General features: G+C 40.9%; 2 protein-coding genes and 1 long non-coding RNA gene across 5 annotated transcripts; 2 read left to right on the top strand and 1 right to left on the bottom strand.

The window, feature by feature from the left end:
- The first annotated feature begins 18,473 nt into the window (after positions 1–18,473).
- Positions 18,474–103,532, top strand: LOC311071454 (meprin A subunit beta-like). 3 transcript variants are annotated; one of them, XM_084095857.1, is made up of 20 exons: positions 18,474–18,700; positions 18,877–18,941; positions 19,062–19,080; positions 20,283–20,321; positions 20,560–20,591; positions 20,691–20,769; positions 20,886–21,003; positions 21,522–21,700; positions 21,860–22,078; positions 25,598–25,753; positions 26,208–26,432; positions 26,542–26,973; positions 27,073–27,246; positions 35,588–35,696; positions 60,612–60,671; positions 72,429–72,488; positions 85,250–85,309; positions 97,065–97,124; positions 100,608–100,667; positions 101,207–103,532. In XM_084095857.1, exons 2-20 carry the CDS (start codon positions 18,882–18,884, stop codon positions 101,295–101,297), a joined length of 2,232 nt encoding a protein of 743 aa, XP_083951983.1. In that variant the 5' UTR covers positions 18,474–18,700; positions 18,877–18,881; the 3' UTR covers positions 101,298–103,532. The 3 variants fall into 3 exon arrangements, with proteins under 3 accessions (XP_083951983.1, XP_083951984.1, XP_083951985.1); XM_084095858.1 differs by lacking the exon at positions 60,612–60,671 and having other exon boundaries at positions 101,207–103,524; XM_084095859.1 differs by lacking the exons at positions 60,612–60,671; positions 72,429–72,488; positions 85,250–85,309; positions 97,065–97,124 and having other exon boundaries at positions 101,244–103,524.
- An 11,268-nt stretch (positions 103,533–114,800) lies between these two features.
- Positions 114,801–120,122, top strand: LOC311071478. The gene is made up of 4 exons (XR_014603863.1): positions 114,801–115,493; positions 117,874–117,985; positions 118,769–118,847; positions 119,925–120,122. It is a non-coding gene; the product is annotated as an uncharacterized lncRNA (long non-coding RNA).
- An 18,685-nt stretch (positions 120,123–138,807) lies between these two features.
- On the bottom strand, positions 138,808–141,473 carry LOC311071463 (uncharacterized protein). The gene is made up of 3 exons (XM_084095872.1): positions 141,445–141,473; positions 139,773–140,844; positions 138,808–139,431 (listed from the first exon to the last, which is right to left on the bottom strand). Exons 2-3 carry the CDS (start codon positions 140,300–140,302, stop codon positions 139,332–139,334), a joined length of 630 nt encoding a protein of 209 aa, XP_083951998.1. The 5' UTR covers positions 140,303–140,844; positions 141,445–141,473; the 3' UTR covers positions 138,808–139,331.
- Positions 141,474–144,179: the final 2,706 nt, after the last annotated feature.

The raw sequence follows: 144,179 nt of genomic DNA on the forward strand, positions 1-144,179 counted from the left end.
GACAGTAAAAGAACACACACAAAACCTTATTCTAATATGGAATTGTATTGGAATGGTAAAGAGTGTTGGTCGTGACAGGAGGGCCTCCACTCAAGGAGACAATATGATGAACACGTCTAAGAATGTTCCACGTATGGTTGAAATACCATCATTTGCCTAGAAAGATAACATTCTGGGAGTCAAGACTATAAAGGATGAAGGATGCCGTCCCTTCACTGTCACACTCTGCAGACACTCTGTGTGACTGTACGACTGCTGGCCTTTTCTTGCAAGAAAATAAACCTCATCAAAGACTTGGAAATGTTTGTCTTTTATTCAGTGATAGAATTGTGTTTGCCACCACACACCTCCCTGAAGGCTCTCGAGGCGACAGTAAAGCAACTCAAATTTGGCCTTACTCGTAGCCGAGCCTCCCTCATATTCATACCATTGACAAAGACGTGCAACTAGAGTGGCTTGAATTTCATCTGAGACTGCTTGTCTTCTTGCCCTTCGTCCTCCTCCTCCTCCTCCTTATCCCTCCTCGATCTCTTACTTCATGTCTTTCTGGATCCATTGTTCCAAAACTCAATAAACTGATTTGGGCCCCTTTATCTATCTATTGAAGGATATGATTAATGTGTGTTAAATTTTGACTCTTAGTGTTTCCACCTGGGTATTTGTGTGCTAACTGAGCTGAAGCTGTGCTGACTTGAGTGAACAATATTGAATGCTAGTGCTTTATACATGACAACATGGTGTAGGCAATGAGAAATGAAGGGATTTGTGTGTAGAGTTTTGCAGTGACAGTTCAACAAATTTGACTCATGTGTAAAAACAGGGAATAGTGTTTATAGTTTAGTGAAATGGGTGTGCTTTTTGATAAATGGCGTTATGGTTTTGAAATTTTAGTTCAAAAGCCTGGTTATAGTGTTTAAGCAATCGAGAAAAACTGTAATGATATATGCATTCTTTAGAACTAATTGCATACATTATTCTTTCAAGCAGACATATTTATTTGTATGAATTAAATATAATTAATCCTTATTAAAGCTATTAACAAACAGTGCATGCTTAACGCTTTAGATTACAGCCCGGAAAGTAATGCATAATTACGCCGAAATTACAGCGTACCTTTCGGTAATTATAGTGTACTTATAAAGTACGTACGTGTAATTATAAGGGAACAATTTATAATATTTGGGGAATAAAGGGGTAATAACCAGGAAAAGTACTGCGTAAGTACACCGAATTTACAGTGTACCATTCGGTAATTATAGTGTACTTATAAAGTACGCATGTGTAATTATAAGGGAACAATTTATAATATTTGGGGAATAAAGGGGTAACAACCAGGAAAAATACAAATACTATGCATTATTTCATAACTAAGGGCTAACTATTTTAATATTACATGGTATGTATGACCCATTTGCTAAAAACATGGAAAATTACAAATGATTTATACAGTAAGTAATTCATAACTTCGGGCTAACTATTCAAATATTAGGCCTACCTGATATGGCCTATAAGCTACATGCAAAACAACAATCTTATGTTTGAGAGCAATTTAGCGAGAACACACATTCACTGAATTGGCTCGATCACACTCCTCTCCACATATAGCTGTGTGTGGTGATCGCACTGGCGTCATAGTACCAAGGCTGCCGTCGCATCATCCATGTGGATTCTGCAAACTGTGGTGATTCAGAAGAGACCTCTGATATGGTTGTAAAGTGCGCTGGGTCTTCATTCAATCATAATCATACACCATATCTTTTTGGAATAATACATCTATTAAAATATATTTAGAAAAATGTATTTTTTTAACCACAGGGTACACATTTATTTAGAATTTTCAATATAGGTTACTTATCTTAGCAATAAAAACAGGATTTTGTTGGGTCATCAAGCAAAATTAAAAATAGGCAAGGCAACTATGGTGAAAACAAGGCAAGCAAAACTAGAACTATTTTCACAGTTACTGTGTAAATATACCATTGTTTTGTGTTGTTACAGTGTAAGTCCAACTTGTTACCCCCTTGTTTCACGTAGTTACAGAGTAATTACAACATCTGCGGGCTGTAAATTAAAGCGACACTTGTTACCCCCTTGTTTCACGTAGTTACAGAGTAATTACAACATCTGCGGGCTGTAAATTAAAGCGACACCTGTTACCCCCTTGTTTCACGTAGTTACAGAGTAATTACAACATCTGCGGGCTGTAAATTAAAGCGACACTTGTTACCCCCTTGTTTCACGTAGTTACAGAGTAATTACAACATCTGCGGGCTGTAAATTAAAGCGACACCTGTTACCCCCTTGTTTCACGTAGTTACAGAGTAATTACAACATCTGCGGGCTGTAAATTAAAGTGGCACTTGTTACCCCCTTGTTTCACGTAGTTACAGAGTAATTACAACATCTGCGGGCTGTAAATTAAAGCGACACTTGTTACCCCCTTGTTTCACGTAGTTACAGAGTAATTACAACATCTGCGGGCTGTAAATTAAAGCGACACCTGTTACCCCCTTGTTTCACGTAGTTACAGAGTAATTACAACATCTGCGGGCTGTAAATTAAAGCGACACTTGTTACCCCCTTGTTTCACGTAGTTACAGAGTAATTACAACATCTGCGGGCTGTAAATTAAAGCGACACTTGTTACCCTCTTGTTTCACGTAGTTACAGAGTAATTACAACATCTGCGGGCTGTAAATTAAAGTGGCACTTGTTACCCCCTTGTTTCACGTAGTTACAGAGTAATTACAACATCTGCGGGCTGTAAATTAAAGTGGCACTTGTTACCCCCTTGTTTCACGTAGTTACAGAGTAATTACAACATCTGCGGGCTGTAAATTAAAGCGACACTTGTTACCCCCTTGTTTCACGTAGTTACAGAGTAATTACAACATCTGCGGGCTGTAAATTAAAGCGACACCTGTTACCCCCTTGTTTCACGTAGTTACAGAGTAATTACAACATCTGCGGGCTGTAAATTAAAGCGACACTTGTTACCCTCTTGTTTCACGTAGTTACAGAGTAATTACAACATCTGCGGGCTGTAAATTAAAGCGACACTTGTTACCCCCTTGTTTCACGTAGTTACAGAGTAATTACAACATCTGCGGGCTGTAAATTAAAGTGGCACTTGTTACCCCCTTGTTTCATGTAGTTACAGAGTAATTACAACATCTGCGGGCTGTAAATTAAAGCGACACCTGTTACCCCCTTGTTTGATGTAGTTACAGAGTAATTACAACATCTGCGGGCTGTAAATTAAAGCGGCACTTGTTACCCTCTTGTTTCACGTAGTTACAGAGTAATTACAACATCTGCGGGCTGTAAATTAAAGCGACACTTGTTACCCCCTTGTTTCACGTAGTTACAGAGTAATTACAACATCTGCGGGCTGTAAATTAAAGCGACACTTGTTACCCCTTTGTTTCACGTAGTTACAGAGTAATTACAACATCTGCGGGCTGTAAATTAAAGCGACACTTGTTACCCCTCTTGTTTCACGTAGTTACAGAGTAATTACAACATCTGCGGGCTGTAAATTAAAGTGACACTTGTTACCCCCTTGTTTCACGTAGTTACAGAGTAATTACAACATCTGCGGGCTGTAAATTAAAGTGGCACTTGTTACCCCCTTGTTTCACGTAGTTACAGAGTAATTACAACATCTGCGGGCTGTAAATTAAAGCGACACTTGTTACCCCCTTGTTTCACGTAGTTACAGAGTAATTACAACATCTGCGGGCTGTAAATTAAAGCGACACCTGTTACCCCCTTGTTTCACGTAGTTACAGAGTAATTACAACATCTGCGGGCTGTAAATTAAAGCGACACCTGTTACCCCCTTGTTTCACGTAGTTACAGAGTAATTACAACATCTGCGGGCTGTAAATTAAAGTGGCACTTGTTACCCCCTTGTTTCACGTAGTTACAGAGTAATTACAACATCTGCGGGCTGTAAATTAAAGCGACACTTGTTACCCCCTTGTTTCACGTAGTTACAGAGTAATTACAACATCTGCGGGCTGTAAATTAAAGCGACACTTGTTACCCCCTTGTTTCACGTAGTTACAGAGTAATTACAACATCTGCGGGCTGTAAATTAAAGCGACACCTGTTACCCCCTTGTTTCACGTAGTTACAGAGTAATTACAACATCTGCGGGCTGTAAATTAAAGCGACACCTGTTACCCCCTTGTTTCACGTAGTTACAGAGTAATTACAACATCTGCGGGCTGTAAATTAAAGCGGCACTTGTTACCCCCTTGTTTCACGTAGTTACAGAGTAATTACAACATCTGCGGGCTGTAAATTAAAGCGACACCTGTTACCCCCTTGTTTCACGTAGTTACAGAGTAATTACAACATCTGCGGGCTGTAAATTAAAGCGGCACCTGTTACCCCCTTGTTTCACGTAGTTACAGAGTAATTACAACATCTGCGGGCTGTAAATTAAAGCGACACTTGTTACCCCCTTGTTTCACGTAGTTACAGAGTAATTACAACATCTGCGGGCTGTAAATTAAAGCGACACCTGTTACCCCCTTGTTTCACGTAGTTACAGAGTAATTACAACATCTGCGGGCTGTAAATTAATGCGGCACTTGTTACCCCCTTGTTTCACGTAGTTACAGAGTAATTACAACATCTGCGGGCTGTAAATTAAAGCGGCACTTGTTACCCTCTTGTTTCACGTAGTTACAGAGTAATTACAACATCTGCGGGCTGTAAATTAAAGCGACACTTGTTACCCTCTTGTTTCACGTAGTTACAGAGTAATTACAACATCTGCGGGCTGTAAATTAAAGCGACACTTGTTACCCTCTTGTTTCACGTAGTTACAGAGTAATTACAACATCTGCGGGCTGTAAATTAAAGCGACACCTGTTACCCCCTTTTTTCACGTAGTTACAGAGTAATTACAACATCTGCGGGCTGTAAATTAAAGCGGCACTTGTTACCCCCTTGTTTCACGTAGTTACAGAGTAATTACAACATCTGCGGGCTGTAAATTAAAGCGACACTTGTTACCCTCTTGTTTCACGTAGTTACAGAGTAATTACAACATCTGCGGGCTGTAAATTAAAGCGGCACTTGTTACCCTCTTGTTTCACGTAGTTACAGAGTAATTACAACATCTGCGGGCTGTAAATTAAAGCGACACTTGTTACCCCCTTGTTTCACGTAGTTACAGAGTAATTACAACATCTGCGGGCTGTAAATTAAAGCGACACCTGTTACCCCCTTGTTTCACGTAGTTACAGAGTAATTACAACATCTGCGGGCTGTAAATTAAAGCGACACCTGTTACCCCCTTGTTTCACGTAGTTACAGAGTAATTACAACATCTGCGGGCTGTAAATTAAAGCGGCACTTGTTACCCCCTTGTTTCACGTAGTTACAGAGTAATTACAACATCTGCGGGCTGTAAATTAAAGCGACACCTGTTACCCCCTTGTTTCACGTAGTTACAGAGTAATTACAACATCTGCGGGCTGTAAATTAAAGCGGCACTTGTTACCCCCTTGTTTCATGTAGTTACAGAGTAATTACAACATCTGCGGGCTGTAAATTAAAGTGACACCTGTTACCCCCTTGTTTCACGTAGTTACAGAGTAATTACAACATCTGCGGGCTGTAAATTAAAGCGACACTTGTTACCCCCTTGTTTCACGTAGTTACAGAGTAATTACAACATCTGCGGGCTGTAAATTAAAGCGACACTTGTTACCCCCTTGTTTCACGTAGTTACAGAGTAATTACAACATCTGCGGGCTGTAAATTAAAGCGACACCTGTTACCCCCTTGTTTCACGTAGTTACAGAGTAATTACAACATCTGCGGGCTGTAAATTAAAGCGGCACTTGTTACCCCCTTGTTTCACGTAGTTACAGAGTAATTACAACATCTGCGGGCTGTAAATTAAAGCGACACCTGTTACCCCCTTGTTTCACGTAGTTACAGAGTAATTACAACATCTGCGGGCTGTAAATTAAAGCGGCACTTGTTACCCCCTTGTTTCATGTAGTTACAGAGTAATTACAACATCTGCGGGCTGTAAATTAAAGCGACACCTGTTACCCCCTTGTTTCACGTAGTTACAGAGTAATTACAACATCTGCGGGCTGTAAATTAAAGCGGCACTTGTTACCCCCTTGTTTCACGTAGTTACAGAGTAATTACAACATCTGCGGGCTGTAAATTAAAGCGACACCTGTTACCCCCTTGTTTCACGTAGTTACAGAGTAATTACAACATCTGCGGGCTGTAAATTAAAGTGACACTTGTTACCCCCTTGTTTCACGTAGTTACAGAGTAATTACAACATCTGCGGGCTGTAAATTAAAGCGACACCTGTTACCCCCTTGTTTCACGTAGTTACAGAGTAATTACAACATCTGCGGGCTGTAAATTAAAGCGACACTTGTTACACCCTTGTTTCACGTAGTTACAGAGTAATTACAACATCTGCGGGCTGTAAATTAAAGCGGCACTTGTTACCCCCTTGTTTCACGTAGTTACAGAGTAATTACAACATCTGCGGGCTGTAAATTAAAGCGACACCTGTTACCCCCTTGTTTCACGTAGTTACAGAGTAATTACAACATCTGCGGGCTGTAAATTAAAGCGACACTTGTTACCCCCTTGTTTCACGTAGTTACAGAGTAATTACAACATCTGCGGGCTGTAAATTAAAGCGACACTTGTTACCCCCTTGTTTCACGTAGTTACAGAGTAATTACAACATCTGCGGGCTGTAAATTAAAGCGACACTTGTTACCCCCTTGTTTCACGTAGTTACAGAGTAATTACAACATCTGCGGGCTGTAAATTAAAGCGACACTTGTTACCCCCTTGTTTCACGTAGTTACAGAGTAATTACAACATCTGCGGGCTGTAAATTAAAGCGACACTTGTTACCCCCTTGTTTCACGTAGTTACAGAGTAATTACAACATCTGCGGGCTGTAAATTAAAGCGACACTTGTTACCCCCTTGTTTCACGTAGTTACAGAGTAATTACAACATCTGCGGGCTGTAAATTAAAGCGACACCTGTTACCCCCTTGTTTCACGTAGTTACAGAGTAATTACAACATCTGCGGGCTGTAAATTAAAGCGACACTTGTTACCCCCTTGTTTCACGTAGTTACAGAGTAATTACAACATCTGCGGGCTGTAAATTAAAGCGACACCTGTTACCCCCTTGTTTCACGTAGTTACAGAGTAATTACAACATCTGCGGGCTGTAAATTGAAGTGGCACCTGTTACCCCCTTCTTTTGTATAGTTCTAGGGTAAGTTTAATATTAAAGTAATGGTGCAGATAAACCTAACTTCAGCCAAAGTTATCAATAAAGAAATAAAATACAAATTTAAAAGCATAGTAGAAAGACCTTAATTTAACCCAAAACAATATTTATCCAAACTTTTTTAAAAGGACAACAAGAAACTGTAAAAACAACAAATAACGAACAAACAATTCAACAAAAGAACATCAATTTAAGGATTAAGTATTTAATAAAAAAATGAACGCCTACATTTATTTTTAAATGTTTGCTGCTTTCATTTTTTCAATTTTAATTTTGAGCTGGGGGCAGGAAGAAAGGAATTGCTGCAAATCTTTTCCAGAAGACTGCAAGGTTGTCCCTGCAGTATAGGGAGGCACAGTCAGGGCTTCTCCCTCTGATGCTATTGCCACCTGTAATCACATAAGTAGAGAAATATTTATATATATATATTTATATATATATATATATATTTAGCAGAATGTAAAACAAAAGTGTTACACTAGTACAATAATAGGAATTGGGCAAAGAATATGGAAACTATGGAAAAAAATTTTTGGTACAATCTACAAATCAGCCACGATACAGAAAAAGTGCACAGCGATGAATGGATGAAACTCTAAATCAAAAAGAGTTCAAAACAGACACACAGACACACACACACACACACACACACACACACACACACACACACACACACACACACACACACACACACACAGGCATACACTTGTACGGATATTATACAGCAAAAATTTGTCAGAAGACTGAAATAAAAGGTTTAATCCAGATGGATTAAGCTGTGATAAAGCATTCCTGTTTATTTTTGTTACATTTTTATTGAACTTTAATGTTAAGTTCTCTCACGTGGATTGCACTAATCTGCCTTCAAAAATTTGATTTAAAAAGCCTAGTCTCTATATTAATCTGAAATACAGCATTAATTTAAAAATTTATTTTTTTTTAAAATGGGGGAGTTTCATTTTCAGGTGTCCAGTCACTTCTGACCGCAAAGAACACAAGTGTGACTCCCAAATGAGGAACAGGCAAGAATAGAAATTGATCAGAAAAAAATTAATTCATGTAAATTTCATCTGGACTTAAGTAAAACATATCCAAAGGAATATTTAAAATATTTGATGTAGTTTGGATTTTATGAGTTGTACCTCCTAGGATATTGCCCTATTAAGGTATTAAAAAGGCAAAAGTCATCAATATTCTTATGATTTATTTGATGTGTATATATATATATATATATATATACACATCAAATAAATCATATATATATATATATATATATATATATATATATATATATATATATATATATATATATATATATATATATATATATGACAGGTCTAAGTGTCCTGAAATTTAGGTATATATATATTTCTTATATTTTTTCACTGCTGAACAATTTTTCACATCTTCAGCCTCAGGGCTGGGCAACTCTAGTTCTAGATTTTCTGTAGTAAAACTAACGCTTCATCTTTTATGTGATGTACAATAAACTTAATTGAACTCATCAGTATATTTTGGTCATCATTCAGATGGGGTCTAAGTTACAGCAGGCTTGTATTAATAGTGGAGCAGATGGCATATAAGTTAAATGTAATTCAAATAAGCATACCTGTTCTATCTCCATACAGCATATATTCTCTAGCTCTGTGGGCATTATTGTCCTACTCCGAGTCGAAATAAACACTGTTACTGTGAGTTTCTGTTTTGTTATTATCATCTTCCGTGCGATGATTGTTCTGGCTCTGAGCGTGAGCTGGTTAGGCTCCGCCCCCTGTGCGTGGAACCGCATCTTATTATCATTTGTTTTTCTCAGCCCCCAAAAAATTACAATTTAAACATGCTGTAAAAAATTATCTGTGAGGTATTTTGAGCTAAAACTTCACGTACACACTCTGGGGACATCAGAGACTTATTTTACATCTTGTGAAAAGGGGCATAATAGGTGCCCTTTAAATCAAGATATCTCAAAAATGATCTGAACAAAAACTAAAAATTATCACCTTCATGAAGGAGGATTTATTCCAGGACTACATTAGTTTTAAAACTAATTATTATTTTTTTAGACAGCATTAGTTTTTACTAAGTGTAACTAATATTAACATTGTAATAGTAGTAAAGTGGTCACACCAATACATGACAGCAAGCTGTGTAACAATAACAGAAGTTACAGAACGATTATGATTACATATTTACTGATACATACCTCTGCAATGATGCTTGACAAAGCCAAGGTAGTTTTGTCAACCTTGGTACTATGACGCCAGTGCGATCACCACACACCAGCTATATGTGGAAGAGGAGTGTGATCGAGCCAATTCAGTGAATGTGTGTTCTCGCTAAATTGCTCTCAAACATAAGATTGTTGTTTTGCATGTAGCTTATAGGCCATATCAGGTAGGCCTAATATTTGAATAGTATTTGCCTAATATTTGAAGCCTAATATTTGAACACACCAGCTATATGTGCGAGGAGTGTGATCGAGCCAATTCAGTGAATGTGTGTTCTCGCTAAATTGCTCTCAAACATAAGATTGTTGTTTTGCATGTAGCTTATAGGCCATATCAGGTAGGCCTAATATTTGAATAGTTAGCCCGAAGTTATGAATTACTTACTGTATAAATCATTTGTAATTTTCCACGTTTTTAGCAAATAGGTCATACATACCATGTAATATTAAAATAGTTAGCCCTTAGTTATGAAATACTGCATAGTATTTTTCCTGGTTGTTACCCCTTTATTCCCCAAATATTATAAATTGTTCCCTTATAATTACACATGCGTACTTTATAAGTACACTATAATTACCGAAAGGTACGCTGTAATTTCGGCGTAATTACACAGTACTTTCCGGGCTGTAATCTAAAGCGTTACCCTTTTACTTTTGTTGCTTGATCAAAGTTAAGGACACATACCACATTAGGTCTATTACCCACTGTCACTTTAAGACATCGGATCATGTCCAATGACATGCGGATCCAATTGCACTGATGCATCATGCACATCCGATACACTCACAACCGTTTAAGACATAACCAACATAGTTTACGTGAATACTCTCCAAAACGGACATTTAGACATAATGTTGTGTGTATTTGTCCATCGTCCTTATTCAGATCTATATGTCTGCTATACTCATTCTCCCAGACGTTTACACTTTTCAAAGTTTTATGAGACCGCTGGGTAGATCAGCACGTTACAGTACAAATGTGCGCATCTAGCACAAAAGCAGGACATCAGTTCTGACTGGATCGCTTCCCAAATAGTCACTGTTTAACATTTTCGTCTAGTTTTTATTAGTTGACGAAAATGTCAATAGATTTTCGTCATAGTTTTTGTCATTCAAAACTAGGTTCTCTTACGAGAGTTCTCTCGTACTGCGTTTGATAAAACGCTGCGGGAAAAGTCTCTTTTCACGAAATACTGAAGCAAAATTATCCTTAATTTTCATATTTGTAAAACGCATTGCGGCAGTGCACAGCCATGGCGAGACGGCTCGCTCACTCATTGGCTGTTCTGCGGCAACTGCATGAGCCTATCGAGCGAGGGCTGATGCAACATCAGACCAATGAGAGCGCTTCGCGCGCTCCTCGTCACATCCCGCCGAAACGGGTGTGGCCATCCCCTATAAAAGGAGCTCGAGTAGGCTGATTCAACTGATTTTCATCTCTTCAGCGAAGCTCACGCATCGCTGGATCACGGAGAAGCAAGCGTCGTCGAGGCAAGCTTTTCAGCGGGACGAGCCCTTGAAGCCGCTGGCCTTCGCCGCCTTCTACTGCCGTACCTGCTGCGCTTTCCGGCGCTTCATATCCTTTATCTGCTCTGTTCTGTGTGTGTGTGTGCAGTGTTCCCCGAACACTCACCCCTAAAAGAGCCGCGTCTTTTTCAAGATGCCATCCTGTGGCTCGTGCCGAGCCCCGCTCACCGAGGGAGACCGCCACGTTATTTGCGTCTCCTGTCTGGGCGAAGATCACGCAGCGCTCGCGCTCGCTGACGGCGGCTGCCCTCACTGCGAGCTTTTGCCGATGGCGACTCTGCGGACTCGCCTGGCACAGTTCTCCGAGCCTGCGCCCCCCGCCGCGGTGCCGCGCCGTAAGAAGCGCCGCTCGCAGCGGGCCCCGGAACCCACCTCTTCCCGACAAAGCTCGCCGGCTCGCCCGCCAGCTTCGCCGGCTTCCCCCGAAGCACTTCCCGATGCTCAGCGCCCGCAGTCTGCCGCCGCTTCATCTGAGGAAGTTGTTTCTGAAGTCGAGTCGGTCGATAAGGATTCCTGCTCTCTGCTAGCTTCAGGCAGTGAGGACTGGGCGAGCTCTGCGGATCTCACGCCTCCTGCCCGAAAGCCGTCGGCTAGAGCTAGCATCGAGAGGGAGCTCATGCGAGTACTCGCGTTGGCCGCGGCGAGCCTCGGCCTCGAGTGGTCTGCACCGGAACTCCCCTCGCGCACCCGGCTTGATGGTAGCTTCCTCCCTGGTGAGCGCACTTCTCCTGTGTCTAAGCCCGCTCCGTTTCTTCCTGAGCTTCATGAAGAAGTGGCGAAGGCCTGGAACGCTCCCTTTTCTGCACGAACACGTTCGTCTGTATCCCCAGCATTTTCCTCCCTGGATAATGCTCAGGACCGAGGCTACCTCACTCTGCCGCCGGTGGAACAGGCGATAGCAGCCCACCTTTGCCCGCCCTCTGCTGGACGGCGGACTAAGCCAGTGCTGCCGTCAAAAGCCTGCCGCATGACGTCGTCGCTGCTCGCGCGGATCTTCTCCGCCGCTGGGCAGGCGGCATCGGCTCTGCACACCATGGCCACGCTTCAGGTTTTCCAAGGCGATCTCCTCCGCAAGCTGGACGAGATAGGACCTGAAGCTATCTGCATCACGGACCTGAGAAGCGCGTCGGATCTTTCCCTCCGCGCTACCAAGGCTGCAGCACAAGCCATGGGACGCTGTATGGCTTCCGCTACCGTAGCCGAGAGGCATTTGTGGCTGACGCTCACGGAGATGGCTGATGCAGAGCGCAACGCGTTCCTCGACGCCCCGCTATCCTCCGCTGGCCTCTTTGGATCTTCTCTCTCCGAGTTCGTGGAGAGATTTTCCGAAGCCCAGAAAGCGTCACAGGCGTTCAAGCACTTCCTGCCGAAGCGCCCCAGTTCTGCAGCGGGCCGTGAGAAACAGGCCCCTCGGAGCTCACAGCCTCAGCCCCCGGCCGCCCCCTCACAGCGACAGCAGCGCAGCTCACGCCCTCGCTCTCGCTCTACCAGCCGCCGCCCCACTCACCGCGGGCCGCGACCAAGGGTTGTGTTGAAGCCGGAAGCCCCAAAGAAATCCTAGCACGCCTAGGAAAGCGCAGGTGTGTAAGCCCCGTTGCGACCGGGCCCTCACCAAAGCGCACCGCTGTCTCAGTCCCAGGAATTGCGACTGCTTCAGCGTTCTCAGCAGAGCACAAGCCCGCACAGCTGCCCGCTTGCCTGCACACAAAAGCCGTTTTTACGGCTACCCAGATAAATCCCGAAAAGAGTGTATTTTCTGGTGTCCCGGCCAAGGCCGATGGTGCTATAAATGTAGTGTTGATGCCCACTTCTCTGTGCCCATCCCTACACACAAGCACAGCCCTGCACACAGGGCCCGTACTCATAAGATCGACGCAGTTCGATCGCGCCCCAAACATAGTCAAAGTGCCCACTTCCCAGTGCCCACAAACGCTATGTCTGGCAAGCCACAGGCTCCCTGTAAAAACGGGACCTGTGCGCGCCCGCTCTGTTCAAGCAGACAGCGCGGCCAAAGCAGTAAACGTGCCCGGTCCCCGCCCACGTTCACTTGTAGGCTGCATGAGTCCCATGAGACCTTCTCAGACCTCCCTCGTTCAGATAAACACTGTAGCGGGGTCGAGGATGAGCGTTTTGCCCGCTGTATTACGCGCGCTCCCCGCCTCAAATGTCACAGGCGTAACGCCTATGCTAGCGCACCCCGAAGCGCCGCCGTCGCACAGCGAACAGAGCGCGCTTCGCATCCAACCCCTAGCCGGCCATGCAGACGCATGGCCCGCGCTTCCAGGGGTTTCGGACTGGGTGCTAGACATTATAAAGAGAGGCTTCTCGCTACAGTTTTGTCGGCGCCCTCCACGCTTCACAGCACGCGTCGAAACTACGGTGAATTCAGAAGTAGCACACCTACTTCGCGCCGAAATATCAAAACTGTTGAGCAAAGGGGCGATACAACATGTATCCCAAGCTCAAAGCGAAGGGGGGCTATACAGCAGATACTTCCTAGTCCCCAAAAAGGACGGTGGTATCAGACCCATACTAGATCTAAGACGACTAAACAGAGCTTTAGTGAAACGCAGTTTCAAAATGCTCACGACCAGCAAAATCCTCGCGCACATTCGCCGAGAAGACTGGTTTATGTCGATAGATCTAAAGGACGCGTATTTCCAAATACAGATAGCGTCACGCCACAGGCGATTCTTGAGATTCGCCTTCGAGGGTCGGGCATACCAGTATACAGTCCTGCCATTCGGCTTGTCCCTGGCACCCCGTACATTTACGAAGTGCATGGACGCAGCGCTCGCTCCCCTCAGACTCAGGGGCATGCGAGTGCTGAACTATTTGGACGACTGGCTGATCATAGCTCAATCACGATCTCAGCTCGTGGAGCACAGAACCATGTTACTCGATCACCTCGAGAATCTTGGTATCACGATCAATTGGACGAAGAGCTCCCTGAACCCCAGCCAAACTATATCGTTTCTGGGCATCGTTCTGGACTCTCGTTCTATGACGGCGCGGCTGTCGCAACAGCGCGCGCTGCGCATACAGCACGCAGCGAGGTCCTTCCGCTGCGGTGCGATTATCCCGCTCAAACGGTTTCAGAGGATGCTGGGCCTCATGGCCTCAGCATCATCAGTTCTCCAGCTGGGCCTGCTTCGCATGCGCCCTCTGCAGTTCTGGTTGAAAGCGCGAGTGCCACGCGGAGCGTGGGCACTCAGCCGATTGCGCCTCAAAGTCGATCAAGACTGCGCAGCAGCCCTGAGACCATGGGCGGCGGGCGATTGGTACCGTTCAGGTGTAAGCCTGGGGACTTCCTCGAGAGTGAAAGTGGTGTCTACGGACGCATCCACCTCGGGATGGGGAGCGCTGCTCGAGGGCAGGCCGTTCTTTGGCCTTTGGTCAGAACGAGAAAAGCTCCATCATATCAACTGCCTGGAAATGCTAGCAGTTCACAACGCGCTGACGCGCTTTTGTCCCCACATCAAGGACCAACACGTCGTAGTCCGCTCGGACAACACGGCCGTGGTGTCCTACATAAATCGCCAGGGCGGTCTCGGATCCAGATCCCTTTACAGGCTGGCCGAGCGCCTCCTAATATGGGCTCAGCGCAACCTGAGCTCGCTGAGAGCGGTGCATGTGCCCGGGACACTCAACCTGGGTCCAGACAGGCTGTCCAGGAACAATGTTCCCACGGGCGAATGGTCTCTACACCCACAAACAGTCCGGCTGTTGTGGCAGAGATTCGGCAGGGCGGAGGTGGACCTATTCGCGTCCCCAGAAAACGCTCATTGCCCCGTGTTCTTTTCAAAGAACGACAGCGCGCTGTCCCACAAGTGGCCGCACTGCCCGCTATACGCGTTTCCCCCAGTCTCCCTCCTACCTCAGGTGCTGGAGCGAGTCAGGGAGGTGAAATGCCCAGTACTGCTTATAGCACCGTTCTGGGACAACCAAGCCTGGTTTCCAGTCCTGATGCAGTTAGCAGACTCCGCTCCATGGCCAGTGCCATTGAGGAGAGATCTCCTCTCGCAGGCCAGGGGCTCGATTTGGCACCCACACCCAGAGCTGTGGTCCCTTCATGCGTGGACGCTCAACGGTTACCCGTTAGTCTCACGGATGGAGTGCTGAACACCATCACTCAGGCTAGAGCGCCTTCCACCAGACGGCTTTATGCCTCGAAGTGGTCGGTTTTCTCCAGCTGGTGTACAGCTCGGGGCCTGTCACCCCTCGATTGTGAGGTGACGGAGGTTCTCTCCTTCCTACAAGAGCTGTTGGACAAGGGCAGATCCCCTTCCACGCTCAAAGTCTATGTGGCGGCTATCGCAGCGTGCTCGACAGCAACGCCAGGCCAGTCACTGGGAAGGAACGATTTAGTCATCCGCTTCCTCAGGGGAGCTAGGAGGCTGAATCCCCCCAGACCTCCCTCAGTCCCGGTGTGGGACCTTTCTACGGTCTTGGCAGCCATGAAAGGTCCCCCCTTTGAGCCTATCCAATCTGTCAGCCTCAAACATCTGTCTTTCAAAACGGTGTTTTTGATGGCCCTCGCTTCGGTGAAGCGCATAGGCGATCTGCACGCGCTCTCTGTGAGTCCAACGTGCTTGGAGTTTGGGCCCAATGACTCCAAAGTCATACTCAAACCTAAGCACGGCTACGTGCCGAAATCCCTCAACACTCCGTTTAGGGCTCAGGTTATTTCCCTGTCTGCCCTGCCGGGATCAAACGAGGAAGGGGACTCGAGCTGTCTTTGCCCCGTTAGGGCTTTAAGAGCTTATGTGTCCCGCTCCGCTGCCTTCAGACAGACGGAGCAGCTCTTTGTCTCGTTCAGTGGACGTTCCAAGGGAACGGCTGTTTCGAAACAGAGCCTGTCCAGGTGGGTGGTTGACGCCATAACAATGGCTTATACTACCAAGGGCCTTCAGTGCCCGTTGGGCATTAGAGCGCATTCCACGAGAGGCGTTGCCTCATCGTGGGCCTGGTCTAGCGGGATTTCCTTACAGGAAATATGTACGGCGGCGGGCTGGGCCTCGCCGTCTACATTCATAAGGTTCTACAACCTAGAAGTTCCCGCCTTGCAGGCCAGGTTGTTTTCGGTTTAGCCGAATCAGCTGTCTACCTCGGCACTGATATCGCAGACGCACAGCGCCGCCGAAGTTTTCTGGGCAGAATTGTGTAAGACCCATGTTTTTCCCACATTAGCCAGGCTCCCTCCTGCCTATGTGATGTTATATCGCGTCTAGAACGCACCTATTTGGGCGAAAGTGTGTAAGTCCCACATTTCCCACATCAGCCAGGCTCTCCCTGCCTATGTGACGTTGTATCGCGCTTAAGGGCGCATCCATTTGGGCGAAATTACGTAAGACCCACATCTCCCACATCAGCCAGGTTTTTCCCCTGCCTATGTGGCGCTGTTTCGCGCCTAAGGGCGCATATATCTGGGCAAATTTGCGTAAGACCCACATTTCCCACATTAGCCAGGCCCTCCCCTGCCTATGTGATGTTATATCGCGTCTTAGGACGCAGCTATCTGAGGGTGGTTGTCCCCCCCCCCCCCCTCCAGACTCTCCGAGTCTACCGGGTGATTATGCACTGTATACCTGGACTAGCTTCCAGTGGTCGGTGTTTTCTCAACCCAGCACGCACGGCGTCTTACAAGTGGTTCCCGCAGCGTTTTATCAAACGCAGTACGAGAGAACTCTCGTAAGAGAACGTACTCGGTTACTAACGTAACCTCGGTTCTCTCTAGAAGAGGGAACGAGTACTGCGTTCCCTGCCGTGCGCGCGGTTCGCTCTGGTTCGCTTCGGCGATGAAAACCAGTTGAATCAGCCTACTCGAGCTCCTTTTATAGGGGATGGCCACACCCGTTTCGGCGGGATGTGACGAGGAGCGCGCGAAGCGCTCTCATTGGTCTGATGTTGCATCAGCCCTCGCTCGATAGGCTCATGCAGTTGCCGCAGAACAGCCAATGAGTGAGCGAGCCGTCTCGCCATGGCTGTGCACTGCCGCAATGCGTTTTACAAATATGAAAATTAAGGATAATTTTGCTTCAGTATTTCGTGAAAAGAGACTTTTCCCGCAGCGTTTTATCAAACGCAGTACTCGTTCCCTCTTCTAGAGAGAACCGAGGTTACGTTAGTAACCGAGTACGTTTTATTTAGTTATCATCTCGTTTTCGTCTGTGAAAAAATGTCGTTGACGAAAATAATGACAAATAACACTGGCCGCCATTAATGACACATGGCAGAAACAACGCAGCTAACGTTAGCAACCCAGTGTGTAGCCCGGTCTCGGCAGGCCGTCATAACTAGTCCACCTACAGCTTAAATGCATAAATACCGAACGAGCCATGGATATTTAAACTAACGTTATCGTTGTGGTATTGACCGCTTCGGTCCTTGGCTGCTAACGCTTGTCGCCGCCAATCCCGCCATTTTGGACACGCACAACATAAATTCGGCATCTCTTCTTTTACTTTTATTTGTCTACAGGCCAGTTTTGCCCGGTCCAAAATTGCGGCGACGAAGAGCAATAAGCAATAAGTTAACCAAAGCAGTCAACGTGACTAACGTTAAAAGTACAAAAGTAGTACTAGCTAACCACCATATGTTAACGTTAGCCAGCCAACTCCCTTCAACTTTGAAGAGTGAAATTAGGCTTGCTTAACTGTTGCACACATTTCGGTCAATATTACTGTATTAACGATATTTGACAGTAAGATACTTTCTAATCAACTACAACAAATGAATACTTACCAAGTAGTGGATATTCGCCTTTTATGTAGTCTCGTCCACCAAACGTTGCCTTGGCGTTGCACCCAGAGGATGGAGAGATGGGCGAAAAGAGCGCGCTGTCCCGCACATGCGCAAAGGGCGGTCCCGTATGACACTTTTTTTTTTTTGGCGATCCAACGTAAATCAATCTCATAGGTGGAGCTATTAATACATTTTTAGTTAAACCACTTAAATATATATACATATGATCTTAAATAGATATATTTAAATAAAGAAAATTATATTTAAATGTGTCACCTCTAAGAAGGGCTTGAATCATTTTTTTGAGTGCATGCTGGGAACTAGAAAGCCACTGCCCAGTTTTCAAAATTATCAAGACAGTTTCATCAAAAACATAAAAATTCAAGTTTAAATTATACAAAATATTACCAGAACACATAAAAATAATGTTTGCATCTTAAAAGTAGAAGTAGAAGGTTTATGTTATAATACATTGTTGTTGTAAAGGTGATAAACAGTTATGTTATATTAAGAGTTATATTAAGTTATGTCTGAGTATTGTTTTCATATCTCATGTTCTCAGCCACAACCTGATATAAATGATAAGTACAGCTCTGTCACTGACGGGAATCTGTTGTAATGTTATTGTAATATGTCTCAATTGCACATCCCATTTAGTGTGTGTGTGTGTGTGTGTGTGTGTGTGTGTGTGTGTGTGTGTGTGTGTGTGTGTGTGTGTGTGTGTGTCATTGTTTCCAATGGAAGCTCATAAGGAAGTAAAAAAAAAATAAAACTGTACTAACTGCATATTTAAATAACCTGTCAGACTTTAAGGGACTCTCACTTGGTTATTACCTGCCAAGCTCGGTGGTCAAGCAGTTTTATGTTTTAACTTTAGCTGTTAATGACTGAACTGGTATGTATCCCACTTTTCTTTTTAATCACATATTTTCATGGTCTTAAATGTAATTAAGATAGTATTTTTTCCAACATTATTCAATTTTTGCTGTATTCCTTGCATTTTGCTTCCAATGCAAAATTAATGCAAATAATAAAACATCATTCATAAAATGTAATCATTATGATTCCCAGTAAAAATGCAGTTATGTGCTTTTCTGCTGAGTTTGGCTTGGGCACTTTGTCTTGCATCACCAATGGTAAGTTGGATAGTAAAAGGTTTATGTCATAATACATTGTCGTTGTAAAGGTGATACATTTGTTGATTTTTAAAAATATTTTTGATGTCTGACTATTGTTTTCATATCTCATGTTCTCAGCCACAGCCTGATATAAATGGTAAGTACAGCTCAGTCACTGACGTGAATCTGTTGTAATGTTATTGTAATATGTCTCACTTGCACAGTGTAAAATATAGTGTTATTATTACTGTCTGAAATTTTGATTGCTCTTTTTTTCTCATTTTACTTTCAGATTGTTTCACTAAATTTTGTTGACTAGCACTCAATTCGGTAACACTTTAGAATACTGTTCCTTCATTAATGAATAACTACACAGGAACAGATGAGTAATGCATTAGTAACACTCTAGTAACTACTATTAACAAACAAGAAACTCTGATTAACGAATTAGTAAGTAATAGCGCTCAGTCGGATGTGGAAGTTCACTATTAGCTAATCAATAACTACTATTTTCACACCTCACTGAAGACTATAAGAACTACTATATACAGGTTAATAATTAATATGTATAATGCACAATGTTTAATATAAGGTAATGGTAGCCCATTAGTAATGAATCAAGTGTTACTACATCCTTCTAAAGGAACTACTAATAATTTGGATCAGTATCTAAAGTGAAAAACATGATAAATACCTAATATTGACTGAAGTCATTGTAAGCTTTTAAGGCTTTTGTAAGGTTTTGGATAGTAATGACTCAAGTGTTACTACATCTTTCTAAAGGAACTACTAATTATTTGGATCAGTATCTAAAGTGAAGATCATGGGAACACACTAGTAATGACTAAAGTGTTACCAAATCCATTGGAAGGAATTGCTATTCAAAATCTTACAAAAATCTCAAAAGCTTACAATGACTTCAGTCAATATTAGGTAGTTATCATGTTTTTCACTTTAGATACTGATCCAAATAATTAGTAGTTCCTTTAGAATGATGTAGTAATACTTGAGTCATTGCTAGTGGGTTACCATTACCTTTTATTATAAATTATGCATTATTCATGTTAATTATGAACCTGTAGATAGTAGTTCTCTGGGAGGTATGAAAAAAATAGTAGTTATTGATTAGCTAATAATGAACTACTACATTCATCCGAGCGCTATTACTTACTAATTTGTTAATCAGAGTTTCTTGTTAGTTAATAGTAGTTACTAGAATGTTAATAATTCGTTACTCGTTTGTTCCTGTGTAATTATTCATTAATGAAGGAACAGTATTCTAAAGTGTTACCGAATATTCTATTTTCCGACATAACCTGTTTGTCTTATTTTGTTTCCTACATTATATTCTCCTCAAAGGCACTGAGGAATGGAAGGACATTCCAGATATAAACAAAGGTAAAACTACTATATTATCTCAAGAACTAAAGTACATTTATATTAGCAGTAAGCTAACATATCTGTTTTTGTTCATAAATCATTATTTATACTCCTATTTTATTCAAGCATATTTACTGTAAACTGAACACAAGCATATTTACTGTAAACTGAACACAAGCATATTTACTGTAAACTGAACACAAGCATATTTACTGTAAACTGAACACAAGCATATTTACTTTAAACTGAATGCTAGGTTTAAATCTTAGAGAAGGAGACATCATGGTGGTGAGTTCAGTTCTAAGAAATTCTCAAAGTACATTGAATATTAGATAATTCAGAAATACATCAATATGAAATTTCTAAGGGTAACAATTTGCTTTAAAGCATAAGCAAAGGAGTGCCATTCTTGGGAATGAGTACCGGTGGGATATTCCCGTCCCCTATGAGCTGAATGTGAATCTCGGTAAGAAAACATGGATTTTTCACTTACAAAAAAAAAGAAAAAAAAAAGTCATTTTTTAAAGTAGTTTTACTGTTATATGTTTTTCATCCATCATGTATTTTTGATTGTGATTATAGGAATTAACTATAAAGGAGTCATTTTGAGAGCTTTTGAGCAGTTCAGACTGAAATCATGTATTGACTTTAAGCCCCGAGCAGCTGAAGATTTTTACATCTCTGTGGAGAGTCTTGAAGGGTACAGTATGCTTCCAGTTAGTAATCCACAATATTAGTAATATGTGGTATTATAGACTATTCCGATACAGCCTAAATTATGCTATACTGAATGTATAGTATAAAGGCCCGTTCACACCTAGAGCAATAACTATAACGCTCATAGCAGAGTCCACACCGCAACTATATCGATAACTGATATAACTGTATTTGAAGTGAGTAAAGGAGCTGGAAACTCCAGTGGAGGCTTCTCACTGAACGATATCGTTACAATTGCTTTCAGACACTTTTTTTTTTTCAGCTAATGGAAGAAAGTGGCAGATGACAAAACTCAGTGTGCACTTATAAAAAACAGAACATTATTGTCCGCTGGTGTGGATGCTATAATAAGACTATAATTATTGTTATAGTTATCGATCTTGGTGTGAAAGGGCCTTAAAACATTCATGAGTTAACAAATTAGTTTACACTATACCAGCCAAAATATTAATGCACCTATGTTCTGCGTGAATGTGCCGTTATCTCTCTCTTATTTTGCAGGTGTTGGTCATATGTCGGCCGCATATTTCCTGGACGCCAGACTCTTTCCATTGGAAATGGCTGTGGAATAAAAGCCATTGTTGAGCATGAGTTTCTCCATGCACTAGGATTTTGGCATGAGCAGTCAAGATATGACAGAGATGATTATTTGACCATCAAATTTGAAAACATCATAACAGGTTGCTCTGAACTTTTATTATTTTTAGGAAAAGAGTAAAACAGTGAAATACAGATGTTCACTGACATACTGATTGCAGTGCCCATTTAACTAATCAGCACTTTAATAAGCCATTCTTTATGAATAATCACCTTAATAACTCCATAGTCTTTATTTTCAGGCCGTGAGAGAAATTTTATTAAATACAGCGAGAATGTGACCACCACTCAAGGCACCCCATATGACTATTACTCTGTGATGCATTATGATAAAAATGCCTTCAGTAACGGTAATGGACCCACGATCATCACCAAGCTTCCTGAATTCCAAGATGTGATTGGTCAACGCCTCGACATCAGTGAATATGATGCGATTGAGCTCAACAAACTCTATAAATGCAGTGAGTATTTTACACACATTGTTTTCATTTTGCAGTTTGTGGATGTTAAACATTTTAGTAGAATTTGAAGTCTGATGTGGTAGACAAGGGAAAACATGTCCTATGCTGCGTTCACACCGAACGCGAATTGAGCGTCTGGAGCAGTGTTTCCCAACCTTTTTTCAGTCAAGGCACCCTTTGAAAATGAAAAAAAATGTGTGGCACCCTACACTATTGTCACGATACTACTTTGATATTATACCTTGAAATGTACCACAGGGAAGAACTGCCGTATAGGCCTATTGTCATATAGGTATTTTTAATATTATCAAATTTCTTTGTCCATCCATTTAAAGTCTAGGAAATCATTAATTTCTTCTGAAGAGATCACTTTACATGATGACATATTTAATTAAGGCTTTTATTCATATATAAACATTGCTCAATTACCATTGCAAATCTCACCTAAATGTTTGCTCACTCAGTATATTTGTGTTTTTATATTGGGATAATTTTGTTATAATTGCACAAGATAGCTTGTTTTTAATATATTTTATGTAATAATTTCACAGTTAATCTCCAAATTAATGTAGAAACAACATAAAGACAGTATATTTCAAATAATTGTTTAATGGCATCTTTTTAAAGTCCCATTTTCTCACAACTGTTGATGTTCATTTAAAACTTTATTTAACTAATTTAAGACTGCTCTCATGAGGACACTCCTTTGAGTAGGCCTATCCTCAAAGTATCGCGAAAGTGCGAAAGAGAAGTCGATTCTGGCGCGCATAGTTCTGTGCGTGTGTGTGTCAGCATCACAGACAGCGCATTCTCTTTTGTATTTTCTCGCTTGCATGGTTTAAAAGCATTTGCATGAAGAAGAACGTGATTATATAATGTAACGCTAGCCAAAGGATGACAGAAAAAAAACGGATTAATTGCGTTAAATATTTTTAACGCGTTAAACTGAAAAACATTAATCGCACGCGTTACCGTTGACAGCAGCAACGGACATAACCGATGTGTTTATGTGAATACGCGGCAAGACGGACGTTGTGACAATGTTTTCGTATTTTGTGTAATACAAATGTTTTGTGAATTTGACCGTAAGCGCAACAATGAAAAATAGGTTGGGACCTCGGTTGGGAAACGCTGGTGTGGAGCGAGTGATTTCCATGTTAAGTCAATGTAACGTGTTGACGCACGCCTGGAGGTCCTGCGGTGCGATTATGGAAAGCCAAGACAAGAGGGCCAAAAAAACATGAATTTTAACACGTCAACAATGCATATTTCACGTGTTGAATACGTGTGACAAATCAACACATTGAAAACACGTATTAAACGCATATTTAACGCATGAAATACACTTAAAAAACAGTTTGAATGGGTCAGTGTCATTGGCTGCTGATATTTTCTAGAAACAAAACTTCCACATACAACATATTAATTTTTTAACTATGGATTTGATGACACTTTCTTACCAGGTTCTTCAAAAAGTCTAGTCACAATCAATCAACACATTGGGTCTCATTCATGAAACATTCGTAAATATACGATTAAATATGTGAGTGATTTGCGCGTAAAGAGACATTCCCGAAAATTCTTCTCCTGATTCACAAATATTTCGTAAACGTCAGATTTGATAGTGAAATGTGTGTGTGGGTTAATGAATTCCAATCAGTCGTAAATGGGACGCGCGTGCACGCTCATTCTTAATTACCATAAATCCCGCCCATTAAAACCGACTGACAACTATATATGGGCATCATATTATGACACGAAACGAAGGATTTCAACATGTCTTCTCAAAAGCGAATGAAGAAGAGAAATTTCTCAGATGCAGAAATTGAAGTTTTATTATCAGAAGTTCATTCAAAACGCCACATTTTATTTTCAAGCGTACATAGTGGCGTACCAGGTCCTAAAAAAAAAGATTTTTTTGGTAATAATGCTTTTACCTAAAAATGCTTGGCAGCAGATGCAGTCAATGGAGTTTCATCTGTTAATCGAACAGTCCCAGAAGTGAAAAGAAAATGGTTCGACATGAAGCTTGACTGCAACACTTTTAACATGCGGACTTGTAAAAAAAAAAAAAAAAAAAAAAAAAAAGAATAAATAGCTTGAATATAAAAAATAAATAAAAGAATAAAAAATAAAAAAAGACTTGCGGACTTGTGTTCCGTTTGCAGATGCTATTACTGGCTCTCGTAATAAAAGTAAAAAGAAAAACCGTATGTAATTACTATATAATATTTTTTCAAAATGCTGTGTAAATATGTACCCGATTACGGTGAATTAAAAGCCAGCCTTATTAATGAGCAAAACGTCCGGATGTTAAACGCACTATTTACGCGTGGCTGGGAGCAGGTGTAGATTTCTTTCGTACCAACTAACATTTGGAAAATACAAACATTTTAATGAATCCGAAAATTTACGCCAGAACCACTTTACACACGATTTACACAAAAATTTGTTCTGCTCGTGTTTCATGAATGAGACCCAATGTACATAGATGATTCACAAATAATCACAATCATTTAGAAAACATTACGCCATAAAATTTCAAATTGGAGCCTGTACTCTGGCGATTCTTGCACCCAACAACACAACAAGATGACATTTAATAACAATTATAATAATTTAAGCTCCTTATTAAGTAGCCGAATCTGTGCTGGTTTGTATTGGCCGCCCCCAGTTTTCCCATTGTTTTGCCACCAGCTAACGCCATGACGTAACTGTGACGTTGGCTCGAAATTGTTCTATGCGCGTCCAATTCGCTTTGGATGCGCGAGTGGATTCAAAATGTTCAAGCGTTCAACTAGAGTGGAATTTAAGGAATTTAACTTTAGAATATTTCTTTTAAATATTGTCTGTACATATATATAGGCCTACATACATTCTCAGGTAAAAATGTGAAGTTTATAATAACTTTTCTCTTTACCTACCTCGTTAGTAAAAAAAAATAGGCTTGTTTGAGACGTGCAAAATCTGCGCAGAACTGATAACCGGTGATCAGCATGCCGGTTAGAAATGTGTCCGAGTGCGGTCCGCCTTGCTCTGATGTCATGCTGACGTATGTCAAAAAACTCTTGCGACCGCAAGGCGCACGTGTCGGATCCTGCAGTCGGGCGCAGTTGCTCTCCACCAACTGCGCTGATCAAAAGCACCATGGGAAACGACTTGCTGACGACACAGCTTAGTGCTCATTGGTTTAAACAACTGTGATGTAATGCTCTCTTGATTTGATTTTAAAACTTTGATATCATGTTTTATGTGTATACGTACGTTATGTGTGAATAAACTCTCTGACAGTGCGATATGGGTTATGTGACAAATATTAAAGTTAAATTCCTAAAAGGACAACACACGTCATGATTCATGAATTGGAAGTTGTAAGGAATTGATTTGCAGAATTGAAGTGCAACATGTTCCTGGATCAACATCAATTACAAAAATATGTTGACCCAGGGACATGTCTAACTGAGCAAAAAATGGATGTGCAATTTATTTTGCCTAACTGTTTGTCTGTTTGGATTACAGATTCCTCCATCTCTTTCCTTGACCACTGCAGTTTTGATGATGAATCTCTGTGTCAGATGAGTGTCTGTTCTGCTGTGGATTATGGCTGGCAGAGAGTGGAGTCAGTGAGTGGCATCAATGTGACTGACCACACCTACTCAAGCAAAGAACAAAATGGTGAGATCCGTTACAGTCAGTCAGTAGAAAGTGTCTGTTTTGATATCACAGGAAGATAGTGGTGCAAGGATCACAAAACACACAGAGTATATATATATATATATATATGGGGGGGGGGACTTTGATTTTCATTTATAGATAATGTGCGAGTCCCAATTTTCACGCCTCTTCTTCAGCATTTAAAATAGTTTTAATGTGTAAATTGGCAAGACAAAACAAGTCCAAATGCTAAACTTTCTAAACTTGGTTAAACTTGGCAGTTAATCCGTGAATCACATGCGTGCCGATTCTGGTCCGTACGGATCAAGGATCAACTGTGATCCGTTGCACCCCTACAGCAAGAGACTTTATTTTATTTCAGTTGCCCAAAAATAAATGCTTCACTACCATCCACAGAAGCAGTCACTGTAGCACCCAGTTCCACACAACTATAAACCTGTTTTCATGTTTGCAGGGATGTCTTTTTTCATGCACTTCAGCACTGAGGGGAGAAAGGAAGGGGACACAGCCAGAATGGACAGCAAGACAATGACCCCTAAAAGAGACTGCAAAGTCCAGTGCCTGCAGTTCTACTACTATCACAGTGGTAATGAGTCTGACCAGCTCAACATCTGGATCCGAGAGTACCAGAATGAAGCAGACAACAGAGGAACTCTGAGACTTATGGATCAGATCACAGGTCTGTCTCTTCTTCAAGTATAATGTAATTACAGGGGAAAAAACACGTGTCGACCTATGCTTTTAAAATGTTCCAAAAATGTTGAATTTTACCTTTTAATTTCTTGCAGAACTCCCTGGTAATTACTGGAAACTGCATCATGTGTCACTGAATGCAAAAAAAACCTTCCAAGTTGTATTTGAAGCCCGTAAAGGAGCTGGAAACTCCAGTGGAGGCTTCTCACTGGATGATATCAATATTTCAGAGACTGAGTGTCCCCACACATGGCAGATAAAGGACTTTTCAAAAGAGAAATATTCAACACATTACAGTCCATTGTATTACTCCAGTGATGGTTATCGCTTTCAGGCTGTATTATTGAATCAGATTAATTACTCTTATATGTTTGTTCATCTGGTATCTGGTGCATATGATGACCAGTTGCAGTGGCCTTGTCCATGGAGACAAATAACCTTCCAGATGCTTGACCAGAATCCACACTTGCAGAAGCGCATGTCCTTAGAACAAAGCATCACCACTGACCCTGCTTTGGCATCTTCAAGTGAGGATCCTATTATTTTTCTATCACATCTGTGTTCATATGCAGCATTTTACTTAGCTAAAGATCAAATAAATTATTTTGTTATTTTTGTTGTAACAGATGGCATATATTACTGGGACAATCCTGGAAAGAATGGAACTCGAGTCACCATTGGCAATGAGACAGTATATGTGGGGCCATTTTTGATATATCCATATATCATAGTGAACGATGATCTGACTAGAAGAGAGTTTATCAAGGGTGGTGACATCATATTTCTCTTCAGCATGCAAGGTAGGTTACCTGAGAGAAACCATGTTTTAAGTACAGAACGGGCAGAATAAGGCCTGGTTCACATAGACAGAGGTGGACAAAGTACACAACTTCCTTACTTGAGTAAAAGTACTGATACAACTGGTCAATTATTACTGCCTCTGAAGCAACGTCGTGAATACACTGACAAGTTTGAAGTATCTGAGGAATTCAGAGCTTTTAGAATGTTACAAAACCTATAGGAATTAAACAAGTGAATTGACAAAAAAAAAACAGCCATAATCATCTGCATTTTTTTAACACTCCTACCACCCCCACAAAAGAAGTACACATCTATGTGGTGTATCCATTCATGCACAATCAAGTGGTCTGTAAATACAAACTGATCAGAAAAAAAAAACAGCTACACAACCATAGCTGTATAACTGCCCAACAGCAATACTGCTTTAACAAAGAGTAAAACAGAAATACTTATTTTGCCATGAAAACAAAACTTTCAAACCGTTAGTTATGACAAAGATACTGTCTCTCACAGATCACTAGTAGAGAGAAATCGTATTGATCACTGAACTTCAAGACACATGACCCTACAATAGTGATTACTGATAGGCTGTCTGTCACCCGCAAAAATCCAATCATGTTTTAGAGACAAAAAAATCATGCCCTAACTAACATAACTACTTTTTTCCTCAAGGACCTTGACAGAAATGTAGTGGAGTAAAAAGTATGATATTTGTCTTTCAAATGTAGTGAAGTTAAAGTAACAAGTACAGATACTCAAAAAGTGTACTTAAGTACTTGGGGATATTTTATTTTATTTTATCAATCAATAAATTCCACTAGAGACAAACCCTGTTGTATTATTTTATTTTAATTTAATACTGTAAAGCTGCTTTGATACAATCTGTATTGTGAAAAGCGCTATACAAATATACTTTATTTGATTTGATTTGAAGTACAGTACTCAAGTAGGCCTACATTTACTTTGTTACTGTCCACCTCAGCACTTAGAACAGCATGTGCTAGCTAGACAAATGTCTGTGACCACTGCGTCTCACTGCTTTTTTCACACCTTGTGCAATAATGCCACACTGTGTCAACTTAAAGAAATTCAACTTCTGGTTTTAGACCCCTGAATTCTTTTCCATTTATTTTGCGAACAAGTTCTGTGTGAGGCTATGATGGCAATAATTCTAATGGGCGGCTGCAATATTCTACAGCTGAAATGTTCTGAGAACATTTAGCTAGATGTTAGGGGTGTGACCAGATCTTGTGTGCTGAGATCTCACGATATTATAATGTAACGATAGGCTTGTTTGACTTCATGCAGTGTTGCGCAGGCCAATTGGCGGTTGACTTGAAGCAGTGTATGCCAGTTAGAAATGTTTTCCGACTTGAAACATCGCTGATGCCACATGACTGTGATGTATGGCATAGTACCGTGAGAGCAATTTGAGAGCAGACAGCTGACTCAGCCAGCGCAGCTTCTCAAGAGCGGCTGCACAAGCTCTGATGACGACATAGCTTTTCCACAATTGACCAGATTCACCCCATGACAACGGTCACGTGCGTTTCGTGTTTATTCTGACCTTCAGTTACACCAAAGCTCACAAATCTGTTTTTATAACAGTAAAAGCTATTTTAATGTCACCGCGATGTTATAACGTAGACCCGACTTCATTGGGTAGGCTATTTAAATAGAGTAGGCTTATGGTGAACTTATTCTTGTACAAACAGATGCTGTATTAAGCAGTAGGCTACATAATGTATTGAATGAAAATGTCTCTGAAATATCTGTATTTGACAAATATTGCATTTATTTCACTTCAGCTGTGAAAGTATGCAAACACAGCACAAGCATCACTATGGGAAGCAGAAAGTGTCCGACTTCGCGTCTCCGTTTTCAGCTTCTTCCTGACTGCAAGCGGCAGCTCTCACCGATCAGTTACATCCAGCCGCACCCGAAGTCAAAAGCACCTGATATTTCTTGTTGAGGTGAAAGCTGTCTCGCGATATCAGCATGAAGGAGCTGAGTCAGAGATGGGCTACGGTAACAAAAGACATATGTCTGAATGCGCAGTACTCCTAAAATAGTAGTCAAAAAGTAACCTATAAGACCTACTTCTTCCGCCAAGATTCTGAAATGTGCATACTATGGACACTTTACTATGCCATGAATGGCGGTGATGCAACAACTGATGCTGGTAGGTTACATAAGTGTGTTCGACGGCTGCGGCTGGGTGTAACCGATCGGCGAGAGTTGCCGCTTGCAGTCATTTGCATTGAAGGAAAAAAGAAAAAACTACAGCATGAAAGAGCAACTTAAATAATAATAGAAACCATAAGAATAACAAGAACATATAAAAAGTTTTAAAGCTTGCCGCTGTAAATGTGCAAATATAAAGCAATCTTTAAATATAAAGCACTCTCAGGGGTTTTCAAGTTTGTTTGTTTTTTCAGCAACAAAAGCTGCAACGAGGTGCTCCGTCTACTCTCAAATTGCTCTTGAGGTACTTTGATGCCATACGTCGTTTTTTTTTAATGTAAACTCTAAAAATAGATCAATCCAAAACGTCCCGGGTTACGTATGTAACCCTAGTTCCCCGAAGGGACGGACGCTGCGTGAAATCGCAGTGGGAACGCCTCCAGCGTAGTGCGTCTGAAGCATGAATTAAATCAGTCAATGGCGAGACGGAACGTAGTAGGCGGGTGACGTCACCGACCAGGAAACTATAAAGCACCCCTGAAAACACAAGTGAACAGCCTAAATGTTACTGAAGCAAGCGATCCACGGGGATGCCGGGAGTATGGCAGGACACGCAGCGTCCGTCCCTTCGGGGAACTATGGTTACATACGTAACCCGGGACGTTCCCCATCAGGGACTACCGCTGCGTGAAATCGCAGTGGGAACGCAATACCCACGTATTGCGAGCAAGTCTCCGTCGTGTGAAATCAAGGCGCACAGGCTGACGAAAGAACTTGCGCCCCAGGAGTGGAGCTAAAATCGAGACTATAGAACCTGACGAATGTGTGCGGTGAGGACCAGCCTGCCGCATCACAGACGTCCTGAAGAGAAGCTCCTGAAAGGAGAGCTTTAGAAGCAGCCATACTCCGGGTGGAGTGAGCCCGTACAGCCAAAGGTGAAGGCTGACCGGCCGACTCGTAAGCAAGTGAGATGGCCTCGACCACCCACTTGCTCATCCTTTGCTTAGATGCCGGGCACCCCATGTTGGGCGGCCCAAAACAAACGAACAGCTGTTCAGACTTCCTCCACAGGGCAGCTCTGTGGACATACGCATCTAGAGCCCTAACTGGGCAGAGCAAATTAAGTTTCTCCTGGTCCGACGTCAGAAACGGAGGAGGACAAAAAGCCTGCAGTATGACAGGTCTAACTACAGTAGTCGGAACCTTTGGAACATAACCTGGCCTAGGATAGAGGAAGGCCTTAGCCATGCCAGGTGAGAATTCCAGGCACGAGGGAGCAACCGAGAGTGCTTGAATGTCTCCAATCCTCTTGAGAGACGAAATAGCAAGCAGAAAAATAGTTTTGAGAGTAAGGAACTTCTCGGAAACCTCTTTAAGGGGCTCGAAGGGAGCCAGGGAGAGACCCTCTAGGACGATGGCCAAGTCCCATGATGGCACCCTCGTGCGTACTGCTGGCCTCAGCCTCAAAGTGCCACGAAGGAAGCGAGATATAAGTGGGTGTCTCCCAAGAGAAACTCCACTCAAAGGGGCGTGGTAAGCAGCCAGGGCCGCCACGTACACCTTCAGTGTGGAGTGGGATAACCCCGTGGAGAGACGGGCCTGCAGGAACTCCAGCACTGTACCAACCAGGCAGTTAACTGGGTCCTGTTGGCGCTCTCCATACCAGGAGGTGAAAAGTTTCCACCTCGCGGCATATAACCTCCTCGTAGCGGGAGCTCTGGATTGGAGAATGGTCTCAACGACCTCAGTCGAGAGACCGGATTCTATGAGCTGAGCCCCCTCAGAGGCCAAGCCCATAGTCTCCATAGCTCTGGGCGGGGGTGAAGGATCGACCCACACGCCTGAGAGAGTAGGTCCCTCCTGATTGGAATCTCCAGGGGAGAGCCGTCGAGGAGGGACACAAGGTCCGAGAACCATACTCGGGCCGGCCAGAACGGGGCTATCAGGAGTAGGCTGACTCCATCCCGGCGAACCCTTTCCAGAACTCCTGGGAGCAGAGCGATCGGTGGAAAAGCATACAGGCGACCTCGACCTCGGCCACGCCTGTACCATAGCGTCCAACCCCAGCGGGGCTGGATGGCTGAGAGAGAACCAGTGTACAGTGGACAGTGTGATGTCTCTCTGGAAGCAAAAAGGTCTACCTCGGCACGACCGAAATGTCCCCAAAGGAGCTCCACCACCTCGGGGTGAAGTCTCCATTCCCCAGGCCTCGGCCCCAGCCTCGATAGGATGTCTGCCCCTCGATTCAGATACCCCGGGAGATAAATCGCTCTCAAAGACAGAAGTTTCCCCTGGGACCATAGAAGGATCTGACTGGCTAGCTTGCATAATGGACGCGACCGCAGACCCCCCTGATGGTTTATGTAAGAGCCGATACTGGTACGCTTCGCCCCCGAAAGCGAACCTCAGGAACTTCCGATGTTGAGGAAGAATAGACACATGGAAGTAGGCGTCCTTTAGATCTATCGTGACAAACCAGTCCTCGGACCTGATTTGTGACACGATCTGTTTGAGAGTAAGCATCTTGAACTTGAGTTTCCCTACAGTGCGATTTAAGAAACGCAGATCTAAAATCGGACGCAACCCCCCGTCTTTCTTTGGAACAATGAAGTATCGGCTGTAATAGCCTGACTCCCTGCTGGGAGGAGGAACCCGTTCTATAGCTCCTTTTTGAAGAAGAGTCATAACTTCCTGTTCCATTACCAGAGCCTGCTTGGGGCCCACCACAGTGGGAAGAACCCCGCTGAACCTAGGCGGACGAGACCTGAACTGTATAGCGTAACCTCTTTCGATTGTGTGCAGGACCCACTGAGACACATTGGGAAGATTTTTCCATTCCACTAGAAAATCTACTAAGGGAACCAGCCTCTCGAGGCTGGCCTCTGGTTGAATGTTCTGTGTGACAGACACAGTACCCTGTAACGGCGCACCTGCAGGGAACAACTGGTCTGTGCACCCCAGAGCCCTCAAAGGAGGGGGCGAGCGACCCTCGGGAAAAAGCTCGCCGGATCTCACTACGCCCTGTTCTGGCAGGGTTAGTAGTACAGACCCCTGAGGGTAGCGGGAGAGACAAGGCACCCTTACGGGAGGTGAACACAGGTCTCTCTCGATGGGGGCCACCCTCAGATTTAATCCTGACGCTGCGGACGTCAGGACCGTTTAGACACGGCCTTCTTGGCGACAATGACTGTCCTCAAATCAGCCCTGCCCCGCGAAGACCTCGTCTGAGAGTGCCCCGTCTCATCCCTCCAGCCTCTCTGCGGGGGGGCACGAGACGCAACGCTCTGTATCTGCTGCGCTCTCTGCCTTGATGAGCTACTCGGCGGGTGGGACTGCCCTCGCTCAGCAGCCCCACTTTGAACCCTTATTTTGAGGGGAATAAATTTATGAAAAGCTGCCGCCTGTTTCTTTTCTTCCTGGAACCTCTCTGTGACTGAATGTAATGCATCACCAAAGAGACCAGCAGGCGAAATAGGGGTATCCAAAATAAGTGACTTATCTTTCTCTTTCATGGAAGTCTGGCTCAACCACAAATGCCTCTCCGTGGCCACTAGGGCTGCCATAGACCGACCGATTGATTTCGCGGTCTCCTTGGTGGCCCGGAGAGTGAGATCAGCTGTCTGCCTGAGCTCTTTGATAGTGTCAGCAGAAATCCCCCCCCCCCCTCACTAGCTTCCTTTAGCAGGTTGGCCTGATAAGCCTGCATGTTCGCCATCGTGTGTAAACATGCAGCTGCCTGGCCCGCCGCCGAGTAAGCCTTCCCCACCAGCTTAGATGTATTTTTGAGAGGTCTGGTGGGAAGGGCCGGTGCTTTGAGTGACGATGCCGATTCAGGCGAAAGATAACTAGCGAGCGTCTCCTCCGCCCTTGGCATCGTCACATAACCAGAGATCTTAGCTCCCATGATGTTACCATATGCATTAGAAGTGTTAGTGTAAACTCTACTAGACACAGGTCTAGCCCAGGTCTTCGACACCTCAGTGTGAAGATCCGGGAAAAACGGCAAGCACTGGCGAGAAGGTTGGGCACGTGAGGGCAGAAATCTCTCATCAAGCTTACTTTTTTGCTTAGACTCCTGCCTGTCAGCTGGCCACTCAATTCTGAGCTTTTCAACAGCACGAGATAAAACCTCCATAAGCTCATCTTCATTATTATATAGAAATGACGATTCACGTGTCTCATCTGTTGCAATACTTTCAACATCCAGCTCCTCAGAACTGGATAGTTGAAGTTCCTGAACAACATGTACCTCTTCCCGGGCAGAAGTAACCGCAGCGCGGGCTTCCAGAGCCGGGATAGAGGTACTGAGTCTCACCGGAGAAGGCTGAGATAGGGCGGAGCCCGTCTCAAACCCCGCGGTGAGATCCATCTGCGATCCCCAGGTCAAGCGCCGCCGCTCTGCCTCGACAGAAGCGGGACCCGAGCCCTGGGGAGCGCGCACCGAGCCGCTCTCCTCAAAGAGCGATCGCCGCAAGCGCAGTGTTCTCAAAGGCAGACGCTCGCAATGCACGCAATCAGCCCCCTCGAGAGCTGACTGGGCATGCTGTATCCCCAAACAAGCAACACATAAATCGTGTGAATCCCCACCCGTTATAAATCGAGTACAAGGGGGAGCACACTGCTTAAACTGCTGCTCACTCGTCATTTCTCACAGTAATATATATATATATATATATATATATATATATATATATATATATATATATATATATATATATATATATATAGACAGATTTCAGACACACACACAGATCGATGCTGAAGTAACAAAAGGCTGTTCGCTTGTGTTTTCAGGGGTGCTTTATAGTTTCCTGGTCGGTGACGTCACCCGCCTACTACGTTCCGTCTCGCCATTGACTGATTTCATTCATGCTTCAGACGCACTACGCTGGAGGCGTTCCCACTGCGATTTCACGCAGCGGTAGTCCCTGATGGGGAACTAGTGTTTAAGAGCAAACATGTTCAAGATTAGCCGCTGGGCTGTCGATTCATTAAATGATAAGCCATTTCCTCAAAAAACGGTTAATACAGTGTAATAAAGCCTCTCCTCCATTGACATCTATTTAAAGAAATGGCCTCTTGTCTCCTCCCCTGCGTACCACAGCGTTACAGGCATTAAGGGTTGCAGGATAGCCTTCAAGTGACTTCGATGAGTTTGTGGCAAAATCTCTTTTGCATTATGTTGTTCTGTCTCATACTCAGAAATAACTGAAGTGACATTCGTTACAAGATAGGGCTGTAACGATTCCTCGATTGAATTTGAGTACTCGACTTAAAAATCCTCAATTGCAATTTACCCATGTTATTAACCAGCAAAATAACTGAAGTGGCACATTCCACAGACGAGAATCAGTAGACTACATTATTAGACCGTTTTCTAAGGCTGCAGCCGCTGAATGACATTAAAACCATTTGTGAAATCACAAAGGCTGTGATTCAATAAAAAAATATATTAGCTGCGGGTTTCGGAATGATTTGTTATTCATCGCTATTTTAATAAAAAGTTTAAACCCTCGCTCTGAGTTTGCATGTTTGGATGGGCACATGTCGTAACAATTCTAACTATCTTAAAGAAGTGGCCAAATATTAAAGATTAAGTGTACTTTTTCATTGGCCAATATTAAACAAAGATTTGATCATCCTGTAAGTTGTAACAACAACAATCACCAGGCTGTTGGCGCCCTCTGCAGGCATTTGTTATAATGCGTAATGTACCGAAGTTGATTATACTGTAGTCTGTACTATATTACATTAGCCTATGTATTTTAACAGTGGTGTTCAATAAAACCATATGATTCCTTGCTTTCGATACTTTATTTGAACCAATTATCATTGACTCATTGTTATTATATATGTAGTCTATTTTAAAACATTTTAAATGCTATTGTTCACTTAGCTCTATTTTTATTACCACAAAAATATTATCAAATTCCTCAATCAAAATAATCGACTGATTACTCGATTACTAAAATAATCGTTTGTGACAGCTCTAGATTAGTTAAAACATTTCAAAATGCACCTGCATTGTTTTGCATTTTGTGACTTTCAGTCACATATTCTGTCATTGAAGATTTCTTAAAAATAGCGAACAAAATAACGTGCATCTTCTCGTCTCACCTACTAAATGTTGTACTAATCCTGGATATTTTTTCATAGATATCTCAGGGCTCCTTCATAATGACTCTCTACCCTGCTCTAAAGTGACAGTGAAGAATATCAACATTTCTCCTGATGCAAGTGCCCAGCAGGGACCATGTGCTACAAGGTAAATAACCATTTAACTGTTGTTTGTTAGGACCACTATCGTCAAGATGATTAAGAATTAGCATACAGTTTGGATTGATGGTATAGCCTAGTTCTGTTCTGGGCAAGAACTCCCTGCGCAACTATTGCAGCCTAGCAAGGATAAGCACAGGGAGAGTAGTGATAAGCCCCTTAGGGCCTGTTCACATATCGCGTCTTTTACGCGCTCAAGTTCGTTATTTCAAATGTAGGCGCGCGGTATGCACGCTCATAATGGAAGCGCCGCGCTCGTTTTTTCCAAGCGCTTCCGCGCCGCATCGAGATAAAAACATCTCAACTTTTCAGAATGCCGCAAGCGCACCGTAGGTCACGTGACAAGAACCAACTAATCAGCTTCGTCACGTTTTTGCGTTTTTGTAGTATCGGGTGCACCCAAACACTGCTGCGTTTTTTACTTTTCTTAGTAAATAAATCTTGTAACAGAGTTACAGCAAGGGTTTTTCGGTGGTGGAAATCCATTGCTGAAATTTCCTTGCTGCCGGAGAGCGCAGCTGATGGTTGCTTAGCAACGACAGACGCCTCCGGAGCACAACCGCCCTAGCGCATTGGAAAAAGGAGAATGCGGCGCGCCTAGCGGTTTCTGCGCGTTTTTAGGCGCGATATGTGAACGGCGCCTTAGGGTAACAGAACAGAAACAAGGTAATGCGATATCAATCATTAATGTTCTTAATGACAATAATTAAATGAAACAATATAATTCAAGAAGAATGGAGTCTGATTCAAAGAGGAATATCAAAAGGCCAAGTCCTGAATGGACGAGAGGAGGAGCTGGGGATAGAGAAGGGTAATACCCAGCAAACACAGAACGTTGGCACAACGTAACCAACCTTCTAACAAAGTTTTAACAACATGGCCAAAAGGTTGCTATAACTACGTTGCGTGGTGAAGGTTGTTACAGCGTTGTCACAATGTTGACATTGAACCACCGTTCAGGGCCATTGCTTAAGGTTGTGCCTGGACAACCACTGGACGACATATGTACTCGTCACTGCCCTGAAGCGCGAAAATCAGACTTTTAAATTTCAACTGACCATTGGGCCGTCTCTCATTCTTCATCAAGCAATCCATACGCGAGAATTGCGTTTAATTTACCTCAGCTAAATAAGATACGTAATTCAAACAACCTACAACTTCCTTGTCTAATGTGACATTTATTTGAACATCTTCTGGTCAGGTATGACAAATATTTAATAACTTTATGCCAAAAGTATGAAGCAAAAATTACTTTAATGATGAGTAATTGATTCAGCAACAGCGCTTAGCCTACTTGTTGCACATCAATGTTTTTTACTTTTTTTGGGGGGGGGGGGGAAACGCACAGAGAAAAAAAAAGTTTGTAACTGCTCGCACACCTGTTTATATTTTCCTTTGATTTGTCGTCTCATTCGTTTATTTGCCAGATTTTTGCATGTTTGCTCATGCTAGTTAGTCCACTCCCTGCCCAGCAAACACATTTACGTTGTGGCAACGTCTGTGGCACGTTGCATTTCTGCTATGGCAACGTCGCTGTCTACGTGCTCGCAACATTGTAACAACGTAGAATTGTAAGACCTCACAGGGCTGTAGCAACGTTGTTGCGCGACATTCAGCATTATTTAATGGGGTTATCAACACCTGCAAGTGTAGCCTACACTTTAAAGAGTAAAAATGACAGAAGGTTTCGTTAATTCAACTTTATTAAAACTGCATATAATCAAATTGCACTTCCAAAAGTCATACATTTGTGAAAAAAAATATTAAAAAAATAAACGAATATACAAATTTATTTTAAGTATAATAAATAAAACATAAAAAGCAAAGGCAGATCAGAACATTTAATGAACAAAACCGGGTCTGTAGCGGACAGTAGAACATCCACAAATCCAGAGGAGCAAAGAAACGAATGAGACTAAATAGCGGAAAAATCAAACGAAAAACTAAACAGTGCAAGCGAGGCTACATTAATCACATTAAAAATTAAAGTTGTAGGTTGGGTATGATAGCTGAGGTAGGCTAAATGCAATACTCACGTATCCTTGCTCGATGATGAATGAGAACACAATGAGCCCAACAGGTGGTTGGAATTTAAAAGGCTGATTTTCCCGCTTCAGGACAGTGACGAGTACATATGTCGTCCAGTGGTTGTCCAGACACCCTAAGCACAACCTTAAGCAATGGCCCTGAACGGTAGTTCAATGTCAACATTGTGACAACGCTGTAACAACCTTCACTACACAACGTAGTTATAGCAACCTTTTGGCCATGTTGTTAAAACGTTGTTAGAAGGTTGGGTACGTTGCGCCAACGTTCTGTATTTGCTGGGTGTATAATATGTTTGTTTGTTTGTTTTTCTTCTCACAAATGTATGACTTTTGGAAGTGCAATTTGATTACCATATGCAGTTTTAATAAAGTTGAATTAATGTAACCTTCTGGTTTTTTTTTACTCTTCAAAATGTACACTTGCTGGTGTTGATTTTAATTAGGCTAATTTACTGATAGCCCCATTAAATAATAATAAGGATAAACAATATTTAAACAAAAACAATATAATTATCTAACATATGACTAATTAAAAATTAACCTCAAAACATAAAATGCTAAATGGGGGATATCTATAGGCCTATCTAGCATAAAAACAAAAAAATGGCCAGACCGTCATCTCTCAGTTGCTGAATGTCGCGCAACAGCGTTGCTACAGCCCTGTAGTGTCTTACAATTCTACGTTGTTACAATGTTGCGAGCACGTAGACAGCGACGTTGCCATAGCAGAAATGCAACGTGCCACAGACGTTGCCACAACGTAAATGTGTTTGCTGGGTAAGCTCCTGAGCAACGCGATAAAGCTGCTGATAACACTGAATGAACATTATAGATGCTTTGATAGGTGTTGTGTCCCTATAGGTTGCATGTTGGCAGCAACAAGCATGTTGCCTTAATGACAACAAAAAGTAAGGCATTATCAATATAATCGCAAGCTTTACTGAAAACAACTATAAGCCTTAAGCAATTGTGTGGTAATACCCAGCCTAAGCAACAAGGACTTTATGTTGCCAATAACCTGATAGATTTTAAGATTTTAACCAATGAGCATAAAAAAGGAAAACTTAGCTTAGCTTCGTGAAGACGTTGAGAGATGAATGGAGGGTGAAATAGCCAGCTGTGACGTGGATGCTTGATCTCCTTCTTGATATCATTCTCCTTCAGTGCGTGGAGAGTGCAGATCTCGTCTAAACTTTGTTCTTGAGGCAGTCATCTAGTATAACTTCAGAGAGATTGCGGGCAAAGAGTCCATATCAATAATGCAGTGATTCGAGAAGCAATGCTTACTCGGGTCACTTCCAAATCAAATCAAGCAGCTTATAATCAATGCGTCGAATTCGCGTATTCAAGTTCACAAACTTAAATCTGAGGTGAAATCCGTGAGGGGAACAAATCATTCTTGCTAAATTCCCGATTGCACAATTATTGAGATATGGTTTTCCCCGCTGAACTCGCTATTAAATTAGCTCCTGAGCAACGAGATAATTAGCTAAGCTGCTGATAACATTTGCCTTGTCCAAATACCCACACTTGGGTCTTGGCAACTTGAGAGCGCGTGTACGCAACAGGAAAGTGCGCAAGACTGTCCCATGTCTTTAAAATGGCACACTAAACTCACACTATAATGGACCTTATATATAGGATGCTGTGATAGGCCTCAGATCCTAGGTAGAAGTCATAGGCAGAGGTGTAGTGGTAAAAAAAGAGGTGGGTAAACAATAAATTCTGGTGGACCACGACGTGGTCACCCGGTAAGGTGGGCCACTGCCTACCGGTGTATGTGTATCCTCCTGATGACATCGCTATAGGCTATCATTTGATGGTACTACCAAGGGTATCACTGGTTGTTCCCTCATCATAAGTCACACAATCACTATTCAATTCATACATTAATCTAAGTTCTTGTTAAAGAGACTCAAAAAGGAATAATATGGTTGAAATCTATAAAGTTTACTAAATGACAAAACAGAGAGAACAAAAATATTTAAGAGAGATAGAGAGGGAGGCTTATATCCAGGGCCTTCAATGCAATGCACTTATGCATAATGATTAGGGATTTGGGATTATTTTCATAGTTGATTAATCTGTTGAATATTTACTCGATTGATTTATTAGTTGTTTGGTCTATCAGAAAAATGTGGATCAGTGTTTCCCTGTAGAGGGAAAAGTCTTTAACCTGGTGCAGGCTTGATTCCTTCTGAATCTCTTGTACAGTTGGGTTTTGACATGCTCCCTACATTAAACCGGCTGCCTGTAATGAATAAAAAAATCACTATTTTTTTTTTTTTTTCATCATTTTAATGATTTCCTGTTGCGGCTGCGATCAAGTTTCATTCTCGCGCAGCTTGTTTACTAACTTCACGAGCGTGTGTTTTCTGCTATGTGTGTGCGCCGTTCTCTTTGTTCCGTGTGTGTGTGTGTGTGTGTGTGTCGGCGCGCTGCGCTCTCTGCTTCATGTTTGCGCGCTGCGCGTTCTGCTCTGTAGTTAACGGCCCAAATGCTCGAATCATGTGCCGATCGGCGATCACGCACTGGAAAAGCAAAGTCCGCTCAAATAACGTGAAATTTAGAGGTGGATAAACGCAATTTAGAGGTGGATAAACGCAATTTAGAGGTGGATAAACGCAATGTAGAGGTGGATAAACGCACTTTGGAGGTGGGTAAACGCTATTTCCAAATTTTGGGAGGTGCGTAAATGGCGTTTACGTGCGTTTAGCCTCCACTACATCCCTGGTCATAGGTCAATCCTAGGTCAGCTGATGCGCGCTTGAGTAACGTACGTGACTTGCCAGAACTACGTATGCTTGATTTGTACTTTTGTACAAAACAAACGTTTTTAAAGTTAGTCCTAATGAAAAAGGAAACATCATTTAAGAAATAAGGCACGAAAGAATTTGCTATATTTGTATGAATATAAATAATCATGAATGGCGTTAAGCACAACCTGCCGAACCCCAAGTTGTGACTATATTCATAATACAGCAGGCCATCAAGTGACAAATTGCTTTTATAAAACAGTTACCACAAAATATTCAAGCTACACTATGTAACTTTTGACCCTCAGCAGGGGAATCAAACTGCAGAAGAACAGGGTTCCCTTTCGTAGTAACTCCGAGTTACGTCGGATGACGACGAATGGGGTTTCGCTTAGAAAGCCTCTCACCTTCGAGTATATAAAACGAGCCAATGGCAATGAAATGCCATGGGTCTGCGGAATTTGCATAGCGTATCTCCGCCCCACGCCGGGGGTATATAAGGAAGTACGCTGGCAAAACGCAGATATGTTTTCGCTTCGGAGCCAAGAGATTTCTTCACTCCTACAAGCCATTCTGAATCATCTTCACTCTTCGAGACGAGCGGCTCTTCAGTGTTGGTGTCACGGCGCGTTCCAGCGAGATCGCATTTCCTGCTGGTGGTCTGTGCAGTGATCTGCCGACAGTGTGTGTGTGTTTCTCCCTGGGCGCTTCAGCACTCTGTTGAGCTTTTTCCTCTCTCTAAAAGAGCTGCACGTGGCACGTCTTTTTCAAGATGGCTCGCCCGTGTATTTCCTGGATGTGTGCGCGTGATTCATCTGCCTAACGGTCACGAGCGCTGTTTCGCGTGTTGGGCTTAATCACGCTCGGCAGCGCTCGCGGATGAGTCATATTTTCATTGCGGGAACATGACCATCGCGATGTTTATAGATCGAGACTCAATGATCTCTGTAAAGAGTGAGAGTCCCCTTTGCCACAGCCCAATCTATCTCTTCCTCGAGAGGGGATACTTTGGCTGGTGGCCAGGGTGATCTGAGGGTTAGTGTGGCATATTTCCGACGAGCATTCCTCGGGCCACGCCCCCCCTCCACATCGCAAACCGTGGGGCTTCCGTGTGTGCCTGGTTCCTCTCGGGGACCCAGTGTTTTCATTCGGGGCTCCAGCAGATTGTGTCATGTCACTCATAGCATCACAAGGCGGGCTTGATTCCTCTGGAAATGAAGTTTCGGCTGCGTTGCCTCCCACGGGAGTGCCATCGTTGCCGGGACTGATCCAGAGCTGTCAGCCATGCTTTCCCGGGCGGCTGTAAGCATCGGTTGGAGTGGCCCTGCCCTCCCCCCGAGCGCTGTAAACTTCTCCCGGATGTGCATCAGGACGCCTGCGCTCCGCGGGAGTCCACGTGACTTTCGCGGCACGCGGGCGTCCTCCGCCTTCGCTGCTTTCGATCGCGAGGCGATCATGGTCTGTATGTTCTCTGTCACTATCGTGACACAGTCGTGTAGTGCTGTGTCGCCTTCGATGCAGTGCTGTCCTGGGAGTTCTGTCCGAACCGGCCGCAGTGGAACGCTAGTCCTTCCCTGGCCAACCCTGGCAGAACGCGGAAACTTAAACCACGCCCCCATGCTGGGACGCTATGCCTCCCATGCCCGGCCTGGTTGTTCCGCCACGCACACTACTGACCTCGCTCAGGCGACATCGGTACCTGCGTGATCCTGGGTCAGGTGATGTCCACTAGTGTGGTCCAGACATGGGCTTAGCCAGGTTGATGTGGGGCAGTCTGAGAATTCATTTTCTCAGCTCCCCCATGTCCCGGGCTGGGCTCTTTGGCGGTGTGGCTTCGACCACCTGAAGCAGACTCGGGTCCTGCACCGATGGTCATCCATCCATGCGGTCTCCTTGGTCTGCTTCCCGCCAAGGCCCCCTCCATGCAGCTGCTCCCCCTCGGGTCTTCACCGGCCCTGAGTAGGAGTAAGTCGCAGGAGGGTGGCGCTGCCCGTCTCCGCCCCTTAGACTGTCACACGCCAGCCTAAGCAGCACTCTTGAGACGGGCAGCCTGGTCGGCAGTGTGGTTGAGGACTGCGCCCAACAGTCTTCGATCACTCTATAAGCAGGCTGAGGACCTTCTGCACCGACGGTCATCTGTCCGTGTGGTCTCCTTTGCCTGCTTCCCGCCGACACCGCCTCCCTGCGGCTCCTCCCCTCGAGCCTTCACCGGCCCCGAGCACGAGGAGGTCGCAGGAGGGTGGCACCGCCTGTCTCTGCCCCTTAGCCGGCTAAACGCCAGGCTAAGCAGCACTCCTGAGACGGCAGCTTGGAAGTAGGACTCAGTTCTTCTCAGGAGCTGTTAGCAGGACCACTCCTTCCCCCGGTGGAGGGCCGGGGGAGAATCCTTGTAAAGAACTGACATATCCTTCTCTGACCACACAGAGTTCTCGGATGACAGTGCGCGCACCGCTCACGAGCCTCGCCACTCTCGTCCCCCTCTGTTACAGAGTTCTCGGATGACAGTATGCGCCGCCCACGGGCCACGCTCCTCTCATCCCCCTCTGTCGCCAGACCCCTGCCAGAGCACGCCCCCGTGGGACGCTGGTCCTCCCCTGGCCTCCTCTGGCAGGACGCGGCTTATGACCGTGCCCCCGCACTGGGCCGCTACGCCACCCACGCCTGGGCCGGTCATTCCGCCTCGCTGCACCACCGAGGGAACGTCTGTGGTCCGCATGACCCTGCTGGTACAGCTCCTGGTAGCCTGGCTAGAGCTTCCCAGGCTGTCCCACTGGGTCGTGAGGACCAAGCTCAGCTGCGCGATTCAGTTCGCGCAATCTCCTCCCCGCTTCAGGGGAGTCCGCTTCACTTTGGTCGGTGGCAATGCCCCTGTCATGCGAGCGGAGGTCGCCACCCTACTGGCGAAGGGTGCGATCGAGATTGTCCCTCCAGTCGAAATGAAGTCCGGCTTCTACAGCCCCTACTTCATTATACCGAAGAAATCCGGTGGGTTACGGCCAATCCTCGCGTCCTGAACCGCTCCCTTCACAGGCTGCCGTTCAAGATGCTCACGGCCAAACACATCCTCCAGTGTGTGCGGCCGCAGGATTGGTTTGCAGCGATCGACCTGAAGGACGCCTACTTCCATGTCTCCATTTTACCTTGACACAGACCGTTTCTACGGTTTGCTTTCGGGGGGCGGGCATACCAGTACGCAGTTCTCCCATTCGGGCTAGCCCTGTCTCCTCGCGTCTTCACGAAGGTCGTCGGGGCAGCCCTTGTTCCCATCCGGGAACACGGGTTCGCATCCTGAATTATCTCGACGACTGGCCGATCCTAGCTCACTCTCGAGACCAGGTTTGCAAACACAGGGACCTAGTGCTCCGGCACCTAGCTCGTTTGGGCCTTCGGGTCAACTGGGAGAAGAGCAAACTCTGCCCCGTGCAGAGGATCTCTTTTCTCGGGATGAAAATTGACTCGGTCGCCATGTGCGCGCAGCTTACGAGCGAGCGCGCACAGTCACTGCTGACTTGTCTTCGTCAATTCGAGGGCAAGAGTGCGGTTCCACTGAAACTATTTCAGAGGCTCATGGGGCATATGGCATCCGCAGCCGCAGTAACGCTGCTCGCATTGCTTCATATGAGACCACTTCAGCTTTGGCTTCGCGATCGAGTCCCGAGGTGGGCGTGGCATCGGACATGCTGCCACGGGCTCCTGGACAGGACCCCAGCGCCTTTGGCATGTCAATTGCCTCGAGTTGCTGGCTGTATGTCTCGCCCTGCACCGCTTCCGTGCATTGCTCAAGGGTCAGCACGTACTAGTCCGATCAGACAATACCGCGACAGCAGCGTACATCAACCATCAAGGTGGTCTACGCTCTCGCCGTATGTCGCAACTCGCTCCCCACCACCTCATATGGGGTCAGAAGCATCTGAGGTTGCTTCGAGCCATTTATATCCCGGGGAACCTAAACCAGGCGGCCGACGAGCTGTCTCGGCTTCGGTCTCTCGCTGGAGACTCCATCCCCAGTCGCTTCAGCTGATTTGGGATCAGTTCGGGGACGCACAGGTAGATCTGTTTGCCTCCCACGACTCGTCCCATTGCGACCTGTTTTATTCCCTGACCGAGGGCACGCTCGGCATGGATGCACTGGTGCACAGCTGGCCGCGGGGCCTCCGCAAGGATGCGTTTCCCCCAGTGAGCCTTCTTGCGCAGACCTTGCGCAAGATCAGGGAGGACGAGGAGCAGGTAATTTTGGTTGCCCCGTATTGGCACAACCGCACCTGGTTCTGAATCATCCTCGACCTCCCCTCGTACCCTCTTGGGACCTCTCAGTGGTACTAACTGCCCTGCAGAGTGCTCCCTTTGAGCCTCTGCAATCAGTGGAGCTTAACCCTCTGGGGACCAAGGTGTTTTTGGGGCCCTTGAGATGTTCTGACATGCCTTGACATTTGTGCTTTTTTCAGTTATTTATAAACATGTTAATGGCAAAGGTGTAAATTCACTCTATATAGCACAAACAGGCCTACCATAATATGCGAGCAACGTGTATGTAGATGTTTGTATTTTTAAGAGAATAATGTTTATGCGTGGTTATTTAAAAAAATAAAAATGAAAGTTGCTGAAATAAGACCACAAAATTCATACAAAATATGTGCCCACAAGACTTTTGACTAATGGATGTTGTCGCTTCGAGTTCTGGCTTCAAAATTATGTGAAAATAGTCTTGCTTTATCATTCACAAAAAAAAAAAATACATTGATTTAAATAGTGTAAAACAGGTTTTGCTTGGAAAGCCAATATGCGAGGGGGGCGTGAAGGAGGAGTAGTTTACACCTGAGAATACAATGTCCCACCCATTATGCGTAATGAGCCATTCATTCAGGTGTGACACTGACTGAGCCACAATGCAAGGACAAGATATATTTAGAAGAAGACTTATATTGACCATTTAAGATTTTGCTTACATCCATCTTGTAAATATGTTTTGCTATTTTATTAAAAAGGTTACAATTACAACAATATTTACAATTTCAACAATATTTCAAGTGTACTCTTTCTTTGTAAAAAAAAAAAGATTATAGGCCTACATTTTATCATATGTATTCATTAGTTTGAATATAGCCAACATTGGAACATCTAACATCTTAGTCTATGACTTTATTTTTGACAAAAATAGTATTTATATATATATATATATATTAGGGCTGGGAAAAAAATCGATTTGATTTAAAAATCGAGTTGGTAGGTCAAATCGATTCATATTTTCAAAAAATCGATTTTTTAGATTTTTTTCTCCCCCTCTTCTATATAGCGTACAATACATACATTTTGCATTCGCCAAATCTTCCTTCAGGGTTTCCTTAGAACGCTCCCTGCGGCGCAGCCCTCGATGCTTCACGACATCACGACAAAAAGACTACATGTTTAATTTTTTAACGGTCCTCCACGACGACGACGGCGCGCGAGTGAGTGAGTGAGTGAGAGTGTGTGTTCGCGAGTGAGTGAGTGAGCGAGTGAGTGTGACTGTGTGTGTGCGCGAGAGTGAGTGAGTGAGTGAGTGTGTGTGTGTGTGTGTGTGTGTGTGAGAGAGAGAGAGAGAGAGAGAGAGAGAGAGAGAGAGAGCGTGTATGTGAGTGAGTGTGTGTGTGTGAGTGAGTGAGTGATTGAGTGTGTGTGTGTGCGTGCGTGCGTGCGTGCGTGCGTGCGTGTGTGTGTGTAGGCTATGTGAGTGAGCTTGTGTAGCCTATATGTGCGAGTGAATGAGTGTGTGAGACGGCTCGCGATGACTGGTCGTAAAACAACGTGTAGTCTGACATGTTTCTTGTCCACAACATGACAAGATTTTTAGGAGTCAAAATCGTGTACCTAGAACATTTGAGCAGAAATTGCTAAACAAAAGCTTATTTGATGTGGCAGTATATTCTACAGTAAAAACTGTACCCAAATCTAGTCAACAAAATGTTGTCTTTCATATTTCGCCTGACTGTAACGTTGTTTTTATGACATATTAGGGCATATAAATGGTAATTTGCAGTTTAATACGTTGCTTATATAAAGACATTTTATTTCAACTTATTTCAGTCGATTTTTACTCATCTCAGTAGGCTATAGCAAAGCATTTTAGTTGATTAAAGCAGTTTATTATTTCACACACAGACGCGCGATTCATATTTAGGCTAAACAGTCTTTACAAATATGTACCCTTCATTCATCTCACAGAAACGCGATTCATATTATAGAAACGCGATTCATCTTTTTGCGGTTTACATAGGCCTACACTAACGTTATTCCATAACGTTATTCCACATTAACACTTGAGAAAAGATAACAGCCTACCTCACTCCTCAGCGGGATCTATTCCTCCTCATATCAGCACTGTTCTGAGGAAACTTTTCTTCATAAGGTAGGCTATATTATGCCTCACTCGCGACGCGCTGTGTTTACAGCTGATGTGGGCGTTTCACAGCTCTGAAATGGTTCTCAGAATTTGCGTTTGAATAGCACGTACTCTCCGGGGTGTGGTCACATTACATTTGAATGAGCTCTAATAAGCTCGACTGGAATCGCTCTCTTTTAATACAGATTTCACAAGCTGAGAATATTTGTTTTTTATATAAATTACTTCATTTAAAAGATGCGATCTCAAGCTTTATGCCCGTGGGTATGTTTGCCTGTTTGACTGAATTTTCGCGGAGTTATAGATCATTTTCGAACGCGTTTCAAATTGGAGTTTACTGACAGAGAGAGTGCAGAAATCGCATCATGTTAATTTTTATTTATTTGGCAAAAAGCAAAACACTTTATTTTTATTGTGAGTATACAGAAAAAAAAAGAAACTGAACAGGATCGATTGATGTATACACGAAAATGAAAGATCAAAATTAACAGAGCATTTAGTGTTTATTTTTGCATTGCTAAAAAAAAAAACGAGCAAAACGCACGGGCGCGTTTTTGGTCCCCAGAGGATTAAGTTCCTGTCTATGAAGACAGCGCTCCTGGTTGCACTGGCCTCCATCAAGAGGGTAGGGGACCTGCAGGCATTTTCGGTTGACAAAGCGTGCCTGGAATTCGGGCCGGCCTTCTCTCATGTGATCCTGAGACCACGGCCTGGATATGTGCCCAAGGTTCCCACCACTCCCTTTCAAGATCAGGTGGTGAACCTGCAAGCGTAGACAGAATGCACAGAACGCTTACGTAGACAGAACGCAGTGTTTCAGGACCTCAGACCAGCTCTTTGTCTGTTTTGGTGGGAAGCTGAAGGGAAAGGCTCTCTCCAAGCAAAGGTTGTCCCACTGGATAGTGGACGCCATTGCTTTGGCTTACCAGCAGCAAGGTCGACCATGCCCCCTTGGTGTGAGAGCCCACTCCACTCGGAGTGTGGCCTCCTCTTGGGCTCTAGCGCATGGCGCCTCGCTAACAGACATCTGCAGAGCTGCAGGCTGGGCGACACCTAACACATTCGCAAGATTCTATAATCTCAGAGTGGAGCCAGTTTCTTCTCATGTACTCGCTTCAACTAGCCGGTACTAGATTCTGCTCAGGTGTCTTCGCTTGCTCGCCATTCCTCTCCACGGATGGGATACGTGCGATATTCTCCTCAGGTGAGCCTCATAAGCCCTGAGTTCCTCCAGCACTGTTGACGTCAACGCCAGAGTTATGCCACCGGCAGCTTTCGCGCTTGGCTAGGTGCCTCCATGTGCATGGTTCCCCCTCCGGGCGACCCCCACATGTGTATTCCACTGTAAGCCTCTCTGAGCATGTGTCTTTCCCTCGGCAAGCCACCTTGCCACCCCTGGGGTTGAAATATTCCACCTGCGGCTGGACACCCCAGTGATACTCCATATGCAGCCCCTCCGGGTCATATGTGTATTCCAAGTCCCCCCCTTCGGGCTGGGCATGATTGCATATTTCCACTGAGATATGCTTCCCAGTGTACCTTGGTATTCCTGTGTTAAGTAGGAGTCCTTCGTCCGTGCCAGTCTCACGACAGTGAGCTCAGACTTACGCAGGGCACTGGAAGACAGTCGAGAGGTGGCGTGATTACACTGGGAACCCCATTCGTCATCATCCGACGTAACTCGGAGTGACTACGAAAGGAAACGTCTCGGGTTACGTATGTAACCCTCGTTCCCTGAGTATGGAACGGAGACGTTACGTCTCCCTGCCACTTCCGCTGTACCGCTGGAACGCCTGAGTTCAGTCTCGGCTCCTCAGCGAAGACATATCTGCTTGTTGCCAGTGTACTTCCTTATATACCCCCGGCGTGGGGCGGAGATACGCTATGCAAATTCCGCAGACCCATGGCATTTCATTGCCATTGGCTCGTTTTATATACTCGAAGGTGAGAGGCTTTCTAAGCGAAACCCCATTCGTCGTCATCCGACATAACGTCTCCGTTCCCTACTCAGGGAACGAGGGTTACATACGTAACCGAGACGTTTCGTAGTACAGAGCCCCTAAGGCACATAGTGGTTAAAAATAAATAAAAAATTAGATGGGAGAAAATATAATCAAAATAATAATCAAAAATAAAATGATTCCCCCGATAAACTTTGCATTCACTCGCAAATCTTTTGAGAAACGCAATGTTTTTGGGGGGAACCCAAAAGTTTTTGCGAGGGGACACAAAGGTTTTGGGAGCGAATGTAAAGTTTCTCTGGGGAACGCAAACGTTTTTGCAAATGAACACAAAGGTGTTCATAGGTGAACGTACATGTCATATTTTTTTTCTTCACAATCTTATATTTTTAGGGGCAACGTAGATCACTCAAGTGATGCTGTGCAAACACAAGCACGAAGCACCGCAAAGAAGTCTCTCATGAGAACACACATTTCATGAGAGAACACAACAGGTTTAGCAAGAGAACAGAAAAGTTTTGCGAGCAAACTCAAAAGCTTTGTAAAATACTTTTTCCTCCTATCCTATTTTCTTTCCACCACTATGTCCCTTTTATCAAAGTGTATTATAGTGTATAAAGTAAAGACATAGTTTGGAAGATGTTTTTTGCACTTTCTTGCAAAAAAACCCTTGCCCGTCAGGGATCACCGGTGGATCAACCCGGCTTCTGACTTGATCGAGAGCCTGCATAACACCATACGATGGGATTAAGGCTCCAAGAGTTCTTGACCACCACGTTTGAACACAAGTGAGTCCAGTTGCATAAACTGTTAAGACTAGTCTTACAAGTTAGTCATCCAATTTTATTCTTTAAAACTGTTAATAACTTTTTAAAGTCAGTAACATAAAAATGTATATTGATCTAATTTGACACCGAACAGTAAGACTGATTACCCCTAACTAACTTCTAGTTGATCATACTAGTTCTTAAGACACCGTCTTAACATAATGGCTATGTTTGTGCAACTGGCCCCCGGAATGCAGCCATCTTTGTTGGTAGAAGGAGCTGAATCATGTAACTGTGGCAGAGTCCTGCACGGGTCCAATTTTTTAAATCCGCACCCGCCCGTACCCGCAGTGCTTAAAACCGAATCCGACCCGTTTTCCGACAGCAGCACTAATTCAAATCCGCACCCGACCCGACCCGCTTAAAATAGAACCGACACCCGACCCGCACCCGAAATAAAATCAGTTTAGACTATCACATTATAGACACACTTACAAAAATGTTTATTGCCCGGTCATACAGAAGTTATTACACAACCATTAACACAAGGACAACTTCAGCCGAATCTGTCAAACGGCCGGTACATGAAGAACATAGCCAACGTTACCACAAAACTCGAGTAGCATAACAGACGCGGCTACAACACTATTTTCTGCCACGCAATTTTGTCTAGCTTACATCTGACAATTTTGGGTTCAAACACGCCCTGCCTGCACACAACACATATTTAACAGTAAATGTGAAAAATACTGTTTGATAGAACTGCTTACTGCGTGCTTCCTCGGCGATGAATCCACATTTGCGGCAATCCAACACGAAAATGCATGCAGCAAATCCTTTCACAATATTGTTTTCTTCAGATATCTCCAAATTTCTCCCACACAATTGGACTGGATTTTTGATAACGTATTGTCGACAACTTTACAATCTCCTAGTCCTATCTATTCTTTTCTCCAACTCTTCAGCATCCATCTCGCCGACTGCAAGCAGATCGCGCGCGCGGTTATGACGTTTTTTTTTTTTCAAAGTGAAAGTAGGTATAGTATACAGACAGACTCCGTGACAGCGGGCGTGGGCACAAATAAACTGATGTGGATTTTAAATTATTTTATCAACTTGAAATACAGGCATATTTTTGTAAGTGTGTTCCTAAAAATATGCATATATTTTTACGTTTGCACGTGATTGTTTTAAACCCGTGTTTAAACCCGTGTTTCCTCCGTGTCCGACCCGACCCGCACCCGTATCCGACACAGTTGGATATTTCTCACCCGTTTGAGCAAAATTTGCGGGTCACCCGTCGGGTACCCGCGGGTACCCGAACCCGTGCAGGTCTCTAAACTGTGGCATGCAAACGTTCTTTCCAGCAAACAAGGCATTTCTTGACATATTCATCAGCTCTAAGAATATGTTGTTTCTGGGGTCTACACTTTGCGCTATGTCCATGATGGTTAGTATTAAGGCAGTCTTGATCATGTTGCTGGATGACTGAAGTTCCCGTAGGTGAGTCTTGCGTTAGTCTCTGCGTTGTGTATTTTTATTCTGTGTTGGTTGTAGTCTCTGCAGTTGGTCTAGTTGTTTTCTGGTAGTTGGGTCTTCATATGCAGGTGTGTAGGTCAGTGCATATGGTTCTCGGGTTAACCGTCAAGTGGTGTCGGCACAGAGTTTAAGAAAGAAAAAAACAAACAAACAAACAAACAAACAAACAAACAACTGCAACAGACCAGTATTCATTGTAAAGACTGCAAACATTAGGGTTGTGTCCTCTGTTCAATCTGAGTCTGCTAATTGTGGTTCCTTCTTTCCCTACTTCTTAATTTATGAGACACCTAAAAGGAACAGTGATGTGAGGATGGACTATGGTTGGGAAGGGCCTATAAGGGAATCTTCACCGCAGGGTTGGCCCCCGAAAGCCTGTTGCTTCCAGTTCTTCCCTGGGCTCCTCACTGGTCCATGTGTCCTATCCTATCCCTGTAGGGGGCGGAACCACTTTGCAATGTGACACATGAGTCCATGTTTTCTTTCCCTGGCACAACACTGCAGCTGCTGTAATCAACATTACCTGATATGGTCCGTGCCACTTAGGTTCTAACGGCTTGTGTCTGAATGATTGTATCATGACCCACTGACCTGGGATGATTGTGTGTCCACCCTCTGGTGGAGTCTGCCAACATGACTCAACTCTCTCTCTAACACTCTGTACTGCCTTTGTAAGGTGTTCACAGTAAGAGATCAGGGCATCTGAGGCAATGTGAACATCAGCATTTCTAAGGTCAATCACACCTGGCATCTGCATTGGGCGTCCTGTAATAATCTCATGAGGGCTCAGTCCTACTGATCTGTTAGGTGACGCTCTCATACTACACAGTACAGCTGGCAATGCTTCAACCCATGACACTCCTTCCTGATGCATTTTGCTTAGCCTGGTTTTGATTGTTCTGTTTGCCCTTTCAACCTGTCCTGATGCTTGTGGCCTGTAGGGGCAGTGAAGATTCCACTTAATCTTCAACATTTTAGACACTTCTTTAACTACCTGTCCTGTGAAGTGCGTACCCTGATCTGAGTCAATGCAATCTGGGAATGAAATCAGTGACAAGACATTTAGCAGTATGTGCAGCGGTAGCACGCCCTGTTGGATAAGCTTCTACCCATCTTGAGAATTTGTCTATTATTACCAAAACGTCAGTTTTTCCCTTACAATGAGGCAACGAGATGTAATCAACTTGCAGGTGACGAAATGGTCCTGGTGGAGCTGGGGTATGTGCTGCTGGTGTAATGGCTGCTGGTACATCATCATTTTTCTGACATGTAACACACCTCTTGGCTGTTTCGGTGGCTACATTTCTGAATTTTGGATTCCACCATTGATTTGAGAACCTGTGATTCATCGTTGCTGGACCACTGTGACCCAAATTGTGTATTTGTTGAGCCAAATATGGCAGCAGTGATTCGGGAGCTACATACTTCCCCCCCCTTTGGTCCAGCAGCCAGATGAATCAACGGTGGCTCCTTTGTCTAACCATGTCCATGCTTCATTTAGAGGAACATCTTTGTACAAATCAATGATAGATTCAGGAGGCAGAATTGTCTTCTGTGCTGTACTACCTAAACACTTGTACAGTTACATAGGAACAAGCCAGTTTAGCTGCTACATCTGCAAGAGCATTACCTTTAGCTTCTGTAGTGTTAGTTGTGAGATGTGCTTTCACTTTGATCACCGCTAATGTCTTTGGAAGTTTCATGGCAAACATAAGATCTTTCACTAATTCAGCATGCTAGAAACTGTCTGGTTTGCCAAATGACACCAAAATCATGAATAACCCCAAAAGCATACCTGGAATCTGTGTAGATATGTGCAACTGATCCTGAAGCTAGTGTGCATGCTCTAGTTAAAGCTACCCGTTCTGCAGCCTGAGCTGAAAAACGATCTGGAAGACGACCTGAAGCTACCACCTCAGTGGTGGACGATACTGCATAACCTGCTCGTCTGTTCCCTTCAATTACTTGAGCTGAACCATCAACAAACAACTCAAATTCTGAATTTTCTATGGGAGTTTCTGCTATTTCACTTGTCGCTGCGTATGTAAGCTAACACAATCATGAGTCATTTCGCCTTCATCCTCTAACACAACTTCAGTCATTGCAGACATCATACATGATGAGGGGTTCGTGACTGGTGCACGCTGTAAAACAATGTTCGGGGCTGTGAGAGTAGTTAACCAATTTCCCCAACGAGAGGAAGTGACAGAAGTGACTTTTGCTTGATTCATTAGTGCAGACACTGCGTGAGGGCATTTTACATTTACCGTCTGACCTAACACCATTACTGATGAAGCCTGAAGCGCTAGATGAACTGCCTGTACTGCTCTGAGGCATGGTCCCATACCTTGAGCTACTATGTCAAGTTTACCAGAATAGTAATGAATTGGACGTAAACTGCCCCCATGATCTTGCATTAGACATGCAGTCATAAAGCCCAAGTGTTCATGAACATAAAGCACAAAGGGTCTATCAGATTGGGCAATTCCTAATGCTGGTGCTTGACATAGTGCTCTCTTCAAATCATTGAATGCTTTGAGGTGAAGTTCTTCCATACAAACAATATCTGAATCTTTACCATGGCCTTTCAACAAGTCATAGAGAGGCTGAGCAATCGAGGCATATTCTTCAATCCACGGTCTACAGTAACCTGCTGTTCCTAAAAATGAGCGTAGTGTTTTAATGGTAGTAGGCGGAGGTATGGCTTTGACTGAAGCCGTTCGATCCTGTGTAATAGATCTATTTCCTGCACCAATTGTTTGACCCAGAAATATGACTTGCTTTTTAGTAATTTGAGCTTTGTGAAAGCTGCATTTGTGTCCTTTTTTATGCAAATAGTCCAACAATGCTACCAATTCAGTTTGATGTACCTCGTGATCTGTTGAGGCAATCAAAATATCATCGACATATTGGATCATAGTGGACTGTTTTACTGGACATTCCGGGTCACACAAATCACGTCTGACAGCCTGATGGTATATGGTCGGGGAGTTTTGAAATCCCTGAGCCAATCGGGTCCACTGATATTGTTCATGGTCAACTGTGAAAGCTAACCATGGCTGGCTGTCAGAGTGCAATGGTACAGAAAAGAATCCATTAGACATATCAATTATTTTATCAATGTTTTTATTGGCTACACTGTAGTCTATGGTGAGTCTCCATGTCCCATTGGATTTCTTGATGGGCCATATGGGTGAGTTACAGGGACTGTTGGTTTTAACTAGCACTCCTTGCGTCAGCAACTTTTCTACAATAGGTTTGATTCCCTGTATGGCTTCCTTACTGATCAGATACTGTTTGGTAACCGGAGGTGGAGTTCCTGTCAGTTTGACTGGTTCTACACCTGTCAATAAACCACAATCATCCTTGTCATTAGCCCAAATTGGATGATTCAGTAAGAAAGCATACTCTGGAGGGATTGCATTATTGGTAGAAACGTGTGCTGAGGAAATTTTAATGCTAGCAGATTCTGAGGACATGTCTAAAGTTAGATGTACTTGTCTCAGGAGATCCATGCCTAAAATTGCACCTGTATTCAATGGAGCACATAGCAATTTTGTCATCAGAGTTTTCGGGCCAAATTGTACCTCTATGGGCGGGGTTTCATACAAAACAGAATCTTTACCTATTACGCCAGTTAAAGAAAGTTTGGTTTTCTTGTACGGGATGTCTAAACCTTTAGGCAATTTTGTAGGAATTATTGTAATCTCTGCACCTGTATCAAGCAAAACATCAATCTCTTTCTCTTTTATGCTACCTTTCACAAAAATTATTTTGTCATTATGATGGATTACAGGGGAAAGGTAGCTACTCACAGCCCCAACAATTAGTTTTTTTCCTGTTCTTTTTGTGCTCTTAGAAGAGCCTGAGCGAGCTGTCCTAAAGTTTCAGTGGACATTGGCGGAACTACGTCCGGGTTGTAGGCAGGCTGAGAAGGAACAGAATTATGCATTCTATTTCTTTTATTATCTTGTAACTTCTTCCTACACTCTTTCTCCCAATGCCCTAATTTTCCACAGTAGTGGCATGTACTTTCTTTTTTAGTCCATCTATTGTCTTGTTTCGTTGGGTTAAATGTAGCTGCTGCTATTCTCACTTGGGTTTTAACATCAGCATCTCTTTCCCATGTAGCTAACCTGTCTAGGTTACTTCTGAGAGTTCCGTTAGCCCACGTAACATGTAGGAATGGCAAGGCTGATCTGTACTCAGCTATAAGACCATCTGCCCAAATTCGGATTAGAGCTCCTCTATCATCTAGTACACTTTCAGAATCCTCCACTATTCCACTGTACGTTGCAGCTGCCTGAGAACATCTTTCAGTGTATTCACTTATAGTCTCTCCTTTCTTTTGTACATATCTAGTAACTTTCGACCAATCTATTTTAGGTCCTAAGAGATTATTTAGGATTTTCAAAACACCTTCTCTCAAATCGCCTTTACTGGCATGTTGCAGTTCAGAAGTAACAGCAGACTCAAAATTGTTGAATTCAGATTTAGTTAGAATTTGTGACATCAGCTGTGTAACTTCTGGCAACAACATGTCGTAAAGACGCATTTTACTGATCAATGCTCTTCTAAATTCAGAAAAAAATTGTGCGTGCTGAGGGTAAACTCTGGGATAGTCTCTCGATATTTTTGGGTCCTAGCGCTTTGGCAACAGTTTGTATTTGGACAACAGAAGAGTTGAGAGGAACACTTTCAGTTCCCTCAATTCCCTGAGACCTCCTCCTAGCGCCACATACCTTTACTGAATCTACAGGCTCATCAGTTACTGATTGGATCGCTACATCTGTTTCAAAGAAAGCTTGTAAGTCAGGGTAAATGTTATCTGGCTGACTAACTTCTACATCAGTTTTTTCTATAGCTTTGTTGCGGCTCAATTTCTTAGTCAACGAAGATATTCTAGCACGTAGCTCATTGATCTGTTTCTCTAGCTCTGAGTTGCGCTTAGACTGTTCTGTAGCTTTTGCTAAAACAAATTCTCTGTGACAACAAATGATGTCCTTCATATTGTTTTTGCAGATGCTTGCTCCAAGCACCTTTTTACACTCATCTACTGACCAAGTTTTGTCTGGGTGAATTTCATATTTCTGAGTTAGTTCCTGTCTAACTTTTTCAGTGACTATTAGGTCCATTTGTTCTCGTAACATTTTTTTGAGTTCACTTTCTAACCACAAAGGAGTTGCACGACCATCTTTTTCAGTAGTGGGGATCAGTCTAGCATTTTTCCTAAACATTTTTGTGAGTTTTCTTTGTTACCACACAATCAAAAACACTAAAACTTCTCTCTAGTGTCTACACAGAGGGTACACTTGTTAACACATCAGCTATTGTTAACTCTCCAAATGACCAACACTTCACACTTAACTTCCCTGCCTGCAAGAACAGAGGATAAACAGAAATAACTAGCACGTAAAGCTAATTCTTCTCTGCCTAAAGCAAAGGATAAACACTTCCCTGGCAAAGCAGAGGATAAACAATATTAACATGTAATGTTAATCTTCCCTGCCTGAACAACAGAGGATAAATTTCATCTCTAAAATATTTTTTTTTAGAGGATAACTTAATTAACAAAACCCTGCAGCTGTCTGTTAACTCTTCTCTGAACGGCGCAGAGGATAAAACACATATACTGGTCTGTAGCGGTTCTTTGAATGGAGTGAAACTCACCGAATCGTTGGTTGTACAGAAAAATTTAGTCTGGAACTCAGTCAGAAAAGTTCATTCTTTGTTGAGATCTTTGAGCTTGAAGTTTTCAAGGTTCCGTCTGGAAAGTTCATTCTTTGTTGAGATCTTTGTTGGGCTTGAAGTTTCAATCTTCAGATCTGGAAAAGTTCGTTTTTTGTTTCTTGAAGTTTCAAGGTTCCGTCTGGAAAGTTCATTCTTTGTTGAGTTTCAGTTTCTCCATCCGGGTTCACGGCACCAAGTTGTTGTGAACTTAGACTCGAAGACCAGGAGACTTGGTTGTTTCTTCAGCAGGATTCTTTATTGAGAACACGAGCTGTCGGTAGCTGCAGTCACCAAGTCTGACGTGAATGTTCTCTTACAGTTTATATACAGCGGGTGAAATAAGTATTGAACACGTCACCATTTTTCTCAGTAAATATATTTCCAAAGGTGCTATTGACATGAAATTTTCACCAGATGTTGATAACAACCCAAGGAATCCGTAGAAACAAAAATAAGTTCAGAAATTAAGTTATGTGTAATAATGTGAAATGACACAGGGAAAAAGTATTGAACACATGAAGAAAGGGAGGTGCAAAAAGGCATTGAAAGCCAAGACAACTGCTGAAAACTTACAGTAATTAAAAAGCAATCCAGCCCCTTGTCCGTGCAAATTAATAACAGCTGGTTCAGTCCCAACGGATGGCCTACGAAAAGGTCTCATTGCCAAGGTGTCACACAAGACACATCTCATGATGGGTAAAAGCAAAGAGCTGTCTCAAGACCTTGGCAACCTAATTGTTGCAAAACATAATGATGGCATTGGTTATAGGCGCCATTCTAAGCTTCTAAATTTTCCAGTGAGCACTTTTGGGGCCATAATACGGAAGTGGAAAGACAATCATTTCACCATAAATTTGCCTCGACCAGGTGCTCCTCGCAAGATTTCTGATAGAGGAGTGAAAAGAATAATCAGAAGAGTTGTCCAAGAGCCAACACCAAGGTGTAATGGCGTTTTTAGGGTAATGTGCAATGCCATTTCTCCTCCAAACATGGTGTGTATTATGGCATCCAAACAGTTCAATTTTGCTCTCATGTGACCACACTAAATTCTCCCAGTATTTCACTGGCTTTTCCAAATGTTGTGCAGCAAACTTTAAACGAGCTTCAACATGCTTTTTTTCTTCAGTAATGGAGTCTTGTGTGGTGAGCGTGCATACAGGCCATGAAAGGTGAAGTGCATTACTTACTGTTTTCTTTGAGACAACAGTACCTGCTATCTGCAGGTCTTTTTGAAGCTCTCCACAAGTGATCCTTGGCTCTTGGACAACTCTTCTGATTATTCTTTTCACTCCTCTATCAGAAATCTTGCGAGGAACACTGGTCGAGGCAAATTTGTGTTGAAATGATTGTCTTTCCACTTCCGTATTATGGCCCCAACAGCGCTCACTGGAACATTCAGAAGCTTAGAATGGCGCCTATAACCAATGCCATCATTATGTGTTGGAACAATTAGGTTGCGAAGGTCTTGAGACAGCTCTTCGCTTTTACCCATCATGAGATGTGTCTTGTGTGACACCTTGGCAATGAGACCATGTAGGCCATCCGTTGGGACTGAACCAGCTGTTAATTTGCACGGACAGGGGGCTGGATTGCTTTTTAATTACTAATAGTTTTAAGCTGTTGTCTTGGCTTTTCATGCCTTTTTGCACCTCCCTTTCTTCATGTGTTCAATACTTTTTCCCTGTGTCATTTCACATTATTACATATAACTTAATTTCTGAACTTATTTTTTTTTGGTTTCGTTGTATGTACGGATTCCTTGGGTTGTTATCAACATCTGGTGAAAATTTCATGTCAATAGCACCTTTGGAAATATATTTACTGAGAAAAATGGTGAGGTGTTTTTAATACTTATTTCCCCCGCTGTACATTTAGGGGCAGGAACCGAAAAAGACAGGTTTAGGAACTGGTTCTAGACTGAGAGCATTGAACACCCTAATCCACTCAGCATATCTATTCAAACGCTGAGACCCGAGTACAGGACTGGCTGGACTTTCTTGCTAAAACACAAACTCCAAGAGTTTCAGTAAAACAGGACTGACCAGAGTCTTTTGCTAGAAAACTCTGATAATCATAATTTATACCTAACCTTAACATGCTAAATTCAATGTAAACCTAAATTAAACATTTTAATAAATTTGCAATCCCACAATACGACAGGGCTATTAGTCCAATAGTGCGCATATTTGGAGAAATAAATATTAATTATCACATGTTAGTAAATTATTTCGCCATACAGAAAAACATTTCTATTCATTTTCCACTGAATTATGCGATCTGAAGAGCTCAAACAGCGAACACAGCGAGATGTGTGTCTCTTCTTCCTGATTCGCATCAGATTTGACCTCGAATGATTATGATTAGCTGTACAGCATGTGCATGTTCATCGTGACCTCTTCTGTATGACGCGTCATGTCCACACTTCCTCATTCTGGACATCCATGATAACATAGCGAAAGTGACATCTCTTCACCTGAAACTAGAAGATAATAAACGCAAGATTTAAGTATGTGTGTTTTTTGTTCGATTTCCGTGCGATTCGGGGTGTTTTTATATGAATAAAGAATAAAGGTATAGGTAAACATAGCCCATAGCTTCACATAAAATGCTAAATATAACATATTTCAAAATCGTTTTTTTAATGGAAACCATAATAAACCACGACCGGAATATGATACAAATACTCGATGGTGTTTTAAAGTGAGCTCTTAATAAAAGTGTAATATTAATAAATTAAATTGTGTCATGTAGCTTGAGGCTACCTGTTGTGCTAATGCACCTGCTGCAGGAGCTTTCTATTCCATACAATCATTTTTTCAAAATAATTCGCATTTAAAGTTTCAATAATAGTTTTTTATTGTTTGTTTTCTAACAAGACTTAAGATAATAAGTGGATTATTCATGTATAGTGGGATTTACATAGCTGTCGATGGCCAAGCATTATGCCAGAAGAAAGGCTGTAATGGCTGAATTCAAACAAAAGAATAAGGATAAAAGAATAATGAAGGTGTGAAAGGTTAGTCGATTTAAATGAATAGAATATGAATGGGGCAGTTCTCCTCGCCAGACATTAGTCAGAGACTGTAAATGGGTGTTTAGAGGGCAATAAACTATGTGATGAGAAACTTGTAGCCTTCTAAAAAAACTTATCTGAAATCCTCCCCTGACATGGTCTTACAATAGGCTTCATAAAATGCATAATTTTCGAGATATCATCCTCAGACTTGAAATGAAGCATGACCACAATTGTGGCTATACTTTAGTTGTGGTTATAAGTTGCTATCCTAAATTCAAATCAGATTTTTATACATTTAATAAATATATTCGTAATATTTGTTGTTTTTGTTTTATGTTTGAGCTTATATATCTCAATATTAATAACAGTTTGGTTAATTTTGAGTCTTGAACTATAAACTCTCAAGGGTTGGCTTTCTAAATATGTGTGTATTATGTGTCTATTCACAATGACTTATGAGCAGCAACCTTTTTATTTTGGGTATGTCATGTATGCATCACTTGCCAAAATTGGGGGTGACTGGTAAGGGGTAATATTTTTGGGGGCATTTTAAATAAATTTCAAAAAGAGACATACAGTAGCATACCTTTTAAAACAATTATTATTAATTAATCAAATTCATTAAATGTTATTCTTAGGAAATTGTTGCTTGAATAGAAACACTTTTCTGAAGGAAATTGGATACACTAACAGTATGTTCCCTTCTAGAGCTCTTCCCACACCTCATCAGACAAGTTCAACAACAACTACACCAAAACCTACTGAGGGGTAAGCCACAACCTCTTGCTGTATGGTCAGATTTTTGATGTGGATGGAAAATGTTGAAAAAAACCTCCATTATCATTATCAACTACATTATCAATATCTGCTTTAGTTTGACTGCAATTCTTAAGCAATAAGTTTAGGGAGGCTGTGCTATAATGTGTAGTAGTCATATATAATATCATCATGAATAAAGAGTTGTGAGGAGTGATGCACAGTAGCATACATTCACAAGTTAAAGAGAGACCACATGTTAAAACTTATTTTTACTAAAATATTTTAATAAGCAAATTTATGGTTGCATTATTCTGCTAGACATACGCTGAATTCAAAATAGCATACTACCACACTACTCTCACTATTTCTGCAATATCTTTATAGTGATTGGTATGCTAGTATGTTATTCTTAATTCAGCCACAGTCCCCAAAAATAACATAACTAATAAATTTAAAAAATCTGCTAATAATGGGGCATGATTGCATATTTCCACTGAGATATGCTTCCCAGTGTACCTTGGTATTCCTGTGTTAAGTAGGAGTCCTTTGTCCGTGCCAGTCTCATGACAGGGAGCTCAGACTTACGCAGGGCACTGGAAGACAGTCGAGAGGTGGCGTGATTACACTGGGAACCCCATTCGTCGTCATCCGACGTAACTCGGAGTGACTACGAAAGGGAACGTCTCGGTTACGTATGCAACCCTCGTTCCCTGAGTATGGAACGGAGACGTTACGTCTCCCTGCCACTTCTGCTGTACCGCTGGAACGCCTGAGTTCAGTCTCGGCTCCTCAGCGAAGACATATCTGCGTGTTGCCAGCGTACTTCCTTATATACCCCCGGCGTGGGGCGGAGATACGCTATGCAAATTCCGCAGACCCATGGCATTTCATTGCCATTGGCTCGTTTTATATACTCGAAGGTGAGAGGCTTTCTAAGCGAAACCCCATTCGTCGAGTCCTTTGTCCGTGCCAGTCTCACGACAGGGAGCTCAGACTTACGCAGGGCACTGGAAGACAGTCGAGAGGTGGCGTGATTACACTGGGAACCCCATTCGTCATCATCCGACGTAACTCGGAGTGACTACGAAAGGGAACGTCTCGGTTACGTATGTAACCCTCGTTCCCTGAGTATGGAACATAGTACAGAGCCCCTAAGGCACATAGTGGTTGAAAAAAAATATAGAATTAGATGGGAGAAAATATAATCAAAATAATAATCAAAAATAAAATGATTCCCCCGATAAACTTTGCATTCACTCGCAAATCTTTTGAGAAACGCAATGTTTTTTGGGGGGAACCCAAAAGTTTTTGCGAGGGGACACAAAGGTTTTGGGAGCGAACGTAAAGTTTCTCTGGGGAACGCAAACGTTTTTGCAAATGAACACAAAGGTGTTCATAGGTGAACGTACATGTCATATTTTTTTTCTTCACAATCTTATATTTTTAGGGGCTCCAGAGATCACTCAAGTGATGCTGTGCAAACACAAGCATGAAGCACCGCAAAGAAGTCTCTCATGAGAACACACATTTCATGAGAGAACACAACAGGTTTAGCAAGAGAACAGAAAAGTTTTGCGAGCAGCTTTGTAAAATACATTGTCCTCCTATCTTATTTTCTTTCCACCACTATGTCCCTTTTATCAAAGTGTATTATAGTGTATAAAGTAAAGACATAGTTTGGAAGATGTTTTTTGCACTTTCTTGCAAAAAAACCCTTGCCCGTCAGGGATCACCGGTGGATCAACCCGGCTTCTGACTTGATCGAGAGCCTGCATTACACCATACGATGGGATTAAGGCTCCAAGAGTTCTTGACCACCACGTTTGAACACAAGTGAGACCAGTTGCATAAACTGTTAAGACTAGTCTTACAAGTTAGTCATCCAATTTTATTCTTTAAAACTGTTAATAACTTTTTAAAGTCAGTAACATAAAAATGTATATTGATCTTATTTGACACCGAACAGTAAGACTGATTACCCCTAACTAACTTCTAGTTGATCATACTAGTTCTTAAGACACAGTCTTAACATAATGGCTATGTTTGTGCAACTGGCCCCCGGAATGCAGCCATCTTTGTTGGTAGAAGGAGCTGAATCATGTAACTGTGGCATGCAAACGTTCTTTCCAGCAAACAAGGCATTTCTTGACATATTCATCAGCTCTAAGAATATGTTGTTTCTGGGGTCTACACTTTGCGCTATGTCCATGATGGTTAGTATTAAGGCAATCTTGATCATGTTGCTGGATGACTGAAGTTCCCGTAGGTGAGTCTTGCGTTAGTCTCTGCGTTGTGTATTTTTCTTCTGTGTTGGTTGTAGTCTCTGCAGTTGGTCTAGTTGTTTTCTGGTAGTTGGGTCTTCATATGCAGGTGTGTAGGTCAGTGCATATGGTTCTCGGGTTAACCGTCAAGTGGTGTCGGCACAGAGTTTAAGAAAGAAAAAAACAAACAAACAAACAAACAAACAAACAACTGCAACAGACCAGTATTCATTGTAAAGACTGCAAACATTAGGGTTGTGTCCTCTGTTCAATCTGAGTCTGCTAATTGTGGTTCCTTCTTTCCCTACTTCTTAATTTATGAGACACCTAAAAGGAACAGTGAGGTGAGGATGGACTATGGTTGGGAAGGGCCTATAAGGGAATCTTCACCGCAGGGTTGGCCCCCGAAAGCCTGTTGCTTCCAGTTCTTCCCTGGGCTCCTCACTGGTCCATGTGTCCTATCCTATCCCTGTAGGGGGCGGAACCACTTTGCAATGTGACACATGAGTCCATGTTTTCTTTCCCTGGCACAACACTGCAGCTGCTGTAATCAACATTACCTGATATGGTCCATGCCACTTAGGTTCTAACGGCTTGTGTCTGAATGATTGTATCATGACCCACTGACCTGGGATGATTGTGAGTCCACCCTCTGGTGGAGTCTGCCAACATGACTCAACTCTCTCTCTGGCACTCTGTACTGCCTTTGTAAGGTGTTCACAGTAAGATCAGAGCATCTGAGGCAATGTGAACATCAGCATTTCTAAGGTCAATCACACCTGGCATCTGCATTGGGCGTCCTGTAATAATCTTATGAGGGCTCAGTCCTACTGATCTGTTAGGTGACGCTCTCATACTACACAGTACAGCTGGCAATGCTTCAACCCATGACACTCCTTCCTGATGCATTTTGCTTAGCCTGATTTTGATTGTTCTGTTTGCCCTTTCAACCTGTCCTGATGCTTGTGGCCTGTAGGGGCAGTGAAGATTCCACTTAATCTTCAACATTTTAGACACTTCTTTAACTACCTGTCCTGTTAAGTGCGTACCCTGATCTGAGTCAATGCAATCTGGTAATCCCCATCTGGGAATGAAATCAGTGACAAGACATTTAGCAGTATGTGCAGCGGTAGCACGCCCTGTTGGATAAGCTTCTACCCATCTTGAGAATTTGTCTATTATTACCAAAACGTCAGTTTTTCCCTTACAATGAGGCAACGAGATGTAATCAACTTGCAGGTGACGAAATGGTCCTGGTGGAGCTGGGGTATGTGCTGCTGGTGTAATGGCTGCTGGTACATCATCATTTTTCTGACATGTAACACACCTCTTGGCTGTTTCGGTGGCTACATTTCTGAATTTTGGATTCCACCATTGATTTGAGAACCTGTGATTCATCGTTGCTGGACCACTGTGACCCAAATTGTGTATTTGTTGAGCCAAATATGGCAGCAGTGATTCGGGAGCTACATACTTCCCCCCTTTGGTCCAGCAGCCAGATGAATCTACGGTGGCTCCTTTGTCTAACCATGTCCATGCTTCATATAGAGGAACATCTTTGTACAAATCAATGATAGATTCAGGAGGCAGAATTGTCTTCTGTGCTGTACTACCTGAACACACTTGTACAGTTACATAGGAACACGCCTGTTTAGCTGCTACATCTGCAAGAGCATTACCTTTAGCTTCTGTAGTGTTAGTTGTGAGATGTGCCTTCACTTTGATCACCGCTAATTTATTTGGAAGTTTCATGGCAAACATAAGATCTTTCACTAATTCAGCATGCTAGAAACTGTCTGGTTTGCCAAATGACACCAAAATCATGAATAACCCCAAAAGCATACCTGGAATCTGTGTAGATATGTGCAACTGATCCTGAAGCTAGTGTGCATGCTCTAGTTAAAGCTACCCGTTCTGCAGCCTGAGCTGAAAAATGATCTGGAAGACGACCTGAAGCTACCACCTCAGTGGTGGACGATACTGCATAACCTGCTCGTCTGTTCCCTTCAATTACTTGAGCTGAACCATCAACAAACAACTCAAATTCTGAATTTTCTATGGGAGTTTCTGCTATTTCACTTGTCGCTGCGTATGTAAGCGTAACACAATCATGAGTCATTTCGCCTTCATCCTCTAACACAACTTCAGTCATTGCAGACATCATACATGATGAGGGGTTCGTGACTGGTGCACGCTGTAAAACAATGTTCGGGGCTGTGAGAGTAGTTAACCAATTTCCCCAACGAGAGGAAGTGACAGAAGTGACTTTTGCTTGATTCATTAGTGCGGACACTGCGTGAGGGCATTTTACATTTACCGTCTGACCTAACACCATTACTGATGAAGCCTGAAGCGCTAGATGAACTGCCTGTACTGCTCTGAGGCATGGTCCCATACCTTGAGCTACTATGTCAAGTTTACCAGAATAGTAATGAATTGGACGTAAACTGCCCCCATGATCTTGCATTAGACATGCAGTCATAAAGCCCAAGTGTTCATGAACATAAAGCACAAAGGGTCTATCAGATTGGGCAATTCCTAATGCTGGTGCTTGACATAGTGCTCTCTTCAAATCATTGAATGCTTTGAGGTGAAGTTCTTCCATACAAACAATATCTGAATCTTTACCATGGCCTTTCAACAAGTCATAGAGAGGCTGAGCAATCGAGGCATATTCTTCAATCCACGGTCTACAGTAACCTGCTGTTCCTAAAAATGAGCGTAGTGTTTTAATGGTAGTAGGCGGAGGTATGGCTTTGACTGAAGCCGTTCGATCCTGTGTAATAGATCTATTTCCTGCACCAATTGTTTGACCCAGAAATATGACTTGCTTTTTAGTAATTTGAGCTTTTGTGAAAGCTGCATTTGTGTCCTTTTTTATGCAAATAGTCCAACAATGCTACCAATTCAGTTTGATGTACCTCGTGATCTGTTGAGGCAATCAAAATATCATCGACATATTGGATCATAGTGGACTGTTTTACTGGACATTCCGGGTCACACAAATCACGTCTGACAGCCTGATGGTATATGGTCGGGGAGTTTTGAAATCCCTGAGCCAATCGGGTCCACTGATATTGTTCATGGTCAACTGTGAAAGCTAACCATGGCTGGCTGTCAGAGTGCAATGGTACAGAAAAGAATCCATTAGACATATCAATTATTTTATCAATGTTTTTATTGGCTACACTGTAGTCTATGGTGAGTCTCCATGTCCCATTGGATTTCTTGATGGGCCATATGGGTGAGTTACAGGGACTGTTGGTTTTAACTAGCACTCCTTGCGTCAGCAACTTTTCTACAATAGGTTTGATTCCCTGTATGGCTTCCTTACTGATCAGATACTGTTTGGTAACCGGAGGTGGAGTTCCTGTCAGTTTGACTGGTTCTACACCTGTCAATAAACCACAATCATCCTTGTCATTAGCCCAAATTGGATGATTCAGTAAGAAAGCATACTCTGGAGGGATTGCATTATTGGTAGAAACGTGTGCTGAGGAAATTTTAATGCTAGCAGATTCTGAGGACATGTCTAAAGTTAGATGTACTTGTCTCAGGAGATCCATGCCTAAAATTGCACCTGTATTCAATGGAGCACATAGCAATTTTGTCATCAGAGTTTTCGGGCCAAATTGTACCTCTATGGGCGGGGTTTCATACAAAACAGAATCTTTACCTATTACGCCAGTTAAAGAAAGTTTGGTTTTCTTGTACGGGATGTCTAAACCTTTAGGCAATTTTGTAGGAATTATTGTAATCTCTGCACCTGTATCAAGCAAAACATCAATCTCTTTCTCTTTTATGCTACCTTTCACAAAAATTATTTTGTCATTATGATGGATTACAGGGGAAAGGTAGCTACTCACAGCCCCAACAATTAGTTTTTTTCCTGTTCTTTTTGTGCTCTTAGAAGAGCCTGAGCGAGCTGTCCTAAAGTTTCAGTGGACATTGGCGGAACTACGTCCGGGTTGTAGGCAGGCTGAGAAGGAACAGAATTATGCATTCTATTTCTTTTATTATCTTGTAACTTCTTCCTACACTCTTTCTCCCAATGCCCTAATTTTCCACAGTAGTGGCATGTACTTTCTTTTTTAGTCCATCTATTGTCTTGTTTCGTTGGGTTAAATGTAGCTGCTGCTATTCTCACTTGGGTTTTAACATCAGCATCTCTTTCCCATGTAGCTAACCTGTCTAGGTTACTTCTGAGAGTTCCGTTAGCCCACGTAACATGTAGGAATGGCAAGGCTGATCTGTACTCAGCTATAAGACCATCTGCCCAAATTCGGATTAGAGCTCCTCTATCATCTAGTACACTTTCAGAATCCTCCACTATTCCACTGTACGTTGCAGCTGCCTGAGAACATCTTTCAGTGTATTCACTTATAGTCTCTCCTTTCTTTTGTACATATCTAGTAACTTTCGACCAATCTATTTTAGGTCCTAAGAGATTATTTAGGATTTTCAAAACACCTTCTCTCAAATCGCCTTTACTGGCATGTTGCAGTTCAGAAGTAACAGCAGACTCAAAATTGTTGAATTCAGATTTAGTTAGAATTTGTGACATCAGCTGTGTAACTTCTGGCAACAACATGTCGTAAAGACGCATTTTACTGATCAATGCTCTTCTAAATTCAGAAAAAAATTGTGCGTGCTGAGGGTAAACTCTGGGATAGTCTCTCGATATTTTTGGGTCCTAGCGCTTTGGCAACAGTTTGTATTTGGACAACAGAAGAGTTGAGAGGAACACTTTCAGTTCCCTCAATTCCCTGAGACCTCCTCCTAGCGCCACATACCTTTACTGAATCTACAGGCTCATCAGTTACTGATTGGATCGCTACATCTGTTTCAAAGAAAGCTTGTAAGTCAGGGTAAATGTTATCTGGCTGACTAACTTCTACATCAGTTTTTTCTATAGCTTTGTTGCGGCTCAATTTCTTAGTCAACGAAGATATTCTAGCACGTAGCTCATTGATCTGTTTCTCTAGCTCTGAGTTGCGCTTAGACTGTTCTGTAGCTTTTGCTAAAACAAATTCTCTGTGACAACAAATGATGTCCTTCATATTGTTTTTGCAGATGCTTGCTCCAAGCACCTTTTTACACTCATCTACTGACCAAGTTTTGTCTGGGTGAATTTCATATTTCTGAGTTAGTTCCTGTCTAACTTTTTCAGTGACTATTAGGTCCATTTGTTCTCGTAACATTTTTTTGAGTTCACTTTCTAACCACAAAGGAGTTGCACGACCATCTTTTTCAGTAGTGGGGATCAGTCTAGCATTTTTCCTAAACATTTTTGTGAGTTTTCTTTGTTACCACACAATCAAAAACACTAAAACTTCTCTCTAGTGTCTACACAGAGGGTACACTTGTTAACACATCAGCTATTGTTAACTCTCCAAATGACCAACACTTCACACTTAACTTCCCTGCCTGCAAGAACAGAGGATAAACAGAAATAACTAGCACGTAAAGCTAATTCTTCTCTGCCTAAAGCAAAGGATAAACACTTCCCTGGCAAAGCAGAGGATAAACAATATTAACATGTAATGTTAATCTTCCCTGCCTGAACAACAGAGGATAAATTTCATCTCTAAAATATTTTTTTTTAGAGGATAACTTAATTAACAAAACCCTGCAGCTGTCTGTTAACTCTTCTCTGAACGGCGCAGAGGATAAAACACATATACTGGTCTGTAGCGGTTCTTTGAATGGAGTGAAACTCACCGAATCGTTGGTTGTACAGAAAAATTTAGTCTGGAACTCAGTCAGAAAAGTTCATTCTTTGTTGAGATCTTTGAGCTTGAAGTTTTCAAGGTTCCGTCTGGAAAGTTCATTCTTTGTTGAGATCTTTGTTGGGCTTGAAGTTTCAATCTTCAGATCTGGAAAAGTTCGTTTTTTGTTTCTTGAAGTTTCAAGGTTCCGTCTGGAAAGTTCATTCTTTGTTGAGTTTCAGTTTCTCCATCCGGGTTCACGGCACCAAGTTGTTGTGAACTTAGACTCGAAGACCAGGAGACTTGGTTGTTTCTTCAGCAGGATTCTTTATTGAGAACACGAGCTGTCGGTAGCTGCAGTCACCAAGTCTGACGTGAATGTTCTCTTACAGTTTATATACAGCGGGTGAAATAAGTATTGAACACGTCACCATTTTTCTCAGTAAATATATTTCCAAAGGTGCTATTGACATGAAATTTTCACCAGATGTTGATAACAACCCAAGGAATCCGTAGAAACAAAAATAAGTTCAGAAATTAAGTTATGTGTAATAATGTGAAATGACACAGGGAAAAAGTATTGAACACATGAAGAAAGGGAGGTGCAAAAAGGCATTGAAAGCCAAGACAACTGCTGAAAACTTACAGTAATTAAAAAGCAATCCAGCCCCTTGTCCGTGCAAATTAATAACAGCTGGTTCAGTCCCAACGGATGGCCTACGAAAAGGTCTCATTGCCAAGGTGTCACACAAGACACATCTCATGATGGGTAAAAGCAAAGAGCTGTCTCAAGACCTTGGCAACCTAATTGTTGCAAAACATAATGATGGCATTGGTTATAGGCGCCATTCTAAGCTTCTAAATTTTCCAGTGAGCACTTTTGGGGCCATAATACGGAAGTGGAAAGACAATCATTTCACCATAAATTTGCCTCGACCAGGTGCTCCTCGCAAGATTTCTGATAGAGGAGTGAAAAGAATAATCAGAAGAGTTGTCCAAGAGCCAACACCAAGGTGTAATGGCGTTTTTAGGGTAATGTGCAATGCCATTTCTCCTCCAAACATGGTGTGTATTATGGCATCCAAACAGTTCAATTTTGCTCTCATGTGACCACACTAAATTCTCCCAGTATTTCACTGGCTTTTCCAAATGTTGTGCAGCAAACTTTAAACGAGCTTCAACATGCTTTTTTTCTTCAGTAATGGAGTCTTGTGTGGTGAGCGTGCATACAGGCCATGAAAGGTGAAGTGCATTACTTACTGTTTTCTTTGAGACAACAGTACCTGCTATCTGCAGGTCTTTTTGAAGCTCTCCACAAGTGATCCTTGGCTCTTGGACAACTCTTCTGATTATTCTTTTCACTCCTCTATCAGAAATCTTGCGAGGAACACTGGTCGAGGCAAATTTGTGTTGAAATGATTGTCTTTCCACTTCCGTATTATGGCCCCAACAGCGCTCACTGGAACATTCAGAAGCTTAGAATGGCGCCTATAACCAATGCCATCATTATGTGTTGGAACAATTAGGTTGCGAAGGTCTTGAGACAGCTCTTCGCTTTTACCCATCATGAGATGTGTCTTGTGTGACACCTTGGCAATGAGACCATGTAGGCCATCCGTTGGGACTGAACCAGCTGTTAATTTGCACGGACAGGGGGCTGGATTGCTTTTTAATTACTAATAGTTTTAAGCTGTTGTCTTGGCTTTTCATGCCTTTTTGCACCTCCCTTTCTTCATGTGTTCAATACTTTTTCCCTGTGTCATTTCACATTATTACATATAACTTAATTTCTGAACTTATTTTTTTTTGGTTTCGTTGTATGTACGGATTCCTTGGGTTGTTATCAACATCTGGTGAAAATTTCATGTCAATAGCACCTTTGGAAATATATTTACTGAGAAAAATGGTGAGGTGTTTTTAATACTTATTTCCCCCGCTGTACATTTAGGGGCAGGAACCGAAAAAGACAGGTTTAGGAACTGGTTCTAGACTGAGAGCATTGAACACCCTAATCCACTCAGCATATCTATTCAAACGCTGAGACCCGAGTACAGGACTGGCTGGACTTTCTTGCTAAAACACAAACTCCAAGAGTTTCAGTAAAACAGGACTGACCAGAGTCTTTTGCTAGAAAACTCTGATAATCATAATTTATACCTAACCTTAACATGCTAAATTCAATGTAAACCTAAATTAAACATTTTAATAAATTTGCAATCCCACAATACGACAGGGCTATTAGTCCAATAGTGCGCATATTTGGAGAAATAAATATTAATTATCACATGTTAGTAAATTATTTCGCCATACAGAAAAACATTTCTATTCATTTTCCACTGAATTATGCGATCTGAAGAGCTCAAACAGCGAACACAGCGAGATGTGTGTCTCTTCTTCCTGATTCGCATCAGATTTGACCTCGAATGATTATGATTAGCTGTACAGCATGTGCATGTTCATCGTGACCTCTTCTGTATGACGCGTCATGTCCACACTTCCTCATTCTGGACATCCATGATAACATAGCGAAAGTGACATCTCTTCACCTGAAACTAGAAGATAATAAACGCAAGATTTAAGTATGTGTGTTTTTTGTTCGATTTCCGTGCGATTCGGGGTGTTTTTATATGAATAAAGAATAAAGGTATAGGTAAACATAGCCCATAGCTTCACATAAAATGCTAAATATAACATATTTCAAAATCGTTTTTTTAATGGAAACCATAATAAACCACGACCGGAATATGATACAAATACTCGATGGTGTTTTAAAGTGAGCTCTTAATAAAAGTGTAATATTAATAAATTAAATTGTGTCATGTAGCTTGAGGCTACCTGTTGTGCTAATGCACCTGCTGCAGGAGCTTTCTATTCCATACAATCATTTTTTCAAAATAATTCGCATTTAAAGTTTCAATAATAGTTTTTTATTGTTTGTTTTCTAACAAGACTTAAGATAATAAGTGGATTATTCATGTATAGTGGGATTTACATAGCTGTCGATGGCCAAGCATTATGCCAGAAGAAAGGCTGTAATGGCTGAATTCAAACAAAAGAATAAGGATAAAAGAATAATGAAGGTGTGAAAGGTTAGTCGATTTAAATGAATAGAATATGAATGGGGCAGTTCTCCTCGCCAGACATTAGTCAGAGACTGTAAATGGGTGTTTAGAGGGCAATAAACTATGTGATGAGAAACTTGTAGCCTTCTAAAAAAACTTATCTGAAATCCTCCCCTGACATGGTCTTACAATAGGCTTCATAAAATGCATAATTTTCGAGATATCATCCTCAGACTTGAAATGAAGCATGACCACAATTGTGGCTATACTTTAGTTGTGGTTATAAGTTGCTATCCTAAATTCAAATCAGATTTTTATACATTTAATAAATATATTCGTAATATTTGTTGTTTTTGTTTTATGTTTGAGCTTATATATCTCAATATTAATAACAGTTTGGTTAATTTTGAGTCTTGAACTATAAACTCTCAAGGGTTGGCTTTCTAAATATGTGTGTATTATGTGTCTATTCACAATGACTTATGAGCAGCAACCTTTTTATTTTGGGTATGTCATGTATGCATCACTTGCCAAAATTGGGGGTGACTGGTAAGGGGTAATATTTTTGGGGGCATTTTAAATAAATTTCAAAAAGAGACATACAGTAGCATACCTTTTAAAACAATTATTATTAATTAATCAAATTCATTAAATGTTATTCTTAGGAAATTGTTGCTTGAATAGAAACACTTTTCTGAAGGAAATTGGATACACTAACAGTATGTTCCCTTCTAGAGCTCTTCCCACACCTCATCAGACAAGTTCAACAACAACTACACCAAAACCTACTGAGGGGTAAGCCACAACCTCTTGCTGTATGGTCAGATTTTTGATGTGGATGGAAAATGTTGAAAAAAACCTCCATTATCATTATCAACTACATTATCAATATCTGCTTTAGTTTGACTGCAATTCTTAAGCAATAAGTTTAGGGAGGCTGTGCTATAATGTGTAGTAGTCATATATAATATCATCATGAATAAAGAGTTGTGAGGAGTGATGCACAGTAGCATACATTCACAAGTTAACCCCCTGGAGTCGGCTATCGCGCCGGCGCGATAGGCTCGTTTTTTTCCGTATGAGTGCAAAAAAATAATTAAATAAAAATATTAATTTGTATCTTATATGCTTGTGTTATACATCAATCTATCCTGTTTAGTGTGTATTATTTTTGTGTACACTCACAATAAAAACAAAGTGTTGTGCTTTTCGCCAAATAAAGAAAAATAAACACGAAGCGAGTTCTGCCTTCTCTCTGTCCGTTTAGTCCATTCTGAAACGCGTCCGAAAATGAATCATAACTGAGCGAATACTTCTCACACAGGCACGTGAGATATGTCTTTATGAAGCTTGAAATCTCCTCTTTTAAATGAAGTAATTTATATAAAAAACAAATGTTTTCAACTCATGTAATCCGTTTGAAAGCAAGGAGAGGTACCGTTTTTCCTTCTGCCTCATTATCTCTATAATCAGCTGCGGCCGCCCCGCCCCCGGCGCGATTCACATGTAAATAGTTAGGTGATCTAGTATGCATCGCATACGCCCCCCGATCAATGCCATAAAAAGTTTCTTCATCAGACTTACTGATAGTTCATCGCGTTTTGAGTATGACACGCTTCTCCGGTAATAAAGACGCCCTTCAGATGATTCTGGACAGCGAGGAAGAATGCACCTTTTCCTCAGAGGAAGATTGTAACTCAGACGACGAACGGCAGCATTTTAAAGAGCGAATTCCGCCGAGAACACAATTTCGGAGTAAGTTTTACTCAAAAGTCTTTTGTCTTTTATTTTTCGTGTTTGCATTTATGAGGAAAAAACAATATTACGTGACAGTTCTCCATTATGGACGCGAGCGCTATAAAAAAAGCACTAAAAGACTTTCAAACTTTCACAGAGACCTCAAAACTGAAAGTACAAATCCTTTCTTTAAAACGAATTTCGTTTTGTATCAATTGTATCTTACTTTTAATAATTTTTTCATTAACAAATTTCCTGGATTTAAACTGCAAATTAACATTTATATTTCTTATAATAAAAATGAAAGACCTATGTTACAGACATATGAAAGACAACATTTCGTTGATTAGTTTTGGATAGATTATACATTTTTAATGTAAAATATCTGCCACCTCAAATAAGCTTTTGTTTGCCAATATTTGCTATTGTGTTAAATATAATATGTTTTGTCAAAAATAAAGTTATCAAATAATCAATCAAATCCTTAACTTTGAAATATGTATGATAAAATGTATACTTTAGTTTTTACAAAGAAAGATTACACTTGAATTGTTGTTGTAATTGTAACCTTTTTAATAAAAAAAATATATTTACAAGGTAGATGTAAACAAACTATTAAAAGGTAAATATAAGCCTTTTCTTTAAATAACTTTTATTGTGTTTTATTATTGACAAATTTGGGTAGAGGATAAATATTCCAAAACTGAAAATACAGTATGAGAATTAACTGCACAATTACTAGACATGTTTTCCTTGGATATTATAGGCCAAATTGCAAGCACAATATGTGGAAAAATAAAAAAGAATTGAGATGCTTCCAACTGTTGCTCTTGCATTCTTGTGGCTCAGTGACTCACCTGAATGAATGGCTCATTAAGTATGCGGGCCCCACTGTCTCCTAAGGTGTGAACCACTACATATACATGACCGTTGACGCCCACTCCGCATATTGGCTTTCCAAACAGAAAGTGCTTTGCAAAATTCAAATCAATGTATTGTGTTATGTGAATGATTAGGCAGGGTGATTTTCACTTCATTTTGAAGAAAAAACACTAGGCGATGACATCTTTTAGACAAAAGTCGTATTTACATATACTTAGAATGTGTTTTATGGCCTTATTTCAGAAACTTTAGTTTTTTGTTTTTAAAAAAACCATGCATAAACATTATTCTATCAAAAATACAAACATGTACATGCAAGTTGTTCACATATTATGGTAGCCCTGTTTGTGCTAAATAGAGTGAATTTACACCTTTGCCATTAATATGTTTATAAGCAACTGAAAAAAGCACAAATGTCAGGGCATGTCAGAACATCTCAAGGACCCCAAAAACCCCTCAGACTCCAGAGGGTTAAAGAGAGACCACATGTTAAAACTTATTTTTACTAAAATATTTTAATAAGCAAATTTATGGTTGCATTATTCTGCTAGACATACGCTGAATTCAAAATAGCATACTACCACACTACTCTCACTATTTCTGCAATATCTTTATAGTGATTGGTATGCTAGTATGTTATTCTTAATTCAGCCACAGTCCCCAAAAATAACATAACTAATAAATTTAAAAAATCTGCTAATAATGGGGCATGATTGCATATTTCCACTGAGATATGCTTCCCAGTGTACCTTGGTATTCCTGTGTTAAGTAGGAGTCCTATCTTATTTTCTTTCCACCACTATGTCCCTTTTATCAAAGTGTATTATAGTGTATAAAGTAAAGACATAGTTTGGAAGATGTTTTTTGCACTTTCTTGCAAAAAAACCCTTGCCCGTCAGGGATCACCGGTGGATCAACCCGGCTTCTGACTTGATCGAGAGCCTGCATTACACCATACGATGGGATTAAGGCTCCAAGAGTTCTTGACCACCACGTTTGAACACAAGTGAGACCAGTTGCATAAACTGTTAAGACTAGTCTTACAAGTTAGTCATCCAATTTTATTCTTTAAAACGGTTAATAACTTTTTAAAGTCAGTAACATAAAAATGTATATTGATCTTATTTGACACCGAACAGTAAGACTGATTACCCCTAACTAACTTCTAGTTGATCATACTAGTTCTTAAGACACAGTCTTAACATAATGGCTATGTTTGTGCAACTGGCCCCCGGAATGCAGCCATCTTTGTTGGTAGAAGGAGCTGAATCATGTAACTGTGGCATGCAAACGTTCTTTCCAGCAAACAAGGCATTTCTTGACATATTCATCAGCTCTAAGAATATGTTGTTTCTGGGGTCTACACTTTGCGCTATGTCCATGATGGTTAGTATTAAGGCAATCTTGATCATGTTGCTGGATGACTGAAGTTCCCGTAGGTGAGTCTTGCGTTAGTCTCTGCGTTGTGTATTTTTCTTCTGTGTTGGTTGTAGTCTCTGCAGTTGGTCTAGTTGTTTTCTGGTAGTTGGGTCTTCATATGCAGGTGTGTAGGTCAGTGCATATGGTTCTCGGGTTAACCGTCAAGTGGTGTCGGCACAGAGTTTAAGAAAGAAAAAAACAAACAAACAAACAAACAAACAAACAACTGCAACAGACCAGTATTCATTGTAAAGACTGCAAACATTAGGGTTGTGTCCTCTGTTCAATCTGAGTCTGCTAATTGTGGTTCCTTCTTTCCCTACTTCTTAATTTATGAGACACCTAAAAGGAACAGTGAGGTGAGGATGGACTATGGTTGGGAAGGGCCTATAAGGGAATCTTCACCGCAGGGTTGGCCCCCGAAAGCCTGTTGCTTCCAGTTCTTCCCTGGGCTCCTCACTGGTCCATGTGTCCTATCCTATCCCTGTAGGGGGCGGAACCACTTTGCAATGTGACACATGAGTCCATGTTTTCTTTCCCTGGCACAACACTGCAGCTGCTGTAATCAACATTACCTGATATGGTCCATGCCACTTAGGTTCTAACGGCTTGTGTCTGAATGATTGTATCATGACCCACTGACCTGGGATGATTGTGAGTCCACCCTCTGGTGGAGTCTGCCAACATGACTCAACTCTCTCTCTGGCACTCTGTACTGCCTTTGTAAGGTGTTCACAGTAAGATCAGAGCATCTGAGGCAATGTGAACATCAGCATTTCTAAGGTCAATCACACCTGGCATCTGCATTGGGCGTCCTGTAATAATCTTATGAGGGCTCAGTCCTACTGATCTGTTAGGTGACGCTCTCATACTACACAGTACAGCTGGCAATGCTTCAACCCATGACACTCCTTCCTGATGCATTTTGCTTAGCCTGATTTTGATTGTTCTGTTTGCCCTTTCAACCTGTCCTGATGCTTGTGGCCTGTAGGGGCAGTGAAGATTCCACTTAATCTTCAACATTTTAGACACTTCTTTAACTACCTGTCCTGTTAAGTGCGTACCCTGATCTGAGTCAATGCAATCTGGTAATCCCCATCTGGGAATGAAATCAGTGACAAGACATTTAGCAGTATGTGCAGCGGTAGCACGCCCTGTTGGATAAGCTTCTACCCATCTTGAGAATTTGTCTATTATTACCAAAACGTCAGTTTTTCCCTTACAATGAGGCAACGAGATGTAATCAACTTGCAGGTGACGAAATGGTCCTGGTGGAGCTGGGGTATGTGCTGCTGGTGTAATGGCTGCTGGTACATCATCATTTTTCTGACATGTAACACACCTCTTGGCTGTTTCGGTGGCTACATTTCTGAATTTTGGATTCCACCATTGATTTGAGAACCTGTGATTCATCGTTGCTGGACCACTGTGACCCAAATTGTGTATTTGTTGAGCCAAATATGGCAGCAGTGATTCGGGAGCTACATACTTCCCCCCTTTGGTCCAGCAGCCAGATGAATCTACGGTGGCTCCTTTGTCTAACCATGTCCATGCTTCATATAGAGGAACATCTTTGTACAAATCAATGATAGATTCAGGAGGCAGAATTGTCTTCTGTGCTGTACTACCTGAACACACTTGTACAGTTACATAGGAACACGCCTGTTTAGCTGCTACATCTGCAAGAGCATTACCTTTAGCTTCTGTAGTGTTAGTTGTGAGATGTGCCTTCACTTTGATCACCGCTAATTTATTTGGAAGTTTCATGGCAAACATAAGATCTTTCACTAATTCAGCATGCTAGAAACTGTCTGGTTTGCCAAATGACACCAAAATCATGAATAACCCCAAAAGCATACCTGGAATCTGTGTAGATATGTGCAACTGATCCTGAAGCTAGTGTGCATGCTCTAGTTAAAGCTACCCGTTCTGCAGCCTGAGCTGAAAAATGATCTGGAAGACGACCTGAAGCTACCACCTCAGTGGTGGACGATACTGCATAACCTGCTCGTCTGTTCCCTTCAATTACTTGAGCTGAACCATCAACAAACAACTCAAATTCTGAATTTTCTATGGGAGTTTCTGCTATTTCACTTGTCGCTGCGTATGTAAGCGTAACACAATCATGAGTCATTTCGCCTTCATCCTCTAACACAACTTCAGTCATTGCAGACATCATACATGATGAGGGGTTCGTGACTGGTGCACGCTGTAAAACAATGTTCGGGGCTGTGAGAGTAGTTAACCAATTTCCCCAACGAGAGGAAGTGACAGAAGTGACTTTTGCTTGATTCATTAGTGCGGACACTGCGTGAGGGCATTTTACATTTACCGTCTGACCTAACACCATTACTGATGAAGCCTGAAGCGCTAGATGAACTGCCTGTACTGCTCTGAGGCATGGTCCCATACCTTGAGCTACTATGTCAAGTTTACCAGAATAGTAATGAATTGGACGTAAACTGCCCCCATGATCTTGCATTAGACATGCAGTCATAAAGCCCAAGTGTTCATGAACATAAAGCACAAAGGGTCTATCAGATTGGGCAATTCCTAATGCTGGTGCTTGACATAGTGCTCTCTTCAAATCATTGAATGCTTTGAGGTGAAGTTCTTCCATACAAACAATATCTGAATCTTTACCATGGCCTTTCAACAAGTCATAGAGAGGCTGAGCAATCGAGGCATATTCTTCAATCCACGGTCTACAGTAACCTGCTGTTCCTAAAAATGAGCGTAGTGTTTTAATGGTAGTAGGCGGAGGTATGGCTTTGACTGAAGCCGTTCGATCCTGTGTAATAGATCTATTTCCTGCACCAATTGTTTGACCCAGAAATATGACTTGCTTTTTAGTAATTTGAGCTTTTGTGAAAGCTGCATTTGTGTCCTTTTTTATGCAAATAGTCCAACAATGCTACCAATTCAGTTTGATGTACCTCGTGATCTGTTGAGGCAATCAAAATATCATCGACATATTGGATCATAGTGGACTGTTTTACTGGACATTCCGGGTCACACAAATCACGTCTGACAGCCTGATGGTATATGGTCGGGGAGTTTTGAAATCCCTGAGCCAATCGGGTCCACTGATATTGTTCATGGTCAACTGTGAAAGCTAACCATGGCTGGCTGTCAGAGTGCAATGGTACAGAAAAGAATCCATTAGACATATCAATTATTTTATCAATGTTTTTATTGGCTACACTGTAGTCTATGGTGAGTCTCCATGTCCCATTGGATTTCTTGATGGGCCATATGGGTGAGTTACAGGGACTGTTGGTTTTAACTAGCACTCCTTGCGTCAGCAACTTTTCTACAATAGGTTTGATTCCCTGTATGGCTTCCTTACTGATCAGATACTGTTTGGTAACCGGAGGTGGAGTTCCTGTCAGTTTGACTGGTTCTACACCTGTCAATAAACCACAATCATCCTTGTCATTAGCCCAAATTGGATGATTCAGTAAGAAAGCATACTCTGGAGGGATTGCATTATTGGTAGAAACGTGTGCTGAGGAAATTTTAATGCTAGCAGATTCTGAGGACATGTCTAAAGTTAGATGTACTTGTCTCAGGAGATCCATGCCTAAAATTGCACCTGTATTCAATGGAGCACATAGCAATTTTGTCATCAGAGTTTTCGGGCCAAATTGTACCTCTATGGGCGGGGTTTCATACAAAACAGAATCTTTACCTATTACGCCAGTTAAAGAAAGTTTGGTTTTCTTGTACGGGATGTCTAAACCTTTAGGCAATTTTGTAGGAATTATTGTAATCTCTGCACCTGTATCAAGCAAAACATCAATCTCTTTCTCTTTTATGCTACCTTTCACAAAAATTATTTTGTCATTATGATGGATTACAGGGGAAAGGTAGCTACTCACAGCCCCAACAATTAGTTTTTTTCCTGTTCTTTTTGTGCTCTTAGAAGAGCCTGAGCGAGCTGTCCTAAAGTTTCAGTGGACATTGGCGGAACTACGTCCGGGTTGTAGGCAGGCTGAGAAGGAACAGAATTATGCATTCTATTTCTTTTATTATCTTGTAACTTCTTCCTACACTCTTTCTCCCAATGCCCTAATTTTCCACAGTAGTGGCATGTACTTTCTTTTTTAGTCCATCTATTGTCTTGTTTCGTTGGGTTAAATGTAGCTGCTGCTATTCTCACTTGGGTTTTAACATCAGCATCTCTTTCCCATGTAGCTAACCTGTCTAGGTTACTTCTGAGAGTTCCGTTAGCCCACGTAACATGTAGGAATGGCAAGGCTGATCTGTACTCAGCTATAAGACCATCTGCCCAAATTCGGATTAGAGCTCCTCTATCATCTAGTACACTTTCAGAATCCTCCACTATTCCACTGTACGTTGCAGCTGCCTGAGAACATCTTTCAGTGTATTCACTTATAGTCTCTCCTTTCTTTTGTACATATCTAGTAACTTTCGACCAATCTATTTTAGGTCCTAAGAGATTATTTAGGATTTTCAAAACACCTTCTCTCAAATCGCCTTTACTGGCATGTTGCAGTTCAGAAGTAACAGCAGACTCAAAATTGTTGAATTCAGATTTAGTTAGAATTTGTGACATCAGCTGTGTAACTTCTGGCAACAACATGTCGTAAAGACGCATTTTACTGATCAATGCTCTTCTAAATTCAGAAAAAATTTGTGCGTGCTGAGGGTAAACTCTGGGATAGTCTCTCGATATTTTTGGGTCCTAGCGCTTTGGCAACAGTTTGTATTTGGACAACAGAAGAGTTGAGAGGAACACTTTCAGTTCCCTCAATTCCCTGAGACCTCCTCCTAGCGCCACATACCTTTACTGAATCTACAGGCTCATCAGTTACTGATTGGATCGCTACATCTGTTTCAAAGAAAGCTTGTAAGTCAGGGTAAATGTTATCTGGCTGACTAACTTCTACATCAGTTTTTTCTATAGCTTTGTTGCGGCTCAATTTCTTAGTCAACGAAGATATTCTAGCACGTAGCTCATTGATCTGTTTCTCTAGCTCTGAGTTGCGCTTAGACTGTTCTGTAGCTTTTGCTAAAACAAATTCTCTGTGACAACAAATGATGTCCTTCATATTGTTTTTGCAGATGCTTGCTCCAAGCACCTTTTTACACTCATCTACTGACCAAGTTTTGTCTGGGTGAATTTCATATTTCTGAGTTAGTTCCTGTCTAACTTTTTCAGTGACTATTAGGTCCATTTGTTCTCGTAACATTTTTTTGAGTTCACTTTCTAACCACAAAGGAGTTGCACGACCATCTTTTTCAGTAGTGGGGATCAGTCTAGCATTTTTCCTAAACATTTTTGTGAGTTTTCTTTGTTACCACACAATCAAAAACACTAAAACTTCTCTCTAGTGTCTACACAGAGGGTACACTTGTTAACACATCAGCTATTGTTAACTCTCCAAATGACCAACACTTCACACTTAACTTCCCTGCCTGCAAGAACAGAGGATAAACAGAAATAACTAGCACGTAAAGCTAATTCTTCTCTGCCTAAAGCAAAGGATAAACACTTCCCTGGCAAAGCAGAGGATAAACAATATTAACATGTAATGTTAATCTTCCCTGCCTGAACAACAGAGGATAAATTTCATCTCTAAAATATTTTTTTTTAGAGGATAACTTAATTAACAAAACCCTGCAGCTGTCTGTTAACTCTTCTCTGAACGGCGCAGAGGATAAAACACATATACTGGTCTGTAGCGGTTCTTTGAATGGAGTGAAACTCACCGAATCGTTGGTTGTACAGAAAAATTTAGTCTGGAACTCAGTCAGAAAAGTTCATTCTTTGTTGAGATCTTTGAGCTTGAAGTTTTCAAGGTTCCGTCTGGAAAGTTCATTCTTTGTTGAGATCTTTGTTGGGCTTGAAGTTTCAATCTTCAGATCTGGAAAAGTTCGTTTTTTGTTTCTTGAAGTTTCAAGGTTCCGTCTGGAAAGTTCATTCTTTGTTGAGTTTCAGTTTCTCCATCCGGGTTCACGGCACCAAGTTGTTGTGAACTTAGACTCGAAGACCAGGAGACTTGGTTGTTTCTTCAGCAGGATTCTTTATTGAGAACACGAGCTGTCGGTAGCTGCAGTCACCAAGTCTGACGTGAATGTTCTCTTACAGTTTATATACAGCGGGTGAAATAAGTATTGAACACGTCACCATTTTTCTCAGTAAATATATTTCCAAAGGTGCTATTGACATGAAATTTTCACCAGATGTTGATAACAACCCAAGGAATCCGTAGAAACAAAAATAAGTTCAGAAATTAAGTTATGTGTAATAATGTGAAATGACACAGGGAAAAAGTATTGAACACATGAAGAAAGGGAGGTGCAAAAAGGCATTGAAAGCCAAGACAACTGCTGAAAACTTACAGTAATTAAAAAGCAATCCAGCCCCTTGTCCGTGCAAATTAATAACAGCTGGTTCAGTCCCAACGGATGGCCTACGAAAAGGTCTCATTGCCAAGGTGTCACACAAGACACATCTCATGATGGGTAAAAGCAAAGAGCTGTCTCAAGACCTTGGCAACCTAATTGTTGCAAAACATAATGATGGCATTGGTTATAGGCGCCATTCTAAGCTTCTAAATTTTCCAGTGAGCACTTTTGGGGCCATAATACGGAAGTGGAAAGACAATCATTTCACCATAAATTTGCCTCGACCAGGTGCTCCTCGCAAGATTTCTGATAGAGGAGTGAAAAGAATAATCAGAAGAGTTGTCCAAGAGCCAACACCAAGGTGTAATGGCGTTTTTAGGGTAATGTGCAATGCCATTTCTCCTCCAAACATGGTGTGTATTATGGCATCCAAACAGTTCAATTTTGCTCTCATGTGACCACACTAAATTCTCCCAGTATTTCACTGGCTTTTCCAAATGTTGTGCAGCAAACTTTAAACGAGCTTCAACATGCTTTTTTTCTTCAGTAATGGAGTCTTGTGTGGTGAGCGTGCATACAGGCCATGAAAGGTGAAGTGCATTACTTACTGTTTTCTTTGAGACAACAGTACCTGCTATCTGCAGGTCTTTTTGAAGCTCTCCACAAGTGATCCTTGGCTCTTGGACAACTCTTCTGATTATTCTTTTCACTCCTCTATCAGAAATCTTGCGAGGAACACTGGTCGAGGCAAATTTGTGTTGAAATGATTGTCTTTCCACTTCCGTATTATGGCCCCAACAGCGCTCACTGGAACATTCAGAAGCTTAGAATGGCGCCTATAACCAATGCCATCATTATGTGTTGGAACAATTAGGTTGCGAAGGTCTTGAGACAGCTCTTCGCTTTTACCCATCATGAGATGTGTCTTGTGTGACACCTTGGCAATGAGACCATGTAGGCCATCCGTTGGGACTGAACCAGCTGTTAATTTGCACGGACAGGGGGCTGGATTGCTTTTTAATTACTAGTAGTTTTAAGCTGTTGTCTTGGCTTTTCATGCCTTTTTGCACCTCCCTTTCTTCATGTGTTCAATACTTTTTCCCTGTGTCATTTCACATTATTACATATAACTTAATTTCTGAACTTATTTTTTTTTGGTTTCGTTGTATGTACGGATTCCTTGGGTTGTTATCAACATCTGGTGAAAATTTCATGTCAATAGCACCTTTGGAAATATATTTACTGAGAAAAATGGTGACGTGTTCAATACTTATTTCCCCCGCTGTACATTTAGGGGCAGGAACCGAAAAAGACAGGTTTAGGAACTGGTTCTAGACTGAGAGCATTGAACACCCTAATCCACTCAGCATATCTATTCAAACGCTGAGACCCGAGTACAGGACTGGCTGGACTTTCTTGCTAAAACACAAACTCCAAGAGTTTCAGTAAAACAGGACTGACCAGAGTCTTTTGCTAGAAAACTCTGATAATCATAATTTATACCTAACCTTAACATGCTAAATTCAATGTAAACCTAAATTAAACATTTTAATAAATTTGCAATCCCACAATACGACAGGGCTATTAGTCCAATAGTGCGCATATTTGGAGAAATAAATATTAATTATCACATGTTAGTAAATTATTTCGCCATACAGAAAAACATTTCTATTCATTTTCCACTGAATTATGCGATCTGAAGAGCTCAAACAGCGAACACAGCGAGATGTGTGTCTCTTCTTCCTGATTCGCATCAGATTTGACCTCGAATGATTATGATTAGCTGTACAGCATGTGCATGTTCATCGTGACCTCTTCTGTATGACGCGTCATGTCCACACTTCCTCATTCTGGACATCCATGATAACATAGCGAAAGTGACATCTCTTCACCTGAAACTAGAAGATAATAAACGCAAGATTTAAGTATGTGTGTTTTTTGTTCGATTTCCGTGCGATTCGGGGTGTTTTTATATGAATAAAGAATAAAGGTATAGGTAAACATAGCCCATAGCTTCACATAAAATGCTAAATATAACATATTTCAAAATCGTTTTTTTAATGGAAACCATAATAAACCACGACCGGAATATGATACAAATACTCGATGGTGTTTTAAAGTGAGCTCTTAATAAAAGTGTAATATTAATAAATTAAATTGTGTCATGTAGCTTGAGGCTACCTGTTGTGCTAATGCACCTGCTGCAGGAGCTTTCTATTCCATACAATCATTTTTTCAAAATAATTCGCATTTAAAGTTTCAATAATAGTTTTTTATTGTTTGTTTTCTAACAAGACTTAAGATAATAAGTGGATTATTCATGTATAGTGGGATTTACATAGCTGTCGATGGCCAAGCATTATGCCAGAAGAAAGGCTGTAATGGCTGAATTCAAACAAAAGAATAAGGATAAAAGAATAATGAAGGTGTGAAAGGTTAGTCGATTTAAATGAATAGAATATGAATGGGGCAGTTCTCCTCGCCAGACATTAGTCAGAGACTGTAAATGGGTGTTTAGAGGGCAATAAACTATGTGATGAGAAACTTGTAGCCTTCTAAAAAAACTTATCTGAAATCCTCCCCTGACATGGTCTTACAATAGGCTTCATAAAATGCATAATTTTCGAGATATCATCCTCAGACTTGAAATGAAGCATGACCACAATTGTGGCTATACTTTAGTTGTGGTTATAAGTTGCTATCCTAAATTCAAATCAGATTTTTATACATTTAATAAATATATTCGTAATATTTGTTGTTTTTGTTTTATGTTTGAGCTTATATATCTCAATATTAATAACAGTTTGGTTAATTTTGAGTCTTGAACTATAAACTCTCAAGGGTTGGCTTTCTAAATATGTGTGTATTATGTGTCTATTCACAATGACTTATGAGCAGCAACCTTTTTATTTTGGGTATGTCATGTATGCATCACTTGCCAAAATTGGGGGTGACTGGTAAGGGGTAATATTTTTGGGGGCATTTTAAATAAATTTCAAAAAGAGACATACAGTAGCATACCTTTTAAAACAATTATTATTAATTAATCAAATTCATTAAATGTTATTCTTAGGAAATTGTTGCTTGAATAGAAACACTTTTCTGAAGGAAATTGGATACACTAACAGTATGTTCCCTTCTAGAGCTCTTCCCACACCTCATCAGACAAGTTCAACAACAACTACACCAAAACCTACTGAGGGGTAAGCCACAACCTCTTGCTGTATGGTCAGATTTTTGATGTGGATGGAAAATGTTGAAAAAAACCTCCATTATCATTATCAACTACATTATCAATATCTGCTTTAGTTTGACTGCAATTCTTAAGCAATAAGTTTAGGGAGGCTGTGCTATAATGTGTAGTAGTCATATATAATATCATCATGAATAAAGAGTTGTGAGGAGTGATGCACAGTAGCATACATTCACAAGTTAAAGAGAGACCACATGTTAAAACTTATTTTTACTAAAATATTTTAATAAGCAAATTTATGGTTGCATTATTCTGCTAGACATACGCTGAATTCAAAATAGCATACTACCACACTACTCTCACTATTTCTGCAATATCTTTATAGTGATTGGTATGCTAGTATGTTATTCTTAATTCAGCCACAGTCCCCAAAAATAACATAACTAATAAATTTAAAAAATCTGCTAATAATGGGGCATGATTGCATATTTCCACTGAGATATGCTTCCCAGTGTACCTTGGTATTCCTGTGTTAAGTAGGAGTCCTTTGTCCGTGCCAGTCTCATGACAGGGAGCTCAGACTTACGCAGGGCACTGGAAGACAGTCGAGAGGTGGCGTGATTACACTGGGAACCCCATTCGTCGTCATCCGACGTAACTCGGAGTGACTACGAAAGGGAACGTCTCGGTTACGTATGCAACCCTCGTTCCCTGAGTATGGAACGGAGACGTTACGTCTCCCTGCCACTTCTGCTGTACCGCTGGAACGCCTGAGTTCAGTCTCGGCTCCTCAGCGAAGACATATCTGCGTGTTGCCAGCGTACTTCCTTATATACCCCCGGCGTGGGGCGGAGATACGCTATGCAAATTCCGCAGACCCATGGCATTTCATTGCCATTGGCTCGTTTTATATACTCGAAGGTGAGAGGCTTTCTAAGCGAAACCCCATTCGTCGAGTCCTTTGTCCGTGCCAGTCTCACGACAGGGAGCTCAGACTTACGCAGGGCACTGGAAGACAGTCGAGAGGTGGCGTGATTACACTGGGAACCCCATTCGTCATCATCCGACGTAACTCGGAGTGACTACGAAAGGGAACGTCTCGGTTACGTATGTAACCCTCGTTCCCTGAGTATGGAACATAGTACAGAGCCCCTAAGGCACATAGTGGTTGAAAAAAAATATAGAATTAGATGGGAGAAAATATAATCAAAATAATAATCAAAAATAAAATGATTCCCCCGATAAACTTTGCATTCACTCGCAAATCTTTTGAGAAACGCAATGTTTTTTGGGGGGAACCCAAAAGTTTTTGCGAGGGGACACAAAGGTTTTGGGAGCGAACGTAAAGTTTCTCTGGGGAACGCAAACGTTTTTGCAAATGAACACAAAGGTGTTCATAGGTGAACGTACATGTCATATTTTTTTTCTTCACAATCTTATATTTTTAGGGGCTCCAGAGATCACTCAAGTGATGCTGTGCAAACACAAGCATGAAGCACCGCAAAGAAGTCTCTCATGAGAACACACATTTCATGAGAGAACACAACAGGTTTAGCAAGAGAACAGAAAAGTTTTGCGAGCAGCTTTGTAAAATACATTGTCCTCCTATCTTATTTTCTTTCCACCACTATGTCCCTTTTATCAAAGTGTATTATAGTGTATAAAGTAAAGACATAGTTTGGAAGATGTTTTTTGCACTTTCTTGCAAAAAAACCCTTGCCCGTCAGGGATCACCGGTGGATCAACCCGGCTTCTGACTTGATCGAGAGCCTGCATTACACCATACGATGGGATTAAGGCTCCAAGAGTTCTTGACCACCACGTTTGAACACAAGTGAGACCAGTTGCATAAACTGTTAAGACTAGTCTTACAAGTTAGTCATCCAATTTTATTCTTTAAAACTGTTAATAACTTTTTAAAGTCAGTAACATAAAAATGTATATTGATCTTATTTGACACCGAACAGTAAGACTGATTACCCCTAACTAACTTCTAGTTGATCATACTAGTTCTTAAGACACAGTCTTAACATAATGGCTATGTTTGTGCAACTGGCCCCCGGAATGCAGCCATCTTTGTTGGTAGAAGGAGCTGAATCATGTAACTGTGGCATGCAAACGTTCTTTCCAGCAAACAAGGCATTTCTTGACATATTCATCAGCTCTAAGAATATGTTGTTTCTGGGGTCTACACTTTGCGCTATGTCCATGATGGTTAGTATTAAGGCAATCTTGATCATGTTGCTGGATGACTGAAGTTCCCGTAGGTGAGTCTTGCGTTAGTCTCTGCGTTGTGTATTTTTCTTCTGTGTTGGTTGTAGTCTCTGCAGTTGGTCTAGTTGTTTTCTGGTAGTTGGGTCTTCATATGCAGGTGTGTAGGTCAGTGCATATGGTTCTCGGGTTAACCGTCAAGTGGTGTCGGCACAGAGTTTAAGAAAGAAAAAAACAAACAAACAAACAAACAAACAAACAACTGCAACAGACCAGTATTCATTGTAAAGACTGCAAACATTAGGGTTGTGTCCTCTGTTCAATCTGAGTCTGCTAATTGTGGTTCCTTCTTTCCCTACTTCTTAATTTATGAGACACCTAAAAGGAACAGTGAGGTGAGGATGGACTATGGTTGGGAAGGGCCTATAAGGGAATCTTCACCGCAGGGTTGGCCCCCGAAAGCCTGTTGCTTCCAGTTCTTCCCTGGGCTCCTCACTGGTCCATGTGTCCTATCCTATCCCTGTAGGGGGCGGAACCACTTTGCAATGTGACACATGAGTCCATGTTTTCTTTCCCTGGCACAACACTGCAGCTGCTGTAATCAACATTACCTGATATGGTCCATGCCACTTAGGTTCTAACGGCTTGTGTCTGAATGATTGTATCATGACCCACTGACCTGGGATGATTGTGAGTCCACCCTCTGGTGGAGTCTGCCAACATGACTCAACTCTCTCTCTGGCACTCTGTACTGCCTTTGTAAGGTGTTCACAGTAAGATCAGAGCATCTGAGGCAATGTGAACATCAGCATTTCTAAGGTCAATCACACCTGGCATCTGCATTGGGCGTCCTGTAATAATCTTATGAGGGCTCAGTCCTACTGATCTGTTAGGTGACGCTCTCATACTACACAGTACAGCTGGCAATGCTTCAACCCATGACACTCCTTCCTGATGCATTTTGCTTAGCCTGATTTTGATTGTTCTGTTTGCCCTTTCAACCTGTCCTGATGCTTGTGGCCTGTAGGGGCAGTGAAGATTCCACTTAATCTTCAACATTTTAGACACTTCTTTAACTACCTGTCCTGTTAAGTGCGTACCCTGATCTGAGTCAATGCAATCTGGTAATCCCCATCTGGGAATGAAATCAGTGACAAGACATTTAGCAGTATGTGCAGCGGTAGCACGCCCTGTTGGATAAGCTTCTACCCATCTTGAGAATTTGTCTATTATTACCAAAACGTCAGTTTTTCCCTTACAATGAGGCAACGAGATGTAATCAACTTGCAGGTGACGAAATGGTCCTGGTGGAGCTGGGGTATGTGCTGCTGGTGTAATGGCTGCTGGTACATCATCATTTTTCTGACATGTAACACACCTCTTGGCTGTTTCGGTGGCTACATTTCTGAATTTTGGATTCCACCATTGATTTGAGAACCTGTGATTCATCGTTGCTGGACCACTGTGACCCAAATTGTGTATTTGTTGAGCCAAATATGGCAGCAGTGATTCGGGAGCTACATACTTCCCCCCTTTGGTCCAGCAGCCAGATGAATCTACGGTGGCTCCTTTGTCTAACCATGTCCATGCTTCATATAGAGGAACATCTTTGTACAAATCAATGATAGATTCAGGAGGCAGAATTGTCTTCTGTGCTGTACTACCTGAACACACTTGTACAGTTACATAGGAACACGCCTGTTTAGCTGCTACATCTGCAAGAGCATTACCTTTAGCTTCTGTAGTGTTAGTTGTGAGATGTGCCTTCACTTTGATCACCGCTAATTTATTTGGAAGTTTCATGGCAAACATAAGATCTTTCACTAATTCAGCATGCTAGAAACTGTCTGGTTTGCCAAATGACACCAAAATCATGAATAACCCCAAAAGCATACCTGGAATCTGTGTAGATATGTGCAACTGATCCTGAAGCTAGTGTGCATGCTCTAGTTAAAGCTACCCGTTCTGCAGCCTGAGCTGAAAAATGATCTGGAAGACGACCTGAAGCTACCACCTCAGTGGTGGACGATACTGCATAACCTGCTCGTCTGTTCCCTTCAATTACTTGAGCTGAACCATCAACAAACAACTCAAATTCTGAATTTTCTATGGGAGTTTCTGCTATTTCACTTGTCGCTGCGTATGTAAGCGTAACACAATCATGAGTCATTTCGCCTTCATCCTCTAACACAACTTCAGTCATTGCAGACATCATACATGATGAGGGGTTCGTGACTGGTGCACGCTGTAAAACAATGTTCGGGGCTGTGAGAGTAGTTAACCAATTTCCCCAACGAGAGGAAGTGACAGAAGTGACTTTTGCTTGATTCATTAGTGCGGACACTGCGTGAGGGCATTTTACATTTACCGTCTGACCTAACACCATTACTGATGAAGCCTGAAGCGCTAGATGAACTGCCTGTACTGCTCTGAGGCATGGTCCCATACCTTGAGCTACTATGTCAAGTTTACCAGAATAGTAATGAATTGGACGTAAACTGCCCCCATGATCTTGCATTAGACATGCAGTCATAAAGCCCAAGTGTTCATGAACATAAAGCACAAAGGGTCTATCAGATTGGGCAATTCCTAATGCTGGTGCTTGACATAGTGCTCTCTTCAAATCATTGAATGCTTTGAGGTGAAGTTCTTCCATACAAACAATATCTGAATCTTTACCATGGCCTTTCAACAAGTCATAGAGAGGCTGAGCAATCGAGGCATATTCTTCAATCCACGGTCTACAGTAACCTGCTGTTCCTAAAAATGAGCGTAGTGTTTTAATGGTAGTAGGCGGAGGTATGGCTTTGACTGAAGCCGTTCGATCCTGTGTAATAGATCTATTTCCTGCACCAATTGTTTGACCCAGAAATATGACTTGCTTTTTAGTAATTTGAGCTTTTGTGAAAGCTGCATTTGTGTCCTTTTTTATGCAAATAGTCCAACAATGCTACCAATTCAGTTTGATGTACCTCGTGATCTGTTGAGGCAATCAAAATATCATCGACATATTGGATCATAGTGGACTGTTTTACTGGACATTCCGGGTCACACAAATCACGTCTGACAGCCTGATGGTATATGGTCGGGGAGTTTTGAAATCCCTGAGCCAATCGGGTCCACTGATATTGTTCATGGTCAACTGTGAAAGCTAACCATGGCTGGCTGTCAGAGTGCAATGGTACAGAAAAGAATCCATTAGACATATCAATTATTTTATCAATGTTTTTATTGGCTACACTGTAGTCTATGGTGAGTCTCCATGTCCCATTGGATTTCTTGATGGGCCATATGGGTGAGTTACAGGGACTGTTGGTTTTAACTAGCACTCCTTGCGTCAGCAACTTTTCTACAATAGGTTTGATTCCCTGTATGGCTTCCTTACTGATCAGATACTGTTTGGTAACCGGAGGTGGAGTTCCTGTCAGTTTGACTGGTTCTACACCTGTCAATAAACCACAATCATCCTTGTCATTAGCCCAAATTGGATGATTCAGTAAGAAAGCATACTCTGGAGGGATTGCATTATTGGTAGAAACGTGTGCTGAGGAAATTTTAATGCTAGCAGATTCTGAGGACATGTCTAAAGTTAGATGTACTTGTCTCAGGAGATCCATGCCTAAAATTGCACCTGTATTCAATGGAGCACATAGCAATTTTGTCATCAGAGTTTTCGGGCCAAATTGTACCTCTATGGGCGGGGTTTCATACAAAACAGAATCTTTACCTATTACGCCAGTTAAAGAAAGTTTGGTTTTCTTGTACGGGATGTCTAAACCTTTAGGCAATTTTGTAGGAATTATTGTAATCTCTGCACCTGTATCAAGCAAAACATCAATCTCTTTCTCTTTTATGCTACCTTTCACAAAAATTATTTTGTCATTATGATGGATTACAGGGGAAAGGTAGCTACTCACAGCCCCAACAATTAGTTTTTTTCCTGTTCTTTTTGTGCTCTTAGAAGAGCCTGAGCGAGCTGTCCTAAAGTTTCAGTGGACATTGGCGGAACTACGTCCGGGTTGTAGGCAGGCTGAGAAGGAACAGAATTATGCATTCTATTTCTTTTATTATCTTGTAACTTCTTCCTACACTCTTTCTCCCAATGCCCTAATTTTCCACAGTAGTGGCATGTACTTTCTTTTTTAGTCCATCTATTGTCTTGTTTCGTTGGGTTAAATGTAGCTGCTGCTATTCTCACTTGGGTTTTAACATCAGCATCTCTTTCCCATGTAGCTAACCTGTCTAGGTTACTTCTGAGAGTTCCGTTAGCCCACGTAACATGTAGGAATGGCAAGGCTGATCTGTACTCAGCTATAAGACCATCTGCCCAAATTCGGATTAGAGCTCCTCTATCATCTAGTACACTTTCAGAATCCTCCACTATTCCACTGTACGTTGCAGCTGCCTGAGAACATCTTTCAGTGTATTCACTTATAGTCTCTCCTTTCTTTTGTACATATCTAGTAACTTTCGACCAATCTATTTTAGGTCCTAAGAGATTATTTAGGATTTTCAAAACACCTTCTCTCAAATCGCCTTTACTGGCATGTTGCAGTTCAGAAGTAACAGCAGACTCAAAATTGTTGAATTCAGATTTAGTTAGAATTTGTGACATCAGCTGTGTAACTTCTGGCAACAACATGTCGTAAAGACGCATTTTACTGATCAATGCTCTTCTAAATTCAGAAAAAATTTGTGCGTGCTGAGGGTAAACTCTGGGATAGTCTCTCGATATTTTTGGGTCCTAGCGCTTTGGCAACAGTTTGTATTTGGACAACAGAAGAGTTGAGAGGAACACTTTCAGTTCCCTCAATTCCCTGAGACCTCCTCCTAGCGCCACATACCTTTACTGAATCTACAGGCTCATCAGTTACTGATTGGATCGCTACATCTGTTTCAAAGAAAGCTTGTAAGTCAGGGTAAATGTTATCTGGCTGACTAACTTCTACATCAGTTTTTTCTATAGCTTTGTTGCGGCTCAATTTCTTAGTCAACGAAGATATTCTAGCACGTAGCTCATTGATCTGTTTCTCTAGCTCTGAGTTGCGCTTAGACTGTTCTGTAGCTTTTGCTAAAACAAATTCTCTGTGACAACAAATGATGTCCTTCATATTGTTTTTGCAGATGCTTGCTCCAAGCACCTTTTTACACTCATCTACTGACCAAGTTTTGTCTGGGTGAATTTCATATTTCTGAGTTAGTTCCTGTCTAACTTTTTCAGTGACTATTAGGTCCATTTGTTCTCGTAACATTTTTTTGAGTTCACTTTCTAACCACAAAGGAGTTGCACGACCATCTTTTTCAGTAGTGGGGATCAGTCTAGCATTTTTCCTAAACATTTTTGTGAGTTTTCTTTGTTACCACACAATCAAAAACACTAAAACTTCTCTCTAGTGTCTACACAGAGGGTACACTTGTTAACACATCAGCTATTGTTAACTCTCCAAATGACCAACACTTCACACTTAACTTCCCTGCCTGCAAGAACAGAGGATAAACAGAAATAACTAGCACGTAAAGCTAATTCTTCTCTGCCTAAAGCAAAGGATAAACACTTCCCTGGCAAAGCAGAGGATAAACAATATTAACATGTAATGTTAATCTTCCCTGCCTGAACAACAGAGGATAAATTTCATCTCTAAAATATTTTTTTTTAGAGGATAACTTAATTAACAAAACCCTGCAGCTGTCTGTTAACTCTTCTCTGAACGGCGCAGAGGATAAAACACATATACTGGTCTGTAGCGGTTCTTTGAATGGAGTGAAACTCACCGAATCGTTGGTTGTACAGAAAAATTTAGTCTGGAACTCAGTCAGAAAAGTTCATTCTTTGTTGAGATCTTTGAGCTTGAAGTTTTCAAGGTTCCGTCTGGAAAGTTCATTCTTTGTTGAGATCTTTGTTGGGCTTGAAGTTTCAATCTTCAGATCTGGAAAAGTTCGTTTTTTGTTTCTTGAAGTTTCAAGGTTCCGTCTGGAAAGTTCATTCTTTGTTGAGTTTCAGTTTCTCCATCCGGGTTCACGGCACCAAGTTGTTGTGAACTTAGACTCGAAGACCAGGAGACTTGGTTGTTTCTTCAGCAGGATTCTTTATTGAGAACACGAGCTGTCGGTAGCTGCAGTCACCAAGTCTGACGTGAATGTTCTCTTACAGTTTATATACAGCGGGTGAAATAAGTATTGAACACGTCACCATTTTTCTCAGTAAATATATTTCCAAAGGTGCTATTGACATGAAATTTTCACCAGATGTTGATAACAACCCAAGGAATCCGTAGAAACAAAAATAAGTTCAGAAATTAAGTTATGTGTAATAATGTGAAATGACACAGGGAAAAAGTATTGAACACATGAAGAAAGGGAGGTGCAAAAAGGCATTGAAAGCCAAGACAACTGCTGAAAACTTACAGTAATTAAAAAGCAATCCAGCCCCTTGTCCGTGCAAATTAATAACAGCTGGTTCAGTCCCAACGGATGGCCTACGAAAAGGTCTCATTGCCAAGGTGTCACACAAGACACATCTCATGATGGGTAAAAGCAAAGAGCTGTCTCAAGACCTTGGCAACCTAATTGTTGCAAAACATAATGATGGCATTGGTTATAGGCGCCATTCTAAGCTTCTAAATTTTCCAGTGAGCACTTTTGGGGCCATAATACGGAAGTGGAAAGACAATCATTTCACCATAAATTTGCCTCGACCAGGTGCTCCTCGCAAGATTTCTGATAGAGGAGTGAAAAGAATAATCAGAAGAGTTGTCCAAGAGCCAACACCAAGGTGTAATGGCGTTTTTAGGGTAATGTGCAATGCCATTTCTCCTCCAAACATGGTGTGTATTATGGCATCCAAACAGTTCAATTTTGCTCTCATGTGACCACACTAAATTCTCCCAGTATTTCACTGGCTTTTCCAAATGTTGTGCAGCAAACTTTAAACGAGCTTCAACATGCTTTTTTTCTTCAGTAATGGAGTCTTGTGTGGTGAGCGTGCATACAGGCCATGAAAGGTGAAGTGCATTACTTACTGTTTTCTTTGAGACAACAGTACCTGCTATCTGCAGGTCTTTTTGAAGCTCTCCACAAGTGATCCTTGGCTCTTGGACAACTCTTCTGATTATTCTTTTCACTCCTCTATCAGAAATCTTGCGAGGAACACTGGTCGAGGCAAATTTGTGTTGAAATGATTGTCTTTCCACTTCCGTATTATGGCCCCAACAGCGCTCACTGGAACATTCAGAAGCTTAGAATGGCGCCTATAACCAATGCCATCATTATGTGTTGGAACAATTAGGTTGCGAAGGTCTTGAGACAGCTCTTCGCTTTTACCCATCATGAGATGTGTCTTGTGTGACACCTTGGCAATGAGACCATGTAGGCCATCCGTTGGGACTGAACCAGCTGTTAATTTGCACGGACAGGGGGCTGGATTGCTTTTTAATTACTAATAGTTTTAAGCTGTTGTCTTGGCTTTTCATGCCTTTTTGCACCTCCCTTTCTTCATGTGTTCAATACTTTTTCCCTGTGTCATTTCACATTATTACATATAACTTAATTTCTGAACTTATTTTTTTTTGGTTTCGTTGTATGTACGGATTCCTTGGGTTGTTATCAACATCTGGTGAAAATTTCATGTCAATAGCACCTTTGGAAATATATTTACTGAGAAAAATGGTGACGTGTTCAATACTTATTTCCCCCGCTGTACATTTAGGGGCAGGAACCGAAAAAGACAGGTTTAGGAACTGGTTCTAGACTGAGAGCATTGAACACCCTAATCCACTCAGCATATCTATTCAAACGCTGAGACCCGAGTACAGGACTGGCTGGACTTTCTTGCTAAAACACAAACTCCAAGAGTTTCAGTAAAACAGGACTGACCAGAGTCTTTTGCTAGAAAACTCTGATAATCATAATTTATACCTAACCTTAACATGCTAAATTCAATGTAAACCTAAATTAAACATTTTAATAAATTTGCAATCCCACAATACGACAGGGCTATTAGTCCAATAGTGCGCATATTTGGAGAAATAAATATTAATTATCACATGTTAGTAAATTATTTCGCCATACAGAAAAACATTTCTATTCATTTTCCACTGAATTATGCGATCTGAAGAGCTCAAACAGCGAACACAGCGAGATGTGTGTCTCTTCTTCCTGATTCGCATCAGATTTGACCTCGAATGATTATGATTAGCTGTACAGCATGTGCATGTTCATCGTGACCTCTTCTGTATGACGCGTCATGTCCACACTTCCTCATTCTGGACATCCATGATAACATAGCGAAAGTGACATCTCTTCACCTGAAACTAGAAGATAATAAACGCAAGATTTAAGTATGTGTGTTTTTTGTTCGATTTCCGTGCGATTCGGGGTGTTTTTATATGAATAAAGAATAAAGGTATAGGTAAACATAGCCCATAGCTTCACATAAAATGCTAAATATAACATATTTCAAAATCGTTTTTTTAATGGAAACCATAATAAACCACGACCGGAATATGATACAAATACTCGATGGTGTTTTAAAGTGAGCTCTTAATAAAAGTGTAATATTAATAAATTAAATTGTGTCATGTAGCTTGAGGCTACCTGTTGTGCTAATGCACCTGCTGCAGGAGCTTTCTATTCCATACAATCATTTTTTCAAAATAATTCGCATTTAAAGTTTCAATAATAGTTTTTTATTGTTTGTTTTCTAACAAGACTTAAGATAATAAGTGGATTATTCATGTATAGTGGGATTTACATAGCTGTCGATGGCCAAGCATTATGCCAGAAGAAAGGCTGTAATGGCTGAATTCAAACAAAAGAATAAGGATAAAAGAATAATGAAGGTGTGAAAGGTTAGTCGATTTAAATGAATAGAATATGAATGGGGCAGTTCTCCTCGCCAGACATTAGTCAGAGACTGTAAATGGGTGTTTAGAGGGCAATAAACTATGTGATGAGAAACTTGTAGCCTTCTAAAAAAACTTATCTGAAATCCTCCCCTGACATGGTCTTACAATAGGCTTCATAAAATGCATAATTTTCGAGATATCATCCTCAGACTTGAAATGAAGCATGACCACAATTGTGGCTATACTTTAGTTGTGGTTATAAGTTGCTATCCTAAATTCAAATCAGATTTTTATACATTTAATAAATATATTCGTAATATTTGTTGTTTTTGTTTTATGTTTGAGCTTATATATCTCAATATTAATAACAGTTTGGTTAATTTTGAGTCTTGAACTATAAACTCTCAAGGGTTGGCTTTCTAAATATGTGTGTATTATGTGTCTATTCACAATGACTTATGAGCAGCAACCTTTTTATTTTGGGTATGTCATGTATGCATCACTTGCCAAAATTGGGGGTGACTGGTAAGGGGTAATATTTTTGGGGGCATTTTAAATAAATTTCAAAAATAGACATACAGTAGCATACCTTTTAAAACAATTATTATTAATTAATCAAATTCATTAAATGTTATTCTTAGGAAATTGTTGCTTGAATAGAAACACTTTTCTGAAGGAAATTGGATACACTAACAGTATGTTCCCTTCTAGAGCTCTTCCCACACCTCATCAGACAAGTTCAACAACAACTACACCAAAACCTACTGAGGGGTAAGCCACAACCTCTTGCTGTATGGTCAGATTTTTGATGTGGATGGAAAATGTTGAAAAAAACCTCCATTATCATTATCAACTACATTATCAATATCTGTTTTAGTTTGACTGCAATTCTTAAGCAATAAGTTTAGGGAGGCTGTGCTATAATGTGTAGTAGTCATATATAATATCATCATGAATAAAGAGTTGTGAGGAGTGATGCACAGTAGCATACATTCACAAGTTAAAGAGAGACCACATGTTAAAACTTATTTTTACTAAAATATTTTAATAAGCAAATTTATGGTTGCATTATTCTGCTAGACATACGCTGAATTCAAAATAGCATACTACCACACTACTCTCACTATTTCTGCAATATCTTTATAGTGATTGGTATGCTAGTATGTTATTCTTAATTCAGCCACAGTCCCCAAAAATAACATAACTAATAAATAAAAAAATAAAAAAATCTGCTAATAATGGGGCATGATTGCATATTTCCATTGAGATATGCTTCCCAGTGTACCTTGGTATTCCTGTGTTAAGTAGGAGTCCTTTGTCCGTGCCAGTCTCATGACAGGGAGCTCAGACTTACGCAGGGCACTGGAAGACAGTCGAGAGGTGGCGTGATTACACTGGGAACCCCATTCGTCGTCATCCGACGTAACTCGGAGTGACTACGAAAGGGAACGTCTCGGTTACGTATGCAACCCTCGTTCCCTGAGTATGGAACGGAGACGTTACGTCTCCCTGCCACTTCTGCTGTACCGCTGGAACGCCTGAGTTCAGTCTCGGCTCCTCAGCGAAGACATATCTGCGTGTTGCCAGCGTACTTCCTTATATACCCCCGGCGTGGGGCGGAGATACGCTATGCAAATTCCGCAGACCCATGGCATTTCATTGCCATTGGCTCGTTTTATATATTCGAAGGTGAGAGGCTTTCTAAGCGAAACCCCATTCGTCGTCATCCGACGTAACGTCTCCGTTCCCTACTCAGGGAACGAGGGTTACATACGTAACCAAGACGTTTCGTAGTACAGAGCCCCTAAGGCACATAGTGGTTGAAAAAATATATATAATTAGATGGGAGAAAATATAATCAAAATAATAATCAAAAATAAAATGATTCCCCCGATAAACTTTGCATTCACTCGCAAATCTTTTGAGAAACGCAATGTTTTTGGGGGGAACCCAAAAGTTTTTGCGAGGGGACACAAAGGTTTTGGGAGCGAACGTAAAGTTTCTCTGGGGAACGCAAACGTTTTTGCAAATGAACACAAAGGTGTTCATAGGTGAACGTACATGTCATATTTTTTTTCTTCACAATCTTATATTTTTAGGGGCAACGTAGATCACTCAAGTGATGCTGTGCAAACACAAGCACGAAGCACCGCAAAGAAGTCTCTCATGAGAACACACATTTCATGAGAGAACACAACAGGTTTAGCAAGAGAACAGAAAAGTTTTGCGAGCAAACTCAAAAGCTTTGTAAAATACTTTTTCCTCCTATCCTATTTTCTTTCCACCACTATGTCTCTTTTATCAAAGTGTATTATAGTGTATAAAGTAAAGACATAGTTTGGAAGATGTTTTTTGCACTTTCTTGCAAAAAAAACCCTTGCTCGTCAGGGATCACCGGTGATCCCGCATTATTGTTGTTCAAAATTCATTACTCTTTAAAACATCACACTCTTACTTGATGTGGACAAACTCAGCATTATAAGAAAGATTTAAGACTCCAGCTTCGATATTTGACCACTGTTTATGATTCAAGTGGTTTGCAGTGACATTAATTTCTTAATTTATGCCAGGAGTGCAAAATAATTCATCTGTAACGATCGTTATTTTTAATAGAAATAATCACTCACACAACATTCATTCTCGTCTTCTCCGGTTTATTTGTGTTCAAATACATAACGTTATAATATACAGCATACGACAGGGCTATTAGTCCAATAGTGCGCATATTTGGAGAAATAAATATTAATTATCACATGTTAGTAAATTATTTCGCCATACAGAAAAACATTTCTATTCATTTTCCACTGAATTATGCGATCTGAAGAGCTCAAACAGCGAACACAGCGAGATGTGTGTCTCTTCTTCCTGATTCGCATCAGATTTGACCTCGAATGATTATGATTAGCTGTACAGCATGTACATGTTCATCGTGACCTCTTCTGTATGACGCGTCATGTCCACACTTCCTCATTCTGGACATCCATGATAACATAGCGAAAGTGACATCTCTTCACCTGAAACTAGAAGATAATAAACGCAAGATTTAAGTATGTGTGTTTTTTGTTTGATTTCCGTGCGATTCGGGGTGTTTTTATATGAATAAAGAATAAAGGTATAGGTAAACATAGCCCATAGCTTCACATAAAATGCTAAATATAACATATTTCAAAATCGTTTTTTTAATGGAAACCATAATAAACCGCGACCGGAATATGATACAAATACTCGATGGAGTTTTAAAGTGAGCTCTTAATAAAAGTGTAATATTAATAAATTAAATTGTGTCATGTAGCTTGAGGCTACCTGTTGTGCTAATGCACCTGCTGCAGGAGCTTTCTATTCCATACAATCATTTTTTTTTTAAATAATTCGCATTTAAAGTTTCAATAATAGTTTTTTATTGTTTGTTTTCTAACAAGACTTAAGATAATAAGTGGATTATTCATGTATAGTGGGATTTACATAGCTGTCGATGGCCAAGCATTATGCCAGAAGAAAGGCTGTAATGGCTGAATTCAAACAAAAGAATAATGAAGGTGTGAAAGGTTAGTCGATTTAAATGAATAGAATATGAATGGGGCAGTTCTCCTCGCCAGACATTAGTCAGAGACTGTAAATGGGTGTTTAGAGGGCAATAAACTATGTGATGAGAAACTTGTAGCCTTCTAAAAAAACTTCTCTGAAATCCTCCCCTGACATGGTCTTACAATAGGCTTCATAAAATGCATAATTTTAGAGATATCATCCTCAGACTTGAAATGAAGCATGACCACAGTTGTGGCTACACTTTAGTTGTGGTTATAAGTTGCTATCCTAAATTCAAATCAGATTTTTATACATTTAATAAATATATTCTTAATATTTGTTGTTTTTGTTTTTATGTTTGAGCTTATATATCTCAATATTAATAACAGTTTGGTTAATTTTGAGTCTTGAACTATAAACTCTCAAGGGTTGGCTTTCTAAATATATGTGTATTATGTGTCTATTCAGAATGACTCATGAGCAGCAACCTTTTTATTTTGGGTATGTCATGTATGCATCACTTGCCAAAATTGGGGGTGACTGGTAAGGGGTAATTTTTTTGGGGGCATTTTAAATAAATTTCAAAAAGAGACATACAGTAGCATACCTTTTAAAACAATTATTATTAATTAATCAAATTCATTAACTGTTATTCTTAGGAAATTGTTGCTTGAATAGAAACACTTTTCTGAAGGAAATTGGATACACTAACAGTATATTCCCTTCTAGAGCTCTTCCCACACCTCATCAGACAAGTTCAACAACAACTACACCAAAACCTACTGAGGGGTAAGCCACAACCTCTTGCTGTATGGTCAGATTTGTTATGTGGATGGAAAATGTTGAAAAAAAAACTTCATTATCATTATCAACTATTATCAATATCTGCTTTAGTTTGACTTGAATTCTTAAGCAATAAGAATTGGGAGGCTGTGCTATAATGTGTAGTATACCCCACTACCACACTTCTCTCACTTTTTCTGCAATATCTTTATAGTGATTGGTATGCTAGTATGTTATTCTTAATTCAGCCACAGTCCCCAAAAATAACATAACTAATAAATAAAAAAAAAAAAAAAATCTGCTAATAATGGTGATATAGTGAATAAGTGTTTTGCATCATAGTTGCTGCTGCAGTATTGTAGATTTCAGCACACTGCTTTGAACCCAGGACCATTTTATAATGATACATTTATTAAAATGAAACCGTTGCATGAACACTCCAAAAATGTGATGAAATTAATGTTTTCCATTTAGGGGCCATTGTGTAGGCAGAGTTTTCAATTTATCGTATTTATCATCACATCTGTATTTCTCTCTACTTTTAGTGAATGTCTGGACATATTTTGCAACTCCAGTGCCAAGACTGTTTCTTCTATGATCCTTTTGGTGTTTTGCTTCATTTTCCTGGTGAATTAAACATGAGAAGCCACTATTAATCACTACCCAGTGTCTGACTACACAAGAGTTATAGTCATTGTCAGAGCACTGCATCTATCTTCAGCCTTCTGAGTATGATTCCATTAAATCCATCCATCCATTTTCTGAGGCACTTGTCCTTTTCAGGATTGCATGGCCTATCCCTTTAAAGCTCATCCCAGCATCTCAGGTCATAAGTAGAGAAAAACACTGGATGGATGGCTAGTCCATCACAGGGCTAACACACGCATTCACTCTTTCACCCATGCCTTTGGACAATTTATAGTCTCCCATTCACGAATGCTAGAGGTCTTGTGGAGAAAACCTGAACACCCAGAGGAAACCCATGCTAAGATGGAAAGAATATGTTCCTGTGCTTGAAACCAATGAATGTGCATTTAATTAAGCTTTTTACACAGATTGTATCTATATTCACTTGCCTGTGATAAAGCAATCAACATGTTAATCTTAACTCTATATCCAGTGATTACAAGTGTATATCTGTTTCATGTTTCACACTCTCTTTAAAGTTTTGATTAAAATTTTGCAATATCTGAGACTGTCCTTCCTTCCTGAAACATTCTGGTGACATCTACATATCTAGTGACAAAACAACTCCTGCTGTAATACGTTACAGAAAATCAAGAAAATTAGTTGGGCAGCACAATGATTTCGCTGAGAACAGCAACAGCATTTTCATGACAGAGTTTACATGCTGTGTTCTATATTGAAGAATAACCTTATTAAGCCTACTCAAATCTAAGTTTTGAGGCATTTGCAGGTGGCACATGCCACTTGAAGTTACAGCACAATAGTGATGTGACAACTGACAATAGAGTTTAGAAGCTTGTGTCAAAAAAGTATTGGAGACAAAAAATTGGGTTCACTCTTGTGATGTGATTCTACTGTGCAAGACTTTAAATGTATGTATTGATGTATCTTGTTGTAAATCTAAAATGAGACATAAATGGGAAAACACAATGATATTCTAGATATGAATAAAGGGGTTATGAACTAGATTATTTTACAAACCCAAATCAGAAAAAGTTGGGACACTGTACAAATTGTGACTAAAAACAGAATGCAATGATGTGGAAGTTTCAAATTTCAATATTTTATTCAAAATACAACATAGATGACATATCAACTGTTTAAACTGAGAAAATGTATCATTTTAAGGGAAAAATAAGTTGATTTTAAATTTCATGGCATCAACACATCTCAAAAAAGTTGGGACAAGGCCATGTTTACCTCTGTGTGGCATCCTTTCTTCTTTTTATAACAGTCTGCAAACGTCTGGGGACTGAGGGGACAAGTTGCTCAAGTTTAGGAATAGGAATGTTGTCCCATTCTTGTCTAATACAGGCTTCTAGTTGCTCAACTATGATGCAAATCATAACTCTTTATGATGCACCAAATGTTTTCTGGACTTGTTTTCTTTTCTGGATCTGGACTGCAGGCTGGCCATTTCAGTACCCGGATCCTTCTACACAGCCATGATATTGTAATTGATGCAGTATATGGTCTGGCATTGTCATGTTGGAAAATGCAAGGTCTTCCCTGAAAGAGATGACGTCTGGATGGGAGCATATGTTGTTCTAGAACTTGGATATACCTTTCAGCATTGATGGTGCCTTTCCAGATGTGTAAGCTGCCCATGCCACACGCACTCATACAACCCCATCCCATCAGAGATGCAGGCTTCTGAACTGAGCGCTGATAACAACTTGGGTTGTCCTTGCCCTCTTTAGTCTGGATGACATGGCGTCCCAGTTTTCCAAAAAGAACTTCAAATTTTGATTCGTCTGACCACAGAACAGTTTTCCACTTTTTTAATGAGCCTTGGCCCAGAGAAAACGCCTGCGCTTCTAGGTCCTGTTTAGATATGGCTTCTTTTTTGACCTATAGAGTTTTAGCTAGCAACGGCGAATGGCACGGTGGATTGTGTTCTTGACTTCTGAGAGACACTGCCACTCTGAGAGGCTCTTTTTATACCCAATCATGTTGCCAATTGACCTAATAAGTTGCAAATTGGTCCTCCAGTGGTTCCTTATATGTACATTTAACTTTTCCGCCCTCTTATTGCTACCTGTCCCAACTTTTTTGGAATGTGTAGCTCTCATGAAATCCAAAATGAGCCAATATTTGGCATAACATTTCAAAATGTCTCACTTTCAACATTTGATATGTTATCTTTATTCTATTGTGAATAAAATCTAAATTTATGAGATTTGTAAATTATTCCATTCCTTTTTTACTCACAATTTGTACAGTGTCCCAACTTTTTCTGATTTGGGGTTGTAAATAAACCACCGATTTGAGCTTTAAACAACTACATTCGCGCCAGAAAAAATCTTAAAACTACAGTTCGTGACAAAATAACAGCAGTATTTTTAAATTATGCGGGTTTTCTCCCTATTGGTGCGAGATGCATTCTGGGATAACTGGCTGTCTCAAGTCCACACAAGTCACCTCTCGATGCATCCTCGATAAAAGGAGCAGATCAAGAATACATCCGGGGACTTGAACTGGACTTGGCTAGATGTGAACATTGAATTGGAACAGTACTTGGGCAGCGACTGATGACGTTTCACAAGTACACAAGAACACATATTGAGAAACGGCTCTGCACATATTGTGTGTCTCCCTATCAAACACACCTGATCAACTCATCAGATCATCAGTAGAGACTCCAAGACCTGAAATGATTGTGTCAGATTAGAGACATTGTTGGGGAACCACTGATCTAGAGTTTCATGACTGAACTCGATATATATTTTTAACTGTGTGTATTTGTGTGTAAATGTGTGTGTCAGTATATTTAATGTTACTGAGCTTCGGCCATTTAAAGCCGTTCTTTAACCCTGTCAGTAAAGCTGTTTGACTCTGATGAGTCTGAGGTGAGTCTGTATCTCGTCCTGATCTCTCTTCGGTCTCGTCGTGAGCTCACAGTCTACAGCAGCTTTTGCATTCAGAGGGTGTTTTATATGATCAGCACATGCTTCACTCTGCATGTGTTTATAGCTCTATGAACTGAACATGACATGATCAAGAGCTCTTCTTCATCAACCAACAAACATGACTTTCAGCATCATCTTCCTCTTGACTCTGGCAGTGTTTAGTTCAGGTTTGAATAATGATTTATGATTGTATTTTCAAACACTAATAACACTATATCATTACAATCAACATCACTCGTGTGTTTATGAAGAGAATGAGTCAGTGTTTCAATATGATCATCATGTTTTAGGTGTAATATATGATCCTGTCAATCAAACTGAACAGACTGCATTCAGTCACTTCTGCTGTCTGGACGTGATGATTTCCATTTGAGACACAGAAACTTTTACATTCTTACACAATTACTGTCAGAACGACTGATTCATGATCTTTTTTTATGATCTTTTTATATTATAATGTTTTTAATCTCCTATAAATGATCAGTTTGTCAAAAGTTTTTGAAAAGCACCTGCATCTTCATCTGTTAGTTGAATGATGTTGTCAGACACAAAGTGAACTTGTTGAGAAGCTTTATTGAATGTTGCAGCAAACACAGCAGATTGAAAGATCACACACACACACACACACACACACACACACACACACACACACACACACACACACACACTCTCTTTCAGTATTGAGTTGTAAATCACTCCAGCTGCAGCACTAGACTCATGTGAATCCTGCCTGACACAGGACACTCAGATACGGCTCATCTTCAGGAGAGAAACATCAGCACTCAGAGCTCTTGTGGAACGAGACCTCATGAGGAGCTCCATCATGTGTTACTCTGCAGACGTACAGCTCTCCCTCTTCCCAGCGTGCTTTGCTGAGGGTCAGGACGCTACTGCGGCTGTAGCGGCCGTCCTGCTGGCTCTCTGCGCTGGTCAGAACCCCCTCGGTGACCTCTGACCCGTCCAGTGTCCAGCTCACCAGCGCCCCCTGTGGAGAGTAAGAGCTGAGCAGGCAGAGCAGTGCGGCTGAGTCTCCAGAGATCAGCAGAGAAGAGGGCGGCAGCAGAGACACTGAGGGCTTCACTGTGGGACCAGCTGCAGGAGACAAACACAACACAATCACACACACACACACACACAACACACTGCACTGCACATTCACAGCATAGGAATAATGCTGCTCTAGTTTTAGATTAAATCATTATAAAACAATATCAGTAACACTTTATTTAAAGCTTTCATACATATTGCATTATAAAAGTATTTTAATGCATTAATTATGCACTGCTATATACATTAAAATGCATGTATGATCTCATCAATAAGTGTAACAGCAGTTATAACACATATTATCTATTCATTGATCCACCTTTATGAAGAACAACCATTTTGAGATGAAACAATGAAATAGCAAATATTATAATGCATTTTAGATTTGGTTACAATTATTTATAATAAGATATAAGGCATTGTAACACATTATGAAACACTTTATAATGCATTAAAGGCTTTAAGTAAAGTTTCAACACAATATGTAATAATAATTATAATTAATACATTTTGTTCTTGTTTTAAATTGTATGTTTAGGAATATTATAAGAATTAAATAGACAGACTTACTGAACACTAATTATAACTGCAGTTATAACACATTATAATATTATCTATTCATTGTTACACCTCCAAAAAATTATAATACACCAAAACTCATGACAAACAACCAATTTTAGACGTAACAAAGGAATTTGTAAATATTATTAAACATTTTAACTTTGGTTACAGTTATTTATGAAAACATACATATATATAACATATGTTATTGATACCTTTAACTTTTAGCATTTTAACTTTTAACTTGGTTACAATAATTTATTAAAGGATATATATGGCATTAAAATCTACATTATGAATACATTTATATGCATTATACATAAACGCTTTAAGTAAAGTGTCGCCACAATATCTAATAATCATAATTATTAAAAATTGTTGTTCTTGTTTCAACTGTAAAACACTTTCTGAAATCTAAATTGTATTTTTTATTAAATATGTAATTAAAAAGACTTACATTTGATCACCAGTTTAGTTCCTCCACCGAATGTGCACCACAGTGATACAATCTAATGAAACGCTCGTACAAAAACCTCTATTCCACTCGAGTGAACACACACTCCAGCAGAGAGAGAGAAACAACACTTCAACACACTGATATTAGAAGATCCTCAGCTCTTCTCAACACTCACTCATTCAGATTTGACTAAATGCTTTCTGATATAACACTGTTTAAAGAAATATATTTGATGAGCTGTGACCTCTGAAGTGACCTTTGATCTCTTTGATCATGGATGATGTTGTGGAGTTTCTCATAATGATGCTTCTGTTCTTCATATGCAGATCAATCATCATGATTCACAGAAAAACCTGCAGCTTCAGACTTCAATCTTCAGTGAAAATCTCTTCAAATAATCTGAGTTTATTGAATATTAGAGCCAAAGTCAATAGAAAGTGTCAACAATGAAAATATAAAAGGTATTTTGCATGTTCTACACAGTCAAGCATGTTTTCATATTCAAGGTCTGTTCTAAAAGTATCTGGACTGGTTATGAATCTCCACACAAGATCATGAAACGTGAACAAGCTCTAATATGTCTCCATCTTTAACAGCCTGTTTCTTCTCCATTTGATGATTTCAGACACACATGAGGCTTCATGATAGATGGAGTGACACCATGAACTCTGATTAGAGATTCACAATCAGTCCTGATACTTTCTGAACAGACTCATGATTCATGATCTTACTTTAGTGATGGCGGTTCATCTAGTGGAAGTGTAGCAGTGATGATGGTCACATGACTGAATATGGACACAGAGATGGACGTTCATCTGCACATCCTCAGTGTCTCAGGAGTCACAATAAAAATACAAAATAAAGTCATGATTCTGTAACTCTAGTGTATATTAGTTTGTTATCAGCACAAGCTGTTGTAAATCCTGCCCACTTCTTTGCATTGTCAGCACATGCTTCAGTGCTCTGAGAGTGTTTATAGTGCTGTGAGTTTAACACTTCATGACTGAGAGCAGAACAGAACACACTCTTCATCATCACACAAGACTAAACTACAGCAATGAACACAATCAACATCTTCATCTGGACCATTGCACTGTTTATTCAAGGTTTGTGTAATACAGTTTTTATAATGATTATTAGTTCTTTTAAAATTTAAAATATTTAAATTATTTTTTTCCTTTTTTCTTTCAGAGTGTAGAGGACAGATCACTGTAACTCAGAGTCCATCAATACCAGCAGTTCAACCAGGAGAAGAAGTCAGAATAAACTGTAAAACCAGCAGTGATGTGTATGAGTATGGTGGTAATCATCGTTTAGCCTGGTACTCACAGAAACCTGGAGAAGCTCCTAAACTCCTCATATATGAAGCAACAACCCGTTATACTGGAACTCCATCTAGATTCAGTGGCAGTGGATCTGGCAGTGATTTTACTCTGACCATCAGTGGAGTCCAGACTGAAGATACAGGAGATTATTACTGTCAGAGTTTACACTATCCAAACAGTAAAGGTGTGTTCACACAGTGATAAAGAGTCGAACAAAAACCTCTGTCAGTCAGACGTCACAGTGACTGCACTGATACAGCTGAGAGAAACTGCAGCTGCTGATGGAGGATCACAAACTACACAATATCAAACCTTCCACACTTTATTCATTATTATGATGTGAGTAAACATGTAATATAATAATATAATCTTATATCTCTTACTAAACTGGACTAAAATGTGGAGAAAATGTGAGTGTTGCTTGTCTCTGTAAAACTTGCCACTACAATATTATCTACACAACTTAATCGAGTTTATTGAAAATAACTCAGTTTAGTTGGATTAACAGTGTTGTTCATCATTATGCACACTGTATATAATGAATCACTATATAAAGTCACATGTCAGTGAGTATAAAACACTGAGAGTCTACAGTCTGAGCACAAGCGCTACTCTTCAGCACAAACACAACATTCAATAACAGAAACAACTCTAAATGTCCAACAGAACTGAACATTAGACATTAACATAAACTGCCAACATCTTTCCCCGTGTGCTCTACGATCTACTTCAGGCTTATGATGCTAAACGCAGCCCTGGGCCGTGGACCTGGAGTTCCCAGCATGCTTTGCAAGGGACTGCATTAGGAGAGTCAATTTAGGTATTAAGTGTTAATTTATGTGTTTTACACTGTATCACTGAAGGGCCTGTTTCTGTTTTCACGCAATTTCTCTGCGTCGATCCTAAAAAAATTATTAAAAAACAATCCTACGATGACTTTTTTGACAAATGGATCAAACCGACTGTATAATATGAGCCAGTTCAGAGTGTACATCTGACACAGGTGCACTGATGATATGAACAATATATGGAAACAACCTGAGAGGAGAGGAAGAGTACGTGTAAGAGGAGGATGAGGACGAGGAAGAGCAAGAGGACAGTGTTGTCAAGGCTGGATGTGTCTGACTAGAAGGTTTTTCCCTTCGTCCGGCAGGAGACAACATTGTCTGTGATGTGGACAAAGTCCTCAGGCCAGAGCCAGCAGGAACACATGCTGAAGCAGAATCAGCTCTCATTGTCCTCGATGTTGCAGCTGCACAACTTACAGTATTTGAGTCTACCGTAATATGCCTTTCATTAAGAGTTTTATTTGACCTTTTTGGCTTTTGCAGTTGGACTGCAGTATTTTTACAGTATGCAAATAATAATAATAATAAACTATTAATATTAACTAATATTCAGTAAAATACTTATAGTGCATACAGAATACAATATGTTCACATTACTCAGTTGCAATTACTAGACTTTTAATGTAATTGCAAAAATTGTTTACTGTAACAACCCTATCAGCTTTTGTATATGCCTAAAAATAAAAATCAAATAGACTATAAATTATAAAGCCTATAGTAGCTTATAAAATATACTGACCATTTCTATTAGACAAATCGATTTTACTAATATAACAATTGTGGTCTCAGATAAATATAAAAATGTTTATTCCTACTCTATAGAGGTCCGATATGTCTGAATCTCAGGAGGATATCTTTGATCAGTAGAGTAGACATCTCTGTAAATGCAAACAAAAGTGATGTTCTTTATTTCCATTCAAGGTCTTACACACAAATCAGCTTGGCTTCTATGAAAACTGAACATGTGTTTATATTTTATAACCTCAATTAACACATCCAGAGCTGACTCTGAAAAGTCTAGCGGTTCATGAGAAGTTGAGAACAATTGAAAGTCTTTATCTTAAATGTAAGGTCCACTGTAAAGACTCCTGGAATTGTAATGTTAAACATCAAAGTAGCAATGAACTAAAATAGGTTTATGTTGAACTATTTTAATATTGATCAAACTAATAACAAATACATATTTTCTTTTAGAATTTTCTTGAAATTGCTGTAGTTTACAATATTCCTGACTGTCACGGCCAGCTCGTTTCCGACCGTAACATAAAGAGGTTTACACATACAAACAAACAGTTTGCATTGCAAGCTTACTTACAGTATGTGGAACAAAAATGATCTGTTACAGAAATATAACACAATGTCCAGGGATTTAAATAAACAAGATAAAATAATAGTCCAATGGGGTAATAAATGTTGGTAAATAATAGACAAACTAAAATAGAACAAACTGGAACAAACAACTTCTCTGGAGAACTACGGTCCACCAGAGGAAGTAACGCTGGGTAAATCAGTTCAAACATTTATACTCTCCACCCATCAATTATCCAATTGACAGTGACGTCACAGTCGGATGTTATACTGCCACCATCAGGTAGAGAATAAGGACAGGGTCGTAACACCTCCCTCCTCAAGAGATTCTCCAAAGAATCAAAGAGAGAAAAAATTAAGAAACAACCCAAAACAATAATTAAGTAGTCTGTCGATCCATGAATCATCTCCTACTCCACTTCATCTTCATCTCTGGGCCCTAGAAATGCAAAAAGAAGAAGAAGAGAAAAACATGCAACAGAGACATCATGTTACATTCTAGAAAGAGCGTCAGCGATTACGTTATCCTTCCCTCGCACATGCTAAATTTCCAAATGGAAAGGCTGCAAAATGAGACTCCACCACACAAGTCGTTGGTTTCGATTTCTCATCCGATTTAGAAAAAACAGAGGGTTATGATCCGTATAATCCACAATTTGAGCAGCAATTGATCCCAAATATACTTCAAAATGTTGTACCGACAACACAAGGGTGAGGGCTTCCTTCTCAATGGTTGAGTAAACCTGTTGATGACAATTGGACTTCTTGGAAAAATAACTAACAAGATGTTCAGCTCCGTTCGAGTCTTCCTGCAAGAGAACAGCGCCTGCACCGCAAGCACTAGCATCAGTCGCAAGACTAAAGGACTTCTCAAAATTTGGAGCGGTCAAATCAGGGGCACTTGCCAATAAAACTTTACAATTTTTGAAAGCTTGCTGCGATGTCTCAGACCATTGAAAAATAACTTTTGGGCTCAGTAAGGCGCACAGCCCTGCCTTTTTCAGTGCTTTTTCCCATCACACAGAACTAGCAGTGCGCTACGTTTTTATGTTGCTAAGCAACCACGAGTCAGCTGTCCTGTCAGTCTAATCACGAGCGCTCAAAAAAACAAAAAATACTTGGTTTGCAGTTAAGTAAACTTTCACATTGTACAGTAAAAAACAAACAAAGCACAAGCAGAGGGCGCTTGCTCTGGCTTTGATCGAGGGTGAGAGTTGTATAAACACTCAGGAGACAGGGAAAAGGAGATCCATGTGGGTACATGTGACCAGGGGCGTAGCACCAAATGTTGGGCCCCGGTCACAGAACCAAGGGGTGGGCCCCTCACAACACCAATATATATATATATCAATATATCTTTGTGGGCCCCCTCTTCGCCAAGGGCCCCTGTTACTCAGTCCCCCTGTCTGACGCCCCTGCATGTGACCCTTAGAAAGTGGAAAGACCGCGGGGAGTGCCACCACTTGGTCCAGGAGCTTCGCCTTGATGATGGTCAGTTTAAGGCTTATTTTAGGATGAGTCGGGGACAGTTTGACAACCTGCTGTCAATCGTCGGTTCGAGCATCACAAAAATGACAGCCAAATATAGGGAGTCCATCGGTCCTGCCGAGCGGCTGAGCATTTGTTTACGGTAGGTAATGTTTTTGCTTGTAAATGTGTAACGTTCTGTAAAATGTTAATAGTCTATATCCTGCTGGGTAGTTTAACCTGTGATCGTACAGCATCATTTATGAGTTAATATTTAGTTAATATATTTTGTATCAGTACTCAAAATCTGTAAAGTAACTAATTGGAAGTGTTAGACAAACATATATATTTACAATATTACATCTGAAATTATGCACAGACACATTCACCTAGAGGTCAAGGCAGACTGCAACTCAAATGGGCCATTATTCTACCCAGGGCTGGTGTTATGCATGAGCATATACTTGGACATTTTAAAAATAACGTTCACTATCTACCATCTGAAGACACAATACATCCAACATCAATGTGAAAACAAAGGCTCTTTTATAAAGTCATGATTCTGTAACTCTAGTGTATATTAGTTTGTTATCAGCACAAGCTGTTGTAAATCCTGCCCACTTCTTTGCATTGTCAGCACATGCTTCAGTGCTCTGAGAGTGTTTATAGTGCTGTGAGTTTAACACTTCATGACTGAGAGCAGAACAGAACACACTCTTCATCATCACACAAGACTAAACTACAGCAATGAACACAATCAACATCTTCATCTGGACCATTGCACTGTTTATTCAAGGTTTGTGTAATACAGTTTTTACAATGATTATTAGTTCTCTTAAAATGTGAAATGTGTATATATATCATATACTGAACATAATGTTCATTTTTGTTTGTGTTTTCTTTCAGAGTGTAGAGGACAGATCACTGTAACTCAGAGTCCATCAATACCAGCAGTTCAACCAGGAGAAGAAGTCAGAATAAACTGTAAAACCAGCAGTGATGTGTATGTGTATAATGGTTATCATTTAGCCTGGTACTCACAGAAACCTGGAGAAGCTCCTAAACTCCTCATATATAGAGCAACAACCCGTAATACTGGAACTCCATCTAGATTCAGTGGCAGTGGATCTGGCAGTGATTTTACTCTGACCATCAGTGGAGTCCAGACTGAAGATACAGGAGATTATTACTGTATGAGTAATCACTATATCAGTGGTAGCTGGGTGTTCACACAGTGATAAAGAGTCGTACAAAAACCTCTGTCAGTCAGACGTCACAGTGACTGCACTGATACAGCTGAGAGAAACTGCAGCTGCTGATGGAGGATCACAAACTACACAATATCAATGTTTAGTTCAAAGTTTCTAAAGACCTTAAAAGGTAAATATGAAAAGATTTTCTTTATGCTAAAACACATTAACCCAGTTCGCAGTGATGTAGTGGTGCCTGGAGAAGTGGGTATACTCTTAACTTATGCCCCCAATATATTTAAGCGTCCCAGCAAAGGATGAACGCTCTGTGTTATAAACAGTGACATGTAAGACTAGACTTGCATATTAGTTCACCCCAAAATGGGCCAGTAGTATTTGCACATTATCACTTAACTTTTGCTGCTTGACTTCATGGAGAAAGCATCATTATGAAATTAATATTAGCCACAGAAAAGATGCAGTTTTTGCAAATAATACTGGCCCACAGACTATAGGAAGAGACAACTAAATAATTATGTATTTTGAGTGACTATTCCTTAGTCCATCCAAACATGAAAATTGGACAACTAGTATCTCACCTCGCAAACAGTCTGTGCCAGTAGATTTTGTGAACTATCTCTTAGATCAGCTGATTTGCAACAGATAGTGTAGGCCAGAGTGTGCCACCATTATAAGTTTACACTATCTGTTGCAAATCAGCTGATCTAAGAGATAGTTCACTCAAAATTCATAATTATTGAGATGTCTCAATTCCTATAGTCTGTGGGCCAGTAAAAATAAACTAATCTCTGACTGAAACACCATGCTTACCTCATCTTGAATATATCATATTTAACATTAAAATATCATCATCATCATTCAAAGAATTCAACAATTATTCAAAACTATGGGGCGCCGTTTGTAAAGCGGCTCACACTGAAAATAACAGCAACATTTTGTCACATTTAGCTTCAAACAATGTTTAAAAAACTGGTATGAATTTTTGACGGTCACTTTTTACCACATTTACAACAATATTTGGCAACTTAGAGATATTTTAAATAGTTAAATCTAAATATTAAATGTTACACCTAAATGTTAAATGTTAAATCTAAATGCTAAATCTAAATCTAAATGTTAAATATAAATCTAAATATAAATGTTAAATATAAATGTTAAATATAAATCTAAATGTTAAATATAAATGTTAAATATAAATGTTAAATCTAAATGTTGAATCTAAATGTTTCGGGTGAAACTAAATATTTAACTAATATGCAAATTCAAAATGCCAGTAACCGGAAGTGCCAAAATAAAAGCTCGAGGTGGTCAGTGTGTGTTTATAGCATGGTTTATAGTGTCAAATAACGAATAAAAACATAATAAAATAACGTATAATATAACGATGATAACTACCTAAAATAATAAACACGTTTGGAGAAACTGTAGAGTTTCGTGACGAGAGTGATGACAGAGTGATGACATGACATTCAGTCAAAGTGAGCCCCCTCGTGGCTGGCTATTATGGCTACAGGTCATAAGTCCCGCACTTTTCATAAAAGTGACACTAGCCTACTCTTCAAATACAGTTTCTCCAAAAGTGTTTATTATTTTAGGTAGTTATTATCACGATAATCCATGTCCAAGAGTCCATTTCCTCGGATGAGATGGTTTTTATTTGTTATTTGACACTATAAACCATGCTATAAACACACACTGACCTCCTCAAGCTTTTATTTTGGCACTTCCGGTTTGCATATTAGTTAAATATTTAGTTTCACCCGAAACATTTAGATTCAACATTTAGATTTAGATTTAGATTTAACATTTAGATTTAGATTTAACATTTAGATTTAACATTTAGATTTAGATATTTAACATTTAGATTTAACATTTAGATTTAACATTTAGATTTAGATTTAGCATTTAGATTTAACATTTAGGTGTAACATTTAATATTTAGATTTAACTATTTAAAATATCTCTAAGTTGACAAATATTGTTGTAAATGTGGTAAAAAGTGACCGTCAAAAATTCATACCAGTTTTTTAAACATTGTTTGAAGCTAAATGTGACAAAATGTTGCTGTTATTTTCAGCGTGAGCTGCTTTACAAACGGCGCCCCATACAAAACAATGTTAAAACATAACAATATATATAACAAAAATATATACATTTTACAACATTTTCATGAAAACCACAATGATATACTCATGTAGGGTTTCTAAACAAGTGCTTATATTTTTGGTTTGAGGGACTTCAGTAGGTAAGTAGCACAATTTCATAAATATGAAAAAAAAAAAAATGATTTTGAATTTATAGTCAGTGCAGGTTTGTAAGCCTGTCTACCCCTGTACTCCAGTATATCGCAGACACACTTGCTCTCTGCAGGGGTTTTCACAGAGAGGCAGCATGGGGGCTCTTCAACCAGGTCCTTGTATACTTTCTAGGATCAAACTTTGAAGTAGGGGGTCCGTTGATGTTAATCATTAAGTTTGATATGTTTGAGACCAGTAGGACAGCCCTTTTGTCTGTGCTTATATTGTTCATAAGGCTAAAGTTCCTCTCACACTCTGCTGTGCTGACAGGGAATGTTTTCATAGTTAATGAGCGGCTTCAGGTCATTGGGCTCACTGTTAGGCTCTCCCAGTAGGTCCCGCATCCCATTCAGTGCTTGGTCTGTGCACAAGTTAAATCGCTTGCACAGTCGCTTAACTTGTTCTTCACCATGGCGGATTCTGGGGTTTGATGGCCATTAACTCTGATCAAGGATGCTGAGGTCCTTGATGGTCTCATCTTCGAAAGACAAGCGTTGCTCAAGATTGTTGCGACTGCATCATCATGATTGTAGCGTGGGAATGAGTAAAGTGATGAAACCGTCATTTATTCGTTAGAAGTATGTTTACATAACCTCTTCAAACACTGATAACTGCCAATGAAAAGATATTTGTTTACATTTTTTTAGATCAAGCATTGGAATAAGATTTTTATCGGTGGAGAACACCCAACAGAGAGACAAATCCACCAACTACGGTAAGTTTTTTTATTAGTCAATTTTACCCACTGTTTCGAAAACCTACACTGGGATTAATATATAGTATTGAGTATGATTCTCATCATCTAATTAAGACATTTACTGATCAGTGGCGGAGCCAGAGGGGGGTCCGGGGTGGCACTGGACACCCCTGACATGCGATTGGCCACCCCGGGTGCCACCCCAAAATTTTATTTGCTACTGGCAGTTGCTGATTTAAAAAAAAAAAAAAAAGTACGTTCGCCGGCAGAGCGGCGCGCGCGCAGTTTTCAAACGGACGAGCAGAGGACAAGAGATAGTTGCAAGATACCGAACTTCACCGAATAAGAAAACATCATATTTGAAGTAAGTTTTTAAGGTTTAGCATCAGGGGGGTTTGCTCCGAATACATTCGGCCTAATACACGCATACAGTAGGCTACCTTGCCGTGTGTACGTTACAGTATACAAATGTTCTAGCTAATGTGAGGATAGGAGATCAAAACGCAGGCAAAGAAGAGCAGAAACAAGCGATATCATAATGCGATTACTATAGGACTATGAAGCTTTATGGGTGTAGGGTGTTGATGGACTCGATCTACTGTGTTTTGGTCATCATTAAATCTGATCTAGATGTAGTCTTTGATAAAAATGCGATTTTCTCAGCTTTTTGCTCATGTTGCTTTTTATGAAACTTGCCAACATTCAAGTGTTGATAAAAAAGACGCACGAAGCTAGAATAAAACAGAATTGTTTTTTTTTGTTTTTTTTTTTTTTTTTTTTAAGCACAGGGTCTGTTCTTTCTTTTGGTATGTTCAGATATTCATACAACAAAATATTCTGGGGTGCCATGAAATTGTGAAAATTACCAAAAACACCATTTTTTTATACTGGAAAGAGTTAAGATAAAAATGTTGGTAATTGGATGATGATTAGAATATGAATATGATTGGAATCATATTTTAAATTTGGCATATTTTTGAACAGGGTCAATTAAACATGAAAAGAAAGGGAGAGATAGGCTATAAGAGTTCTTTTTAATATGCACAAACATAGTCCAGTCATTTTATGAAAAAAGGTTTAACAAATTGCAACAGAAGCAAACTCAAATATTTTTGTATCCTCAATATGTACTGAGTAAGGAAAAAAAGTCCAGAAGAATCCCATTAGCGGAAAGTTTTGAAAACTGTTTCTGGGTATTCACTTTTTATTTTACCTACCTTTTGTCTTCTGCATTCTCCTTACCATTGTCTCCTGTTCTTCCCTCAGACTCATCCCCGAGAAACAGTCCCACAGACCCAGCCCCAAACCCCATCTCTTAAAAATGAATAAAGGCTGGTTTCTAAAGTACTTCTTCCTGCCTCTATGTATTAATGCTCATGGGTAGCCTAAATGGGTTCCATTCAGACCTTAACATTAAGTATTTTACTGTTATATGTCAACAAGATTCAACAAGACATTTTCACCTGGCTAGACCCAATGTTTAGATCTGTTGTGGTGCAAATTAACACATACATAATTAGATTATGCACCATTTGTTCATGTTAACAAACAATTAAAAAAAACTTGTAATACATTTTTTGTTTGTCTTGATGTGAGAGAAAGAATGAATAGGCGTATGAATAGGTTATATTTGGGTCTTTTTCTGAACTTTCCCCTAATGGGATTCTTCGGGACTTGTTTTTCCTTACTCAGGACATATTGAGGATACAAAATCAGTTGAGTTTGCTTCTGTTGCAATTTATTCAAGGTTGACCCCCATTTTGGCTTAAAATGACTGGACTAACAGGCAGATCAGATGCAAACAGACCCCAGCCCTTGCATCACCACTGGCTAGTCAGAGTCAGTGTGGTCAGACTTCAGGACCAGCAACAGCTCAGAGCATCTACCAGACACAGGCAGTCAATCACATACCCAATTCAGGAATTTAAGTTGAGAAGATTTTGCCAGATTAAAAGGATAGTTCACCAAAAAATGAACACAAAAAAAGAATTATGTTGTATTAAATCTTCCTAGGATAAGATTTTATATTGATGGGCAATAAAATTGTTTAAATTTTTCAAGTACATGTCTGCTTGATGCCTGCTATATCTAATAAAAAAAAAAAAAATTTAAATGTGATTTTTTTTTTTGTAAATAAATGCAGCTGTTCATAACAGACACATGCTACGGTATCTTATCTCCTTGGTGCTTCAGCTTTGTTTTCTGCAAATATTTTGGATGTTCAACACTTATAGACACAAACAGAGTGACCCAATTCCTTCCATAAGCTTTTCCACTGTGTGTGTACTGTGTACCCCCGCAAGTAGCAGTGGCCACCCCATGTATAAAACTCTAGTTCCGCCACTGTTACTGATAGAAAGTCTGAGTAACTTTTTGTCCTTTTGTCTTTCTTCTGAAGTTTTGCACTGAAAGGGGATTCATGTCACCTTCATCAGTCCTTTCTTTAATTCACTGGAAAGCATGAAGGGAAAGACCCTCAGACGTGTCATACAGGATAAATGCGGCTGCAGGTACAATTATATGATGGCTTGATTATGGTGTACCAATTGGCTTTTTTTGTGCTTCCCTTGCTATGATACACATTTTTCTGATGGGATTGCCATGCTTTAAGTGCATGTTCACATTTTTAATCATATAACTAACAGTCTCAAATGACATTACTCTGTTCATGTTGTGTGAATGTGTTATAATGGCAAACGTTTGTCAAATTTAAATCAATTTTAAGATTATTTAAAGGAATGGTGAAAAAAAAAAAAAGAAATCCTGCTTTAAGGTAGCCTGGCTAACGTCAGACCAAGTCTCATTTGAGACTTGGTCTGGGAACTACGTGTGCATTTTCTCGTATTTGAGGCGTGGTTTACGAATGCCCAGAGCCGTTTATTGGGCGCTATGAATGTCTATCAAATGCGCCTGTACGTAGCTCAAAGCCAATCGCTTCAATTATACCAGATGACGTATGTAGAGTGAGAGAAATTCGACGAGGAAAAAGACGATGGGTCAAAGATTTATTTGTACACGATGGCGTTTAGCGAATATTACCGTTTGTGCAAGATAAACATGAGGGTAAAAGGTAACGTCGAGTCTGATATAAACAAACTGCTTCGGTGTCGTCATCATCTTGCTGCTCCCTCCCCGTTCTGTGATTGGTTCCCTTTTTCAGGGGAAAAATTGTTCCATGGTGTCCAGACTGCCTAGCAGCGTGAATAGAATCGCGCTGCGAGCAAGGCAGTATGGGGAAACCCAGGCTAGCTTTAAGGACTTTTCAGTGAATCATTTCTTCGTTCCCCCTCCAGATTCTCCAAGGATCCAGCTGATTACTGGCAGTTTGGTGGAGGGTTTTTCTTTAGCGGCTACATTGCACTATCACTTCTGGTACGGATTCATTGACCTTTTGTGATATGTTTTGATATTTACTTAATTTAATAAAAATGTACTTAATTTTATTGAATAAGTAATAATAATAATAATAATAATAATATTTTTGCTCATTTATATAGCACTTTTTCTGAGACCTCAAAGCGCTTTACATAGATGGAGGGAATCTCCTCAACCTCCACCAATGTGCAGCATCCACTTGGATGATGCGACGGCAGCCATATTGCGCCAGAACGCCCACCACACACCAGCTTACTGGTGGAGAGGAGACAGTGATGAAGCCAATCAGTATATGAGGATGATTAGGAGGCCATGATGGACAGAGGCCAAGGGGCAAACACCCCTACTCTTTATCGAAGGGCATCCTGGGATTTTTAATGACCACAGAGAGTCAGGACCTCGGTTTAACGTCTCATCCGAAGGACGGTGCTCTTTGGCAGTATGGTGTCCCCGTCACTACACTGGGGTGTTAGGACCCACACAGACCACAGGGTGAGCGCCCCCTGCTGGCCTCACTAACACCTCTTCCAGCAGCAACCTGGTTTTCTCAGGAGTCTCCCATCCAGGTACTAACCAGACTCAGCCCTGCTTAGCTTCAGTGAGCAACCAGTCTTGGGCTACAGGGTGATATGGCTGCTGGCTATGTATAGTTGTATGTAAGTACAATGTATAGTTAGGTTTCTGAATTAAAACAGTGTAATGTTTCTCCACAAATATTATCAGATATACGGAGCCCCCAGGGGTCAGGCGAAAACTGTTGAAACAATATAAACCTGCATTGAAAGATATAAGCTAAAGAACAACAGACCACAACCCTCTCAGCTCAACACCACCATTTGTTGATTTCTTCGTCTGTTTTAAAGATGAAATCATGACCTTATGATGATAGTAACCGTAACTGACACATGGAGTAATATTAAAATAACTCATCTGAATACATCAAATATGTGTTTTAGAATGGATAGTGTTGTGTACTTTGTTTTCTACCTGACTGTAATTGAACTGTAAAGTGAAAATCTTGTACATGACTTATTTTGTATTCAGTTTTCAGGGTTTTTGCTTTTATTTATACAGGATAGTGCAGACAGCGGACGAGAAGTGAAGAGGGAGCGAGAGGAAGGCTGGGACTCTGTCGAGCGCTGCACAAGGCTTCGCATTTTACTGACAATTTAAAAAACTTTTTTTACTGTTCATTTTAAATATTAAATGTTGTATTTAATTTAAGGTTTACTGTAATTGAACAAAAACTGTCTTTAAATATTCCACTTAGATTTCTACAGGTTTTTAACATTACATCGAAAACATCATTTTCGCTGCAAGTTTAAGTTTGAGATGTTTTTCATCTGTTTTAGAAAGTATTTTTAGACTTTTTTTGTTTTGTTTCCCAAAATAAAACTTGTTTTACAATCTTGAGCATGTGTTAACTCTTTATTAAATGTGTTTGTAATTAAGCCATTGCTGCCAGTCATTTGACAGTTAAATTTTTTGTAGTGTACAGTATGTACAGTTAATCACACATTCAGTCAGCATTGCCATGACTCATGCTCCTGCAAACTAGTTTGTAATTGAATGTAAAATTGTATTCTTCCATGATGAAAGGTAAGACAGTGAAACAATTTACGTCACAATATCAACGTTGATTCTATTTGCAAAATCAAAACATAATTCAACATTGATTAAACCTTGGTCCCTGACGTTGATTAACCGGTGAATCAACGTTGAAATGCCGGCTGGGAGGCTTGGTGTATACTGTGGGATTGAGGGGCTCATCATCCGCAAAACCCACAGTATATGATGAGCCACTCAGTAACAGGGCATAGTTAAGATATTGCACAATAATCCATAGAATATTGCTTTTGGGTATTACATAATTTAAATGGTCATTTAGACCAAACTGAAAAATACCTTTGAGAGCAGCATCATTAAAGTCCACAGTTCACAGAGTTCCTCCACATACGTCTCCACGGGACGATCCCCCTGGCGTAGATGCAGGAGGGCCACTGCTGGGTTCATAGGAGAAGGTCAAGTATTCTTTAAGCATCCACTGCAGGAAAGCCTGTAGAACCCAAGTGCAGTTTAATTAACATAAACTAAATACAATGACACGGGGGCCCGACACAATGACTTGATGTCTTCTTTCTTCTATCTTTCGGTCTTCTCGTTCCCGTCTGTCCTCTCGCTCTTGCATTTCTCTTTCTCTACGTTCCTCCTCCTCCATTTCCCACCATCGTCTCTCCTCCCTCTCTGTTGCTTCTCTCTCTCTCCTGGATCAGGTCCTCAAACTTGTGTCTTCCTCTCGCTGGCTCTGGTCTCACTGAGGATGAAGAGCCCACAGCAACATCGGGCCGGATGAGGCAATAAGGGCCGGTGGAGAGATGGAGGGTCTCGTCCACTTCCAGGACTCTGCTGTGGCTCCTCATCCTCAGTGCTCACAATACATCACTCATTTTAATTACTCCATTTACATAGTCATTAACTGTTGCATTAGTAGTGACAAAATCATTATACTTTATATTTCTGTTTAAGGTTTTCCCTTATTTTTTTTATTTTTTTTTACAAATGTGCGCTACTTTGCCACCACTGCAACAAGTGATCAGAAATCAAGAATCAAAAACTGAAAATGAACTGGAAGACAATACATATATTTTTTTAATATATAGTATACTATATAGTATAGTATAGTATAGTATAGTATAGTATAGTATAATATATAGTATACTTACTCAAAACCTTTGATTGCTGCATCTAAGGCTGTGTGTGTTCATCGGTCCCTGTAACATCCAAACAAGATTTAATGTTAGATCTGTCATTTATGTGATCAAAAGGCTACTACATCAGAGACAAATAAAATCTAAAAATTATCTTCAGTTATGTAAATCTTTATGTAAATTAGTAAAATAAGCATTTATGTGTGTAATGTAAAGTGTTGACAAAAGCTTAGGCCAAATGGATGACATTATAGCACACATTCAACACACACACGGCTATCTGATGTGTTTTCATCTGGAAGATGTATTTCTAAGAGTTTCATCTGCCATACTGTACATCTGTCAAATGTCCCCTGTCAAATATTAAACACACATTTAGGAAACGTCTATGTTGCATTTGGTTACGAGTGAAGCTGCACTTTTTTTAAACAAACGTTTATCAGATGTTTGTACACAGTTAAAGCAATGCTGTCAAGAAAACAATGTTTAACAGATCTTGAGAAGTGTGTGTGCTTAATGAAGCACGACTAGTAGCTATATGAGAATTAAACGTTTTACAGCAACTTAATAAATTAATATATCAATATTTAATATTAATGTCTTCAAATCAATAGTTTCCTCGTCGGTTGTTGAATAATTGCAATTTAAAAATTAATAATGACTAAATCAATAATATGTATGATTCTGTCAATAGACTCTTCAGAAATGTGTGTATAATAGCTTAGCATTTCTTAACATGAGGAAGTTGTTTGATAATGTGTTAGTGACTGATCTACAGTCTTCAGGATAATGATTTAAATAGCGAGAGTCACTTTGCATTGTCAGCACATGCTTCAGTGCTCTGAGAGTGTTTATAGTGCTGTGAGTTTAACACTTCATGACTGAGAGCAGAGCAGAACACACTCTTCATCATCACACAAGACTAAACTACAGCAATGAACACAATCAACATCTTCATCTGGACCATTGCACTGTTTATTCAAGGTAAGATGTAAAAACTGACTCTGGTTTTGGTGTTTTTGTAAAAGTATATGATGATAATAGTTTTAAACACTAATAATTTTTCTTTTCTCTTCTTCAGAATCCAGAGGAGTGACTCTGACTCAACCTGAAGTTAAAACTGTCCAACAGAGTCAAACAGCAACAATAGAGTGTAATATAGATGTAGGAATATACAGCAATGACTTAGCCTGGTATCAGCAGAAACCTGGAGAAGCTCCTAAACTCCTGATTTATAGCATAAACAGCCGTAATACTGGAACTCCATCTAGATTCAGTGGCAGTGGAACAGCAAGCACTGGACGAGATTTTACTCTGACCATCAGTGGAGTCCAGACTGAAGATACAGGAGATTATTACTGTCAGAGTTATCACTGGATCAACAGTAAAGATGTGTTCACACAGTGATAAAGAGTCGTACAAAAACCTCTGTCAGTCAGACGTCACAGTGACTGCACTGATACAGCTGAGAGAAACTGCAGCTGCTGATGGAGGATCACAAACTACACAATATCAAACCTTTCACAGACTTTATTTATTTATTATGATGTAAGTAAACATGTAACACAATCTTATATCACTTACTAAACTGGACACAAATGTGGAGAAAATGTGAGTGGTGCTTGTTCCTGTAAAACTTGCCACTACAATGTAATCGAACTGTAGGAAAGTCAATCACTTTAACTGCACTTCCATCCTTCACCACTAGAGGACAGATCTTTATATTACTGACTTCCCTATCTGTCAGCAAGAGAGTTTCTCTGGGCACTTCAACACTTCCTTTATTTCCAAAGGAGAATATTCTCTAGCAAGATTATATCTCTATAAAAGAGAACATTTCCTCTAAAAGACGCTTGTTTCTTCCGGTCGAGTTTGCAGATGAGTTAGGCGGTTCCCCTGCGGGTGAACTTCATTTCTAGAAATTAACAGACTTTAAAAGCCTCACACACACTAAAAGCCGAAAATGTGTCATTCGTGTTCAGAAAAATAACTACAATAATAATAACAATAATGAGTTCAGCTTTGTGTTGTGCTTTATCTTTAAACAGAACGAGTACGTCTTTCTTGAAGTGCACATTGTAGATCATAACAGAAATTAGCACAGCCAAAACTGATGAATGATAGAAACCTCTTCCAGCAGCGGTCGGGACGAGTAGAGCGCAGTCTGGACGGTTTAGAAGTTGCAGATGTCCTGATCAGGCCAGTGTGCACATGATGATGGACAGGAGTCATAGTCCCATACTCCATTTCAATGAAGTCATTCAACTGTGCTCTCAGAGTTACAGTTATATTCATAAAGAGCCTTCGAGTCCCACCAGGTGTAATCCACGTTTAGAGAGTTGGGTCACTCTCACACTCTTTACTGTAGATACAACTGTATATTTATGCCACTTTGACACACTGATCACTCGAATATACAGCTACAAATGATCTCACTAAAAACCCGTCAGTCATGAATGATCACGTCTGATTGCTGATCTCTGATTGGCTGAATCAGATCTGCAGTGGGCCGGTGTATTTACACATCATGATGACTGATTTTATGGACTACATGCACACTTGAGTTTTGTTTATTAACCAATTAGTCTATAAAATGTAGGTGTTTAAAAACCGCCAAACCAATTTTTACCAGCACAATCAAACTCAAAACTGCCCAAATCTGGCAGCACTGGCTTCATGTCATCACTGTTTCCAAATGCCACTGGTTCGTCACTAGGGGGCGATGATCTCTGTGAACCCATGAACCACTGTCTATTTCATTTTACCTGATCTCAGATCAGTTCCCTTTCAAGGGAACTCCCGTTACGTCGAGAATGACGCTATGGGGAATGCTTTGCGTGATGACGTCTTGAAGCACATGTAAAATCAGTCCAATGGTGTGGCGGAACGTCAGAGGCGGGTGACGTCACGTACCAGGAAACTATAAAAGCCGGCCCGAAACAGAAAACGAAAGCTTTCTGAGTCTTCAGTTGCGCTCTGTGTGAAATCTGTCTTGTTATTTGGTGTTGTCTTTCTATATATATATATTATTCAGTATGGCGAGCAAACAGCAATTTAGAGTGTGTGTCCAACCCTGCCCGCGTTATTTAACGGGAGGTGACACACACACTCTTTGTGTTGTTTGTTTGGGAGAGGAGCATGCCCAGTCAGCACTCGAGGGTGGTGACTGTGTGCATTGCTGTGCGCTTCCATTGCGTACGCTCCGATCGGTACGCTCGGTTCAATCCCGACCACGTTCCCCAGGGCTCTGGTCCCGCCGCTGCCGAGGCACGGCGTCGATCTCAGACCTGGGGTTCGCAGATGGATTTATCAGTGGATGTTGAGACGGGCTCTGCCTTATCTCAGCATCCTTCTGATAGATCCAGTGCCTCTCATCAGGGTGTGGAAGCACGCGCTGCGGTTTCTTCCCCCCCCCGATAGAGGCACCAGTACTGCAATTGTCCAGCTCCGAGGAGTTGGACGTTGTTAGTATTGCCGCTGAGTCTGAGGATTCGCCACCCCAGTCTCATGCGTTTGAAGAGCTTCTCGATGTTGTTACTAGAGCTGTGGAAAGATTATCTATTGAGTGGCCAGAGGATAGGCAGGACGTTCGTTCGAAAAGTAAGCTCGACGAACGCTTCCTGCCGTCTCGTGCACAGCCTCAGCGCAGAAACCTTCCGTTTTTCCCCGATCTCAGGACAAATGAGGGTAGTCCCCCCCGAAGCAGAGCGGTTAACACCTCTTTTTACGGTGCCCATCTCTCTTCGGTACCCTCAGGGGACCGTTCTGCTAACCCTGCCGCCTCCGGTGTTACAGGGCGCAGCGGTCTCCGGCGAGCACATATCTCAAGGACCACCCGGAAACGTAGTGGCCTCGGGATGCCCGCCCCCTCCGAGGAGGGTGTTAGAGCAGTCTGTTCGGTCGTTCCCTGCCGGTGCGCCGTTACAGGGCGACGAATTGACTACTCAACAACAACAAAATCCAGAAACCAGTCTCGAGAGGCTGGTACCTCTAGTAGAATCTTTGACAGCGTGGAAGCTACTGTCAAATGTTTCTCGTTGGGTCCTGCAGACCGTGGAAAAAGGGTATCAGATACAATTCAAGAAACGCCCACCTCGGTTTATGGGGGTCCTACCCACAGTGGTGGCCCCCGAGCAGGTTCTGGTTATGGAACAGGAAGTAAACACTCTGCTAGAGAAAGGGGCCATAGAATATGTACCTCCCTCCAACAGGGAAACCGGGTTTTACAGTCGGTATTTCATTGTTCCAAAGAAGGATGGAGGATTGCGTCCCATTTTAGATCTTCGAGTTCTGAACGAGTCAGTCATGCAGCTCAAGTTCAAAATGTTAACATTGAGACAGATCGTGCCACAGATCAGGTCCGAGGACTGGTTTGTCACGATAGACCTCAAGGACGCATATTTCCATATTTCCATCCGTCCGTGTCATTGGAAGTTCCTGAGGTTTGCTTTCGGGGGCAAAGCATACCAATATATTGTTCTTCCATTCGGCCTAGCTTTATCACCCCGCACTTTCACCAAATGCATGGATGCAGCTCTGGCGCCGCTGCGCCTCCAGGGTATTCGCATCATGAACTACATCGACGATTGGTTGATTTTAGCTCAGTCGCATCAGTTGGCGGTTCAACATCGAGATGTTGTTCTCGCCCACATGAAAGAGTTGGGGTTACGGCTGAACACCAAGAAGAGTGTGCTTTCTCCACTCCAGAGGACCACTTTTTTAGGCGTGGTTTGGGACTCAGTGTCGATGCAGGCGCGCCTGTCACCGCCACGTATAGAGTCCATCCTTGCAGCTGTGAAAAGTGTAAAGCTAGGCCAGCTACTCACTGTCAAACAGTTCCAGAGACTGTTGGGTCTCATGGCAGCAGCTTCCAACGTGATACCTTTTGGACTGCTGCACATGAGGCCCCTGCAGTGGTGGCTCAGGACCAGGGGGTTTTCCCCGAGGGGCAACCCATTTCGCACAATCAAGGTCACGCGGCGATGCTTACGTGCCCTGGTTATGTGGAAGAAACCTTGGTTCCTGTCCCAGGGCCCAGTGTTGGGAGCTCCTTGTCGTCGCAAACTGCTAACGACGGATGCTTCCCTCACGGGTTGGGGAGCGATCCTGGAGGGTCGCTCATCTCAAGGTCTGTGGGAAGACCATCATCGTTCCTGGCATATCAATCGCCTAGAGATGTTAGCTGTCTTCCGGGCTCTGAGGAGCTTTATCACAGATCTCAGGGGACACCATGTGCTAGTACATACGGACAACACGTCGGTAGTCGCCTATATCAACCACCAAGGGGGTTTGCGTTCGCGCCCGTTATCCAACTTGGCATGCCATATCCTCTTGTGGTCCCAGGGGAAGTTACTGTCACTCAGGGCAGCTTACATCCCCGGGGTCCAGAATATAGGAGCAGACACTTTGTCGAGGCAGGGGCCGAGGCCCGGGGAATGGAGGCTCCACCCCGAGGTGGTGGAGCTGATATGGAGGGAGTTCGGCCAAGCACAAGTGGATCTGTTTGCGTCTCGAGAGACGTCTCACTGTCCACTTTGGTTCTCCCTCACGCATCCAGCTCCTCTGGGACTGGATGCTATGGTTCAGACGTGGCCGAGGCTACGTCTGTACGCCTTTCCCCCAGTGGCTCTGCTCCCGGGAGTTCTGGAGAGAGTTCGCAGGGACCGGGTTTGCCTGCTTCTTATAGCCCCGCGCTGGCCGGGCAGAGTATGGTTTCCCGATCTGGTGTCCCTCCTCGACGGGCATCCTCTGGAGTTACCCGTCAGGAGAGACCTTCTGTCCCAAGCAGGGGGCTCAATATTTCACCCCCGCCCAGAACTATGGAACCTGTGGGCTTGGCCTCTGAGGGAGCCCAGCTCATAGAGTCAGGTCTCTCAACTGAGGTTGTGGAGACCATTCTTCAGTCCAGAGCTCCCTCCATGAGGAAACTTTATGCCCTGAAGTGGAGAGTCTTCACTTCTTGGTGTAGTGACCGTCGGTTGGACCCAGTTAACTGCCCAATTGGTACAGTGCTGGAGTTCCTGCAAGACCGGTTCACGGCAGGTCTGACCCCGTCCACTTTAAAGGTTTATGTGGCGGCCATAGGTGCTTACCACATTCCTTTGGGTGGAATGTCTGTGGGGAAAGACCCTTTGATATCTCGTTTCCTTCGTGGCACTTGGAGGCTGAGGCCTGCAGTTCGCTCTAGGGTTCCGCCATGGGACCTGTCCATTGCATTACAAGGCTTGTCCCTGGCCCCCTTTGAGCCCATTGAGGAGGTTCCTGAGAAGTTTTTAACTCTGAAAGCTCTTTTTCTTCTTGCTATTTCTTCTCTCAAGAGAATAGGGGATCTTCAAGCATTGTCGGTTGCTCCGTCATGCTTAGAGTTTGCTCCGGGTATGGTTAAAGCGTTTCTTCATCCAAGACCGGGTTATATCCCCAAGGTCCCCACTAATGTGGTCAGACCTATTGTCCTGCAGGCCTTCTGTCCTCCTCCCTTTCAAAATGCTGACCAGGAGGCTAATAATTTGCTTTGCCCTGTGCGGGCGTTAGACGCGTATGTCCACAGAGCTGCCCTGTGGAGTAAAAGTGATCAATTATTTGTGTGCTTTGGGTCCCCTAACAAAGGAGGTCCAGTGTCTAAGCAAAGGATGAGCAAGTGGGTGGTCGAGGCTATCTCACTTGCTTATGAGGCGGCTGGGCAGCCTTCTCCTTTGGCTGTCCGGTCGCACTCTACGAGGAGTATGGCGGCCTCTAAGGCCCTTATTTCAGGAGTTTCTTTACAGGATGTCTGTGATGCGGCAGGCTGGTCCTCACCGCACACTTTCGTCAGGTTTTACTCTCTGGATCTAGACTCTGCTCCAGGGTCTCATGTTTTGTCTTCCTAGTGCTGCTCCCCAGATTACACACAGGACAGACATTCGTAGCTATGGAGGCGTTGGTATAGACGTTGCCCATAGCGTCATTCTCGACGCAACGGGAGTTCCCTTGAAAGGGAACGCCTCGGTTACGACTGTAACCTCGGTTCCCTGAAGAGGGAACGAGCGTTGCGTCGCCTTGCCATATCTCCTTCATGCCTGTCAGCTCGACTTCAGACTTTTAAGAAGCTTTCGTTTTCTGTTTCGGGCCGGCTTTTATAGTTTCCTGGTACGTGACGTCACCCGCCTCTGACGTTCCGCCACACCATTGGACTGATTTTACATGTGCTTCAAGACGTCATCACGCAAAGCGTTCCCCATAGCGTCATTCTCGACGCAACGCTCGTTCCCTCTTCAGGGAACCGAGGTTACAGTCGTAACCGAGGCGTTTTTTAAATATTAATGTTTATTGACACATTTTTATAATAAAAAGGAGCTGTAGTTAAAAGTGTCTAATTGGTCTGATTACCAAGCTCTCCATAAAACAAACAAAACAAGCCCTTCAATTTAATAAACTAACACATATTATAAAGAAATTTAATATTTACTGGTATTAGATGATTTGGTAATTGCGTTGAACAGATTAGACTTTAAATAAAACATTTGCATTTGGTGTGTAAAAGGTGTTTTTATGCTGAGTTTCCGCTGTTCTGACCAGCGTGTGGCGTTTCCAGAGCTTCAATACAGTGAATCATTATGCAAATCAATCGGTTCAATGGTTTCTAAAAGCTTTGTTTCTCCATCACTAGAGCAACATGATGTTGGTTCACTCTTGAGTTGATAACAGCAGGCCAGAGAGCAAACTTTGCCTGGCCCACCTCCACTTCTGGCTGGGTCCCCGGCCCAAAACTGGCCCAACACACTGAACATGGACACACAGAGCTTCCTCTGGCCCAGATGTGGCCCACACCCTGTAAAGCGACTCTTATTGACTGATATGGCCCAGGTCTGGCCCAGGCACTGTAAGACAGATCTGGCTGAGAGTCGGCTGGGCAGAAACTGGCAGTGAAACACACATTCAACCAAGAGTTTTTATTATAAAATTAACAAATACACTTTAATATAAACATGTATGAACAATGAACAAATACACTATGATATTAACATTTATTAACAACACACTGATTCTTCATTTGTGATCATGTATTAGTTATGATTTTATAACATTTTTATATATATTTACACCATTGTCTATAAATGTAATGATTATGTAACAATTAGTGTCAGAACGGCTGATTCTTGATCTTGATCTTTTTTATGATATTTTTATATTCTTAACTTTTTAATCTCCTATAAATGATGAGTTTGTCTGCGCTGCTTCACTAAAGCAGAAGTGAAAGTGTTCCAGTCCAGATCATGTAACCAATCAAAGAGTGAGACTGAAAAGCCCATTTGCATTGTCAGGGTGGAGTGATTGTGATCCTCTCAGAATAGAGCAGCTCTGTCTCCAGAGACCATGTTCAAACCCCAAGAGCTTTATTTGACATTTACTGCTACATCAACCTTCTGAAAAGCACCTGCATCTTCATCTGTTAGTTGAATGATGTTGTCAGACACAAAGTGAACTTGTTGAGAAGCTTTATTGAATGTTGCAGCAAACACAGCAGATTGAAAGATCACACATACACACACACACACACACACACACACACACTTTCAGTATTGAGTTGTGAATCACTACAGCTGCAGCACTAGACTCATGTGAATCCTGCCTGACACAGGACACTCAGATACGGCTCATCTTCAGGAGAGAAACATCAGCACTCAGAGCTCTTGTGGAACGAGACCTCATGAGGAGCTCCATCATGTGTTACTCTGCAGACGTACAGCTCTCCCTCTTCCCAGCGTGCTTTGCTGAGGGTCAGGACGCTACTGCGGCTGTAGCGGCCGTCCTGCTGGCTCTCTGCGCTGGTCAGAACCCCCTCGGTGACCTCTGACCCGTCCAGTGTCCAGCTCACCAGCGCCCCCTGTGGAGAGTAAGAGCTGAGCAGGCAGAGCAGTGCGGCTGAGTCTCCAGAGATCTGCAGAGAAGAGGGCGGCAGCAGAGACACTGAGGGCTTCACTGTGGGACCAGCTGCAGGAGACAAACACAACACATTCACACACACACACTTAACACTACAACGTAACACTTCATTTAAAGCTTTCATACATATTGCATTATAAAAGTATGTTTAATGCATTAATTATGCACTGCTATAAACATTAAACTGCATGTATGATCTAATCAATAAGTGTAACAGCAGTTATAACACATATTATCTATTATCAGGCCGATCTGACTGCTTTAATTCCAGCAATTATTCACTCTGAACATAAATATCTTAAATTTTGAGATATTCACCTGAACTGAAAATGTAACTCAATTTCAAACAGAGTTAAAACACAATTGAATCACACAGAATGAACAAAACACTGAATTATAAGCACAACATGAGCAAAAGAGATTCAGTATAATTGACTGAACTACAGAAAGTAGCAAAATTTACATTCTGATGTCAAATCTCTTTTTTCCATGTATGATTTCTACAATAAAAGATGAACTAAATATGAACTCAGTGTAGAAATAAATGAAGGAAAAACAAACCTGTAATAAACTGATTAAACTCATAGTGAGACACAGTGTGGAAATATGTTTAGAATTTTATTTCATTTTTTTAATATATATATATATATATATATATATATATATATATATATATATATATATAATTTTTTTTAAGGAATAATGCTATTCTTATAATAATAATTATAATTATATCAGTATATCACTTTAAAACCTTTATACATATTGCATTATAAAAAGTATTTTTAATGCATTAATTATATATTGTTTTACACATTATAATGCATGTATGATCTCATCAATAATTGTAACCAAGGTTTTAACACATTATAATATTATCTATTCATTGTAACACCTCCAAAAAATTATAATACACCAAAACTCATGACAAACAACCAATTCTAGATGTAACAAGGAATTTGTAAATATTATAAAACATTTTAACTTTGGTTACAGTTATTTATGAAAACATATATGACATTAAAACATACGCTATTGATACCTTTATAAAGGCTTTAAGTAAAGTGTCACCACAATATCTAATAATCATTATTAATAATAAATGTTGTTCTTGTTTCAACTGTAAAACACTTTCTGAAATCTAAATTGTATTTTTTTTATTAGGTGATTAAATAGACAGACTTACTGATCACCAGTTTAGTTCCTCCACCGAATGTGTACCACAGTGATACAATCTAATGAAACGCTCGTACAAAAACCTCTATTCCACTCGAGTGAACACACACTCCAGCAGAGAGAGAGAAACAACACTTCAACACACTGATATTAGAAGATCCTCAGCTCTTCTCAACACTCACTCATTCAGATTTGACTAAATGCTTTCTGATATAACACTGTTTAAAGAAATATATTTGATGAGCTGTGACCTCTGAGGTGACCTTTGACCTCTTTGATCATGGATGATGTTGTGGAGTTTCTCATAATGATGCTTCTGTTCTTCATATGCAGATCAATCATCATGATTTTTATTGTGGCCAGCCTAAGGCACACCTGTGCAATAATCATGCTGTCTAATCAGCATCTTGATATCACACCTGTGAGGTGGATGGATTATCTCGGCAAAGGAGAAGTGCTCACTAACACAAATTTAGACACATTTGTGAACAATATTTGAGAGAAATAGGCCTTTTGTGTACATAGAAAAAGTCTTAGATCTTTGAGTTCAGTTCATAAAAAATGGGGGCAAAAAACAAAAGAGCTGCGTTTATAATTTTGCTCAGTGTATTTGTTATATCTGATATGTATCTGTGTCCTCTCTGTCAAAAGACATGAATTTTGTGTACAATAGTTTGATATGATTCACAGCATGAGGAAGTTGTCAGAAAATGTGTTTGTGACTGATCTACAGTCTTCAGGATAATGATTCAAATAGCGAGAGTCACTTTGCATTGTCAGCACATGCTTCAGTGCTCTGAGAGTGTTTATAGTGCTGTGAGTTTAACACTTCATGACTGAGAGCAGAACAGAACACACTCTTCATCATCACACAAGACTAAACTACAGCAATGAACACAATCAACATCTTCATCTGGACCATTGCACTGTTTATTCAAGGTTTGTGTAATACAGTTTTTATAATTATTATTAATTATCTTAATATGTGAAATATATATGTTTATGTGTATATATTTATCATATACTGTATATCATCATATATATAATTTTTGTTTGTGTTTTCTCTCAGAGTGTAGAGGACAGATCACTGTAACTCAGAGTCCATCAATATCAGCAGTTCAACCAGGAGAAGAAGTCAGAATAAACTGTAAAACCAGCAGTGATGTGTGGAGTAATGATTACTTACACTGGTACTCACAGAAACCTGGAGAAGCTCCTAAATTCCTGATTTATAGAGTGAATCAACTCCAGTCAGGAACTCCATCTAGATTCAGTGGCAGTGGATCTGGCAGTGATTTTACTCTGACCATCAGTGGAGTCCAGACTGAAGATACAGGAGATTATTACTGTCAGAGTTTACACACTGGTCCAGTGTTCACACAGTGATAAAGAGTCGTACAAAAACCTCTGTCAGTCAGACGTCACAGTGACTGCACTGATACAGCTGAGAGAAACTGCAGCTGCTGATGGAGGATCACAAACTACACAATATCAAACCTTTCACAGACTTTATTCATTTATTAGGATGTAAGTAAACATGTAATATAATAATATAATATAATATCTCTTACTAAACTGGACTAAAATGTAGAGAAATGTGAGTGTTGCTTGTCCCTGTAAAACTTGCCACTGCAATATTATCTATACAACTTAATTGAGTTTATTCAAAATAACTCAGTTTAGTTGGATTAACAGTGTTGTTCATCATTATGCACACTGTATATAATGAATCGCTATATAAAGTCAGATGTCAGTGAGTATAAAACACTGAGAGTCTACAGTCTGAGCACAAGCGCTACTCTTCAGCACAAACCACAACATTCAATAACAGAAACAACTCGAAATGTCCAACAGAACTGAACATTAGACATTAACATAAACTGCCAACATCTTTCCCCATGTGCTCTACGATCTACTTCAGGCTTATGATGCTAAACGCAGCCCTGGGCCGTGGACCTGGAGTTCCCAGCATGCTTTGCAAGGGACTGCATTAGGAGAGTCAATTAAGGTATTAAGTGTTAATTTATGTGTTTTACACTGTATCACTGAAGGGCCTGTTTCTTTTTACACGCAATTTCTCTGCGTCGGTCCTAAAATAATAATAAAAATCCTACGCTTACTTTTTTTGACATGCGTTACACCAGCATAGAGACCCCAGCGCAGACAATTAAGCACAACAATAATAATGGGCCGCCGATGTACGAGTTTTATGGGCCGTTTAGACGAAAAAAATGAAACAAAAGTGTGAGATGTATCGGCCCAAAAGCACATCAGCCCAGTGGAGAAATGCCATGTCTGCCAGATGTTCAGTCCGCTCCTGGTTGGACATTTAGAGGAGTTTCTGTTATTGAACTCTGTGGTTACCATTGTGCTGAAGAGTAGCACTGTCAATTGACCTATGGCTAAGCCACACCCAATGCGATGAGCCAATCACCAGTGGCGGAGCCAGAGGACACCCCTGACATGCGATTGGCCACCCCGGGTGCCACCCCAAAATTGTATTTGCTACTGGCAGTTGCTGATGCTGATTTAAAAAAAAAAATTACCTTCGCCGGCAGCGCAGCGCAGTTTTCAAACGGACGAGCAGAGGACGAGAGATAGTTGCAAGATACCGAACTTCACCGAATAAGAAAACATCATATTTGAAGTAAGTTTTTAAGGTTTAGCATCAGGGGGGTTTGCTCCGAATACATTCGGCCTAATACACGCATACAGTAGGCTACCTTGCCGTGTGTACGTTACAGTATACAAATGTTCTAGCTAATGTGAGGATAGGAGATCAAAACGCAGGCAAAGAAGAGCAGAAACAAGCGATATCATAATGCGATTACTATAGGACTATGAAGCTTTATGGGTGTAGGGTGTTGATGGACTCGATCTACTGTGTTTTGATCATCATTATGTATCTGATCTAGATGTAGTCTTTGATAAAAATGTGATTTTCTCAGCTTTTTGCTCATGTTGCTTTTTATGAAACTTGCCAACATTCAAGTGTTGATTAAAAAGACACACGAAGCTAGAATAAAACAGATTTTTTTTTTTTTTTTTTTTTTTTTTTTAAGGGTCTGTTCTTTCTTTTGGTATGTTAAGATATTCATACAACAAAATATTCTGGGGTGCCATGAAATTGTGAAAATTACCAAAAACACAATTTTTTTTTATACTGGAAAGAGTTAAGATAAAAATGTTGGTAATTGGATGATGATTAGAATATGAATATGATTGGAATCATATTTTAAATTTGGCATATTTTTGAACAGGGTCAATTAAAAAGAAAGGGAGAGATAGGCTATAAGAGTTCTTTTTAATATGCACAAACATAGTCCAGTCATTTTATGAAAAAAGGTTTAACAAATTGCAACAGAAGCAAACTCAAATAACTTTGTATCCTCAATATGTCCTGAGTAAGGAAAAGAAGAAGAATCCCAAGAGAAGTCCAGAAGAATCCCATTAGGGAAAAGTTTTGAAAACTACAGTTATATGTCAACAAGATTCAACAAGACATTTTCACCTGGTTAGACCCAATGTTTAGATCTGTTGTGGTATTTATGCAAATTAGCACATACATAATTAGATTATGCACCATTTGTCCATGTTAACAAACCATTTTAAAAATACATTTTTTGTTTTTCTTGATGTAAGTAATCAATTTTCATGGTGATATCTAAAGGTTCCAATTTTTACCCTATACATGTGAGAGAAAGAATGAATAGGCGTATGAATAGGTTATATTTGGGTCTTTTTCTAAACTTTCCCCAATGGGATTCTTCGGGACTTGTTTTTCCTTACTCAGGACATATTGAGGATACAAAATCAGTTGAGTTTGCTTCTGTTGCAATTTATTCAAGGTTGACCCCCATTTTGTCTTAAAATGACTGGACTAACAGGCAGGTCAGATGCAAACAGACCCCAGCCCTTGCATCACCACTGGCTAGTCAGAGTCAGTGTGGTCAGACTTCAGGACCAGCAACAGCTCAGAGCATTTACCAGACACAGGCAGTCAATCACATACCCAATTCAGGAATTTAAGTTGAGAAGATTTTGCCAGATTAAAAGGATAGTTCACCAAAAAATTAACACAAAAAATAATTATAAATTAAATAATTATAATTAGAAAGAATAATTATAAATTATTATAATGAAAGAATTATGTTGTATTAAATCTTCATAGGATAAGATTTTATATTGATGGGCAATAAAATTGTTTAAATTTTTCAAGTACATGTCTGCTTGATGCCTGCTATATCTAATTAATTTTTTTTATTTTTTTGTAAATGTGAGTTTTTTTTGTAAATAAATGCAGCAGTTCATAACAGACACATGCTACGGTATCTTATCTCCTTGGTGCTTCAGCTTTGTTTTCTGCAAATATTTTGGATGTTCAACACTTATAGACACAAACAGAGTGACCCAATTCCTTCCATAAGCTTTTCCACTGTGTGTGTGTGTGTGTGTGTGTGTGTGTGTGTATGGTGTGTGTATGGTGTGTGTATGGTGTGTGTGTGTGTGTGTACTGTGTACCCCGCAAGTAGCAGTGGCCACCCCCTGGCCACCCCATGTATAAAACTCTAGTTCCGCCACTATTTACTGTATACAATATTATTACTTTCTGTAACGTTCTGGATGCTGTTTTCTCCATGTTTTGATGTTGTGTCTGATGGATGATCTGTAGTGCTTATTTTATTGACTCAAGTGTGATTTTGAGGACAGCAATTGTTTGACTTTTTGAGAAGAGTCAATGGTTTTGTGAGTTTAGTTTGAAAATTTGGATTTGTGTTGTTTCAACGTTGAGCATTGTAGCCAATCACAGACATGTAAATTAAGCGCATGAACGCAGTGGCCAATCAGAGGCGTTTAGAGTCACCATGCGGAGTATTCGCTCAAAATGTATGTTCAGAATCAGCGCAAGCTTTATCCTTTCGCAAATCCCCTCATATACATCAAAGTCTAGACGCGATGTAAATAAGAGATTCACTGTGCAGATGCGGACAACTTCAGTGTTTATGACGAGAGTTTTAGTGAGAGTGCAGAACACGGTAAGTAAGTGATGGCTTAAAGGGAGCGCTATTGGCAATCTTAATCATAGTTTTATTTTGCATACTTCTAGAGGACCAGTGGTTACGTTCACATTGTAAATTATAAAGAGTGATAACTGAATTTAAATGTGGGAGTTAATCCGCTAAATTTGAGTCCTGTGAGTCATGAAATTGCGATGATCGACATAGTAACCATAGCAACATATTGCCGTCTAATAATGTTATGATTTTTGTTAAATTTACACTTTAGTCATAAGTTTATAATACCCTTGCAGAACCTCTAAAATGTTATTTCTATTTATTTATTAATAAGAAGGATCATAAAAACATTGTTTCTATTTAGTACTGCCCTGAAAAAGCTTTTTCACATAACAGATGTTTAATAGCCTAGTCCACAAGACAAAATACAAGACACATTACATAGGCTTGATTTTTAATAGTGTGTGTCCTTAACTGAAGTATCCACAAATGTTTGTTTTTTTAATGGTTATTCATGAGTCCTTTGTTTGTCCTGAACCCAATGGTTCATATAAATCCTCCAGCTTCTGCACATTCTTTGCTTTTCCAGAATCTTTCTGCATATTTGACTGCTTTCTAGCAGTGATTGTATGATTTTGAGATCCATCTTTTCACACTGGGACACATACACAACTATTACAAACCCTGTAAACATTCAGTGATGCTCAAGAAGGAAACATCCGATAAGAGCCAGGGGGTGTAAACTTTTGAACTAGATCATTTGTGTAAATTGTTCTTATTTTGATTAAAAATTCATTCATTAATTTAGTCCTGCCCTTCAGAGGCTAAATAAGCCTCCATATTAGCATGTAAAACAAAATAAGAAAAATGTACACATCCCCATCATCTTTCTCAAAGTTTACCCCTGGCTCTTAATGCATCGGGTTGCACTCTTGAGCATTACCTTGTAGATTCTGAAAGATGTACAATAGGTAAACGTATGACTGCAACTATGCTTTCCAATCCTTTTGTAAAGGTTAAAAAATTAATTTAAGAGCTCAGTGGTGAGACCTTTCGCCGGAATTTGATTGACATCTCATAATGCAGATATCCACCATTTTTGTGTGACAAACAAACCAAAGACCCTGGTTTACAAACAGTGTGGTTTGTTGCCCTCTGCTGGTTTATAGATGAACAGTCGCAGGTTTAGTGTGAACCTTTGGATTCGATCTGAGAGACTGTAGACATTAAAACAACTAACATATAGGAGATATACAGTATTAGCTGATTAAAGGAGTCATAACCTTGTATTACCTTGGATACCCAACGCTCTATTATAGTCTTTCAGGCCCTTCTAAAAAAGAAAAGTGGAAAAAAAATAAACACAGAGCTCCTCTGACCCTTATTTCTGAAGGCATTATTGTCTCGCGAGATCTGATGCGATATTTTGGCTGTCGTGGACAGTCATTTTAATAATGCAAATGAGGGGCGCGTTGATTGGTGGCAGGAAGGAGGGGGGTTGACACCGCAGGTAACGCTTTAGCATATCATTCCAAAATGACATCATGGCGCAAGTTATGAATGAACCCGACCTGGCCGTGACCGGCTTCCCGGCCAGTGTATAAGTATGAGGCGCCGTTTAGGGCTTAAATCAAACTTCATTCACGCACACATATATGAAACACGCTTGCATACATACTAAGTAGTCACACATACATGTATATGAACTCTCCACGCACATACTCATATGAGACGCGAGCGCACACACACAAACTCGCGCACATACTCATATAAGACGCGAGCACACACACACACACACACACAAACTAGACGGCGCCTCATATATAAGCGTTAGGCAATCAATATACAATAGCCGAATTCATGATGATCTCAGTCATTTGTTGTTTGCAAAGTAACGTTAGCAGCCATTCCCCATGTTTACCTCGAAGCTAATACTCCCGCTAGCATACAATAGCCGCATTAGCAGTTAGCTGCTGTTTGTTACACACAGTAGAGCAATAAAAATCATTCTTACCGTTTCAATTGCAGGCAAGTCTCTGATTGTTGAAAATGGCCCCTTTTTCCCGAACTTCGATGCCAACTTCGCCTGATATTGCCTCAAATTTGTGAACGATTCCGGCGTAAAATGTTTAGCACAGACACCTAACGTTAAGCCAGTGGGAAGGGTTGTAGGAACCGCGTCATTAATAATGAATTTAATCCACTGGTCCCTGACAGCTTGGTCCGTTCTTGGGAGAGAAAACACATTTACATGTTGATTCTGGCAGTCAACAACAGAGCAACTCAGTGTGCACTATGTTTCTCCATCTTTCTCGAGTCGACTCTGAACTGAATATGAGGGGGAGAGGGGCGGGCTTCCCGCGGCATAGGTTTGCGGTGTCCATATATGGTATATCCTGCCCCGTCATGACGTCAAGACGGGGCTGAAATCAAAATCTCGTATTTGAGTGCGCGTGCACGCGCGCTGGTTTATTTACCCTGAGGTAAACAAACGCTTCACTTTTAAATATCGGCTTCCCGGCCAGTGTATAATCGTTAGGTAATCATAACATACATTGATTCTCGTGGAAAAGTGAAAATTGCAGGTTATGACTCCTTTAAATAATTGTACGTGACCATGACAAGACGTAAAGATTGCTGACAGTGTTGGAACTGGCTCACTAGCTCACTGACCTGCTGTAAAGCTGCAGCTTCTGCCCAGGCTGACTGCTCCAAGAAAATAAGAGGGAGATGCTCACAGAGGCTGTTGCACACCAAGAGCTGCAGGTAGAGGAAATAAGATACCAGATTCAAAAAAGTAAAATTATCTGAACAACAACAAAAAAAAAAACATTAAAAAAACATTAATGGGGGATAGGACGATGGTGGCCATGGCAGGGGTAAAAGTGTGACAAAGAAATCTATATAGACAGAGGTGTGTGTGCTTGTGTGTCTACAGTACACAATAATGTGATCATGATTTACAATTGCATTGTGGCTCTGAGATGTAGTTGGATTTTGATCAATTATGTCTAATCAAAAATATAAATAAAGAAACTAAAATGTGTGTGTGTTCATTCTGTTGGCACCTACTAAAAATCACAGTGTAGCGTTAATCTTACCAATAAGTGGAGGATGAGTGGTTGTAGTCATTTATAACCGTGTCCCTAAAAATGTTAATGACATCATTGTCATTTATTGGAATGTCCTTCTCAATGGCCAACAGAAGAAGGTCGGACAATCTCTCCTCTTTGTAAAGGCTGCGAAGTTTGGTTTTCACCAGCTTCAGTTTTGGGAAGGAACGTTCCACAGTTGCTGTGTTCACCGGAAGTGTGCCATATGTCTTCAGCAGCTGAGTCATGTTGGGGAAAACTAGATGTGCATTGTTTTCCTTGACCACTGAAAGAATAGATGACACACTGACTGGTGGTGGGCATGAGTGTGACGTATGGAAGACCTTCAATTCTGTCTGCAATTTGTCTTCATCTTCAATGTTATAGAACTGGCACAGTTTCTTCACAGCCTGGAGTGCTGCTGTTGGGATGCTAGCTGTTTTCCAGTTCTCTGGGACTGCCAGGCAATGGAAGGCATGCAAGTTTTCCCATTTGGAATGATCTCCTCCTTTAAAGCGTCTGTGAAGCTCCTGTATCATTGTGTCCACAAAAACATAATACACTTTAACACGGTAGTACTCCAGCAAAGTTGGGAAAGCATGGTCAGTCGTAGCTGATGTGGCAGCAAACTTGAACTTCTCTGGCACTTTCCTCCTCCTAGATTGACCAGGGACCTCAGATGGAGGATCCAGGCCCACTGATGCAGACTTCTCTGTAGCCTGTTTATAAATGTTATCAAACTCTTCTTCTGTTCTTCTGTAGGCAAGCCTCTTTAAAACTCAATTCAACAATGCTGTATGCTGTGGCCAGGTCCATGTCTTTCTGCTGCAATGCATCAGATGCAGCTGCAGTCACCTGGAAGATTGGACAGGTCATCTCCAGACACAAGAAGAACTCAAAATTGATGCTTTTTAGAAGGATCATTGCATCACCAGCTGAGGAGTCTGGGTCTTGTGGAGTCTTGTGAGGACCTTCACCAGAGTTTTAAGTGCACTCTCTCTACAGGCCCACCGAGTATCTGACAGCTCTTTTTCTTCAGTGTTCTTCAGCTCCAGTGGACGCTGATCGGGTGCTTCCTCTTCTGCATTTCAATAAATGCAGAGTGTCGTTTTGATGAGTTGGCCATAAAAGTGTAAAGTTTTTCAACTAGATTGAAACTTCGCACTTACTACCAATACCAGATTAAGGCAGTGTGTTTTTTTGTTGAAAGGAATAATGTTATTCTTATATTAATATCATTGTTTTAGATTAAATAATTATACAAAAATATCAGTAACACTTTAATTAAAGCCTTTATACATAGTGCATTATAAAAAGTATTTTTAATGCATTAATTATATATTGTTTTACACATTATGATCTCATCAATAATTGTAACCAAGGATTTAACACATTATAATATTATCTTCATTGTTACACCTCCAAAAAATGATAAAACACTAAAACTCATGACAAACAACTAATTCTAGATGTAACAAGGAATTTTAAAAACATATATGACATTATAACATATGCTTTTGATACCTTTATAATGCATTACACATAAAGGCTTCAAGTAAAGTTTTGCCACAATATCTAATAATCATTATTATTAATAAATGTTGTTCTTGTTTCCACTGTAAAACACTTTCTGAAATCTAAATTGTATTTTTTTATTAGGTGATTAAATAGACAGACTTACCGATCACCAGTTTAGTTCCTCCACCGAAAGTCCACCACAGTGATACAATCTAATGAAACGCTCGTACAAAAACCTCTATTCCACTCGAGTGAACACACACTCCAGCAGAGAGAGAGAAACAACACTTCAACACACTGATATTAGAAGATCCTCAGCTCTTCTCAACACTCACTCATTCAGATTTGACTAAATGCTTTCTGATATAACACTGTTTAAAGAAATATATTTGATGAGCTGTGACCTCTGAGGTGACCTTTGACCTCTTTGATCATGGATGATGTTGAGGAGTTTCTCATAATGATGCTTCTGTTCTTCATATGCAGATCAATCATCATGATTCACAGAAAAACCTGCAGCTTCAGACTTCAATCTTCAGTGAAAATCTCTTCAAATAATGAGTTTATTGAATATTAGAGCCAAAGTCAATAGAAAGTGTCAACAATGAAAATATAAAAGGTATTTTGCATGTTCTCCACAGTCAAGCATGTTTTCATATTCAAGGTCTGTTCTAAAAGTATCTGGACTGGTTATGAATCTCCACACAAGATCATGAAACGTGAACAAGCTCTAATATGTCTCCATCTTTAACAGCCTGTTTCTTCTCCATTTGATGATTTCAGACACACATGAGGCTTCATGATAGATGGAGTGACACCATGAACTCTGATTAGAGATTCACAATCAGTCCTGATACTTTCTGAACAGACTCATGATTCATGATCTTACTTTAGTGATGGCGCTTCATCTAGTGGAAGTGTAGCAGTGATGATGGTCACATGACTGAATATGGACACAGAGATGGACGTTCATCTGCACATCCTCAGTGTCTCAGGAGTCACAATAAAAATACTAAATAAAGTCATGATTCTGTAACTCTAGTGTATATTAGTTTGTTCTCAGCACAAGCTGTTGTAAATCCTGCCCACTTCTTTGCATTGTCAGCACATGCTTCAGTGCTCTGAGAGTGTTTATAGTGCTGTGAGTTTAACACTTCATGACTGAGAGCAGAACACAACACAATCTTCATCATCACACAAGACTAAACTACAGCAATGAACACAATCAACATCTTCATCTGGACCATTGCACTGTTTATTCAAGGTTTGTGTAATACCGTTTTTACAATAATTATTAGTTCTCTTAAAATGTGAAATGTATATTAATCATTTTTGTTTGTGTTTTCTTTCAGAGTGTAGAGGACAGATCACTGTAACTCAGAGTCCATCAATACCAGCAGTTCAACCAGGAGAAGAAGTCAGAATAAACTGTAAAACCAGCAGTAATGTGTATGTTGGTGTGTCTAGTGGTAATCATTACTTAGCCTGGTACTCACAGAAACCTGGAGAAGCTCCTAAACTCCTCATATCTTATGCAACAACCCGTTATACTGGAACTCCATCTAGATTCAGTGGCAGTGGATCTTACAGTGATTTTACTCTGACCATCAGTGGAGTCCAGACTGAAGATACAGGAGATTATTACTGTCAGAGTTATCACTATATCAGTGGTAAACATGTGTTCACACAGTGATAAAGAGTCGTACAAAAACCTCTGTCAGTCAGACGTCACAGTGACTGCACTGATACAGCTGAGAGAAACTGCAGCTGCTGATGGAGGATCACAAACTACACAATATCAATGTTTAGTTCAAAGTTTCTAAAAACTTTAAAAATATACATTTATCTGTAGTAATATATTTGATATGAAATAAGAGTTAGTGCTGATATTGATTATGGCACTAGGATGTTTTATTGTTAGTGTTTCAGATCACAGTATGAGAGCGATGCGGAGTGAAGCAGAAACACCAGCTGTTTTTAATGTGTTAGTGTTTAATAATGTCAGTGGTTTCAAAAAAATAAATAAAAAATGAAAATAGACTTGACTCCCGCGAGAAAACAAATTGATACAGGCAGCAATTCTACAATGGAGACATTCAGCCAAATGACCCGGTCTTCACATGCCAATAGTGATGTTACATTTGACACTGAAGCTCGAGTACGCAGCGCAGTTCCTCATGAAGCTCCGTGCCGGAGCGCGTATTGTTTTCAGAGAAACACGTGATCAACGAAAAACAAAGCCTCACTTTTTATTCAGTCACGTGAATGCTTCACTTTGTGTGTCGGAATGCTTGAACCCAGAACACTACTCAGGTTTTTGGAAGTTTAAGTCCATAGTGTTGCCCCGCAGACTTCACTGAACGCACGGTGTCTGAGAACACAGACTATTCCTTCTAAAATTTAAACATAAAATTACTTACAACATAACTATAAATGAATGCTGCACATTAGCGGTAGTTCCACGTACCTTCATTTCATAGCCAGTCGCAAATCCAGGTCACACACACACAGAACGGTGTCACCATGTCAACAAAGCACGGGACTGCGGGAGGGACATGCGGAGGGAATATGGCAGCCGCCAACAACCCACCGCAATAAAGCTATAAACCAAATAAGTGTAAAATAAAGGACGCATCTAGGTGCTAACTAGTTAGCCAAACAACACATACTTTAAAGCGGAAGGGATGAAAAAAAAACAAATGGGCGGTCCCCGGATCCCCTTTAATACGCTCCCTCACAGTATATGACTGGACACTAAATTACCCAAGAGCATTAGGTTAATTAGAAACGAAACTCTGTACGTCCCACCACACAGGGTTCAACAGCATTGCACACTATAACCAATCACACACGATCTGTTGAGATGCAATGGCCAATCAGAGGCATCAAGATTAGTAA

Source organism: Abramis brama (assembly GCF_963993115.1).
Source record: "Abramis brama genome assembly, chromosome: 20".
In the NCBI taxonomy this organism is placed as follows: Eukaryota; Metazoa; Chordata; class Actinopteri; order Cypriniformes; family Leuciscidae; genus Abramis; species Abramis brama.

Coding starts and splice junctions, on each gene's coding strand:
- LOC311071463 (XM_084095872.1), bottom strand. CDS start 140,302: ATGATACAGGAGCTTCACAGACGCTTTAAAGGAGGAGATCATTCCAAA. Junction 139,432..139,772: donor CACTCATCCTCCACTTATTG/GTAAGATTAACG, acceptor CTCTACCTGCAG/CTCTTGGTGTGCAACAGCCT.
- LOC311071454 (XM_084095857.1), top strand. CDS start 18,882: ATGCAGTTATGTGCTTTTCTGCTGAGTTTGGCTTGGGCACTTTGTCTT. Junction 26,433..26,541: donor ACTTATGGATCAGATCACAG/GTCTGTCTCTTC, acceptor AATTTCTTGCAG/AACTCCCTGGTAATTACTGG. Junction 26,974..27,072: donor CCCTGCTTTGGCATCTTCAA/GTGAGGATCCTA, acceptor TTGTTGTAACAG/ATGGCATATATTACTGGGAC.